The following is a 104,054-nucleotide window of genomic DNA, read 5'->3' on the forward strand; positions in this document are numbered from 1 at the left end:
TTTGCTTCTCCACCTTGGAGACGTCCTGGAGAAGAGCAGGGCCGGCCACTGGCATATCGATTTGGTGTTTCCTCTCTTTGACCATTTGCTTTCTCTAATTTGTGGTCTATTGACTTCGATTTCTGACTAATTTCCAACCGATTCGACCCATTTCCTTCAATTTACTATTTTTTTCTCTGCTGAGGCATTTTTGGGTTTAATTCAACCCGATTTTCGTATACTTTCTGGAAATGATTAAACTTTTTCCATTAGTTTTTGCCGATTTTCATTAATGTTTTCATGGAAAAATCGATAAAACTATTCAAAATTCCATACTTCTCGTTATTTTTCTTTGTTTTTCCCGTTCGAAATAGAGGAAATTAAGAGAAGTGTACAATGAGCTAAAAAAAACAGAGAATATTCGAAAATTAGACAAACATCAGTCGAAAATTGAGCCGAAATTGGGATATCTCATAAAAATACATTTTAAACAGTTTTTTCGGTCGTTTTTCATATATTTCCAATCTGTGTTTTTCCAAATTTAGTCTATTCTCTGTCCGGCCCAGTTTCTCCCAAATTACGCTTAATTTTCAATAATTTTTTGGCTCAAAAACACCAAAAAATCAAGAACTTCAGCTAGGAGTTGGTCAGAAAGTTGCACAAATTGAGAACAAATTCATTTTTTCAACCAAAAATTACTCGAATTCTCGGTTTTCTCTCCAAAAGTTAGTCAAAAATCATAAATTTCTGCTGAAAAATAAACGAAACTTTTTTTCGCACAGCCATAAATTCATTTTCAGTGGACCACCATCCCTCCGTCTGTGTGTCTGTGTGTCCACTGTCTTTTTTTCGTCTATACACTCAACTCATTAGAATCCATGCCTATTGTCAGCTATATCTGTCTGTAGCTAATTCTCCGATATTTTTTTTGCATTTTTAGCCTATTTTCATAAGATTTCCTTTTTTTCTCTCATTTTCGCTTACCAATCATGATTTTTTAGAACTTCTGTGGCCCTCTGTTCACAAGATGTTTAACGGCGTGTTCTCAGATTCAGCTGAGTATATCCCCAAACAATCTGAGAATGTTCCAGGGCGTAATAAGCTCAAAAACTATCTTTCACATATCGGAATGTTGTGAGTTCATTTTTTCAAGAGAAATACCAAACTGACTTATTTCGTGATTTTTAACTGATTTTCCATTTTTAACCATTGAAATAATCCCTGAAGCAGCTTTTTGACATCGGGGACTAGTTTTTGGAAATTTTGGATTTCTAGGCCACGTTTTGATAAACTCGGCCATCAACCAAATTGGGTGTTTTCGTTATTTTCAACTGATGTTTCTTCTTAAACTTTCAAAATAAGCCCATAAAACTTGAAATTGGTCAAAATTGTGTAAAAACTATTTAGTGACTTATCAAAAATGCATTGAAACTAGTTCTTAGGCAACTTGAGTTTTCAAGGGCACCACAAGCAAATTTTTAAAATTCTAAGCCTCCACATTTTTAGACAACATCAGGTCAACGACCGTCAGGATATGCTTATCAAGCGGGACGCCAAAATCCAAGAGTTGGAGACTAAACTGGCGGCAGCTGATCAAAAATTGATCGAGTCCGGAGCGCGGTAAGTTTTTTTTTGGATTTTAGGCAACCAGTTGTTTGGAGTTCTAGGCCATCTTCCTACATTTTCAGAGAAGCAAAGCTCCAGCAGGAGCTCGCCGAGCGGGACACCAAAATTCAGAAGTTGGAGACCAAACTGGCGGCTGTGGATCGTACTGACGAGCTGTAAGTGGGTGGAGAACGGAATGGATTATCTTTTTTCCTAGGCGACCGACATTCAGGCAATCTAGTCCACTCGATAAGTAGAGTCTAGTGTTTCGGCCGTTCGAGTTCTCTATTTTCTAAGCCACGTGTTGAAAAAATTGGCAATTAACCAAATTGGACTTTTTTCGCGATTTTCAATTAATTTTTCATTTTAAACCATCAAACTAAGCCCTGAAACAACTTACTTCATTCAGCTCGGGGACTAGTTTTTCCAAAATTTAGATTTCTAGGCCACGGTCGGAAACCTTGGTCATGAACCAAATTTGACTTTTACAAACCCTAATACGACCTATTTTGCTTTTGGTGACTCAGGCCACCAGTTTGAAGTTTCTAGGTCATTTTTTTTACGCCACGGACTCTGAGATGTCATAGGCCACAGATTCAGAACATGCCATGTGGCGGTAACCTCGGGAATCAATTGTTTGGAAATCCTAGGCCACGGGCGCTTTGAAATTCTAGGCCATCGCCTTTTTGGGTTCCTAGATCATCAGATGAAAGCAAATAGTTGTGTTTTCAGGTCACACGACTTTTTCAAACAAGACGAAGAGGAAATCATCGCTCTCAACCAACACATCAAGAAAATCAGTGACGAACGGGACAAGTTGTGAGTTTTCCGGGGTTCCTAGGCCACCAGTTTCTTTAATTCTTGGCCATCTTAGGCTAACGACACTTGAGGTTCTTTGGTTACTCTGCCAAAAACCTCATTCACTCATTTCAATTTTTCTTTCCTAAATGTCAAAAATTGCTCAAAACAACCGAAAAAGTGCTCAAAAACATCAAAATTTGATTGTGGCCGAGTATTTGCAAAACTTGGATTTCTAGGCCACGAGGGGGATAACTCGGCTACCGGTGATTTCGAGTGATTTCCGCGGCTTTTGGGCATTTTTGAACGTTTTTTATGCTCGGGGACTAGTTTTTGCAAAATTTGGATTTCTAGGCCACCAGGTGGAAAACTCGGCCATTAATTTAAGTCGACATTTTTCTTGGTTTTTCATGTTTTTGATGCATTTCTCAACTGAAAACCATCAAAACGACCCCGAGGACTAGTTTTTTTCAAAATTTGGATTTCTAGGCCACGAGGCAGAAAACTCGGTCATGAACCAAATCTCACTCTTTCGGTGATGTTCTATTTTTTCCTTCTAAAGCTTCAAAATAAGCCCTCAATCATTTAGAGCACTAGGTCTAGTTTTTCATAAATTTGGGATTTTAGACCACGTGTTGAAAAACTCGGTCACGGACCTCTTTCAGTGGTTTTTTGAAATTCAGGCCATTGTTCATTTATTATTTTCAGAAACAAAAAGTACGCCGATGTTGAAGCGGCCAATGAAAATCTCCTGGACACGATTCGCACCCAGGAATCGAGAATCGCCAGATTCCAGGCAGCGTTGAGGGAATCGGTTAATGAGAGCGAGGAGATGACGAAGCAAATAGCAGAGGTCCAGCTGAACTGTGAGAAGCAGATGGAACAGATCCAGAAGTTGGAGAGCACACTGAAGTTGAGTGACAGGAATCACAAGGAGAGAGTGAAAGATCTTAAGAAGATCGCAGAGCCAACCCATATCTATATAGAGCTAGGGAAGCTTTACGTGGAGCTCCAGGAGGCGAAGAAGCCACAGGAGGCGGTCGGGGCTCAGTTGGCTGCTAAGGAAAAGGAAATCGAGTATCTCACGAAGCAACATGAGGCGAAGCTGGCTGCTAAGGATTCAGAAATCCAAAATCTGAAGGAGACTGTTAAAGAGGAAGAGGAGAAGAAGAAGCGTCTGATGGTGACAATTACCAACCTTCAGATGAAAATTAAGGTTTATGATTCTGAAGAGGCGGAGAAAAATGCGGCGGCGGCGTTTTCGATTCGACCGGGAATGAACTTTGGGTATGGAGATCCTGATGAGGAGTGGTAAATGGCTTTTCCGGCAGAGCGCATTTGCATAACTTAGTTTCGAAACTTCTAACCCATTTTCATTATCATTAATTATTATCTTTTGACATACTTTTATGGCTTTTTCGAAATTTTATGGCTTTTTCGAATTTTCGAGGCCCGGCTTCAAAAAACGTATCTTTTTTTACCAATTTTTGTGAAATTTTACGTTAAAAAATTTAATTCTTTGAAGCATAACCAGCTTTTGATTGAATTCTGAAGTATAGTCAAAATTTCGACGTTTTGGGAAAATTAAAAAAAAAAAACCAAAATTTCGTTCAGAATTTTAGTTCAAATTTTTTCACCCGGCCCATTGCAAGTATGATTTTTTCATTTTCCCAATTCCGAAAATTCCCCCAACTTTCCAGATCTTTTCTCAGATTTGTATATTTCAAACCATTCATTCCCCGCTCCCATTTATATTAATTTGCCGTGAGATTGTATCCTATTTCTGATTTATATTTTTTTGTGTGTGTGTCGTCTGAATAAAAAATAGCAATTAAAACCTAGAAAAAGTAGGAGATAGAGGTTGTGTTGAATTGTGAAAAGATTAGTCCTCCGGGTCGTTTTAATAGTTTTCAGCTGAAAAATGCATTAAAACATGAAAAACAAATAAAAAAGTCAATTTCAATTAATAACCGTTTTTCACCGTTAAAATGCTTGACCATAAGAAAAGTTTGATGGCTCATAACTCTGTCAACAATTGCGGGAAAATTCTTTGACGATTGATAACTTCTTAGGATGTGCCCGTAGAAAAAAGTCGTCAACTACAAAAATGAAGCTCTACCTGTGATCTGTTTATTCCATAAACAATCAATATTGCGAGACTATCAGGACGTCGTGTCACAGACCTCCCTGAAAGGTTACTAATCAGAATATGTAACTTTTTGAATTGTCATTTTGATAGCACACCAGTGAGATTTCGGAAGTATATTATTGTAAATGTGTAAGTTTTTAAGAATGTCTCACACAAAACAGTCGTCTACTACAACTCTGCTGTTCTGAGGTTTATCTACACTCCCTACAAATATAGACATTACACCAATGAGTAACACGAAGAACCGCGCTAGATTTCCATTATAAAATGTAACTACAATAGCAATGTTTCGGAATCCCTTTTCATCTTGTAGCTGTCTAGATTCCATTCGATTTCATCTCAAATCACATCATAAAATTGGTGATTGTGATTCATCATTTGCTTCCAAACCTGCTACATTCAACCTCGATCATTATGCAAAATTGAGGGGTTCTATTTTCTTGTTAACACCTGCACTAGTCGTTCGTCTATTTCTTATGCGCTTTTCCCTTTCCCTTCATACATAAAGCAGACGTGACCGCGAATTTCTCGTCTAGACACGTATCACACCAACCAGCTGATCTTTTGGTAACCTTGAGTCATGACTCACTAACAATCACATGTCCTTACTGATGTACACTAAATAGAAATCAGATTAGACTTGGTATTTCGTCATTTTTACGAGAGCGTGTAAAAAGATGAGGGTGTCAGGAATGTTAGACAATGAAGTCAAAATGATAAGGAAAAGTACGAGAATCAAGTATAATCTGATTACATGTTTTCAGATGAGCCAACCTATGAGCAAGATGAAACCGAGAATATTGCCACCGCAATTGCACAACAGTGCTCCTTATTTTGTGCAGCAAACTTCCGGAATTCTCCACAAATTTCTGCTGAGGACGTTGAAGATTAATTAAAAGTTGGGGTCGTCATGGAAAAGGTTGTATGTAGCTGAAGAACCTGATTTGAAAGAGGTGGAAGACAAAAACAAGGAAGAAATCAAAGGAGTGCAATATTGATGCAGATCCGATACAATATGCAATAAATTTTGCAATCCAGTCATTTTTTCTATAATAAACCAGTAATGAATAAACCAATGTTTTTCTTGTGCGCTCTCATAGAATGTGAGCAAGCCCATGTATTTGCGAGTCATGAGTCTTATTGTGACTTCACAAAAGTCCTTTGTCGCAGAGGGACAAGTATTCTAGCTGTTGATCACAAAATGTGTCATTCATAAAAGAGAGAGAATGAGAGAGTGCAGAGATAGAGCCCGGTGAATACTTAAACATAATAATGAAGGTCGAATAAAGGGTACACAGTGACACAGTGCCATGAAGTGTTATGAGGTCACAGTGAAATTGTTAACACAAATCTGTTTGGCTGATGTGCACCTGGAAAGTAAACAAGACTAGAGACAATGGTAGAGAAAGAAGACGCAGATAGACGAGAGAGAACGAGAGAACAGTAGAAGGAGGAGGAACTTGGGAACAGAAGAGGGCGGAGCTTGGGAACAGTATAAAAAGGAAACGACCGAGAGGCAATTCATACGTCTCTGAGAATCGCTACCAGTATGCGATTCGCCCCTATTATGTATATTCTATGATTTTTTTTGAGTTTTAATTGTTTTTTTTTGTTATGGTGACAGGTTAGTTGTGGGATGAACCCGTTTAAAATATACCAATATCCTTTTTAGTTTTTCCTCTGGATCCAAGCAACTCGATGAACTGGTCAGGAGGATCTGACATTCCTGACACAGTTCCAATCATCGAGCCAACGCCAGACTACCAGAGCGAAGGAGAGCTCCGGAAGTACCGAACTAAGCGGATGAGGGCAGCTGGGAAAATTCAAATCCCCGCTTCACTGCTGCCAGGTACTCGGGAGTATCACTGATTGTACCTCGCCGCGATGAAGAATGCTGGACAGTCGGCAGTTTACAAGGATGCAAAGATGAGTGAGTTTATTCTGAAGAGCAGTGGTCACACAAACACAGCTTCTGAATTTCAGCACTCCGCTCATCCATCTTCGACCCACACAGCGCAGCAACTCTGCACCAACAGTTATAGAAGTTGGAGACGCAGTCAGAAGATCAAGCTGGAAACGATCAGTGAGTTTGAATAACATAATTCTTATGCTGAAACACTGTGTATTTCCAGAAAGAGACTGAAAAGAAAGAGTGGATTGTTCGGGCATCGAACCTGCTGAATGAGCACTATGCTCAGTCGAGAGCTGGATACATTGTGCTGAAGCGGTAGATGGAAAGAAGAAAAATGTTGAGAGACGATTTGGAATGAATAGAAGTGAAGCTGATACGACAAGAGGTAAAAACTGACACAGTATGACTCACAGACATCCTATTTTTATTATCTTTTTCAGAAAGTGAAAGAAACAAAGTTCGACATGGAAGCGGAATTGGCGGACAAAGACTTTTTAAAAAATTATTATGTCAAAATAAACAGTTGTTTTGAAAGTCCCTGTGTTCAGTTGTGTACTCTCAAAGTAGTAGGGAAGTACAGAATACTATTAGAGTAATTGACAAAAGATACATAAGATAACTCAGAAAATAGACGAAAAAACGGGAAATGCAGTTCTCATGGTCTTTCTTGGTGTCGTTTTTAGCTTCCACTCGTCATCGTCGTCCTCCCCCTTTTAGTGATTTTCGTATTTTTATAGTTTGGAGTTTTCTCTCTATCTGAGCTATAAGATATTCCCTCCGCCTAGGTTCTTTTTCGATCGCATTTCTGAACTTCTCATGGTGTCTAAAATAAACGTCATCATTCCTCTTAGAAAATAATGGAAGCGATTTTGTAGAATAGATATTGCAACAATGGGCGCAGCGAGCGCGCAAAACTGAGATGCAGGGAAAGAGAGGAAACATCAGATTGCATAATAAAAAAGTGTTTCGGAATGAGAGAACGGAAAGAGGACGGTCGATCGTTCAGAAAAATGTTCGCAAGAGGGGAAATGTAGAAGTATGGAAAGTTATATTCAAAGGGTAGTTGAATAGAATATTGGAACCAAGAAAAAGTAAGTCAACGTTACAAAACTTCAGACTTGCAATATTTCGGGTCCGCCGGAATTTGAATTTTTGAACTTATTTCACTACAACTCTTGTTTGCAAAATTTAATTCAGAAAATTTTGCCAATTTTTTCTCAAGTATATTTCTAAAAACCTTTAAAACCTACATAAAATCGTTCTTAAGAATTTTTTCCCTAACAAATCAAAAACATTTTCGAAAACATTTATTGAATTTACTTATAATCGTTGGAACTTCTGTCTGTATTCTTCTGTCTGTATTCAGTACAACAAATCTTAAAACGCGACGAATGCGAGCCAGACTAAGAAAGAGGAGGCGCAGGTGACACATAACGCTCGCTCTATTGAACCAAGAAGCAAACGAAGGGTGTACATGGGCTATACGAATACGCTTATGCATATGTATCCTCCTCTCCCCGTTTGAGCGACTATGACTGCTCTTCACTTCTAAAAAACGCGACATAGACGCGCCAGATCAAAGAAGAAGGAGAGGCAGGTGGCATAGACCACAGAAAACGCGCTCCATTGAACCAACAAGCAAACAGAGAGTGTCCATGAGTTATACGAACACTTCTATGCATATGTAATCCTCTTCCCCTTTGGTTAGCTACTGAATGCTTTCCTCCCCCAACTTTTCTGAGTTTTTCTTCAAAGAACTCACTATTTTTATTAAGTTCTAAAAAGTGGTGAGTGATTAAATTTGAAATTGCATTTTAAAAACTGCTTTTGAGAAAAAAAAACTTTTTTATTTTTGAATTCTAAAAGTCTTATTTGTGAGCTTTGTCATATATTGTTTGGATTTTTTCGGAAAGTTGCCATCGCATATTCTTAGAACGTTGTGTAGGCATTACTAGTTGTCGGAAACCAAAATATTAGTCAAAATTAAGGTACGAAATTAGACAAAACTAATCTAATGCTTGAAAAATTGCATTTTTGCGAAATTTTTTTCGAACAATGTCCGTTTTTTCTGAATGATCAATATGTTTGGAGACAACACTGAAAAAGGAAAAGTTAGCGTTAGTTTTAGTTTTTTATTCAATTTCGTAAAATATAAGTTTAGGCAAACCAACTATTCTCAAGTTATCAACAAATTTTCCAGAGCCCCTGTAGGATCTCGCTACCAAGGAGCCCTTGTCATCAACTCCCGTTTCACGAGAGATGGAAATTGGAAGAAATTCTTCAGCAAGTCTTGAAGATATCCGAAACAGAAGTACAAGCTGAACAATCCTTGGTGAGTTTCATGAGTTGGTCTAGTTAGAATAATACTGTATACAGTACTAGCCATAAAGAATGCGACATTTGCAGTTTTTAGTTGAAAGGGGTCAACTTTGTAAGTATGACAGAGCCTCCCTGATAGTCTAACGTTATTGATTGATCATAGACTATACAAATCACAGGTAGAGCTTCATTTTTGTAGTTGTAAACTTTTTTGTACGGCACATCCTAAGAAGTTACAGGCAGTGTAAGTATACAGCTCAAACATTTATCCTTCTAGTACTGAAAAACGGCAACATTGCAAGAAAATTCTTTGACGATTGATAACTTTTTAGGATGTGCCCGTAGAAAAATGTTGTCTACTACAAAAATGAAGCTCTACTTGTGATCTCTATATTCCATAAACAATCAATATTGTGAGACTATCAGGGAGGCCGTGTCACACTCACAAAGTTGACCCTTTTTAACTAAAAACTGCATGTGTCGCATTCTTTATGGCTTGTACTGTAGGTCACAGTCACGATGATTTCGAATCTATCTGAAAAATGCAACGTCGTTGTTGGCTGCATTCAATAAAAACCCACTTTTTCATAATTGAAAAAAATATAAATAAATGTTTCAGCTCAACATCTTGAACCAATTTCCTCTCATGAGACTCTCCGCAGTTTGCACCGTTCATGTCGGCTAATATTCAAACGCTTACAAAGGTGATTTTGGTTCAAACAGATTTTCTCTTCTAAAATGTGCTTTTTTTTAGATAATGCCAATGACCAAGGACGAAGCAAAAGCGCCATCCAATTTCGTCATTCATGCTCTCAACTAGTTTTCCGATTTACACAAAAAAGGTAGGTTCTTGAATATTGGCCGAACGAGATCATATTTTTTGAAGTGAATGGATAATATTCTCAGTTATTGCCCCACCACTTCTGCCAAATATGATAAGTTTATTGATGTTGTCTCCATCCTTGTCTCTATTCACACCCCCAAGTTTTTCATCCGTCGCCCTAAACCACCCCACAATCTTATCCGTCAGCTTAGGCGTGCCCGACTTCACCTCACCAGACTTATCAATCGTCCCAATTCTTCCCCCTATCTCACCCAACACTATCGTGATCGGGTTCACAATTTATCCAAGTCTTTTACCAAAACCTCCTCCAAACTGGAACGCGCCATCCTCTCCACTCCCCACTCCAAATCCGCTCGCGCTCTTATTTCCAAACGTATTAAGTCTTCCTCACCCATCCCCACTCTTCTTGTCAATGGCTCCTCACTCACTACAGACCCTTCTAAAGCTTTTGCTTTCTCGGCCGAATTTAGTAAAAATTTCAACCTCTCCCCATCTTCCTCACCTCCTATTTTTGCACCTCATTCTCACTCAAATTCTGAGCCTTCCCCGACTGAATTGTTCTCTCCCTGGGCTATTGAACTTGCACTTTCTAAACTTCCCCCTCGTTGTGGTTTCTCCCCCCATCTCATCAATTACTTCATTATTAAATACTGTGCCACATCTCTTGCCCTCCCCCTCTCTATTATTTATACTAGTTCTTTTGAATCCTCTCAAGTCCCTAATGCTTGGAAACACGCCACTGTCATTCCTATCTTTAAAAAAGGTATCTCCTCCAACCCCAGTAACTATCGCCCCATATCCCTCACCGATCCTTTCGCCCGTATTTTCGAGCGTATTATCTGTAGATATCTTGTTGTCTCCTTTAGCCACAAATTCAACCCCTATCAATTTGGTTTCCTTCCCCGTCGTTCTTGTACGTCTTCTCTAATTTACTCTATATCGGCCTACAAATCCATCCTCAAATCTCACAAAACCCTTGATATTATATTGTTCGACTTCCAGAAAGCCTTTGATAAGGTTGATCACCAACTTCTTATTGCCAAACTCCACTCTTTTGGTGTCCCCTCCCTTATTATTAACTGGTTTGCTGATTTCCTGAGTAACCGTTCCTATTCTGTCATGGTAAACGGTCATATTGACCCCTCTATTTCCCTCATCCCTTCCGGTGTTCCACAAGGCACATGCAGTGGTCCCCTCCTGTTTCTCATATTTATCAATGACCTCCTCTCCTCTTTCCCTCCCGACCTCCATTTCTGTGCCTTTGCTGATGATGTCAAAATATTCTCCCACAGCCCCTCTCTCCTCCAATCTGGCATTGATACTTTAGTTTCTTGGGCTAACACAAACCTTCTTCCTCTAGCCCCTTCCAAAACCACTTTGCTCCGCCTTGGTTCTCATAACATGTCCCATTCTTATCACATTGACTCCTTCTCCATTCCCGACTCTCCCGTTGTTAGAGATCTCGGTCTCCTCACCGACCCTAAACTCAAGTTCCGCGCCCACATCACCCGCACTGTCAATCTCTCTCTTCTCAGGTGTAACCAACTATTTAAGTCCTTTAAATCACTCTCTCCCAATTTCTACATTTCTTTGTTTAAAACATATGTCCTCCCTCTCCTGGAGTACTGTTGCACAGTATATTCCCCTCCTGCATCCAGCCTCCTTTCTCACTCTCTTGAAAAACCCCTCCGTCTCTACTCTCGTAAAGTCTTACAACGCTGTAACATCTCCTTTTCCTCATACCCCCACCGTCTCGAAATTCTTAACCTTGTCTCCCTTAGGCACCGCCGACTTAAATCCCAACTTCTCCTACTTTATAACTTCATTAGTGGTGCCACATATTTCCCCCACCTCAATTATCATGTTAAAATCTCCCAATCCCCTCGTCGTCCCATGACGTTAATTTGCTGCCATCCTTCTATCCCCGATTTTTTTGCTTCCACCATTCCAATTTGGAATGCGATTACTACTAATGTCCCCCAATTCCTCCCTCCATCTAAATTCGAAACCCTCCTTAACTCCGCTATTACTCGTTTTTAGTATTTCAATTAATTGCCTGTTTTCCCCCGGTTTTCTTCTCTTAACTTGCTAACTTCATTAATTTTCTCCCGGTTATTTTACCCCTTATTCCAATTCTCTCACATTTTCCTTCATATGTTACTAGTCCATCTCGTGAGGGATGTATCTAGTCTCCCCCTTTCTTAATGTTTTTTTTTCTCTGTTATTCTATTTGTCAATAAATATATATATAATGTGAACAAGGTGTTTCTCTTTACAGGTGTCAATATCACTGCGGAAGAAATCATCGCTATCCTGGTCTACAATCTTCATGATGCATTCGCTTGCTGTTATACAGTCGCAAGTTTCAAAACGATTCTGAAGGCTCGATTGACAATTTTCCTTATTTTTTTGTTTCCTTATCAGCAACTGACTCGATAATTGCTGACTACAATTAATCCGATGTCCTATAAAAAATTATAATAAATTTTTTGAGAAAACTCCTGTTTTCAGTTTTTCCGGGATATACAAAATACGATATGGAGTAATTAATATAAGATACATAAGACAACTCAGAAAAGAGTTTAAATAAAGACGATCTAGTTTCGGGTAGCAGATCGGAATTTGCAGTTCTCATACACAATTGTCTTTTTTAGTGTCGTTTTGGCTTTTTTTCTATTGGCTCGTCATTGTCGTTTTCCTCCTTCTTATGAATAATTGCACTTTTGTAGTTTGGAGTTTTTTCGTTGGAGTCTACCTCTGGTGACTTGCCCTCTCCGCCTAGGTTAGTTTTCGATTCTATTCCTGAGCTCCTCATCACGCGGCTGTATAATGGAAATGTCATCAATACTATGGAAACGATTTCATGACATAGATTGCGCAACAATGGGGGGCCGCGAGCGCGCAATACTCAGATGCAAGAAAAAAGAGGAAACAGGAGATTTCATAAAAAGTTCTTGGGAAAAAGGAGAGTAGATTGTTTAGAAAGTGTTTGAAAAGGGGATGTAGAATTACGGAAAGTTGTATTTAAGGGGTAGTTGAGTAGAGTATTGGAGCACAGAAAAAATAGATCAGCATCACAAAATTTCGATGACATTCGTTGTAATATGAAATATAATTCTCTGGTATTAAGTTCCCAGTTTATCTTCAGTAGTTAACAAATTTTTGTTATGTCTTCCTATTTTAGAGATATCATTATGTAAGATAGTTATAAACGCGTCGAACGCGCACTATCTTTTTTATAGTGTTTTAAGGCCATTTTTCGAGAGTTTTGCATGATTTTAATCACTGTAACGTTTTATTACCAAGCCTGAAACATTCTTTCACGTTTATAATAAGAGGATTCGTACATCACTCTAGTAATTAACAACTTTTTGTTATCTCTCTCACGTCTCAAGATATTCATATAGTACACAACATTTATAAACGCAACAAAGACGCGCAAATATTAAGAAGAAGGAGGGGCCGATGGACAAACAACATAGAAAACGACACCCAAAGAACAAACGAGAAAGCAGAGTGAGCATGGGCTATACGAACACTAGCCTGCATATGTAACTTTGGTTGGATACTGAATGCCTTCCTCCCCCAAAAAACTCATTATTTTTATTGAATTCTAAAACAAGGTGAGTTTTCTAATCCAATTTGTGAGCTTTTTGTATTTAATTTTTGAATTTTATCAAAGTTTTGCCTTCACATAACCTTAAAAATTTAGTCGAAACTAAAATATGAAATTAGTCAAAGCAAATCTAATTCTCCAAAAGTTATTTTTTAATGGAAAAAACGTTTTTCGAGCAAAATTTTAGTTTTTTTTTTGAATTATCGATTTTTTCCAGGAAAATAGTGGAAAAAAACATAAGCCGTCCTGGCAAGTCATCAGAGACGTGAGTTGTGATTTTTCTATTGTAATAAATAAAGATGGTGCTGGCGGCACAATTACTCTTGGCTTAACTGAGACAGCCGAGTAGGTAATTTTAATGAATAAAACCCTTTTTCAAACTCCAAAAACTACTGATAGCTAGTAAAAACTGTAAAAACTGTTATTAGCAACTTTGAATTCAATTTCTAACTACTAAATTTCAGAGAAAAAGTGCTTGAAGAAGCAAAGAAGATCAATAAAGCTCCTTCTGCGTTGCCCCCAATGAATGTGTTTTGGAAATAGATGTTGATGGTCCACAAGACGAAGAAAGAAGAGAACAACAAGAAAAATTGGACGTTGAAGGTAATGTCGTAATCAACGTTTCCATAACGTTTTATAAGAGTTGAATACTTTTAAATATGTTTTGGATGAGAAAATAATCTTTTTCCAGAAATTCTATCTTTCAATTTCCAGGAGCGGAAATGCAACAAGAGCAGTTGTCTCCAAACTCGAATCGAGGAGAGATGAGCCCAGCAGCGGCGTCACCAAAATCCTCTCCGATGCCATCAGTGCCAGCCGTAAGTCGATTCTGATAAATAGAAAACTCGGTAATTTTATCATTTACAGAAAATCTCCGAACTCTCTTTGACCCGAAAAAATCGCTGAGATCCCACAACATGCTGGATTAAAAGCAGTGACGGACAAGGACCTCTAAATCGCTTGGTGCAAACACACAGAAGAAAAGGACAAGAGTGAGTTGGTGCGTTTCGATACAGTTATTGATATCCATTTGTTGTTTTCAGACAAAGATTTGGACAAAATGAAGGAAGAGAGTTTGGGCGAACACTGGGAGTGGCTCGGCAGAGAGCTTCAGGTCTATCACGAGTTTATGGAGCAGATGAAGAAAAGTTTCATATGGTCAGAGCCATAGTAAATTTAACTATACTTTCTTCTGCTCGATAATAAAAAATTATTTGAAAATATTTGAATCATGGCAGTAGTTTCTTCGGCTTATCAAGCATATGATGAGAACACGCTATCTCATTTCTTCCAGATATATCGAACTCACCAAATTAATCATTCAGATTAAAAGTAAAGCTTTTTTCCTCACTCCCTAGAGTATTATAGTCATGGAGGAAGTCACTTAAATGAAAACTATTTTGAAACGGCGATTGAAACAGAGATGACTCTACTACCGTTCCGTCCTTCTTTTTGACGTGTTTACTCCCTTATCTTTCTTTTCTTACATCGTCAGTCTACGGATATAATATATTTCTTATTTACAGCCGTGTTTCATCTGAAAAAGCAAGTTATGGTAAGAACTGACCTGTGTTCAAGATACTGGATTATTCACATTCCTCATTTCTTCGTTTCATTTTGTTATCAATCTCTCTGTATGCTGTCGGTTTTTGATTCCTTCATCCGTCGTTGCACTTGTGGATTTTTATGAAAACAAGAAAGATTGGTGGATGTCAGTTGAAAAGAAAAATAGAACATGCTTTAGTGATACGTTGGATTGAATATATTCTAGATCGGGAGGATTCAAACCCGCGTCTACCGTGAGTAAACCCACAGCCCGGATAAGTATAGACCTCACGCAGCGTAACTGACCGTGTCTAACCGGAACCGACACAGATAAGAATGGTGGGGGAAGTCAATCGAAATGAAATTATCCTGTTTTTGGATATTATTTATGAAATTCTGATAAACGAAAAGAAATTATCCTATTTTTCGATATTTTTATGAAATTTTGATATATTCTAGATCGGGAGGATTCAAACCCGCGTCTACTGAAGTATCCTTCAGCCCGGATAAGTATAGACCTCACGCAGCGTAACTGACCGTGTCTAACCGGAACCGACACAGATAAGAATGGTGGGAGAAGTCAATCGAAATAAAATTATCCTGTTTTTGGATATTATTTATGAAATTCTGATAAACAAAAAGAAATTATCCTATTTTTCGATATTTTTATGAAATTTTGATATATTCTAGATCGGGAGGATTCAAACCCGCGTCTACTGAAGTATCCTTCAGCCCGGATAAGTATAGACCTCACGCAGCGTAACTGACCGTGTCTAACCGGAACCGACACAGATAAGAATGGTGGGGGAAGTCAATCGAAATAAAATTATCCTGTTTTTGGATATTATTCATGAAATTCTGATAAACGAAAAGAAATTATCCTATTTTTCGATATTTTTATGAAATTTTGATATATTCTAGATCGGGAGGATTCAAACCCGCGTCTACTGAAGTATCCTTCAGCCCGGATAAGTATAGACCTCACGCAGCGTAACTGACCGTGTCTAACCGGAACCGACACAGATAAGAATGGTGGGGGAAGTCAATCGAAATAAAATTATCCTGTTTTTGGATATTATTTATGAAATTCTGATAATTGAAAAAAGAAATTATCCTGTTTTTTGCTATTTTTATGAAATTTTGATATACGAAGAGAAGTTATCCTGTTTTTGGATATTTTTATGAAATTCTAATATATGAAAAGAACTTATCCTGTTTTTACATATTTTTCTCGAAATTCTGATATTCGGGAGGATTCATATTAATTCTAGGGGTTAAAACTCACGTCTATTGAAACGATCTACATGTTTTTCCTCTCAATCCGTTGTTTCCTTGACAACCGCATCTCGTACTCGACGAATCCTCATCCTTCGCGATTGTTTGTCTCCTCTGTGCCCGATTCACATAAGCACTGAAAAAGAAAACACTAGTTTGTAAACTCAGAAAGCAAATAGAGATTATGAGAACGAGTTAAGTTTTGGTTTTGAGAATATCTCAAAGAAGGCAGAAAAGAGAAGAAAGAAGAGTCACAATCAGGTACTGAGTGATGGCGGGACGACTGAACTAAGAAGGTGAGAATAGGAGACTCGGGGCGAGTGGGCGGAGTCTAGCAGCCATCTTGTAATGTTATAAGATAGGTCATAAAGGGTGATTTCTCATGGAGATGAGTGAGCAGATGGTTTGTGTTAACAGTATGAGACAATAGAAAAATTCAAACGAATGTGAAATAGGATTAGATGAGACGACCGCCATCTGGGGAATGACAGCTATTTCCTCTAATCCGACCGTTCAAGGTTCCAAGTTTTTCACAAAGACCGATTTCCCAAGGAGATAAAGAGGCAGATAGTAAACTGAGAAGAACAATGTTCCAGACAATAGACCGAGAGAGTGAGAGAGAGACAATGTGTGAATTAGTTGACATGTTTATTTTGGATGTAGACATCTGCTATTTATGCAGTCTAGCGCCGCTGGACTAGTAATGGGGATGAAGGAAAACCCTAGTTTTGTAAGGCAAACTAAAGTAGAACTAAGAATATATATTAGTTGTGAAATTTGATCCTTTCTTGAAATTTGTGGAAAATAGGGTTGTGGCTAGAATGTACGAAAACCTATAACCTGAAACGCGCAAACACAACCCAAAACACAGCTATTGGAGGAATAATCACTCGGAGAGTTGTATAGAAGAGCACACGGCGTCAACCCTACACTATCTTTTTGTCAATTTCCAGAAAAATTATTAACAAATCACCAAAAATGCCGCGGTTTGAAATACTGAAATACAGAAAGTTTTTTTTAGAGATAATTTCAAAAAGTAGGCATGAGTGGGGCGACAACAAGTGTGATCTCTCCCTCGGATCTCCTAATCGGACTTACTCCAATCTGGATATGGAACATTGTTTACTTCTCAAAATTGTTCCCAATAAATTAGTAGTTGAAATATTTTGTTTTTGTCTTTGTTCGTTTATTCTCTTTCACGAAGGCAGTTTAATACTAAACTGTGGTGAAAACGGAGATGTCTCAATTTGAGTCGGAAGGGCAAGGGCGGAAACCAAGATGGAATCATGCGAACGCATTGAAAAAAATAGGAAATTAAGAAATAGATACTCCTGGGCCAGCTTCGAGATAATCAGAGCGCCCTAATGTAAGTCATAACCGAGCGCCTTGTGATAATTGTTTGAAAAATGGAGGGAGCTAGCATGAATTTTCAACAAATAAGAATGTGAAGAACTTTACCTACGTCATATTTATAGTTGACAACTTTTTGTTTTATCAACCTATTTTTGAGAGTATTTCCTATTTACCGCCGTTCCTCATGGAATCTACTCTGAAAAAGCAATATTTGGTAAGAACTGACCTGTGTTCCAGATACTGGATTATTCACATTCCTCATTTCTTCGTTTCATTTTGTTATCAATCTCTCTGTAGGCTGACGGTCCTTGATTCTTCCATCCGTCGTTGCATTTGTGGTTTTTTATGAAAACAAGAAAGATTGGTGGATGTCAGTTGAAAAGAAAAAAAGAACATACTTTAGTTATAAGATGGATTGAATATATTCTAGATCGGGAGGATTCAAACCCGCGTCTACTGAAGTATCCTCCAGCCCGGATAAGTATAGACCTCACGCAGCGTAACTGACCGTGTCTAACCGGAACCGACACAGATAAGAATGGTGGGGGAAGTTAATTAAAAAGAAAATATCCTGTTTTTGGATATTTTTTTATGAAGTTCTGATAAATGAAAAGAAATTATCCTATTTTTTAAAAATATTTTTATGAAATTTTGATATATTCTAGATCGGGAGGATTCAAACCCGCGTCTACTGAAGTATCCTTCAGCCCGGATAAATATAGACCTCTCGCAGCGTAACTGACCGTGTCTAACCGGAACCGACACAGATAAGAATGGTGGGGAAAGTCAATCGAAATGAAATTATCCTGTTTTTGGATATTTTTTTCGAAATTCTGATATTCTCCAGATCTGGAGGATTCATATTAATTCTAGGGGATAAAACTCACGTCTATTAAAACTATCTTCATGTTATTCTTTTCAATCCGTTGTTTCCTTGACAACCGCATCTCGTACTCGACGATTCCTCATCCTTTGCGATTGTTGGTCTCCTCTGTATCCGATTTACATAAGCACTGAAAAAGAAAACACTAGTTTGTAAATTCAGAGAGCAAATAGAGATTATGAGAACCAGATAAATTATGGTTATGAGGATATCTCAAAAAGGCAAAAAAGAGAAAGAAGAGTCACAATCAGGTACTGAGTGATGGGGGACGACTGAACCAAGAAGATGAGAATAGGAGACTCGGGGCCAGTGGGCGGAGTCCAGCAGTCATCTGGTCGTGTAATAACATAGGCCATGAAGGGTGATTTCTCATGGAGATAAGTGAGCAGGTGGTTTGTGTTAAAAGAAATGACACAAGAGGAAAATGTCTATCTATTTCATGTTCCCTTGAGAAAAGGCATGGAAACGAGTGGATTGCTTGGTTGCAGGAGTGAAAGGAATAACTGACTGTTTTCTACCAGTCTGACCTCATTGTGACTGGGGACTTATTCACTTGTCTTCACCTATTTGATTTCCCAGGAAGATAAGGGACAGATGGCTCTGTCTGCACTAGAGAAGAACAACAAGAACACGGGCCGACTTTTTCACGTTTATTACTTGTTCTTACCTGTCCCTGTGATTATTATTTGGGGACCGCTCGCAGATTACCTGACCGAATCTGAATGGTAATGTTTGGGGTAAGAATGGTGGGACAAGTCAGTAGAATAGAAAGCATATTGTTTTTGATACTTTAACTGAAATGTTCGAATATTCTAGTGGTTGCTGGTGTCTGAAGAGAGAACTTATCATTTTTGAAATGAGGAATGAGGAAACAATCTAAAGAGTTGGAAAGGTGAAAGTGAGAAAGTTGGAAAAGATCATATGAATGGGAATAGTGAAAATAACTGGGAAAATGTGTATGTGTGAGACTAGCGAATGTCTATAGGTTGAAGAAGTCACTTAAAATGAAAACCAATTTCAAACGACGGGTTGAAATCTACTCTGAAAAAGCAAGGTTTGATAAGAACTGACCTGTGTTCAAGATACTTGATTATTCACATTCCTCATTTCTTCGTTTCATTTTGTTATCAATCTCTCTGCAGACTGGCGGTCTTTGATTCCTTCATCCGTCGTTGCACTTGTGGATTTTTATGAAAACAAGAAAGATTGGTGGATGTCAGTTGAAAAGAAAAATATAATATACTTTAGTTATACGTTGGATTGAATATATTCTAGATCGGGAGGATTCAAACCCGCGTCTACTGAAGTATCCTTCAGCCCGGATAAGTATAGACCTCACGCAGCGTAACTGACCGTGTCTAACCGGAACCGACACAGATAAGAATGGTGGGGGAAGTTAATTAAAAAGAAAATATCCTGTTTTTGGATATTATTTATGAAATTTTGATATATTCTAGATCGGGAGGATTCAAACCCGCGTCTACTGAAGTATCCTTCAGCCCGGATAAGTATAGACCTCACGCAGCGTAACTGACCGTGTCTAACCGGAACCGACACAGATAAGAATGGTGGGGGAAGTCAATCGAAATGAAATTATCCTGTTTTTGGATATTATTTATGAAATTTTGATATATTCTAGATCGGGAGGATTCAAACCCGCGTCTACTGAAGTATCCTTCAGCCCGGATAAGTATAGACCTCACGCAGCGTAACTGACCGTGTCTAACCGGAACCGACACAGATAAGAATGGTGGGGGAAGTTAATTAAAAAGAAAGTATCCTGTTTTTGGATATTATTTATGAAATTCTGATAAACGAAAAGAAATATTCCTATTTTTTGATATTTTTATGAAATTTTGATATATTCTAGATCGGGAGGATTCAAACCCGCGTCTACTGAAGTATCCTTCAGCCCGGATAAGTATAGACCTCTCGCAGCGTAACTGACCGTGTCTAACCGGAACCGACACAGATAAGAATGGTGGGGGAAGTCAATCGAAATGAAACTATCCTGTTTTCTGATGTTATTTATGAAATTCTGATAAACGGAAAGAAAATATCCTATTTTTTTGATATGTTTATAACATTTTGATATATGAAGAGAAGCTATCCTGTTTTTGGATATTTTTATGAAATTCTGATATATGAAAAGAATTTATCCTGTTTTTACATATTTTTTTTTCGAAATTCTGATATTCTCCAGATCTGGAGGATTCATATTAATTCTAGGGGATAAAACTCACGTCTATTAAAACGATATTCATGTTATTCCTCTCAATCCGTTGTTTCCTTGACAACCGCATCTCGTACTCGGCGATTCTTCATCGTTCGCGATTGTTTGTCTCCTCTGTGCCCGATTTACATAAGCACTGAAAAAGAAAACACTAGTTTGTAAATTCAGTGAGTATATAGAGAATAGAGAAGAGAGCGTGACGATAAAAATCATGGTTATATCTCGAAGATGACCAAAAAGGAGAAAAGAGATGAGTCACCATCCACTACGGAGGGATACTGGACGACTGAGCCAAGAAGATGAGGTGAGGAGACTGAGGGTCAGTGGGCGGGGTCTAGTAGACATCTGGTGGTGCAATAAGATAGGTGATGAAGGGTGATTTCTCACGGAGATAAGTGAGCAGGTGGTTTGTGTTAACAGTAACAAGACCTGGAAAATTCAAACGAATGTGTATAAAACGAGAAGACGGGCATCTGGAGAAGGACAGGTGTGTCCTCTAATTCGATCGGTTAAGGTTCCAAGTTTCCCACAAAGTCATGCGTTCGGACCGATTTCCCAAGGAGATAAGGAAGCAGATGGTAATATGTGAAGAAAAACGTCCCAGACCATAGACTGAGAGAGACAATGTGTGAATTAGTTGACATATTTACGTCGAATAAAGCCATCTGCTATTTACTCAAACCAGCACATTTGTAATAATAATAGCGGTCAGAAAAAACTTAAGTTTTGTTAGACTATAAGGGCAAGCTGAAAAAGAGGAACAAGGAACTGGAAAACATTCAAAAGAAGCAAGTTAATCCTAATCAACCTTTATAATGTCAATAATATCTCAATTTCTCAAAATTCTAACGAAAAGTTTTTCCCAGGAGAAAGTCTTCAAGGAGAGTGTCTAGAAAAGATGAACTTCTACCGATTAGCATTTGAGCTTACTTCCAGACAATGGGATAACTGATAATCTGTGACTCGGAAATTCATACGCACTACAATTCAAAGAGAGCAGCCCAGAAGACTAGCAAATGTCTAGTGGTAGAAGAAATCACCTAAAATGAAAACCAATTTCAAACGACGGTTGAAATCTACTCTGAAAAAGCAAGGTTTGATAAAAACTGACCTGTGTTCAAGATACTGGATTATTCACATTCCTCATTTCTTCGTTTCATTTTGTTCTCTCTGTAGGCTGTCGGTCTTTGATTCCTTCATCCGTCGTTGAACTTGAGGATTTTTATGAAAACAAGAAAGATTGGTGGATGTCAGTTGAAGAGAAAAATATAATATACTTTAGTTATACGTTGGATTGAATATATTCTAGATCGGGAGGATTCAAACCCGCGTCTACTGAAGTATCCTTCAGCCCGGATAAGTATAGACCTCACGCAGCGTAACTGACCGTGTCTAACCGAAACCGACAGAGATAAGAATGGTGGGGGAAGTTAATCGAAATGAAAATATCCTGTTTTTGGATATTATTTATGAAATTCTGATAAACGAAAAGAAATTATCCAATTTGTTGCTAGTTTTATGAAATTTTGATATATTCTAGATCGGGAGGATTCAAACCCGCGTCTACTGAAGTATCCTTCAGCCCGGATAAGTATAGACCTCACGCAGCGTAACTGACCGTGTCTAACCGGAACCGACAGAGATAAGAATGGTGGGGGAAGTTAATCGAAATAAAATTATCCTGTTTTTGGATAGTATTTATGAAATTCTGATGAACGAAAAGAAATTATCCTATTTTTCGATATTTTTATGAAATTTTGATATACAGTGCGCGTCATAAAGATAGCCCCCCTTCCGATTATGTCGGTTCTGGCTCATCCGTAAGTTTTTATGAAAAATGGGTAACAGCATTCGATTCCTCGTGCGAAATAACCCCTGGGCGCAAAGTTTCATGAATCTCCTACAAAAACTACGGGTACACCATCAAAAACTTGAAAAATAGGCCGCGTCATAAAGATAGCCCCCCTTGAGAATTTTCAATTTCTCCATGATTTTTTTCCGTTTTTTCACTTAAAAACGTTTTCAATCGATAAAATTCGCATTTTTATCAGCGTTATCTTATTTTTCTCCATATTTTTACAGCAAAAATTCTACTTTGAAGAGCCAGTTTATGCTAAAAAGTCCAAAAATCGGGATTTTTGAGGAAAACGATCGTAATTCGCATTTCAAATAGAGGGAGCAATATTTTTGCACGATATTTTACTTTTTTCGGTACTTGTTTGATAATTTTATTTTACTTTTGGCTGAAAAAAGCGGCTCTGAATGCTCAGAGGCCATCCCAATGTGAAGTAAATTCACTTAGGAAGATGGTTTTGAGCTTCTTCAAGTTGAAGAACGTCTGAGAATCTGTTTTTGAAGTGAAATCTTTTTGAGAATGGTTTAAATAAACTTTTGTTATGTAACTAAGACGTTTCTAAAAGACCTTACCAGGTTACAGATAAGTACTAGCAGTAGAAATCATGGTCAAGTTATTTTCACAAAGGAATATTGTGTTCTCGAACCAATAGTAAGTTTAAGAGATTTAAAATTATTTGAAATGAGTGAAAAACCTTTAAACAAAAACAATGTTTGTAGTTTCTTTTCAAAAAGTTGTCTACTCATCGTTTAACTCACGATATCCAGTGTTTTACTAGTGAACAAAGATTTGGGACACTAGATCATGATTTGAAAGACTAGTACTTGTTACTAATTGGTCGAAGTAGTTCAGCTATGTCTTGGTAATAAAATGAAACTTGATTCTACTATTTCTTTCAAAAACTATACCATAAAAACAGATTCTCAGACGTTCTTCATCTTGAAGAAGCTCAAAACCATCTTCCTGAGTGAATTTCCTTCACATTGGGATGGCCTCTGAGCATTCAGAGCCGCTTTTTTCAGCCAAAAGTAAAATAAAATTATCAGACAAGTACCGAAAAAAGTAAAATATCGTGCAAAAATATTGCTCCCTCTATTTGAAATGCGAATTACGATCGTTTTCCTCAAAAATCCCGATTTTTGCACTTTTTAGCATAACCTGGCTCTTCAAAGTAGAATTTTTGCTGTAAAAGAGTGGAAAAAAATAGGATAACGCTGATAAAAATGCGAATTTTATCGATTGAAAACGTTTTTTAGTGAAAAAAACGGAAAAAAATCATGGAGAAATTGAAAATTCTCAAGGGGGGCTATCTTTATGACGCGGCATATTTTTCAAGTTTTCGATGGTGTACCCGTAGTTTTTGTAGGAGATTCATGAAACTTTGCGCCCAGGGGTTATTTCGCACGAGGAATCGAATGCTGTTACCCATTTTTCATGAAAACTTACGGATGAGCCAGAACCGACATAATCGGAGGGGGGGCTATCTTTATGACGCGCACTGTATTCTAGATCGGGAGGATTCAAACCCGCGTCTACTGAAGTATCCTTCAGCCCGGATAAGTATAGACCTCACGCAGCGTAACTGACCGTGTCTAACCGGAACCGACACAGATAAGAATGGTGGGGGAAGTCAATCAAAATGAAATTATCCTGTTTTTGGATAGTATTTATGAAATTCTGATAAACGAAAAGAAATTATCCTATTTTTCGATATTTTTATGAAATTTTGATATATTCTAGATCGGGAGGATTCAAACCCGCGTCTACTGAAGTATCCTTCAGCCCGGATAAGTATAGACCTCACGCAGCGTAACTGACCGTGTCTAACCGGAACCGACAGAGATAAGAATGGTGGGGGAAGTCAATCGAAATAAAATTATCCTGTTTTTGGATATTATTCATGAAATTCTGATAAACGAAAAGAAATTATCCTATTTTTCGATATTTTTATGAAATTTTGATATATTCTAGATCGGGAGGATTCAAACCCGCGTCTACTGAAGTATCCTTCAGCCCGGATAAGTATAGACCTCACGCAGCGTAACTGACCGTGTCTAACCGGAACCGACACAGATAAGAATGGTGGGGGAAGTCAATCGAAATAAAATTATCCTGTTTTTGGATATTATTCATGAAATTCTGATAAACGAAAAGAAATTATCCTATGTTTCGATATTTTTATGAAATTTTGAAATATTCTAGATCGGGAGGATTCAAACCCGCGTCTACTGAAGTATCCTTCAGCCCGGATAAGTATAGACCTCACGCAGCGTAACTGACCGTGTCTAACCGGAACCGACACAGATAAGAATGGTGGGGGAAGTCAATCGAAATAAAATTATCCTGTTTTTGGATATTATTCATGAAATTCTGATAAACGAAAAGAAATTATCCTATTTCTTGCTATTTTTATGAAATTTTGATATACGAAGAGAAGTTATCCTGTTTTTGGATATTTTTATGAAATTCTAATATATGAAAAGAACTTATCTTGTTTTTACTTATTTTTTTTTAAATTCTGATATATTCTAGATCGGGAGGATTCATATTAATTCTAGGTGATAAAACTCACGTCTATCAAAACGATCTCTATGTTTTTCCTCTCAATCCGTTGTTTCCTTGACAACCGCATCTCGTTCTCGACGATTCCTCATTCTTCGCAATTGTTGGTCTCCTCTGTGCCCGATTTACATAAGCACTGAAAAAGAAAACACTAGTTTGTAAATTCAGAGAGCAAAGAGAGATTATGAGAACCAGATAAATTATGGTTATGAGGATATCTCAAAGAAGGCAAAAAAGAGAAGAAAGAAGAGTCACAATCAGGTACTGAGTGATGGGGGACGACTGAACCAAGAAGATGAGAATAGTAGACTAGGGGCCAGTGGGCAGAGTCCAGCAGCCATCTGGGGGTGTAATAAGATAGGTCATAAAGGGTGATTTCTCATGGAGATAAGTGAGCAGGTGGTTTGTGTTAACAGTAACAAGACCTGGAAAATTCAAACGAATGTGGATAAAATGAGAAGACGGGCATGTGGAGTAGGACAGGTGTGTCCTTTAATTCGATCGGTTAAGGTTCCAAGTTTCCCACAAAGTCATGCGTTCGGACCGATGTTAAGGTGGTTTGTGTTAACAGAAATGAGACAATAGGAAAATGTCTATCTATTTCATGTTCCCTTGAAAAAAGGCATGGAAACGAGTGGATTGATCGGTTGCGGGAGTGAAAGAGATAATTGACTGTTTTCTACCAGTCTGACCTCATCATGACTGGGGGCTTGGCCTAGTTGTCATCACTTATTTGATTTCCCAGGAAGATAAGGGTCAGATGGGTCTGTCTGCAGTAGAAAAGAACAACAAGAACAGGGGCCGACTTTTTCACGTTTATTACTTGTTCTTACCTGTCCCTGTGATTATTATTTGGGGACCGCTCGCAGATTACCTATCCGAGTCCAAACGGTAATGTTTGGGGTAAGAATGGTAAGACAAGCCAGAAGAATAGAAAGTATACTGCTTTTATACTTTTAAATAGATTTGAGTATCTAAAACTTTTCAGGGAGTTCTCGCACAAAAGGCAGGTGCGTATACCTAACATTTTACGTTTGTTACCATGTAAGAACCAAGCCAAACATCGAATCGAGTGTTCATTACAAGATTAAACCGCACCTGTGTTTTTCTCTTCACTTCTTAATGCTTTTAGGTAGCTAAAAATGGATTAAGAGAGGAACATATTGCGAAATTTGAATACCTTTATTTTTCAACATTTCATAAGGTTTGGTAAAAGTTTGAATGAAAACTGAAGGGCAGCCGGTAAAAAATTTATTACTTGGCAATTTTCCTGTAAATTTTCGGTATTTTCCGTCCCCTTTCATAATCATAATGCTCATTATTTTTGATATGTATCACTTTTAGAGTAGAAACAGAAAATAATGAGTAGTTGTCGGAGGATATGAGACATTGTGACGACATGGTCGTAAACACCGTCACGCAAATATGCGGACTTTCAAAATTTTTATGATTTTTGAGAGTTTTCGCTAAATTTTTCTTAAAATTGCTCCATTTCGACGCTTATTGTGCATTTTTTTCCACTAATTTTTCGATTTTCACTACTCTCGATCGAGATCTACTCATTTTTAACGTTTCGCCGGCCGTTTTTTCATAGTTTTCGCGGATTTCAATCAGAGAATATTTGGAAATTTATTGATTCTTGTTCGTCGCGTCTCCGTTGTTTTTGATGATTATCATACTCGTTGTCAGATGTGCAGATTTTTTTATAACTGAAAACTAGCTAAAAAGAATTTTGACATTTTTTGAGTTTTTATTGAAATTTAACTGCTCAAATTTTACGCTTATTCTGCTTTTTTTCACCAATTTGGGTATTTTTACCGACCGTTTTTAATTCAGTTTTTGTCGAGTTTAGTTATTTAGAGAGCTTCAAAATATTGTTTATTACTTTAAATTTAAATTTAAAAATTATTAATTACTGTCCGCTACTTTTCCGTTGCTTTTCATAATCATAATACTCATTATTTGAGATATTTATCACTTTTAGAGTAGAAACAGAAGATAATGACACGTTTTGGTAAGATATGAGACACCAGCCTGTCTCCCCCGCCTTCGGCGGTTGAGCCGGCTGGTCTCTCTTCATTCACGTAGTGATTGACTTTTGAATGTGCCCGCATGGCCGAGTGGTCTAAAGCGGCTGTCGCTGACCAAAGCACGCCAGTTCGGTTTTGCCCGCTGGCTCAGTTTCTCTTCTCTTTCCAAAACCGCTGCGGACAGTGCCTCAGACAAACAGACAAACACCACTTGTCTTTTATATATAAGAATGATTGTGTCGACACGGCCGTAAACACCGTCACGCAAAAATGCGGACTTTCAGAATTGTGATATTTCTTGATAGTTTTTGCTGAAATTTTTGTTTGAATTGCTCCATTTTGACGCTTTTTGTGCATTTTGCTTGTTATTTTGTTAATTTTCGTTCCTTCCGATCGTGTTTATCTCATTTTAACGCGTCACCAACCGTTTTTTACACAGGTTTTGCTGATTTTAATCAGAGAATATATATTTTCTAAATATTAATTATTGTCCACTGCTTCTCCATTGCTTTTCATGATCATAGTGTTTGTTTTCTGAGATGCCGATCACTTAAAAATGCGGAACTTCGAAATTTTGATATTTTTTGAGTTTTCGTTGAGGTATAGTGGTTATCACTCAAACTCGATCTTTTTGCTTTTTGTTCGCTAATTTTTTGAGATTTTTTTCGCTGCTTCTCCGTTGCTTTTTTCTCCGCTTCTCCGTTACTTTTCGCTGCTTCTCCGTTGCTATCGTTCATTGTTAGAAGTGTCCATCACTTTCGAAAGTGAAAACTGACAAAAAATTTTTGTCTCGTTTCTCACTAATCTCCGTCCTTCCTATCAATGTGTGGTATAGGACTTTTTCAATAAATATCACAAAAAATTTCTCGGTAAATTATTCAATGCGGTCTCGAAACCAGACACTGCTCCTATAGAGTATATCACATCTCGTCGCGTTGACAAAGCTGCCGTCTTTTTTTTCGGTTGCTCCAGTTGAAGAAATCTGAGCCATTCGTCATTAGAGATAGGGGAAGAGTTGGTGGAAGACTTCCTCAAATGAGTGTGAGTCGCGATTCACTTTGATTAGTGGGCGCGTGGGCGCGTCTGGTAGTCGTGAGGCTATGGATTCCTTACTGCAAAGTTTTCCCAGTTTTATATCCCAGGGATCATTCTCGCAGTCACGAATTTTTGAGTTTTCGTCCGAATGCTTGTTGTTTAACTCATTTTCTCAGCTGTAAAGTTTTGAAATTCAAAGTTCTTGTAGATTTATCCTCGTTGTAATCGAAAACTTTTCTTTTTTGCTTGAAATCGTTGAAGTTCTGTTGTTTTTTTGGCAACAGCTTTCTTCCATTGTCTGCCGTTTCTAGTTCTTTTTGTCAAAGTTTTTCTCTCGCTAGCTGTAATATTGTATGTTGCTCGTATGTTCTGGCAAACTCTAGTTTCAACTCTAGTTTCCTGCTCATCCAAAACTTTATTTGTTTTCATAAAAATGTTTTTTCGTTGAAATCCGTTTTGCTACTTTTTTGCGCACCGCTGCTTTCCAAATTCATGTTCTCTGTCTCCTTTGTATTCTTTCATGCTTCTTATTTCTTTCCAAAATCTCTAGCAAAGTTCATATTTTTCAGAACCGACGCCAATAGTTCTCGAAAACTTGAAGAAAAAAGCCATGATGAGTGTATACAACAAGCACTCTAGCTTTTTTCAAGTCGGAGAACCTCACCCAGTTCTTCGCACGCGTGATGATGAGGACACCTCCGGATCAGAGGCTCTTTGTAGTCTACTGTTCCAGGCGGTTAGGAGTGCGTCCTACACGCACAGAAGATATGCGAACTATGTTCGTGAAGACGGAGATCCTCTTACGGGAGGTCTTCGCACGCGTGTCCATAGGAACGACTCCGGATCAGTGGCTAGTCTACTGTTCCATGCGTTTAGGAGTAGGTTCTGCACGCCCAGAAAATACGCGAACTCTGTTCGCAAAGTCGGAGATCCTCTTACGGGAGGTCTTCGCACGCGTGTCCTTAGGAACGACTCCGGATCAGTGGCTAATCTACTGTTCCATGCGTTTAGGAGTAGGTTCTGCACGCCCAGAAAATACGCGAACTCTGTTCGCAAAGTCGGAGATCCTCTTACGGGAGGTCTTCGCACGCGTGTCCTTAGGAACGACTCCGGATCAGTGGCTAATCTACTGTTCCATGCGTTTAGGAGTAGGTTCTGCACGCCCAGAAAATACGCGAACTCTGTTCGCAAAGTAGGAGATCCTCTTACGGGAGGTCTTCGCACGCGTGTCCTTAGGAACGACTCCGGATCAGTGGCTAATCTACTGTTCCATGCATTTAGGAGTAGGTTCTGCACGCCCAGAAAATACGCGAACTCTGTTCGCAAAGTCGGAGATCCTCTTACGGGAGGTCTTCGCACGCGTGTCCTTAGGAACGACTCCGGATCAGTGGCTAATCTACTGTTCCATGCGTTCAGGAGTAGGTTCTGCACGCACAATTTGCAATGATTACATCCACGCGGAATGATCCGGTGATTACGATTATGAGCGAATTAAAGATAAAAATATAGAACGGTGAAGACAACGAAGACAAAGCTGAAGAAATGAAGCTGATGAAGGCAACTGGAAACTAAAGGAATTCAATCAGATGACCACGGTGCGTTTTGAAAAGTTAGTCCACAAAAAGGGGCGGATTCGGCCAATGAGACGCACGGAAGTTATTGCAACCCGGGCACACGTTCATAGCATGAACACCGCACGCATTATAGTGTTGTAATAAGCCAAAATTCAAGTAGTAAAGCATTGGTTTGTCCGTTTTTAGCGAAAGGTTTTCAATAGGAAACATATTTGTTTCATTTTCCGGTGATTAGAGGTATGTCTAAAAATTATTTTTAAGGCTGAAAAGAGTTTCGAAGCACGAATGAAACCATAATGGAGGTGCACACGACTCGTTTAATGGCTCAATTGGAGAATTCATGCTTGGCTGGGACATCACCTCTCGGACGCACATCGATGACACAAGAATTCGACGGACGTTGGCTTCGTTGGAGCTGGCTTGCGCGAAAGCTACTTTTCCGTTGGGCAGTGAGAAACCGAGAAACTATTCGTCAAAGATGTCAAGCTGGTATGGACAAGTGAGTACTATTTGTCATGAAAGTTGTTTCAATTTCTAACATTTCAGACGGCTCCAAATACATCCGATAGCCTTGAATATTATCTAAGCATACATTGTTTTTTATTTTCAATTATATGGCCTCCCGAGCTCAGCTTCTTGCTGCAAAACCCCTCAAGAAAGTATCTTGGCGCTTCCAAACTGAATTTTTGACGTGGTTCCACGAAGAGCCAAAACAAACCACTGACGGTCAAATCACTGACGGTTACCAAAAACTACAGGTGAGGATATAGTGGATATAGCTGAAAATGAAATGAGAAATTATTTGAGAGTGGAGATGGAGAAAAGTGTAAAGCGACAAATTAAACGACTGAAAGTGGATCCGTCGAAATTGGAAGACAGAGAGGATGAAGAATATTGAAAGTCAAAGGAAAACGGATGATTTCTCTCAGTCGATACTCGAATTCTACCTTTTCTCATGAAAAAGGTAGCCACTTTTCAACTAAAAACGTCAACAAATAAGATATCTGTCTTTCTCTCCCCCCACCCCAACGTCCGGATGTTTACAACACAAAAAAGTTGAAATCAACTCAGCTTGAAATAAAAGCTGATATCATCTATCAAACGTCTTCTGCATTTTTTGATTAGTATTTTTTATTTTTAGGACAGTCATTCAACATCAGCACCTGGGACCTCAAAACCGTCAGATGGAGCTGGTAGTAGCTTTCTAAGAAAAAGAGCGAAAGGAAAAGAAAGTGAAGACTCCAAAGAAAATGTACCGTGGTCGCGCCGCGAAGAGCTCCACAAACGGAAGAAGAGACTCGCTGGCAGGAAACCGATGGGGAGCAGACGACCGAAAAAGGATAGCGAGGAAGACTCCGATCAGGATATGGAGCATTGTTTATTTTTTTAAATTATTCTCAATAAATTAGTAGTTGAAACATTTTGTTTTTGTCTTTGTTCGTTTATTCTTTTTAACGAGTGCAGTTTAATACTAAACTGTGGTGAAAACGGAGATGTCTCAATTTGAGTCGGAAGGGCAAGGGCGGAAACCAAGGTGGAATCATGCAAACGCATTTAAGAAAAATAGAAAATTAAGAAATAGATACTCCTGAGCCTGCAGATAATCAAAAAATATTCCAGCGCACTTATAATAAGAATATCTCATGAATTGGCATCAACACTATATCAATTTTACTGGATTTGTGAATAAGTAATTCCAAAAATGGGCGGAGCTAGCAGAGATTTTCAACAGATCAGAATACTTAAAATTTAGGCAAATTACTTTGATAATTGACTTTTTTTTAGCTCTGCCTAGTTTTGAGATAGTTCACACAACATTTATTCACGCGTCAAAGACGCGCCAGAAAGTGTAAAAAAGAGGGACAAGTGACGTATTACACAGTAAACGCACTCCATTGAACAAACAAGCAAGAAGGGGAATTCATCGGCTATACGAACACTCTTATGAAACCCCTTAGATAGGCTACTGAATGCCTCGTCCCCCATTTATTTTTATGATTTTTATTAAATCCTAATATGGTGAGTGTTTTTAACTAAAAATTCAATTCGAAAGGTAGCTGCTTTTGAAGCAAAAACACAATTTTACTTTTGAATTATCGATTTTTTAGTGGAAAAAACTTGAAGAACAAAAGTTAGCCATGTTAGTATCTAATTTTTTAGTTACGATGACATCTTAAGAGAAAATCAATTGAAAACACATCAAATCTAAATTTAATGATACAATTTTCAGCTCCCTCGTAATTCAACATGGTGCTGATCGCCGTGGAAAACCACCTGGAAAACCTGTGAGAGGTGAGTTGTGATATTTTTCTTGTAGGCTTACCCATTCGATTTTGTCGCCAGTAGGTATCGCAGGGGCGAAAAAAAGTGGGCGGGGCTTAAAAGGATGTCGAAATTTTTCCGAAATTTTTATTTTCAGTTTTGCCAGTGTAACTTAGTTCAAACTTTATATTTTTCAACAATTTATTTATAGGTAATGATTTTTTTTTTCATAATTCTCGAGTTAAAAAGAGCAGAGTTATGCTCAATATTCGGCAAAAAAAAACGACGAAAAATGTCGAAATGTTGTTCCCTACCTTGAACCATTGAAAATTTGATTTTTTTTCAATCGACAAGAAATTTCATGCCAATTTTTTAAAATAAGAACACTTCAACCCGGGTTTCATACCTTTGAACAGTTTATAATTGATAGAATAGAGTCAAATTTTTATTTTCAAGAGAATGTTCGGTTTTTTCACTTTACGTTCATTATCACAAGTTCTTCCTGGCGATTTTACATATAACTTGGTATCTAGACGTAAAATTGAACGAAAAAGCAGTTTTTGTTACCTCCAATTTTTTTTGAGCGGATTTCACAAATATTTCAGTCGAAAAATGTTAGAAAATCAGTAAAATTTGATGTCTGTGTTTGAAAACTCGGATTTTTCATGAATACTGCTTTTGAAATGATATTTCAGCATGAATTAAGCAAAAAAAGTTGAAAAAAGTACTTTTCTGATCAAAAATTGATAGTATAATTACTTCCATTACGCAATACTCGTTTTTTTTTCTTTCTCTTTCTACTCTCATGTCATTTCAAAATTTTAAATTATATATTTTCCAGATCTCATTATGTCTGACGACCACTTCAAATGTGAAATATGCCGCAAATCATTCGGGATTGCGGCTCTCCGGGACGAGCATCAAAGAAGCCACCATAAGAAATCATACAGATGCGATGAATGTGGAAAGCGACAGTGGCTCTGGAGCAACGTCACGATTCAAGAAGAATTCAATTGCAATATTTGCCAAGAATCTCGATCGTGAGTTTTTAAATTTGGAATATTGTGTTTGAAATCATTTTGAACATTCAGGAGTCTCAAAGCACTTCAAATGCATTTCAAAAAGAGGCACTTCGGAAATAAGAACAGCCAGGAGTTTCTGAACGCCTGGAATGTTTGCAGTGGAGAGAAACCCCCAAAGAATCCGGCCGTCCATCAGCGGAGGAAAGACAAGAGGGAGTGAAAGACCCCCAAAAAATCGAGAAGGGATTCATTTGCGCGGAGCCAATGAGACGAAGGCATAGCGAGGAAAACTTCGATCAGGATATCTAAATTTATTATTTATTTTCATTAATCTCAATAAATTAGTAGTTGAAATAATTTTTGTTTGTCTTTGTTCGTTTATTCTCTTTACCAAGTGCAGTTCAGTACTAAGCAGTGATAAAAACCGAGATGTCTCATTATTGAGCCGAAAAAGCAAGAGCGAAAACCAAACCGCAGGTGGGTAAAAGTGAGAAACGAAAAAAAACGCGTCAGTGGTACGCCAACTTCTTGAATTTGTCGAGGCGATAGGAGTACATCTCGGTTGTTTGAAGAAGGACAAGAAGGTTGTCAACAGAGAAAATGTACCTTATTTTGAGATGTACACTTTCATATTTCATGAACAAAATTTGCGTAACTAGCAAGTATTTGATTGTGATGTACAAAACTATCAAAAGAGAAAAACTGCTTCGATCTGTCATTCGGAGCTATTTTCTCAAGGAATCTAGTGTTTCGTTCTTTATTCTGAACTTAAAAATTATTTTTTTTTGAACAACCTTATTCGGACACTTATTTCGCAATCCCCTGATTTTTCAAGTTCTGTCTTCTATTTTCCAGTTCAAAAATGATACAACTTAACCAATTGGTAATAATCTTGAATCAGATCACTTTTCCTTCACTGTCGACAGATTTTTATTAATTTCTAGCCAATTTTAAATAACTTTAACAAAATTCAAACGGTTTTAATGCAAATTTTATCGATACCAAACAGTTTAAACAAGAAAAGATTTGATTTCTACCATTTTTTGTTAAAGGGGGACTGAAGTATTCCAAAAATCGAGATTTTTTGATATGGATCGACTCAGAATTTTATAGAAAAGAGAAAAGTCTCTTGGAGCCAGGTCCGAAAATCAGTCTAAAGCGAGTTATGAGGCCTCAAAGTGTCAAAAAAGGGTCTCTCGCATGGAATTTTTTCATTACATTTCAACGTAAAATTCTCTCGCCGTGCAGAGGAAAAATGTGATAATTGAGAGAATAATGCCGTGAACTCTCTTATATCAACTTTCCCTCATGTTCAATTGAGGAAGTGCCTCCATGATTATGAAGTCATTGGTTGGATTTGACCTTGATAACTCAACAGAACGACTGTGACGTAGGAAAACAACAATTTTTACAAAAAAAACTAAAGATAACGTTCAGGGATTAGACTGTGCATACATCTCTCTTTCTGCTTCAGCTCTTGCATCTAGTTCAAATTGTTCAGTGTCCGTTATCTGAACGTATTCCGACGCGACATTGAAAACGAAACAAAAAAAAAAACAAAAAAAGTTATGCAGCTGAATGAAATATCCCCCTCATTCACAGTAATCATTCACAGTGATCAATCACAGTAATGATATTGTTCTGTTGAGTTATCAAGGTCAATTCCAACCAATGACTTCATAATCATGGTTCTTCCTCAATTGAACATGAGGGAAAGTTGATATAAGAGAGTTCACGGCATTATTCTCTCAATTTTCACATTTTTCCTCTGCACGGCGAGAGAATTTTACGTTGAAATATAATGAAAAAATTCCATGCGAGAGACCCTTTTTTGACACTTTGAGGCCTCATAACTCGCTTTAGACTGATTTTCGGAACTGGCTCCAAGAGACTTTTCTCTTTTCTATAAAATTCTGAGTCGATCCATATCAAAAAATCTCGATTTTTGGAATACTTTAGTCCCCCTTTAATATTGGTATATTTCTTGCAAGTATCGCTTGTTTGAATCTCTGACAGAAAAGCAGCTCAAATTGAGTTTTTAAGGTATATTGTTTTGAACACAAGATTTTTCAGTCTTCACACCGAAGAATCGTGTCCAACAGAGTGCTAACTGTCGGTGAGTTTTTGGAAGTGACAAAAATGTGTATGTTTCATAAATTTTAAGCTGTGTGTGGAGCCTAAAATAGTCTTTAGAACAATTGATAGGCAAATTGAAGTTCTTGATACTTCTGTAATTGTTTTATCTTGTTTTCATCTCCTAGAACAAGTAAGCATGTTAACTTTCAGTAATATTGATAGTCTAACAATTCCATAAGTCTTTTCCTTCAAGTAATTGATAGTGAAATGCATATCTCTCTCTTTCTCTGTCTTCCTTCTATCTCCATTACCATTCGACTGGGGGACGGCTGACCAACTACACCACATACACCACAAAGATAGTAAAAAGCGTAGAGAAAAAGAGAATGTCCCTTTCTTCTCCCGGGGACACAACAACAGAAATGTATTTCCTGCCGATAACAAAAGTTAGAGATCGTTGAACATGGAGAGACGCGAGAGAACACGACGGACGCTCCAACTAGCCAATATGCTTCGTCGTATTTTTATTCTTCGTTGCAATACAACTAGGTAAGTGATTCAGTTGGGGGGAACATTAGGAAATTCATAGTTTTATAGAATATCAGTTAATGAAACTTTTTTCCAGACGTTCTACTGAATGAATCGTCGAAATATAGATGTCCATTGATTTTTCGTGAAATCAAATTTTCATGATTGGTGGTTTTTTGGGTAAGTAAAATATTAGCTAAAAGTTCATGACATTAATTATCGAAACAACTTTCAGATACCCTACTGAATGGGAGTCGCCACGGAGACAATCTGATTTTTTTGGAATTCTCGTTTTTATTGGTTGGAGATTTTGGAGGTGAGTTCAGTTAACATTTTTTGATGATTTTTGAAAAATAATTCGAGAAAAGTGAGGGACTAGATCATTTTTGAAAATGCAGTATGTATTAGTCAATTTTAAAAATGCGGATCCTCCACACTTTTCTTGTTAGAAACAGTTTCAACGCAATTTTCTGGATTTATTTTGATTTTTACGTCAAAATATCTTTTTGTTTGTCTGCTTAGCCAACTTTTTCTCAAACGTTCGGGAGAAAACCTTAAGTCAGATCACTCTTCCTTCCCTCTCGGCCAATTTTCATCAATTTTCAGCCAATTTCAAATGAGTTTGACAGAATTCTAACGCGTTTGATGCAAATTTCTTCGATCCTGATCAGTTTGAATAAATTTTGTCAGTTTTAAACAAACACGCTGACAATGACAGTGATTTTGATATTTTTGAGTAAGATTTTGACCAGTTTTTCATTGCAATGATCTTATGGCTCATGGCACCCGGTGACATCTTGAAGCTGAATAACCCTATTAGTGAGTACAAAAAAAAAATCTACTCACTGGTCTCTATGTGCACAGCAATTTTTTCTTCCTGCTGCTAGAAGAGCGCCGCACGCGTTTACGCAAAATGCAGCACAGTTTCAAAGTTTCTCATCTTTCTAAATTCGAGACAACAATTCGAGACACAAGTATTAATGTAATCTCACTGAAGTATTACAGAAAATGGTTGAATGAAGCCTTCCTCTAGGAATGGAAGTTGGAGCCCCTGTATCCGAAGATTTGACCACTTTCTTGCAAAGAATGACATTAATTGTCATCAAACCAATCCCTGTGGAACTGTTAGCACAACTCTACTGTGTACAAGAGGTGAAGTAGAGGAGATTCAGAGAGAGTGAGTTTTTGATTCAAAAAATTTTCATTTATGTTTAAATTTTAGTATCGAACACATCTTGAATTCTATGCTCAACTTGGACATAGCTGCAAACAGCAAAGCCATGATCCTCTACATGACGCAAGCACCTGTTCCAGCAAAACTCTTCAACCAAATTTGCAAAGGAGTTTTGGAAATCGATTTCTTTCACGCGTGGTGCAAATGTTGAATTGGAGGAGTGGGATCCAAAAGAGAAAATTTGTTTTTTAATTTTAATTATTCTCAATAAATTAGTAGTTGAAATATTTTTTGTTTGTCTTTGTTCGTTTCTTTTCTTTCCCGAAAGCAGTTCAGTACTAAACAGTGGTAAAAACAAATTATTTTGAGCCAAAAAGGCAAGAGCGAAAACCAAACCGCAAGTGGGTGAAAGTGAGAAACGAAAGAAAAACGCGCCAATGGTACGCCAAAGCTTCTCGCATTTGTCGAGGCGAGGGCAGTGCATCTCGGTTGTTTGAAGAAGGGTAAGAAGGTTGTCAACAGATAAAGTGTACTTTATTTTGAGATCTACACTTTATAGTTCATGAACAAAATTTGCTTAACTAGCAAGATTGTGATGTTCAAAACTATCAAAAGAGAAAAACTGCTTTGATCTGTCATTTGGAGCTATTTCCTCAAAGAATCTAGTGTTTCGTTCTGTATTCTTAACTTGAAATAATTTTTTTAAACAACTTATGTAATTTTGTATTTCCCAGGTTTTCAGAGTTCTTTGCCGTCTTCTTGATTTTTCCAGTTTAAATACAACACTTCGATTCCACCTTTGCATCAAAATTGCATCAAAATTGCAATTGATATACTTTTTTTTTCGATGCTGGAAGTAGAAAAAACAAACTATAATGAAGAGATGAGAGAAGATTCTCTTCACAATGTGTATTCGATGACTCCGTTGGTCTCTCTCCCGTAATTTACCTTGGTCGCCTCCTCTCTTCCTACCACAAGACAAACAGACCGCGACGCAGCCGCTGTCGCATCGCAATCTCCTGGTGTCTGCACTCTCTTCATTCTAACAATTATTTTGGACCCCCCAGTGAGTAAAACCTTTTTAAATCTTTTTTCAATGATTTTTCATCATTTTATCAAGGTTTTATTATAGAAAATGACTGAGCGACTTGAAGAATTTGGACAAGCGACAAGAAAGCCTACTGACCGGATATAGCAAGCAGTTTGGAGCAAAAGACAAGGGAAAATTATTTGTAAGTGTACTTTCTCAAAATTTCATCGATTCATCTAAAATTTGCTAAACTCCAAAGCTTGAAAAGCATCAGCTGGAACCAAAGTTAAATGAGAACTAGTTTTTTGGTTGAAAAAATGATTCTCTTTGACCAAAAGAAGGTTTTTTGAGCTTTGGTTTCCCAAATCTCAACGTAAAACCATATATCGTTAGAATTTTGTTTTTAAAATTTAGAGAACAGTTCCAAATTTGAGCACAAAAACAAAAAAGTGCAATTAAAAAATAATTTGAATTTTCAGGAGAACTTCACCTGGGAGCGGATTTTTCATTCGGATTCCTCTGGCGCAAATTATCGAGTGGCTCATTGAAGGTCCTATCTCCACTAACTGCAACAAAAATAACTCCTTCTACGGAACAATGAAGAAAAACATAGATTGACAATTCTATCAGGTTCGTAGTCCTGCGCCGGCAAGTATTTATTATTTCAAATTCTTGTTTTCAGATTGGTTTGGAGAAATCGGTGATAACCTCTATTAAACGTGCATCTAAATTCGCTGCCGGAGCACTCGGAGAGCATGTGGAGAGAGCGGTGAAACGAGTGAGTTTGGGAGGGAAATTTGTTAGAAAAAAGCGGAAATTATTGTTTCTATTTTAAAATCATTGATTTTTCATTATAGGAAGTCCATGTGCTCGCTCGAAATGCTGAACTCCGCAAGAATGGTCTCTGTTCCAAACAGAGAGTCGCCAAAGCAGTCGCACATGCTATCGCAAAACGACACAGAGATAAGGAAGCCAAGACGGAAAAAAAAGCTAAACGAGAAATTGAGGAGAAGAAGCGAATGTGTGCAGGAATTGCTGAAATGGTTGATAAATTGGTGGACTTCCGAGCGAATGAAATCAAATTTGGACAAGTAAATGGAATTTTGAGTATTGTTCAAGACCGAAATCTCCTTCCATTGCTTCTCATGACAACAATGAAGAGTTCCACGTTGGTTCAAACTCTCAAAAAGTTGATGAGAAGACTATTGCTGAAGCTGAAAATCCGTAAACAAATATGACATCAAGAAAGAAGTTGATGCACTCCAGCATGAGACAGCAGGAGATTTGGCTGAATTTTTGACGACGATGCCACCAGAGTACTTAGAAAAAGTGTATGGTATTAGCTGGAGCAATTGGAGGCTATGAAAAAGGTATACGAAGAGACGGAGGAGCGAAGAAAAGACGTGAAAGAGGCTGCTGAGAATGGACCACCGAAAGTAGAAGAAGTTGTTGGAAAAAAAATGGGAAATAGAAGTGTATAAGACTGTTTCAACTACCTCTGATTAACGACCATCATCATCTCCGTCGCCCAAAGATGTCGAGAAGCTGCAAGACACATCAAAAGAAGATAGTAACGGTGATGGTCGGGTGTCCTTCAAAATGTCGTTTATACCCAATTGAACAGTGTTGACAGTGATAAAAGACAACAAAAACTCACCGATATCGCAGAGGATGCTCTGAAGTTCCTGTCGGAAGGTTACACACTAGAGACGACTCAAGTTAAGACACAGGTTCCGTTCTTGATTCGCGGAACACTTCGAGGTGAAAAATTGATGGTTGGACTCGATTGGATGGTGACGCTTTGTGAGAAGAATTTGAATGGAATTTCGGCTGATGAAATCTCGGAAAGACAATACAAACTATCTCACTACTCGCACATTTGGCAAGTTTTGAATCCATTTGTGAACCTTATCTCACTGTTGTTCCAACCATTGTCATGTTGAATTAGGAGATGGACTTCAAGAAGTGGTGTCCTGCATCAAAGATTCTTACCTATTTTGAAACTGTCAAGGAACGAGCGGAGAAGAGAAAGGGATGGATGAAACCAAACTGTTTCCTCGTCTGTATTACTTTTTCAAAACTGTCACGCAGGATAAAGGATCATTTAAACAGAGTGTGAGTTATCATTGAAAGTTAGGATACTATTTGAAAGAACATCTTCTACATCAATATATTTTCCAGGCCTGGCAGTATCTAATTCTCGACGAAGGTCAAAAATCAAGAACTGGAAGTCTCAACGGTGGCAAGCTCTTCTGAAAGTTTGTTCCCGACGACGTCTTATTCTTCCCGAAACTCCCCTTCAGAATTTTCTGATGGATTTATGATCTCTTATGCACTTCTTGATGCCAACAATCTTCTCGAGCCATGACGATTTCAAAAATTGATTTAGTGATCCTCTGACCGGAATGATAGAAGGAAGTATGGAGTATAATGATCCACTCATCGGACGTCTTTACTGAGTTCTTCGTCCATTCATTCTTACTCGTCTGCAGAAAGAAGTCAAGAAGCAGCTGCTGGAGAAAACGGAGCACCTCATCAAATGCTCATTGTCAAAAAGACAGCGTTACTTGTATGATGACTTCATAAGTCGACGGTCGACAAAGAATAATTTGAAATCTGCAAACCTGATGTCAGTGTTGAATATGCTGGTGCAACTCAGAAAATACTGTGGTCACCCAAATCTCTTTGAGCCAAGACCCGTCGTCGCTCCATTCGTCGTTCCAAACTTCAAATTGATGGTCTTGACTACGTATTCGATATTGCGCATCAAAACTCTGAATTTTCAGAGATTCCAGACATTTTCAATCTCAACAAGGTCGGATATCAACCTCTATCGACTGGAATCTGTAATACGCTGAAGCCATTGTTCGACGAGTTGGAAGGAATGCATTCTTCATGAGCAACAAGTTCCAGAAGTGGGTGAATTCAGATTCAACCTAACTACGTTTGTGATGAAGAATCCACATCATGCCAGAACTGGAGAAGAATCAGAAGATGAAGATGTGGAGGGTAATGGAGTCAATGGAGTACATCTCTCAAATGGATCAGCTTCATTCGAGCCAATGTGAACGGTTCATCTTTAACTTCTGCCAGTATCCGCCCTCCAACATTTTCATTCATTCGATCGAAAACTGTCTTCTACCTTGCACCTCTCACAATCACTACAAATAGAATCGAATCTCATTTCAATATGGCTAATCATGGAAGATGTGGATTAGACATGAACACCCGTCTGAGTCTACCACTGAAACGAGCTAAACTCACGAGTACACCCATCAATCGGTCGGATTACATTCCACAGCATGTTATCGAGAAAATGGAGGTTTCTAAAAGGAATCACTCGCAAATTGTTTTTGACGATTTGTAAATAGTTCGCGCTCCAATTATCCCGCTCGAACCAATGACGTACTTCCGGGAACGGCTCCTCGTAGAACTTTTGCCAAATTCAAGGTTCTTACTCTAAATGACTGCATCATTTTTGCACCAAGAGTTCAATAAGTTTGCAGACGTTTTTTTTTGAGAAAGATGCAATCGGCAACGTATTAGTGCTGACACCAGACGGAGAAACATTATCTCTACCTCAAACTGATTACGAACAAATACCCTGAGGACCGGACCACACAACCAGGTAAGTCCCCTGATTTGATCCCCTCCCTTTTCTCCATCTTCTTCCCGATTCTCATTCATTCCATTTTCCAGATCGTATCTCGAAATACTGTCTTATAGACCCCTCCTGCGGCCTTCAAATCAATGAAAATGGAATCTTTCGAACCACTGAAATATTTGATAGAGAAAAACGTCTTTCTCAAAACCAAAACGATCGAACCCGTGGAAAATCGAAACGACTTCCATTTCACAATTTCCTCATTCGACGGAAGGATCTTCACAAACGCTTCATTGGACTATAAGACCACCCGGCCTACATTCTTCCAGTAACTACTGCTACCGTAACCTGCGACGTCATCATCCACGTGGTCGATGAGAACAACTAGTCACGCCGTTTCCAAACGGAAGACGTCGTGAATCTACGGGTTTCAAAGGAGGAGGATACAGTACCATATCCGATGGCAATTGGGAGTTTGATAGCTGAGCATTTGGATGAAGGAGAGAATGGAGTGGTCACTGAAAGTCTGCATTCGGGAAATACGAGTCTGATTGCAGTGCATTCGACGATTGGTGAGTCTATACGGTAGTTATGAAGAGTATGGAGACATCTGGGCGTTCGGATAGACAGACAAACAGACAATCAGTAATTTAAGGTTGATTTTCATCCGATAAGTAGCTCTGAAACCTGATAAGTAGCTCTGTAACCTGAAACAAGTTTTCTGGACATCCGGACAAACAGATAGCCAGACAGGTGCAAATCAGTTTTATAAAAAGTGAAAAAACGTTCCTGAAAATTTAAATATCAGTCATTTAGGACAAACAGATACGCAGGCAGAAACGATTTTTTGAGAGAAACTCCGAAAACAAAAAAGCAGCTTTAGACACTGGTTTGTGGACATTTGGACTGTCAGAAATTAGAGTAGACACCTCAAAATTAGGCTGGGACATTTGGATTTTTAGATAGACAGACAGACAGATACCTTGAAATTTATTTAATGCATAGAACAAGTACACAAATAGACAAGATTTCTAAAAATCCGGACATCCAGACGCTTCGACACACAGACCTCTTACTAACTTTAACTGTTCCAGGTGACATCATCTCTCTCGTCCCATTTGACTGCGAAGAATTCAAAGTCTACGACCTCCTCATCATAGCCAAAGACGCTGGAAAGACCTTTCCGCTACTTAAAAAATCTTAATCCACGTGGAAGACGTCAATAACAACACTCCGAAATTTCAATCGCCATCGAACGTTTTGAAAGTTCAAGAAAATCTTTCAGTTGGCACTAAGATTCTAAGAGTTCATCAGACGAATTCTAAAGAGCACGCAAGGCTACAGTACATCCTGAATAATGATGGCATCAAGGCATCCCTACGAATCGAAATGGCAACCAGATAGATTACGGTAGCTAGGAAATTGGATCAAGAGGAAATCAAGTATTCAGATGCTCCGTGGTAGCGTCAGATGGCCAGAAATCTAGAAAAGTACCAGTGGAAATTCTTCTAAAAGACATCAACAATAACTCTCCACAGATTCTGAATCAGAATCTTGACGTCTACATCCCAGACGACGTCACTCCTTCAGAAGTCATCCACGTCATTCATTAAACCGACGGGCATTTGAATGATCACCTGAAATTTTATATAACCGACACCACCTTCTGAATCACAGAGTACGGAAAGATTCTGAAGATTTCTGAATCCACGTTCCCCATGTCAATCCGGGTTACAGTAACTGATGAAGTGGGTCATGTGACGTCATTGGAATGTCGATTCTATCAAAATCCAGCAAAAGAGTTTCCAAATTTCGTGTAGAAAATATATATGGTTACTGTAAGAAAGCGCGAGGAGCAATAATTGGCAGTGTTTGAGGCGAAGAGACGGAATGTGAGATACTCAATTGTGAGCAGGTGTAAGCAGGATCTGGAAATGGAGCAAATGTCGGGGATATTAAAAACAAGACTGTCCCGAGAACACCACTCCGAGTGTCTCGTCTTCGTCATCGCCACCTCATTTGTCAAGAATAAACCACTCCAAGCAATCACAGAGGTCCTCGTAAGAGTAATCGATATCAACGACAACGATCCGAATTTCGATTTACAACTCTACCACAAACGTGGGACCTTCGATCATCGGCGTCGTGGCAGCAAGGGATTCCGAGTCGAATTCCAGAAGTTTCTATGAAATTGTGTCAGGAAACCCAAAACATGAACTCATGATTGTTGAAAATGGACGGATTGAATCAGTGAGAAATATGGCCAGGGAGACAAATACAGAATATCATCTGATTCTGGAGGCGATGGCGACGGCAAACCGAAAAGACTTGGAAACACGACAGTCGTTATCAAAATTATGGATGAGGATAATAATGCTCCCCGATTCTCCAAAATATTCCACGTGAAGATTCCAGAAAACGTGGCGATCGGATTAAAGTGAGAAATCATCAAATCATCCATTCAAGTTGGATTCTGGAAGAGAGGACATTTCATTCCAAGTCGAGGAGGAGACTGGTATGGTGTCTGTCAATGATACTTTGGATTATGAGAAGGTATGTGGGAGTGGCCTATAAATCCGGATATTGGAAAACTCGTTCTTGACAAAAAACCGATAAAATGTGAAATTTTCTTCCCAAAAACTGAATATTGACTCAAAACCTCATTTTTCTAGATTTAATTCAAACTTGACCTAGAAATCATGATTTGGAAAACTAGTCCCTACCAAAAATTGTTTAAAAACAAGTGATTTATCAAAAATTGGGTCTCAGGTAGCGTTCCGATAGGGAAGGGTGGTCGCGTAACAACCCAAAAACTGGAAAACTCGTCCGTAATCGTTTTCCGTCTTTTTTTGTCAAAGACTAGTTTTCCGGAAATTGAATTTCTGGGCCATAATTAATGGATCACCAGTTATTCTTATTTAGCTTGCTGAAAATCCATGTTGATCGCTTGAATTTCAGAAAAACCTTACCCAAATCTATCTTTTTTTTCAGAAATCCAGCAACGTCCGCTTGACCGATGGGGCACTGCTGCGACAGAAGTTCTTTCCTCGGAGAGAAGAAACCCAGTGGAATGTCGTTCATACATTTGGTGTGTTATTCTGCAGTATTCGATTCACATTTCACTTCACGCTCAAGCGGATTACGCTATCAACATTAGATCATGAGAAGGAGTGATTTGCCAACCCGAGTCCAACCGAGTCAACCCGAAAAGGCCATCCCAAGTAATGGAACACAAAACACCGAGAAGGCGCCGGTGCATTGTCAATTAGTATGGTTCGATAGCCATGGAAAATGAATTTCTGCGACGTCATCGACTAGGACAGCAACTTTTCAAACCAAACATCCATAGAGACTTTTTAACATGAAGTGTGACACGAGCACTCATTTATAGAAACAATCATCTGCCATCAGAACCTTAGGTTGTCATGTGCCTTCATTTAAAAAACGGAAACTGTTGGGTAATCTGATACGTTAAAACTGAGAATTGGAATGTTGAGACAAAAGTCAGAAGGAGTATAACATTTTTGAAATTCTTACCACATCAGATACCCAGATATCTTTGCTAATTTTATTTACTAGAGACAGAAGGGCGCTACTGATGAGACCTAACCTTCTGTCTAATTGAAATGTAACTTATAAAGTAAGTGTCTAGCGTTATGGTCGAAACACAAAAATTGTTCCAATTATTGGATCAAACTGTTTTTGATATAATTAAAGAACTCATCAATGATGTCTTCATCATTGGACAAAAAAAAAATAAAAAGAAACAAATGCTCATCCACTTGTTTGCACAACGTACGTTACTCCAATCACTTTCACAACCTGAAAAATTCTACCATCCGGTGTCCCCTTATTGGCGTGACAAAATTTTTCTATGTGATTTATTTTTTGCACATTTTCATATTACCTAATCTAAATTTTCCCAAAAATCCTATTGCACTCTCTTTCCAATTGAAAAAACGATAACAAAAAATGCTTGCATCAAAAAAGATCGAACTCGGGATGAGCAGATTCAAAAACAACGTCGCTAACCACTAAGCCAAATCTTCACTTAATGAGAAGGAGGAGGAAAGTGATGAAGAAAGGAGGAACGGCCCGTTCAAACGTTCGTCTCTTACTGTGTCTGCGTCTCTCTTCTCCTCTACGCGGTACTCGCTCTCTCGTCGGCGGCAGTGAATATTCGTTTGCGTCTCAAAAATGGAGTTCTTTTCATTTTTCATCCCCCTTTTATACCTTTTCTGTATTCTTCCTCTCTTTTTTGATGTAAATTCAGTTATAATAACTTTCCTCATAATTTTATGTAGTTTCTCCAGTTTTTGTGTAGAGAGCTCAATAAAAACCTTTTTCCACTATTGGCATAAAAATGGTCATTCTTCCTAACAATTCACGAACTCTAGTAAAGAACATCCGTTAAATTCAATAATAAACTAGTATTTTAGCGAATAGCTAGGTTTTTCTTCCTTTAATTCAGATTTTTTCATACTGAGGCAATAATCGAGGTTGTCACATGCTCAAAGTTGACCATTTTCAACTTAAAACTTGAATTGTTGCTTTTTTTTTCCTTTTTTGCTTTCATTCTGAAACTCACTGCTTATCGATCGGAAAATCTCCAAAACATTATAATTATTTCCTAGATAGTAATTTGATAGATAGAAAATGCTGTGTCCGAGATTTAGGATTTCTGGTTGATGAGAAGCTCACCTTTAAAGATCACTGGAGTACAGCAATACGAAAAGCAAATTTTGTCGCTTTTTCAGTATTTAAGAGGCATTATCTGTAAGAGTGAGAATGTTTGTGTTGGGCCTTGGCACAGTTGCAAAAAGTTGTTTCAATCCGAACTCTTTTTACAGCATATGTACCCCTATGGTAGTGATTTACAAAAAATATGTCACCAGTCCCCTATGACGTCATCCTAGGAAAATATGCCCAATAATCGACTTTTCACCCAAAAATTCATAAAAATTCCAATCTTCCAGATAACATCAGGAAACTTTCGCAACATGTTAGGAGTGTTTTTGACTACCCCTACACAAATTTCCAGCTCCACAGACACCCCAGAAACCGTTCAATTAAATTTCATTTTCATGTTTTTTCAACTTTTCTCGAAAATTCCCTCTAGAAATCCTCAAAGTTCAAATCGTATTTGTATTCCCCGCTAAAAGTTCTATTAGGACCAATTAAAAACATCAAAAAGTAGGGGGACCATTTTGAGATATTTCGATTTTTTCAAAAATCACATAAGGGTACCCCCTTATGAAAATTTCATTTTTGAAAAAAATTTCAAAAAAAAATTTACTCCGAAAATAATTGGAATGTTGATAAAACCCTTGAAATAAGTCACTCACAAAATATAAGATCTCAGAAATGTGTTTGAACGGATTGCGTTTTTTTTGTTCATCCAATTTTTTCAAGTTTTTTCCCGTTTTTAACAATAATTTGTACAGAAGTCCTCAAATTTTATAAGATATTCTAATTCCTTGCAAAATTTAACATATATTTCAATTAACATCATTGAAAAACAGGGGGACCATTTTGAGATTTTTCCATTTATTTCGAAATTCAGATAAGGGTCCCCCCTTATGATAGAAAATTTTTATCAAAAAAATAATTCAACTTTTTTTTGATGCAAAAAACGTTCAAACTATAAAAAAATGTTTTCGATATTTCATCGATGTTCTCAACGTTTTTGCATCAAAAAAAAGTTGAATTATTTTTTTGATAAAAATTTTCTTTCATAAGGGGGGACCCTTATCTGAATTTCGAAATAAATGGAAAAATCTCAAAATGGTCCCCTGTTTTTTAATGATGTCAATTGAAATATATGTTAAATTTTGCAAGAAATTAGAATATCTTATAAAATTTGAGGACTTCTGGACAAATTATTGTTAAAAACGGGAAAAAACTTGAAAAAATTGGATGAACAAAAAAAACGCAATCCGTTCAAACACATTGCTGAGATCTTATATTTTGTGAGTGACTTATTTCAAGGGTTTTATCAACATTCCAATTATTTTCGGAGTAAATTTTTTTTTGAAATTTTTTTCAAAAATGAAATTTTCATAAGGGGGTACCCTTATGTGATTTTTGAAAAAATCGAAATATCTCAAAATGGTCCCCCTACTTTTTGATGTTTTTAATTGGTCCTAATAGAACTTTTAGCGGGGAATACAAATACGATTTGAACTTTGAGGATTTCTAGAGGGAATTTTCGAGAAAAGTTGAAAAAACATGAAAATGAAATTTAATTGAACAGTTTCTGGGGTGTCTGTGGAGCTGGAAATTTGTGTAGGGGTAGTCAAAAACATTCCTAACATGTTGCGAAAGTTTCCTGATGTTATCTGGAAGATTGGAATTTTTATGAATTTTTGGGTGAAAAGTCGATTATTGGGCATACTTTCCTACGATGACGTCATAGGGGACTGGTGACATATTTTTTGTAAATTGCTACCATAGGGGTACATATGCTGTGAAAAGAGTTTGAATTGAAACAACTTTTTGCAACTGTGCCAAGAGGAATCCTCATCTTACAGACAACGCCTCTTAAATCCTTCCATAGTAACAATATCCGACTTCTCACCCTGCTTTTCAAAATACTTGTGCGTCCAATACTGGAATACGGCACAGTCGTAACTAATCCAGGTAGTTGTAAAATAATTAAAAACATAGAATCAGTTCAGAGTAATTTCACGCGTAGGATTATGTTTAGAACCTGTGGTAAAAGAATACTGAGAACTGACCCAAAGTACGTCCAGGCAAACCAACGTTTAAGTGAATTATCAACTTCAATCTTTATCTTCCCGACGAGCCGGATTTGATAAATTCTTCTTCGGTAAATTATTAATAGGAAAAATAGATATTGACTATACCAATTATTTTCAACTATCATCTCACAATACAAGACGAGGCCACCTCTATCATTGGAAAACTCCAAGATTTAAAATTCGTGAGCATTTTTTCACTCACCGCGTCCTCAGTAAAATAGTTAGTCCTACAGCTCTATAAAACATTAAGCTTTCTCCAGTATTGCGGTACAACTGACATGAATAAGTAATCGCCCATCCAATAACATTAACAATTCATTTACCTTCCACGTGTTCACTATGCTCCCTCTATTTCATTTCAAGTCCCCCCCCCCCCCCCTATTGACCTTGCCACGTACTCTCACGTACGTATTTTAAATAAATAAATAAATAAATTTTTACTATTTTCTATCAATTGCTCATTCACGTTATCATATTGTTGGTAATGTAGTGATATGCCCACGTTCTCGTTTATTGCAAAGCTCTAGTACACACTTCTTATATGATTCTTTTCAGATCGAATAACTTAAATTTGAAGAATCTAATCACCTACATAGAATGCTAGATTCATCCAATGAATCCAGTGAAAACGAAAAGGAAAGTGATGATGTTGAAGAACCAACGGCTGCTGGGGAAGTTGGTAAGTGATTGTTACATCGATTCAGAATACCAAACGGATAAATATGCCGCCCACCTCTTATTTAACTGGATCACTAATCAATAAAAAGGTGTCCTTTCAGACCCCAGCATGCCGCACTTCTCGTACCGGACACTGCAGATTACGATGATGACGTCATCATGAAAAAAGATCAACCGTCGGCTCACCTTCAAATGTTCAATTCCTCATGTAAACTGGGTAAGTTACATTTGTATCTATTTTTGTTACGCTGACAATTTACAAGGAGATTAACCAAAAAAACACCATATATCATCAATTTTCAGATTTGTTTCCCTCATGATTCGACGTGGTGTGCACCGACGTGGCAACAAACAAGGAGATGGAAAGAAAAAATGGAGAAATCGTCCACCTGAAGAGAAAAGTCGAAAGGATAAGAGAAGGTTTGCTTTTCAGTTACTATTTTCTTATTTTTGTTCACAAAATCTGCAGTTACTCATCATTTGTTTTCCAGAGCTCCATGTTTCTCTGGCCACCACGTCCTCCACCAAACTAGAGACGTCAATTTATTTTATTTTATTGAATTTATTTTATTGAAAGAAGGGCACTTGCCACTTATACTTCAAAGCTAAACATGCACAGAAGGATAAGTAGAACATTAGTAATTGAGGGGAGATAAAGTTAAATATTTAGACAAATCAACATGTTTCAAGTTTGTTTTAAAAGACCGGGAGGAGGGTTTAACCGGGAAAGAAGAAACGGGGAGAGAATCAACATAAGAGTCTTCTTCGATTCAACTTCATGCCCGCCATGACGATCTTTTTCTTTTCCCTATTCTGTTCTTCCTTTGTATTGATTCTTTTTTCGTAACTCTTTTGGTTTTAAATGTTCATTCTCTTTCATTTGTTTGTCCCGACCAGTCGTGTTCTCTTTTCCTTGATTCTCTTGATTTTTACCTTCGTTCAAATGGAAAATTTTCTTTAGGTTTTGTGCTTATGAAGTTGTAACAGTTTAGTTGTCTAATCACTTAATTTCTTCGGAGATACGTCACATAAAGTAGAAACCTCCAGGGATTTCCAGTACTTATTGTAAAATATTAAAATTCAAATCAGATGTTTTTCCCTCCGTTGTCTAGACGATGACTCTTTTGTTGGAACTTTCTTTTCAGAGTCTCTGCGCGGTAAGAAAAATAGACTGAAAAGTATTTATACGAAACGAATGACCACGGTCTCATTCATCTGTCGGTCTTGTGATATTTCTTCATTATCCAATAATCTCCAAAGCAGACGACCTCGACCAACAAATAACAAGTAGTGTAATGTTTGTATCCAGCGCAGTAAGGCTTTATATCAAAATGAAGCACACAGATTTTATCTTCATAGTTATCTTGAATCCTCTACTTTGTTTGTTTTTTTAAGATTTTCTTGTTTTCTTTTCTCACATTTTTTGTTTGTAGTTTTAAAACATAAGTTGACAATAATTTAAAAAGTTGTTGAATCATTCATCAGTCCGCACCATGTTTTTGTATGCACATCACATTTTGTTTTCTTATTTTTAAACAGACATGTCATACGAGGTGTTAATTTTCAAGGCTTTCAAAATGTAGTTGTTTACGCATATCGCTAGCTTCTGATCACATGTTTCTCCTTCAAAATTGGGTGGGAGGTTGTTGTCATTTGGTTATTCAAATTTGAATCTTGGTTTAAATCTGCAAGAATTTCTAAACACACTTTGAATTCCCACGACATAGACGTTCTTATGTTTTTTTCTACAAGCTTCTCTAACTAGAGCAATCTAAATCCAACGCTTGTTATCAAATTTTTGGTTTATGTCGTTTACCACGCTTCATACATTTCACCTCCTCCAAACACATATAAACACGAAGTAACCAACCGCCTGATTCAACTCGAAAACATAACATTTTGATATACTGAGTCATGCAAGTTAGCAATTGTTTTCGCTGATGGAAGTAAAAAAATGTGAACGATTAATTCATGATTTCATTGTTTTTTTCATAAAATTCCCTTATGAATTTAAAAACGTTTCGAAATTCAAGGTTTTTTTTAACTCACTATTTTTAAGTACGAAAAGCGTACTTTTTATTCAAAAGTTTCTCGTCACATGGCCTTTAGACACGAAACCCAAGATTATAATCCCCGAAGCCATCTGGTTCTGATTGGTTTTTGAGAACTTGTTGGTTTTGATCCCGGGTTTTTACTCTAATATGAAGAGGGAGTTTGTTTTCATTTGGAAATTGCTAATCACTCGAATTCAGCCCTTGGATTTTGTTTTCGCATATGTGTTAAAACGAACTTCGAGTTTTCACAACACCAACATCAATTCCATCTGAATCATTTTACACAGGAATGCACAAAATTTATTTCTCTTAACTAGAAATTTGAGCATCCTTATAAAGTTCTCATCTTTTCGAATACACATGAGCATCAAGAAAACACCCGTCTAGTTCTATTCGAAAACAAAAAATGACGAATTTTTGTGCCATGCAAATTAGTGGTTGCTTTTACTAATGGAAAAAGAAAAAAAAATTTTTAGTTTCAGAAATCTGCACACTCTATTTCATTTGTTTTTGCTTCAAACTTACTCAAACATTTTTTTTGTTTGTTAACAAAAGAAGTCTTTGGACACCATATGAAAATGCTTGACTATATATGAAAATTGAGAGCTCATAACTCGGCTGAGAGAATTTAGCCGGTTTTGTTGGCAGAAATGGACTTACCATAGTCGAAAGTAGCTATAACAAGATTTATAGGTCGTTTGAAAGCCGTGTCTCTGAAGACTTCCCTTGTAAGATATACATATTCTCATTGCAATTTCGTCACCTTCTCACAATTTCAAATAAATTCACATTCAAACTCCATTTTTCAGTTACCTGACGTCAAAATGGAATTCCTTAAGTTTCCGTTTCTTGCCCAGAAAGTGATTATTCATCAAATGGATCTTGACGATGTGTTCCTCGTGTCGCTAACAAATTTGAGAGTATTCGATGTAATTCGGCGTGTACCGTGGAAACACGTCAAGGCAATTTCCTATAAAAATAGACGTACTCACACTTCTGTTCTAGCTGTGAAGAGTCAAGCTGATTTAACAAAAGTTTTGGAAATAAGACCTTCCAAACGGTCAAGTCGTGAAATATTGCATTTGACGGCCAGTTCTGGATTCAATATGACATACAAGTAAGTCTTGCAGTGTTTGTATGTAATCTTCCATAAATTATACACCAATTTTAATTTCAGTCTGCCAACTGACTCTGAAGCATTGACAATTTTATTTAATGATCATGGTGTGAATGAAACATCGTTGTTTGTGCACGAACACCTTGGAAAACTGTTCGGCAAGCACCTCCAGTTCGGATGTATTCTTACTTCTTATGATATGATATTCCTCCCAGCAGTGGTTCCTATTACGTCCAATGTTTTAATTTTGCACTACAACGTTGATCCTGAGGAACTGAATGGTCATGTTGCAAACATGAATGAACAGGAATATCTGACCATATCAAACAAGATGACTCTGCTTCCTAAAAATCATCAAAAGTATATGACATCGAAAAGTCTGTACTTTATTAATACGGGTTCTTTGGCACCAGACATTCTACAACGATTCGAAGGACAGGATGTTGTTTTACTGGAAGCTAAATGCAAGGTTCGCCATGTTATCGCATTTGTTGATTCCTGGAAAAAAGGAAACTCATCGAATAATTTGAAGTCTCTGCGAATTCAGTTGGATTCGGCGTTATCATTTCGTCCGGAAACTGTATCAAATTTTCTGAAATTTAAACACTTTTCTGTTTCGCGAGATCCGCCTCGTTTTTGTAGAACTGTCAGGTGAGAATCACTACCTAAAGATTAAAAAAAAATTATTATTTTACAGAAAATACTTCGGAGCAGAAGAAACATTGGAAGAGCATGACTTGACTATTTCAACATATGTAGTGAGGGATACCGATAAAAGAGTTGCATCAATCAGTATTTCTGAAGACCGTTTTGATTTTTGTGTCTGGAATTGGAATGAACGGCAAATGATGGAACAAGGATTTATTGATCATGACACCTCTTGAATCAATAAGGTTTTGCTTTTTCCTTTACCTGTTTTTTCTTCTTTCCAAAGGTGAAATTCAGCTGTGTATTTCCTATTAAAATTTTGATTGTATTATCATTCATTAAAAACTACTACTCAATATGTTCCATCTTCCCGTTCTGCATGAAAACAAAAACAACTACTTCGAATTATATATAAAAATGTAGCTCTTTTCGTTCGCTGCAGTCTCTAAGCATAACTTTTCAAAAAATCCCTGTTTGTCTAGAAAAAACAGCTAAAAACTGTGATTCAGTGCGAGTGAGTAAAGACAAAGAGGAGAGACATTTTCTCTGGCGTCCAACGCGTCAAAGGCGCGCCATCTGCCTTCTTACTTGATGGTTTTACTGAATTAAAATTTTTGCCTCTTAGCCTGAAACATTCCAAAGCATTCATAATAAGAAGATCTCTTTCAAAATGTTCCATCTTCCCGTTCTGTTGTCTGTGCACACAAAAACCAAGGACATTCTGATTGTGTCTCGCATTCTCCACGTCCTCCAACACTGTATTCTGTGTGTGTATTTGAATGAGAAGGAATAGAGAGGTCTCATCTCTACTGCTGCTGTTTGTGTCAATGTTCTGTGTTTATGGTTCAGTGAGAGAAGGGAGAGGTGTGCTGTGTTGGAAAAGGAGAAATATTTGTGAGAGAAGAAAAAAACGTCGTATGGGATGGCTGGCAGAAACGATGGTTGAAGAGATGTGTTTAGATCGAAAAAATTGCAGGGAGAGCAAGAAATATATACAAATGGGAGAAAAGGTGTACAATGTGAGGAGCCTCTATGCTCTTTTGAGTTTTCAGAACATGAAATCGTTGCCATAGTGAAGACAGTTGGATGGTGACATTGTGAATCCTATTGTGAAGAAAAACTAGCTTCATAATGAATCTTCTACTTTTCAGAAACTGCAACATGAAATCTTTACATCAAATTATCTTAAATTCTGATGAAGACTCCAAAGACGGTGAAAAATTTATAGAATAGATTCTTAATTTGAAAAAAAAGTTGAATCTTTTAAGCAAATCGAGTTACTCCGCTTCAAACTTTTGTTGCAGAGTGCACCTCTATTACAGGTTTTACGGAACGTATTCGTTAACCCCTCCAGCGTTTCATTCATTCATTATATTTTCTTCCTGCTTCTTCAACATTTTCCATGAAACGAAAGCCATAATTTTGGGAGAAAGCGTTAATCCCCTTCCCCTCTTTCTACGGGTGACACCGATTTGTACAACACCTGCGCTGCCTCCTGCTTGTCCGCTTTTCTCGTTGTGTCTAACAATCTCTTTTATGAAAAATTTGCATCAGAAAGCTCTTCTTCGTCCTTAACACATACACACTGACCACTGCAAATGAGGACGAATGAGAATATAAAGAGAGACACCACCTGGCACATTGGCTGGTGCTCTATGAGGAAAGAGTTGTGAAGACGGAAATTGAAAAAGGGAGATGATGAACAAAAAAAGTGATAACACCTAGACTCATAACTGATACATGTCAAATTGAAGTTAGCCGAAACGATGAATGAATGACCATTTTAGGAACGGAGTGTCGGCCAAGGGAACTTTGTTGGAAGATAGATATGAAAGAGGGACAACGTAAACAATTTCAGGAGCAACCAAGTAGTTTTTATCAGACCGTGAACTCTATGACATGGTAAAAGTATAGTGTTGGGGACCGTTTTTTAGTGTTTCTGGGATGTTTTCAACAGTTTCTATTGATTTTAATTACTTTGATTTTTCTTTGCCTTGCCTGAATCAATTTCGAGTTATTGTCTTTTCAATTTTTCTTTTCATCATTCACGATAATTTCAAATTTGTTGCAAAAATAGTTATTTCTTTTTTAATCGTGTTGAGTCAACTGGAATTTTTAAACTGAAAAAATTTGGAAAATTTTAATACTTTGATAGATAACAAATTTCTCTAATTTTTTACGACTTCTGAGATATTCTCTTCATCAATTTTCATTGACATTGGTGTGTGATATAATGTGGCATCTGTGTGTATTCTCAAGTACACAATATTTATAAACGCGACGAAGGTGCGCTAGAGGGAAGAAGGAGGAGGGACAAGTGACGTAAAATAAAGAAAACGCGCTCCATTGAACAAACGGGGAAAGAGAGAGTGTGAACTGGCAATGCCAACACGTCTTATTCATAATTCCCTTCGATGAGCTACTGAATGCCTCGTCCCTCATTTTTTATTGCTTTTTATTGAATTCTAATATGGTGAGTGTCTTTGACAAAAACATTTATTCTGAAGGTAGCTGGTTTTGGATTAAAGCGCCATTTTATTTTTGAATTATCGATTTTTTTGCTTTAAAAAAGTTTGAAAAAAAGCCGCGTTAGTTTTTAATTTTTCGATTACGGTGACAATTTAGGTGAAAATCAACTAAGAAGTACCAAATCTAAAATTAATAATACAATTTTCAGATTTTTTCGCTTCTGATTAGAGAAGATGGACCACTTCAGCCACAACGCCAAGAGCCACAACCACAGCAAAATCTCCAGGAAGACGTCATAGTAGAAGAAGGGCCATGTATGTTTTTCTTACTTTTTTGAGTCAGAAATAGTGGACATAAATCAACGTAAAAACCAAATTTCAGTCTACATGCACTCACACCAACCACATCACCAACAGGGGGCCTCCCAGAACCAGCCAAGTAAGTTTTCAAAACTTTTATTAAAGAAGAAATCAATACTGGTTTGTTACTACGAGTGATTAATTTCAGTGCTCCCATCACAGACGCCGTCCCCCGAACAGAATGCCTTGAAGGAATTGGAAGGAATCAACCGAGATCTCCAAGAGAGATTGAAACTGAGAGAGACACGTCAGTTTACTTTGAAATTATAGAAATAGTCAAATATTACAAAATGAATAAGAATTTTGAGTGGAGTATTTCCTATAAGTACAAAAGTTTTGTTGATAAAAAAAACTATCACTGATTGTCAAACCGCGAAAAATTTTAGGAGAGGCTGAACTGGAGGAGAAACTCAAGCAGGTTGAAAAACAAGAGGAGATAAAGAAGGTCGCAGATGGCTTCAAAAAGGAGGAAATGGAATTGAAAGATGCTGAAATCGCTCGCCTCACCAGACAAGTCGAAATGCTTCAAGGAGGTTTGTTATCAGATTTTATTCATCTTTTACTGAAAAAATCTGCAGTAACTCAACATTTGGTTTCCAGAGCTCAACACCGCCCGCTCCGTCCGCCCGCCCTCCAAAATCAACCAGGAGACCCAGACCGAACCCACTCAGGCCACCCACTCCGCGCAAACCTCACCACCACCGTCTCCACCAGTCATCCCGAGAACGATGCCCTCCACATCGGACCCATCAACCTCTTCAGCACCAAAAAGAGAGCGCAACAAGACCATCAGGCGGAAGAGGGATTGGTTATGTACAAAAGTGGGCATATCAAGTCGGAGCCGGTATGATAACAATTTATGTGTTTGATTATTAATATTCTCATTTTTATTGTATTTTTATATTTTCCTTAAATGAATTTTTGAATTGAAAAACTGCTTTTGTTTTTTCACACATCAAAAAACACATGATTTCAGGTATTTCAGATTTAAAATCAATTTCAGAATTTATTTTTCATAACCATAACAATCGGAGGTTTCTTACATACCAGTCTTTCAGATTCTCATCCGCCTCGCAGCCTAAAACTTTCAATCAGTTCCGTCCAATGAAGCGCATTTGCATACATACCTTTTGTCTCCTCGTTTTCCACAATCTCTCGTCTCGAAATGCGGTTTTCATCTTTTTTCAGACAAAATTGAACATTTTTCTGAATTTTTTATCAAGCAAATGTAGAGTAAGAAAAGAGCTACAATTTGATATATCATTCGATAAACATGGTTTTGCTTACATGAAGAACTAGAAGAGTGGAAGTTTTGAATAGAAACTTGGAGCATTTCAGCATTTTCACGGATATTATTATGGATTTCTAACAATAATTAGACCAATTGCAACACAAAGATAATTGAGTTAGTCATTCTTGAGAAAACTAACGGTTTTTTTTTCAAATAAAGTTATACATTTCAGCAATTCTGCCAGTTATTCTACATTTTGACACATTTCACATTCTTACATATCACTTTCTTTTGAAAAAAATTTGAAGGGCAGCAGAAATTCGGATTTTTTCGGATTTTCTGCCAAAAAACCAAAAAACTGACAGTTTTCTACGGAAAAATTGATATCACTATCTCTGCATTGCAGTTTTTTCAATAATTATTTGAAATTCTACAAGAATTTGCGTAAAAATGGAAAATTTGCAGACTATTACTCAACATGTTCCATCTTCCCGTTCTGCATGAAAACAGAATCAATTACTTAGAATAATATATAAACATGTAGCTTTTTTTGTTCGCCACAGTTTGTAAGCATAATTTTTTCAAAAAAAAACCAGTTTGTATAGAAAAAACAGCTGAAAACTGTGATTCAATGAGAGTGAGTATAGACAAAGAGGAGAGACTTTCTCTCTCGTCCAACGCGTCGAAGGCGCGCCATCTGCCTTCTCACTTGATGATTTTACTGAATTAAACATTTGCTTCTTAGCCTGAAACATTCCAACGCATTTGTAATGAGAAGGTCTCTATCAAAATGTTCCATCTTCCCGTTCTGTTTTCTCTGGTTCTGCCTTGCATTCGCCACGTCCTCTAACACTATGTTCTGTGTGTGTATTCGAATGAGATGGAATAGAGAGGTCTCATCTCTACTGCTGTTGCTGCTGCTTGTGTTCGCCACGTCAATGTTCAGTGAGAGAGAAGGGAGAGGTTTGTTGTGTTGGAAAAGGAGAAATATTTGTGAGAGAAGAAAAAAACGTCGTATGGGATGACTGGCAGAAACGATGGTTCAAGAGATGTGTTTAGATTGAGGAAATTGCAGGGAAAGAAAGAAATATATACGAATGGGTAAGAAGGTGTACAATATGAGGAGCCTCTATGTCTTTTGAGTTTTGATAACATAAAGACGTTGACATAGTGAAGAAAATTGGATGGTGAATCCTATTGTGAAGAAAAACCAGCTTCATAATGAATCTTCTACTTTTCAGAAACTGCCACATGAAATCTTAACATCAACTTATCTAAAATTCTGATGAAGACTCCAAAGACCCTGACACCCGTGATAGACGTGCATACCATGGTGTTCGTTGAAAGCCGTACAACCTGCTTCCCAAACGAGATATTAAAAAATATCCAACTAACAGAGTATAGTTCCATATTTATAGAACAAATTCTTAATTTGAAAAAAAGTTGAATCTTTTAAGCAAATCGAGTTACTCTGCTTCAAAATTTTGTTACTGAGTGCACCTCTATTACAGGTTTTACGGAACGTATTCGTTAACCCCTCCAGCGTTTCATTCATTCATTATATTTCCTTCCTGCTTCTTCGACATTTCCCATGTAAATCCTCTTCCCCACTTTCTACGGGTGACACCGATTTGCCCAACACCTGCGCTGCCTACTGCTTGGCCGCTCTTCTCGTTGTGTCTAAAATCTCTTTTGTGAAAAATTTGCATCAGAAAGCTCTTCTTCGTCTTTAACACATACACACACGCATATAGTTGTACTGACCACTGCAAATGGGGGCGAATGAAAATATAAAGAGAGACACCACCTGGCACATTGGCTGGTGCTCTATGAGAAACAAGTTGTGAGAACGGAAATTGAAAAAGGGGAGATGATTAATAAAAAAAAAGTGATAAAACCTAGACTCATAACTGATACATGTCAAATAGAAGTTAGCAAACACGATGAATGGAGGGAAGTTTAGGAATGGAGTGTCGGTGTCGGCCAAGGTAACTTCGTAAAAAGAGAGATATGAAAGAGCGACAATTCGAACAATTTCAGAAGCAACCAAGTTTTTATCAGACCATGAATTCTATGATATGGTAAAAGTTCGGAGGGATTCATTATGGCGAGAGAATATTGAGAGAGAGAAGACTTCTCTGACGTCCAACGCGTCGAAGGTGCGCCATGTTTCTTTTTGTTTTTGATCCGCTTTTTGGCCGTTTTGAAAGATTTTAGTGGCTTTCGTTTTTTCTGAACTTAGCCTGAATCGATTTATTGTCTGTTCATTTTTTTTTCATTAGTCCCGATTTGTTCAAATTTGTTGTGAAAATAATTTTTTTAATCGGGTAGAGTCAATTGGAATTTTTAAACTGAAAAAAGTGGAACATTTTATTACTTTGATAGATAACAAATTTCTCTAATTTTTTCCCACTTTTGAGAAATTCTCTTCATCAATTTTCATTGACGTTCGGGGTATGTGATATAGTGAGGCATCTGTGTGTATTCTCAAGTACACAACATTTATAAGCGCAACGAAGGTGCGCTAGAGAGATGAAGGAGGAGGGACCAGTGACGTAAAATACAGAAAGCGCGCTCCGTTGAACAAACGGGGGAAGAGAGAGAGTGTGAACTGGCAATGCCAACACGTCTTATTCATAATTCCCTTCGATGAGCTACTGAATGCCTCGTCCCTCATTTTTTATTGCTTTTTATTGAATTCTAATATGGTGAGTGTCTTTGACAAAAACATTTATTCTGAACGTAGCTGTTTTTGGAGAAAAGCACTATTTTATTTCGAATTATCGATTTTTTGCAGAAAAAAGTTTGAAATAAAGCCGCGTTAGTTTCTAGTTTTCGATTAATTTAAAAATGTTATTCTGAAGGAAGCTGCTTTTAAAGAAAAAAGCTATTTTATTTTCGAATTCTCGATTTTTTGCTGAAAATAATTCGAAGAAAAAAGCGGCGTTAGTTGTTTTATTACGCTGACAATTCAAAAGAAAATCAACTTAAAAATTCTGAATCCTAGTTTAATGATACAATTTTCAGTTTAACGGATACCTTGAGGAGGTCGGTGATGTTCTCGCACCTCTGGCCCGGCGGCGTGTGGAGACCCATCAGGAAGCTGTGGCGGTTCCAGAAGTGGCAACATCCAGGACTGGCTATTGGTGAAGACCTTGGTGAGTTTTAAAATAAAAATAAAAATTATTGGAATTCATTAATTTTCAGATCTCACCTGCTACTTCTTCCGGCCGGCGGATCAGGAGGGACCAGTGCCACAGATTGTGAAGAGGGCGGCCAACCCCAAAAACCTCTACCAGAATCAGCACCCGGTAGCAGAAAACAGTGAGTTTTGAGATGGGGAGAGGTGAAATAGTGACTGAAACATATTTTCATTACAGATAACCCATGGTCAGCTCTTGGGAAGGAGGCAAAAGAGAAGTGGAGAGGAATCGGGGATCAAGTGAGAGCCGAGCAAGACCATCAGGCGAGCAAAGGACTGGCGAGGTATAAAAGTGGAAAGAAGATCGAGACGGAGGTAATAATTGATGTGTTTGATTTTTAAGATATTAAATCACATTTTATTGTATTATAGTTTCTTCAAATAAATTTTTGAATTGAAAAACTGTTTTTTGTTTTCTAACACATCAAAAAACACATAATTTCAGGTATTTCAGATACAACCACAATTAAAGATCTGCTTGGTTCGCTGGACATTGTGCAATTTTTTTTGGTTTATCTAATAAATATTTCTTGATGCAGCCTAGTTTTTCGTTTTTGACACCACGGAATTTCAGAATTTTAGGTTCATAAACTCCAGCCATTTTGCAGTCAGAAACATCAAATCAGTGTTGTCCAATGAAGCGCACCTGCATACATCAGTTTTGTCTCCTCTTTTTCCACACTCTTTCGCCTCGTAATAGGGTTTTCATCTTTTTTCGACAAAATCATAGTTTTTTCTCATAATTTTTCACATTGCAAATGTAAAGAGCGAAAAGACCTACTATTTGATATATCATTCAATGAAAATGGTTTCATTTTCATAAAGAAAGGGAAGATAAAAAATTTTGAATAGGAATTTGCAGGATTTCAGCTTTTTCTTTCACACTTTCACGGATGTTCTTATAGAATTCAAACAATAATTCGACCAATTGCAATACAAAGATAATTGAGTTAGTCATTCTTGTGAAAACAAACGGTTTTTTTTTCGGTTTTTTAACAATAATCTGTTAAATTTCAGAATTTCAGCTTTTTATTCAATTTTTCACACACATTCTTTTGGAATTTTTGAAGGAAAACTGATTAGCTACACTTAATAACAGTGACTAAAAATACGAATAACTCATTTTTTTCAGCAAAATTAGGCTATTTTAAGATATTTTTGCGAAAAAAACAAATACTGGCAGTTTTCTGGAAAACAATTAACTCCAATATCTTTGTCTGGTAATTCGTCAAGTAATATTCCGAAATTCTTCAATAATTTGATTAAAAATGTCGAAGAAAAGCTGAAATTTTGCAAACTGCTACTCAATATGTTCCATCTTCCCGTTCTACATGAAAACAGAACCAACTACTTCGAATGATATATAAAAATGTAGCTCTTTCCGTTCGCTACAGTCTATAAGCAAAATTTTTCAAAAAATCCCAGTTTGTCTAGAAAAAACAGCTAAAAACTGTGATTCAGTGAGAGTGAGTATAGACAAAGAGGAGAGAATCTACACAACATTTATACAAGCGACGAAGGCACGCCAATGACCGATGAAGGAGGCGGGGCAAGAGGCACAGAACACAACAAACGCGCCCCACCAAATCGACCAGCAAACGCATTGGGAATACGAACACTTCTATGCATATGTAACCCATTTCCAACTTAGGATAGCTACTGAATGCCTTCCGCCCCTATTTTAAATGATTTTTTTTGAATTCTATGGTGAGTGTTTTCATTGCGCTTTTTGATTTTTTTTAAATGCCATTAAAACAAAAAATTCAGTTTTATTTTCGAATTATCGATCTATTTTGAAAAATACAAAAAAAGGAAAGTTGGCAGCGTTAGTGTCAACTTTTTAGATTAGTTTAGTTGTTGGAATAAATAAAAATAAATAAATTAACGTAATAAAACTAAAAATTTTGTTCTCAACTTTGTCACAAAATTTTTGAAAAAATTGGGATTTTTTTTCAGTCTATCATCAACTCTCCTCCCGTCAATGTGTCATGAAATCTTCGGTCGACGCCCCATTACTACTAAGTTTAGCACAGGTAATACATTTTTCTTAAATGTTGACATTTTACGAAATATTGAGCTTTCAGTCTACCAGCCACTCTCGAACCCGGATTGCGTCTTAAAATCGTCGGTCGGAGAAATGGAGCTGTGCCTAAAGCAGTACTCCACCTACTTCAGACTCCACGATTTAAGTCAAAACTTTCATCGAAGAGCACTTGGAGACATGGAGCAACTTGTGGAGAAAAAGAAACAAATCGAAATGGAGCTGCAATCAAAAAAGAAACGAATTGAAGTTTTGGACAAGACAATCAATGAAGCATCAGGAAGCAAGAAGAATATTTCAAATTAAAACTCGCCACCATTGAAGAAATCAAGCCAATGGAAAGCGAAATTCGAGAGTTGGACCACAAAAGAGAGCAGAATAAGGAGGAACTGTTTGAAAAAGAAATCGAGTCGGAAGACCAGCAGAATAAACTCACACACTACAAGGAGCTCTACGACGGATTCTTTTATTTGGTGACAATGCTCCGCGAAAAACAAAAAAAACTTCTTCGTTCTAAAGGAATTGTAAGTTGTCTTACATTTAATTTGAACTATTCAAAAAACGTACATAGCATTTTTTCAAGCAGAGGAACGTATCCTGATTCTCTCTATCTTCTGCAATGAGGTGTTCAGAGCTCAGAGTAATAACAATCTCGTAAGTGTCGAGAAATTGTTTGAAGTATTCAAATTTTCCTTTTTTCAGCTCCGAAAACTAGTGCAAGAATGTGAAAAGGAGGAATCGAAGAAAGATGAAGCTGATGGTAAGATAATAGTTATTGACATCGTAAGACTTTCATTAATTTTCAGCTTTAGCGGAACTCTGTGTAGTGTCGAGCGGAAACAACTCAAGTCAGCTACTCCCCGTTCTTTTTAATTGTGTATTGTGTATTGTTTAATTTTTAATTTGTTTTGAATAAATTCAAGTCTTAGTTTAATCCCTGCAAGAATTTTAATTATTCCAACAGGTGTTCCCCTGATGCAAAAGCGGCTAGATGGAAGAGCAAAACCGGAAGCTGCCACATACGCACCTGCTTATTAGTACTCCTTCTTTCTATTGGTGAGCGGAAATTAATTATTTCTTGCCGCTAGCAGAGCATAGAATCTAATTAAATGTTTCTATACTTATATGTTGCGCTTGGATGGTAGATGGAAAAGAAAATCAACGACGGAATGAGTTTGAGGGACACCTCGTCAGAATAATGTGAGAAACGAAGTAGAAACGCTTCGATTCCAGCTTTTATACCCAGGAACAAACTACTGTAGTTCGCTTAGTGATTATACCAGAACATTTGACATGTTTCCTTCACTATTTTTGTAGTTGAGAGCGTATTTCTAGTTCAGGAGAGAAACGAGGTAGATATGCTTCATTTCCAGCTTTTATACACAGGAACGTACTACAGTGTTCCACATAATCTTAGCCTCACCTCATGAAAATTCGAAAACTGAAATTTTCGAAATTTTCGGGAATCCATCCAAGAAGTAAAATATGACAACTTGGGTCACAAATGTGTATACAAATGTAAATTTGATAAGAAGTTAACAAAAAATTTTTATGTTGAATTTTATGAAAAATGTGTTTTTTCTGTTCCACATAATCTTAGCCTCACCCCTCTCATTTCAACATTTTTGAATAATTTTTTGAACTTCTGGTTTTTTCTGCATGTTTTTAATAGAAGAAATGTTGTTTTTCATAAAATGGGTAAAGGATAGTCCCTCAAAAGTTACAAAAGGTGTGCCAGTAGGGCCAAACTTGCACAGGGGCTATCCAAACGTCAGATTTCTCTCTATCAAAGCCGAAGTTCAAAATTTATTGACCAAAACTCCGAAAATGAAACTGTTTATGGTACTGCAAAGTGTCCAGATTGTCAATCATCACTTTCACTCTGAGAATAATGAACCATTTTCTGTCACGGTTTGAATAATAGAAACTTTTGCTGGGAAATTAAGACAAATTTGCGATCTAAATGATCTCCTGAGTCAGTCCGCGGAGTTAGCTTGAATAATAATGTTCTGATCCAACGAAAAATAAACAAAGCGTCATATTCGACCCAAAAACATTGTGGCCAGAACTTGGAATTTGCTCGTAAGGATCAGTAAACAGATTGGCAAAAAGAGAGTTATCTCTATGGTATCAAACTTCAAAATGAAAAGAGAGCTAACAGTGTCACGAACTTTCCTAGCTGTCAATTCTATCACAATAAAATGTCTTCATCAGATAAAGCAATTTGAAATTGTTTAGACTTGTTTTCATTTTGAAGTTTGATACCATAGTCCATAGAGATAACTCTCTTTTTGCCAATCTGTTTACTGATCCTTACGAGCAAATTCCAAGTTCTGGCCACAATGTTTTTGGGTCGAATGTGACGCTTTGTTTATTTTTCGTTGAATCAGAACATTATTATTCAAGTTAACTCCGCGGACTGACTCAGGAGATCGTTTAGATCGCAAATTTGTCTTAATTTCCCAGCAAAAGTTTCTATTATTCAAACCGTGACAGAAAATGGTTCATTATTCTCAGAGTGAAAGTGATGATTGACAATCTGGACACTTTGCAGTACCATAAACAGTTTCATTTTCGGAGTTTTGGTCAATAAATTTTGAACTTCGGCTTTGATAGAGAGAAATCTGACGTTTGGATAGTCCCTGTGCAAGTTTGGCCCTACTGGGACACCTTTTGTAACTTTTGAGGGACTATCCTTTACCCATTTTATGAAAAACAACATTTCTTCTATTAAAAACATGCAGAAAAAACCAGAAGTTCAAAAAATTATTCAAATATGTTGAAATAAGAGGGGTGAGGCTAAGATTATGTGGAACAGAAAAAACACATTTTTCATAAAATTCAACCTAAAATTTTATGTTAACTTCTTATCAAATTTACATTTGTATACACATTTGTGACCCAAGTTGTCATATTTTACTTCTTGGATGGATTCCCGAAAATTTCGAAATTTTCAGTTTTCGAATTTTCATGAGGTGAGGCTAAGATTATGTGGAACACTGTACTGTAGTACGCTTAGTGATGACACCAGAACATTTGGCATGTCTACTTCAATATTTCTGTTGTTGAGAACGTTTTTCTAGTTCTGGACAAAAAAGATTTTCTTTTTTTAACGCCATTTTTTTTAGCGGCTGCGTCATCTTGGTTTTTCTCGCTCACGGCCTCCAGCGAAGGCCCTCTCGAGAAAAAGTGATGCAAGCGCGCTCCGCGGCATTTTGGCGCGAAGCGGAAAAATTTAAATAAAAATATTTTTTCCGAATAAGTTTAAGCCTGTAAACTGACGTTTTTCGATGGAAAAGTACGATCTTGAACACAATTCCAGCAGCTATAAGTTAAATATAATTGTTTTGAATCGGAAATCGCAAATATTTTCGGTTTTTGACAGCTTTGAAGAGAAATAGACGAAATTCGGCAACATGTAAAGAAAAATTATGATTTCGTTTGAATACTCCGTTTAATTTCGCAGTCTGTTCTCGCCATTTCGCCAATTTCGCCAATTACGAAAAATGTTCCAACAAAGGAAAGTAAAAAAATCAAAGTTTTATTGCGGAAAAAAAAATAAAATTAGAGTTGTCTCCTTAGTATTCGATGTTGTTTCAATCGTTGTTCTTCGAGACGAGACGTTGAAACGCGCCGAGAACCTCTCCTGAAACAAGTTCAATCTCAACTACGATAAAGGGACGAACGGAAAGACACATAAAGGAAAAATGGACCTGTCGGAGAAAATATGAAGAGTTCATCAAAAATTGGGCATCTTGTGTCGTTGACAAGATCGACGTAGGCAGAAGACCGTGGAGTTTTTCTACAAAAAATGCTTTTTTTTCACTAAATAAAATTGAAAAACAAGAAAAAAACAATTTATTTAGCAAAAAATCGTATGTTTGTCTTTGTTTCTTACCTTTTAATGCTTCTTTAGTCATCGTGGTAGTCGCTATTGCACGTTTTTCGGGTTGAATGTACTTGTTTCTGTAAAATTTTGATGTTTTGGCCCGTATATCAAAGAATTATCTGAAAATCATAGCGGAACGAAGAAAAACAGAAATAGTTATCCCAGAGAATCATTATTTTAACAAAAAAAAGTGAAAAAAGTTGCATTAAAACACAAAATTCACTGCTAAAACGATGAGAAAATAAAAAATTGCTGCTGAAAAAGCTGAAAACGCAAACGCGCTCCACTGAAAAATGGCGTTTCCCGCTTTTTTTTTTTGAATCGAGAGGGCCTTCACTGGAGGCCGTGCTCGCTGCTCTGGTTTTCAATTTTGATGTTATTCGAGCGTAGCTGTTGCCAGACGAGACGAGGAGAGTATGTTCTAGCTAAAGATTTTCATTTTTAATCTGAATATCAGGAAAAGTATGAATCAGATGCGAAATGGGTGTTCATACTCACCCTTGCAGTTCGATTCACTGGGATTTCCACTTCAATCGCATGAAGAGTGCTGCAAAGTTCTACTCAAAATTTTTAATCTTCCCATTCTGCACGAAGACATAACTAATTTATCATTGTGTAGCGTTTCTGTTCTCTACAGTCTCTATGCGTAAATTCTTTGGAAAATCCAGTTTTTAGTGAAAAATATCCGAAAACTTAACTGAAGGCGCGCCATCTTCCTTCATTTTGTGTTCTGGGCCGTTTTTTCTGCTGCTCGCATCCGCCACGTATTCTGTGTGCGTACTTTTGTAAGAGATAATGAAGAGGTGTGATTTATTGGAAGATAACCAATTGATAAGAGAGTAAAAGAGATAGTATTGGGAAACGAGGAGAGGCACATTTTACAGATACACGTAGATTTTTGATGTCGTCAGCATGCTGAAGGGTAAAAATATGAACTCTCGAGATTACATCATTCTATTCTCAACTTAGGATCTCAAATGTCACAATCGTATTGTGAAGAAACAAAGCTCTGTTCATTATTTCAATTTTCAGAAACGGAATCTTGACACGGATATAACTGAAATTTTGAAAATGATTCAGCCAATTTCGTCATCAGCCCATCTCCCTTTCTATTCAAGCCATCTCCTTTTGATTCTTCAAAATTTTTTATAAAGCGAAAATTTCCTTCGTCTACTTATATGGCTGACCCAATTCTCGCGACACCTTCTTTGCTTCCGTTTGTCTTGATATTTCTCCTTTTTCCTATTCTCTTCGATAGTAAATTTGCACCAGATGGCTCTGCCGTCGCCGTCAACACATAGACACACGCACACACGCATATACATAGGTGTATGGCTGACCATTGCAAATGTTATCAAATGATAATTAGAAGAGAGACACCACCACCCGCTTTCGTTGGTGTTCTTTGCGTAACGAGCTATAAGGGACGAAATATGAACGGGGGTTGTTGAATATAAAAAGAGAAAAAACCTAGATTTAATGAAAGAATAGAGAAGATGAAGATTCCAATCCTGGTGTCAAAAAAAAAAAGAGTCTCACTAAGCCCTGTCGAATCCTTCAACTTTAAAAATTGCATTGTGAACTTTCAAGATATTCAGTGAATATTCGAATTTCAAAAATGGATGGAGTTAACGGGAAATTTGAGACTGAAAAAATGTGTACAATTTTGATGATTTGGTAAATAGCAAGTTTCTGTTATCTTCTCCCACTTCTGAGATATTCTCTTCTTCAAATTTCAGTCACATTCTTGGTGAGTATTATATTGTGGCATCTGTGTGCCTTCTCTTCAAAAGATAGGTAAACACGACAACGGTGCCCAGAGGCAAGAAGGAGGAGGGACAAGTGACGTATAACACAGAAATCGCGCCCCGTTGAACAAACGGGGAAACATAGAGTGTGCACTGGCAATGCCAACACATTTTACTTACATGTAACCACTCTATCCCTCCGATGAGCTACTGAATGCCTCGTCCCCTATTTATTCTTTGATTTTTATTGAATTCTAATATGGTGAGTGCTTTTAATTAATTTTTTAGACTTTCATGAAATTTCCACCAATATAGTTTGTTCGCAATTTTGTTCTCGAATTATCGATTTTTGGAAAATTACTGAAGAAGTATAACACCTGATCACAATGATAGTTTAGGTGGAATACAACTAAAACAATGTTCTCAATTTCATCAAGAAATTTACAGATAAGTTTCATTCAAGAAAAGTAATTTAATTTTTTGATTTAATTTTCAGACTTAAATGAATATCTGTTCAACCTGGAAGAAGGAGAGGCCACGCCGCAGGTGGCGAAGAAGCCGTGCAACTCGACAAATTTTTACCAAAACCAAAGGCCGGCAAGGAGAGGGAGTAAGTGTCAAGATGAAAAACAATTGTATCTCATTACTTTAATTTCAGACCCAAACTGGACGACCAAGTCGACGAGCTCCAAGAAGAAGTGGGAAGAAGCATGGAAGGAGGCCCGACGGCAACAAGACCTCCAAGTGAGGAGCAGCCTCATCGTCTTCAGGGCGGACATGGAGGCAGGACGGGTCAAAACGGAGCGGATAATAAATTAATTAAATTGCGTGTTATATATTTTTTGTTGTTCGTTAAATTTTCTTTCGAATAAATAGTTTTTTTTTCCAAAAACTGGTTTTAGCTTTCTAGCACAGCAGAAAAAAGACGAGCATTTTAGGTATTTCAGAGAACTTCTACTTTTCAGAAACACCATAACTAAAGTTTCATCTGTGACTTTATAATTCAGAATCAACTTCACATTTTCTATTTCGGAACCATGGTCAGAAAAAACCAAGAAAAATCGGCCGTTTTCTCAAGAATCCTCCCCTCCATTTTTTGTATTTCACAATTTTTTGGATAGTTTTCAAAAAATTTGTGAGAAAGTGTCTGAAAATGTAAAATAAAAACTGAAATTCTGACATTTTCAGAGTTACCGAGCAAAACCCAAAAAATTGGCAGTTTTCTTGAAAATCCTCAATTCCTTTCTTTGCCTTTCACAATTTTTCAAATGATTTTCGAACAATTTCTGAGAAAATGTATGAAAATAAAGAAAAAAGCTGAAATCGTGCAAGTTTCTACTGAAGATGTTCTATCTCCCGTTCCTCCATGAAAACCAAACCAATTTTTTTGATTGATGTTTCAAAAAGAAGCTCTTCATTTGTAAGCTGAAAAAAATCTAGAAAACCTCCGATTTTGTCTGAAAAACGGCCGACAATTGATTTTCGATGCGAGAGAGTATGTAGAGAAAGGAGAGTTTCTCTGACGACAAACAGTAAAAACCGCGCGAAATCAAACAGGCTTCTTTGAGACAGTCGTTTGGGTGGTGATGAATCTCTGCTGCTGTTGTTTGTTTGCCACGTCGTTCAATAATTATGTTTAGAACCATCATATTCAATTTTTTTTTCATTCCAGCTACTCTGAGATCTGAAACTTTCAATCTGTTCCAACCGCGCATTCGCATGACCTTTTCTTCTTTTTGCCTCTATACACAGAACACCAAGAACGTTCTGATTGTGCCTCGCATTCGCCAAGTCAGTCATCCAACGTTGTGTCCCGTGTGTGTATTCCAATGAGAAGGAATAGAGAGGTCACTGCTCAGATGCCACTGCTTGTGTTCGCCACGTCAGTGTGTATGTTTTAGAGAGATTGAATGGAGAGGTGTGTTGTATTGGAAGAGAAGAAATTGGTGAGAGAAAAAATGGGAATAGTATTGGGAAACGAAGAGGCGTATGAAACAAATACACGTCATTTTGAATAACTGGCAGCAAATATGGGATGTGTGCAGATCGAGAAAATTTTGGCGTAGCCAGATAGATACAAAATTTGGACAAGGTACACAATTTCAAGATTACTGGTTCATTAGAGCTTATGAAATCGTTGGCAAAATTGGGATAGGAACATTATGGATTCCTGGGACACAATTTTGTTGAGAAAAAAAAGAGATCCACAGAAGACTCGCAGGGGCGTATCTCGTTCCCCGAAGTAATTATCAAAAATCTGCAAACTGACAACATATAGCTTAATATTCATCAAATATTCCATCAGTTAAAAACATTTTTATATATTTGAAGACGGTCGAGATAGGGTGCTCCACACTTTTGATAACGGATGCTTCTCTATTACTAGGTTTACGGTAGGTATGTCTATCGTGTTTGTCTATAGATATTTATCGTGTGCATCAAGAAATTTCATTGCCATTCGTTCGTAGTAAGTATTATAATGTGACATCTGTGTTTATGCTCTAGTACATAATATTTATAAACGCGACGAAGGCGCGCTCGACCCGAGAAGGAGGAGGGGCAAGTGACGTATAACTCAGAAAACGTGCTCCACTGAACAAACACGCGAAAAGGGGAATTCGTCAGTTATACGAACACTTTACTCTCTAAGATGAGCTACTGAATGCCTCGTCGCCTATTTTTATTATGATTTTTATTGAATTCTAATATGGTGAGTGTTTTTATGCATTTTCTTGAAATTTTGCGCACATCAATATAATTTGATCGGAATTATATTTTCGAATTTTTTTTTAAAAACACTTTTAAAAGTGAAAATTGCCAGTGTTACTCTCAACTTTTTGAATTACAATGATTGTCTCAGTAGAATTCAACTGAAACTTCGTGATTGCAATCAATTAAATTCCCGTGTCATTATCTCCATTTTGACAAATTACACGTAGCTAGGCAATTCAATATAGGATCTAGACTCAAAAACTGAACCTATAACAATTAATATATATAATTCAGATCATCCTCAAACTCATCCAGCGGTCTTCCATCAGCGAATATGAGGCGGACAAGCAAACTTCGGACCAAGTCATGAAGAAAAAAGACGAATACATCAAGAGATGAGAAACATGAGTGACAAACTCAACGAATATGAGGTCGACAAGAAGATTGCGGAACAAATTATGAAGATGAAAGACGACTACATCAAGGAGTTGTCTGCCGAAGTGGAGAGGCTCAAAATGGCACACGCCAGGATTATCCCACCTGCCACCAACACCGAAACGACACCACCAGCTCTCCCATCCACTTGGACACAAACCATTCCGCCAACTTCCCCCACATCCATCCCATCCACTTCATCTGCATCACCTAAATTACGGGTTATACGTTTTTTGTAGTTTGTTAAATTTTCTTTTGAATAAATTGTTTTTTCCAAAAACTGGTTTTAGTTTTCTAGCACACCAGAAAAAAGACGAACATTTCAGGTATTTCAGAGAATTTCTGCATTTCAGAAACGCCATAACTAAAGTTTCATCTGGGATTTTATAATTCAGAATCAACTTTAGATATTCTATTTTGGAACCATGGCCAGCAAAAACCAAAAAAAAAATCGGCCGTTTTCTCGAGAATCCTCCACCCCTTTTTTTGTATTTAAAAAATTTTCGGATAGTTTTCAAAAAATTTGTAAAAAAAGTGTCTGAAAATGAAGAATAAAAAGCTGAAATGGTGCAAATATCTACATAAATGTTCTAACTCCCGTTAGTCGATGAATACAGAACCAATTTCTTTGATTGATGTTTCAAAAAGAAGCACTTTGCGTCCGCTTCAATTTTTCTGCAAAAGATTACTAAAAATCTCCAAATCTGTCTGGCTGAAATTTTGATTTTTTCAGCTTTTTTGCAGAAAAACCTGAACAATTGGCAGTATTCTCAAGAATTGTCGACTCCATTCATTTTATTTCATAATTTTTTCCAATTTTTTGGTTAGTTTTCGAGAAGCTTGTTTGAAAGTGTCTGAAAATGAAGAATAAAAAGCTGAAATGCTGCAAATTTCTACTCAAAATGTTCTTTTTCCTGTTCCTCCATGAAGACAAAATCAATTTTCTTGATTGATATAACAAAGTGAATTTCTTTATGTGCTCTACAATCTCTACGCAAACAATCTCCGAGAAACGGTGTTGAAAATTGTTGGTATCAATGATTAAGTCATTTTTTCTACACAGTAATGTCCATTCCGAATTTTCCGCATATATGTAATTCAGTATAGGATTTTTTCGCGATTTAAAGTAAATCGGAAACTGTCTGGTTAGCGATGAAACCCGAAAGTGTTAGTCTATAATTGATATTACCTCGCCACTTTCAATTTTGTTGTGCTCTTTCTCTAATTTCTCAACACCAGATCATAATCCTGATAAGTCACTACATCATTCGTCACCTAGTTTTTTATTTTCCATTTTCAGCTCGCAACGATTGTGGAGGAAGAGCCCAAACTTCACGAGCCTGGCCATACCAGCCATCTCAGCCGACTGAGGAGCACTTTGCCAGTAAGTTTTTAATAAACTCTTTTTTCTCATAATAAGTTATTGAAAATCTTTATTTTAGTTTGGTGCCAAAACTTGCGCACAATGCGTGACGAGAGGGAAGCCCAAGTGGCGGAACAAGTGTACAGCCGTCAGGGAGTTAAAAGCCAAAAGGTAAGTACGTTTTTTAGACATGTTTGGTCACCTCCGGAGTTGTAACCAGCTTTAATGGCGTTTCGCGACACCTCAATAAACACTTTAATATTTTAAAAGGAATCTAAGCTCTTGTCAGAACTGGAATTAAACTCAGGGTTGAGTTTTCTGTTGATGAAAAGGGTTTTGAAAAGCGAATACTAAAGGTTTACAAAAAAACAGAAGTTCTTTTCGACCGGCCATCAAAGGTCCCAATCCTTCCATGCTCCAAAAACAATTTTTAGCTCTAATTTTAAAGTTATTGAGTTAAAAAGCGCTTATTAACAAAACAATTTCATACAAGAGACCAGATTTAGATCTAGAATTTCTTCTCCCTTTAAAACTACCCAGATTATAACAACTTTATTTTAGAAATGAATGTGAGATACATCAACCGAGAAGCAGACCATTGCGGTATGATGCATTGAAATGTATGCTCTAGTCGATGAGTGTTGAGAAGAGGTGAGGGTTTGCAAATCTTAATAAAGTTTTTGTCAAAGAAGTCAAAAAACTTTAAATTTTTTCTTAAATGAGGTGTTTCAGACATGAAATCCACACTCACCTGCCAAGCCTCCGTGCCATCAATACCGTTCTTCCAAATACCATCGAAGCAGTGGGAATCATAAATGTATTTTTTATAAATTAATTCACTTTCGAGTTATATATTTTTGTAGTTTGTCAAAAATACATTTGAATAAATAATTTTTCTTAAATACTGTTTTCAGCTTTTTAGCACATCAAAGACAGACCAACACTTTAGATATTTCAGAGAATTTTTAAATTTTTGAACCATCATAACTTTGGTTTCATCAGAAACTTTGTAATTCAGAATTAATTAAAAACCTTCTTATATAACGCGTTCTCTGTAAGACTCGAGCATCGTCATAGTACATAGGGGCCTAGAGTCTGTAAAGAAGTTAGGGCTTGCATTTTTATACAAACATGTACTACGGGTCTCTAGTAAACCATATACACAATATTGGCTCCCGGCTCGCAGGTACGGTAGTACGGTAGGTGCTCAAAAATGCAAAAATGAAAATTTTTCAATTATGTCGTAGAAAGCTGAAATTTTTACCATGTTTCATAGGTGTAAAATAAAGTATTTCCACAAAGTTTCAAAACATGATTCAAAAAATTCGCCGAGTTATAAGAAAAAATCATCACTTTTTTTAGAATTTTTAGAATTAAATTGAAAAAAAAGTGCCACTTTTGAAATAACATGTCTGAGGATTTTTTTGTTTTAAATGAACCACTCAAAGTCCTTTTTAAAAAACAAGACTTCGCCCTATATCATCGATTCCCAACAGTCGAAAAGTGACAACGTTGAAAACTAAAAAAATCGAATTTTTGAATTTTTTGTTTTTCTCATCAGAAATGAATAGTCCATGTTTTTTTGAGTATTTTTTGTATTGACCCTTTTAAATTTTCTTTACATTATCATACTAAGAAATTACAATTTTTGAAAAAAAAAATTTTTGATGATTTTTTATGGGAAAAATTTTTTTTCAAAAAAGTATAAAACTCATAATTTATTGCACAATTATTGTTTTAAATACCAGAAACTATTGTTTTAACACCGTTAAAGTGTTTTTATAACAACTATGGATAAGAGCAACTCGAATCACAACGACCCCGAATCAGAACTGCTCTGTGCCATTGGGTGTTCGAATATTAAACGTGTTTCTTTATTATTTTTCTTATTCATGATGTTTCATTCTTTTCCCGATTTATCTTTGACTTTTGTTCACTTTCTTTTTTGGCGGAAGGCTCGGTGCACCGATCGGTGGAGATGGAAAAAATTCGATGACTCGGAAGAGGTCTATGATGAGAACGGTGGAGAAAATAGTGGTTTCCAAAACCCTATTAATTAAACTAAACAAGACAACCAACGATAGATTTGAATCTTAAATACTTTCTTCAAATTTGGTTCTTTTTTTCAAATAAACGAATCAACAAATTCCAAAATTTTTTGGTGATTCGGGGTCGTTGTGATTCGAGTTGCTCTAATCCATAGTTGTTATAAAAACACTTTAACGGTGTTAAAACAATAGTTTCTGGTATTTAAAACAATAATTTTGCAATAAATTATGAGTTTTATACTTTTTTGAAAAAAAAATTTTTCCCATAAAAAATCATCAAAAAATTTTTTTTTCAAAAATTGTAATTTCTTAGTATGATAATGTAAAGAAAATTTAAAAGGGTCAATACAAAAAATACTCAAAAAAACATGGACTATTCATTTCTGAAGAGAAAAACAAAAAATTCAAAAATTCGATTTTTTTAGTTTTCAACGTTGTCACTTTTCGACTGTTGGGAATCGATGATATAGGGCGAAGTCTTGTTTTTTAAAAAGGACTTTGAGTGGTTCATTTAAAACAAAAAAATCCTCAGACATGTTATTTCAAAAGTGGCACTTTTTTTTCAATTTAATTCTAAAAATTCTAAAAAAGTGATGATTTTTTCTTATAACTCGGCGAATTTTTTGAATCATGTTTTGAAACTTTGTGGAAATACTTTATTTTACACCTATGAAACATGGTAAAAATTTCAGCTTTCTACGACATAATTGAAAAATTTTCATTTTTGCATTTTTGAGCACCTACCGTACTACCGTACCTGCGAGCCGGGAGCCAATATTGTGGATTTGGGTTACTAGAGACCCATAGTACATGTTTGTATAAAAATGCAAGCCCTAACTTCTTTACAGACTCTAGGCCCCTATGTACTATGACGATGCTCGAGTCTTACAGAGAACGCGTTATATTTTTTCAAAAGAAGTTGACAAATAGCAAGAGTAATACGAATATTATTAATGATTTGAGTTAAGTTTACTTTGAGCGTTTTGCTCGATACTAAATCATTCTTTCAGATTTATGAAGAAGTCAAAGAAGAACTCAGACTGCAAGGTTTCTGCTGCGGAGAGTATCATCCATATTCGCTCACTGTGATTAGTTGTGAAGGAGACGAAGCTTGCGGAATCAAACCAGATGATACATTCTTCTCGACTACAGTTGACGAAGAGGAATACTGTTTTTGTCCTGCTCATTATAATCAAGACAAGAATCAAACAAGTGTGAAGACGAAGGACGGTTACGAATGTCTGAAGGAAAATTTTGTGAAAAAAGTGAACAATGAAGTAGAAAGCGAGAAAATTGTAGAATGCGACAAGTGCAAGAAGTTTTGGCACGAAGCATGCCGGTATTCCAGTGAATCTGCTAATCAATCGAATTGCGATTGCAGTAATGTGGAGATTGGCTTCAAGTACATGCCGCTTACTCATTTTTCGAATTATTTAGAAAACAAAATTATGGATATCAAAGGAGCCTTTGGATTACATGTCCGAGTCATTCGAATCAAGAGAGAAACAGTACGGATTGGGGAACACGCTATGCGAAAAATCTATAAAAGCGCAAAAGGACCATATGTTTCGTACACGAAGAAAAAAGTGATGGTTTTCCAGAAACAAGATAAGGCTTATGTAAATTTTATGACTTTCACTGTAAAAAAGTTCGATCACGGCTGGACCGTTTTGAATTATTTGGATTCTGTGCAATATTTGGAAACGGATCCGCTAAACTTGAGAAGTATGATCTACAAACAAGTGATCTACGCTTATTTTGACTATGCGAAGTCCATCGGATTTCATTATGCTCACATTTGGGCGAATGCGCCCGAGAAGGACGGAGACTTCTTTTTCAATGTCCACCCGGAGTCACAGCGGTGGTTGGAGCAGTACTGGTTGCAGAAATGGTATTGGGACATGCTGGTCTCAGGAGCGCTTAGTTTGGATATTTGGACGTTTGGTACCGAAATCGATTTCTCCAGCGCAGAAACCCTGGAAGAACTTCACCAGTCTCTTATTTTCTCTAGTTACTGGATGAGTGTTTTGGAGGAAATTCTATCTGAGGAGAGCAACAAGAGGATAGACGTGAAAAAACTCAAGAAGGTTCTCTCAGATCGTCATAAACAGAACGAAGGTTCACTTTTTTATATTGATTTGATTCGAAAACCTTGGGAGCAAAAGTTGGAGATTCATGACCAGGACGAGGAAATGAAGTGCTCGATCGCCGAGAGTCGCGAAAAATGGCTTAACTGCCAATTTGAAAACAATCTGCAGTTTGGAACGAAACGACGTGCAATTCATGCATCCACTCGTTTGATTCAATTGGTGAATTTGGATCGGGATGAGCGCGAAGTACAATATATTTACGGATGACATTCTAAATGGAATTAAATAAAATGAAAAACAGTTGTTTGAATAAATTTGTATTTTTTAAAGTATTTTTTTCTAAGAAACTAGGTCTAATTACATAATCCGAAGGGAATAAAAAGAATCGGAACACGGAGCTAAAAATAAAAAGGCTAAAATAAACTTGAAAGAGACGATATAACGCGTTCTCTGTAAGACTCGAGCATCGTCATAGTACATAGGGGCCTAGAGTCTGTAAAGAAGTTAGGGCTTGCATTTTTATACAAACATGTACTATGGGTCTCTAGTAACCCAAACCCACAATATTGGCTCCCGGCTCGCAGGTACGGTAGTACGGTAGGTGCTCAAAAATGCAAAAATGAAAATTTTTCAATTATGTCGTAGAAAGCTGAAATTTTTACCATGTTTCATAGGTGTAAAATAAAGTATTTCCACAAAGTTTCAAAACATGATTCAAAAAATTCGCCGAGTTATAAGAAAAAATCATCACTTTTTTTAGAATTTTTAGAATTAAATTGAAAAAAAAGTGCCACTTTTGAAATAACATGTCTGAGGATTTTTTTGTTTTAAATGAACCACTCAAAGTTCTTTTTAAAAAACAAGACTTCGCCCTATATCATCGATTCCCAACAGTCGAAAAGTGACAACGTTGAAAACTAAAAAAATCGAATTTTTGAATTTTTTGTTTTTCTCATCAGAAATGAATAGTCCATGTTTTTTTGAGTATTTTTTGTATTGACCCTTTTAAATTTTCTTTACATTATCATACTAAGAAATTACAATTTTTGAAAAAAAAAATTTTTGATGATTTTTTATGGGAAAAATTTTTTTTTCAAAAAAGTATAAAACTCATAATTTATTGCACAATTATTGTTTTAAATACCAGAAACTATTGTTTTAACACCGTTAAAGTGTTTTTATAACAACTATGGATAAGAGCAACTCGAATCACAACGACCCCGAATCAGAACTGCTCTGTGCCATTGGGTGTTCGAATATTAAACGTGTTTCTTTATTATTTTTCTTATTCATGATGTTTCATTCTTTTCCCGATTTATCTTTGACTTTTGTTCACTTTCTTTTTTGGCGGAAGGCTCGGTGCACCGATCGGTGGAGATGGAAAAAATTCGATGACTCGGAAGAGGTCTATGATGAGAACGGTGGAGAAAATAGTGGTTTCCAAAACCCTATTAATTAAACTAAACAAGACAACCAACGATAGATTTGAATCTTAAATACTTTCTTCAAATTTGGTTCTTTTTTTCAAATAAACGAATCAACAAATTCCAAAATTTTTTGGTGATTCGGGGTCGTTGTGATTCGAGTTGCTCTAATCCATAGTTGTTATAAAAAACACTTTAACGGTGTTAAAACAATAGTTTCTGGTATTTAAAACAATAATTTTGCAATAAATTATGAGTTTTATACTTTTTTGAAAAAAAAATTTTTCCCATAAAAAATCATCAAAAAATTTTTTTTCAAAAATTGTAATTTCTTAGTATGATAATGTAAAGAAAATTTAAAAGGGTCAATACAAAAAATACTCAAAAAAACATGGACTATTCATTTCTGAAGAGAAAAACAAAAAATTCAAAAATTCGATTTTTTTAGTTTTCAACGTTGTCACTTTTCGACTGTTGGGAATCGATGATATAGGGCGAAGTCTTGTTTTTTAAAAAGGACTTTGAGTGGTTCATTTAAAACAAAAAAATCCTCAGACATGTTATTTCAAAAGTGGCATTTTTTTTTCAATTTAATTCTAAAAATTCTAAAAAAGTGATGATTTTTTCTTATAACTCGGCGAATTTTTTGAATCATGTTTTGAAACTTCGTGGAAATACTTTATTTTACACCTATGAAACATGGTAAAAATTTCAGCTTTCTACGACATAATTGAAAAATTTTCATTTTTGCATTTTTGAGCACCTACCGTACTACCGTACCTGCGAGCCGGGAGCCAATATTGTGGATTTGGGTTACTAGAGACCCATAATACATAGTTGTATAAAAATCTGTCCCTAGGGCACACGTTGCTCGAGTCTTACAGAGAACGCGTTATATATTGATTTAGACTCTTCTAGAACAGACGAAAAAAAAATGACAAGTGACTCAGGGTGGCATGACGAATGACAAAAGCTGGGAAATGACAGAGGAAGGAGGCACACAGTGGGGAAAAGACAAGTATGAGAATGCAGAGGTGTGAATCGTGAGCGATTGACCTTGAGGGAAGAAGCAAAAAAAGGTGAGGAATGCGATCAGGGTATTTTCGGCAAGAGTTGAGCATCCTTTTGGTGTCATGTAGGCAAAGCATAGAAAAGTTTTCACATCACAATCAGGTGGATCGATCAGTAGCAACAGATGTTCCTCTCGTTGTCTATATCTCCACATGCCACCTGCTTGCTTATCTGGTTGATAAATCAGATAATCCTAACGTATTAGACTACAACACATAACTCACGCACATCACTTGAACAAAAAGATTTTTTGTATCATGTTTCTCTCTTTTTCAAAACCGTCTAACTACCGATTGATTTTGTGGTGTGGTGAATCTTTATCAATTAGTCGTATGAGACGAAGCTGAATAACCTAGAAAAACGGAAAAGTAGTTTCCAAATATCATTTTATTAGTTGAAATTATTTAATAGATGAAAGTTGAATAGAAAAATTATAAAATAATTAGATATAGCACGGTATACATTTCGAAGTCTTCATTCTAAACAGGAAAATTTCTTCTTTGGAACTCGTTGACGTTTTCTGCCATTGTCCTCTGTAATTGGCACAACAGTTTGAAGTTTTCGCTTTCTGCCCTTTTTCGGCTGCGCAGTTCCTCCATTTTCGATATTCTTGTTACCACTCAACCATTTATCTTCTTCAATATCGTCAACTGTCGCTCGTTTTGCAGGATCAACAACAAGAATTTTGCGCAGCAAACTCATCACGTCGTCTTCAATATTGTTCCATGGTAAGTTCTTGTCATCTTCCTTTGATATCCAATTCTCCATGTTTTTCTGAGTGGCCACTTCCCATGGCCGTCTTCCTGTCAGCATTTCGATGAGAATGATACCACACGGCCATACATCGAGTGGTGGTCCGTCGACAAGTTTCTTCGACATTTCAACTTCCGGCGCCCAGTATTTAGCTGTGCCGCAGAGGGTCACCAGCATGTTTACTGCTTCATCGTCTCGGAATTTGGTTGCGAAACCAAAGTCTCCAATTTTCAAAATACCATCAGATGTCAAAAATAAATTCGCTGGCTTCAGATCTCGATGTACTATTCCTAGGCTGTGCATGAATTGAATTCCATCGATCATCTGGGTGAAGTACTCCTTGGCAATAGTAGATGACAGCGTTCCCTTTCGCCTTGATCATTTGCTCCAAGTCACCAGCAGCGGCAAATTCCAGGTAAAAGAATAAAAACTTTTGAGTTTTCAGGACGTCAAACAACTGGATTATGTGCTTGTTTCCATCTTTGCTCAGCAGCTCGTGAATTTTGAATTCCTTCAAATTTTTGCATCCTTGTCCTGATTTCACACGTTTGATGACAACATCACTGTTTTTTGAGGAGTATAACAAGACATCTCCAAATCCTCCGCTTCCGAGATGTTTGAGTCCGCCCTTTTCAATTTTCTTATCAATGACATCGTTGAAGAGCTCAAAATCACGAGGATATCCAATCATCATTTCTGAAAAGAACTCATTGGTAAATTGAAAACTAATATGAGGGAAACAAATTCAAACAATGACGCGACATCAGGAGAGTCAATAATATCAGAAAGGATATTCATTTTTTAAGAAGGATTCAATAGACAGTTTCATTAATCACTAAATATATTCAGGAACAGCTACTAATTGTACCAAATCCAAAACTGAAAATTTTTTTTAAAGTGAAACAAAAATTGAGAAGTCAATAAAGATAAAAAAGAAGACAGCATGCATGAACTGGTATGGGGAATGCCGAGAGTGCAAAGGAACTTTGGTCGTTTGTAGTTATTTTGCTACTGTGAGAAAAAAACCGAAATGAGGATCAATAACACGGAAAAACAATTTGGGAAATCTTTACTATTAACAAACACCAGATTCTGTATGTTTGTCTGTGGTTCGCCGATCCTACCGCCCTTCCTACTGGACCGATTTTCTTCAAATTTGGACCAAAAGATCAGAAATTTTCACCACTCGATGCCCGTCTTTTTCTTTTTTCAAAATTCTTAAAATGACGTCTTCTGAGACAGAAACACTGATAAAGCATTGGGGAATCGACAGCGGAAAAAGGGGGGGGGAGACGGTCGGCAAAGCGTCGCCTTTTCTTTCCTCGCCCGGCCGCCGTTTCTCCTGGCCGCATGGATCAAGTGGGTGCGTCGCCGCGTCCGACACAGGTCGTTCGCAAACGATCCGTTACGGATGCTTCGGACGATCGCGCACGGTCCATATCGGTACCGAAAAAAAGACTCGTTATGGATCCATAACCGACCCGTTTGCGAACGTCGTATACGAGTCCGTGCGCGATCCGTTCATTTCTTGTTGCTCTCCTTGCCCTCCCCTTCCCATTTTTCTTGGTTTTCAAAGCAAAAAAGCTTTTTATAATGACTAATTTATTTCAGAAAAAAACATTTAAACAATTAAAAATTCAAGAACGAAAGATAGAAAAGTCAACAAAAAACTAATATAGCATTTATTGAAACATTCTTAATTTTTTGTCGATTTGTGTCGATTTTGTGCCAATATCCATAATTCTGTCCATTTTTGAAGCCAAAATCCTGTTGTAGTTTCCTCCGTCCTCTTCCGCCAAGGCAACACTTGATGCTCTGAAAATTTATTTTTCTCATTTTTATCTGGAAATAAATCGCTCACTCACCGAAAAACTGCTTAAAAGTAGATTGTTTCTGCCTAATTTATCGAAAAATATTGAACTTCCGGCTCCTTATTTTTTGATTTGAATATCCGACAAGACTCTGAAAAATAGAGGTCCTATACTGTATTTATAGGTCGCCGATAGACAAACCTCAACAAAACTGTTGCCCATTTTGTTCGAATTGGTCTCCAATAATTTTATCAACCTGAAAACCATGAAGAAGTAAATAAATCAAAGAAATTTGAGAAAAAATAGGAAAAAAATATTCGAAATAAAAATAAAAATTGAGCTGGCCGCGAGAGAAAAAGTTAGTCCAATCATCCATATACGATCCGTTTGCGAAAGCAATCAGAGTCGCTCAGTAGGACGTCGTAAACCATCCTCACGCGATCTCGTATCCGAGCAGTCGATAGAAAAATTGGACATCCATAAACGGTCCGTGTGCGAATGAGAAATACGAGTCGCGCGCGAACGACCTTTCGCGAGAAGCGTCGTTACGGATCCGTAAAGACTCCGCACAAGATTCGCATCCGTAACGCGTCTACTCGCGAACAACCTGTGGATCTGGCGAGTTAAGCAACGTTGACTACAGTTAGTTGGTTCGAACCCATGTCAGAACGTGAAAGATTTTTTGATTTCATCGGATTCAGAAAAAATGGAGGATTCCAAACGTGTCGTCCGTTTCCGGATTGGTCCACGCCATAAAAAGTTATAGGCCGTTTTCTAAAAAGTGACGACGTGAAAGATTTTTTGATTTCATCGGATTCAGAAAAAAAAGAGGACTCCAATCACGATTTTCTGTAACACCTAAAAGGGTGGTGTTGAGAAGGAGGTTTAGTCGCCGTTAGGCGACGTGAACCGACTGGTATCTAAAAATTATTATTCCGCTAAAAACTAAATAAAGGTAAATTCTGTCGTTAAGAAAACTGGAACACTTCCGGTTCCTTGCAATCTCGCTCAACCCAGGAATATTGAGAGGCAGAAGTAAGTCGGATGGCATCTCACTAGAGCTGTTACTTTTTGATAACTTTTTGGTTTTTGGTAAGCTTTTACTTTGTTGAATGAAAAACTAAGACGAGGGAAAGCATTATCTTACATTTTTTTCAATGAAGAATTCAAAGGTGGGTTTTGTACATTTACTAAATATAATTAAGAAGAACTACAGTCTATTGATGATCTGACCGACCCCGAAATTTGCAGAAAGTGAAAAATAAAGAACGTTTTAAAGTGAAATAAAACAAGATCAGGAGAGTCGATAAGTATTAGAAAGGTAGAACTCATCAACTGGTACAAGGGAATGTCGTGAATGCTAAGATATTCCCGGCCTCATGCAGTCATTTTGCTGCCGTGGGAAACAACGCAGACTTTCGAAACCGTGCGTTTCAATGTTATTGATTCCTAGTATGGGAAGAAAAATAACAAGAAAAATGGATAAAAAATAGCTAAAAACTTATTAATTCTTTACAAACTGAATAAAAGTGAATGCCGTCGTTGAAAAACTAGAAAACATCCGGATCTTTGCAATCTCTCCCAAGGCAAAAACATTAAGAGGGGCAGAAGTAACTCGGATGGAATGTTGCTTTTGTGAGTAAAAAAACTTCTATAAGGAAACGATTTCTATTTCATTTTTTTCAAAGTGGGATATAACTGTGGTTTACTTTACTTAATATACTCAGGAAAAACTAGTGTCTTCTTAGGATGATCCGATCGATTCCAAAATTTGCAAAATTCGGAAATCGTGAGAATGCCGAAAAAAAAAGAAATCTTATGCAGTAATTTCGCTGCTGTGGGAAAGAACAAAATCGATCAATAAATCGTAAAGAAATAGGGAAATAGCTAAAAACTGATTGCTTCACTATAAACGAAGTAAGATCAAGCTCCTTTGTTGAAAAATTTAAAAACTTCTGGATCTTTGCAATCTTGCCTAATGCGAAAACTTTGAGAGGGTCAGAAGTGTTCGGATAACATTTATGTCGCATTTTCAGTAAAATGTTACTGAAGTTGTCGGAGAATGAGAAGCTACTCTGTGAAAGATTTTTTAAAGATTCAAAGGCGGAAACCAGACCAGAAAACTGTAAAGGAAGGCTTAAAAGTGAAATAGAAATGGAACAGGAGAGTCAATAAATATTAGAGAGAATACAGATCGCACGAACTAGTATGAGAAATGAGAATGTCAAGAAATCTCAGTTGTCATTTCGCTGCTGTGACACAGAAACGCAACGTGACGCAAGTAACGCAAGTAAGTCTTTCAAAACCTGTTGATTCCCACGGTAAGAATCAATAATACAAAAAATGAATGAGAAAATAGCTAAATACTGAACATTCCTCTAATAACTAATAACAGCTGCCGCGAAGTCAATGAAATCAAGTATAATTCATATTACTAGTTTCAAATCCAGAAACAAGAAAAAATTGAGTTAAACAGATTGATGCGATCAAAATATACTAATACATTATCATTCATTTTATCCGATTTGATTTGTTCTAAATTCGATTTAAAACAGATCAAACTTTTCCACCATCTCGCTACACCAATATGCACCACTTCAGACGAACATGTGAAACGATAAATTTATATCTGATTCTAGCTTCTCAATATTTAAAGATCCTCAACCATGGGCTGGCACTTCTCGGAGATAATTTCAAAAACTGTATCTCATTTCCTTGCAGTGTCACTAGCATATTCACATGACACAAAAAATATTGATTTTTCTTCATTTTTCATAAATTTCATAGTTTTCTTAGTTTTCTTATTCATTTCCCATATTATTTGTATTTTCCTTTCTTTCAAGTGAGTAATGCAAAATAAATGTGACAACAAACATCGGCCGCCGCAGTAGGGGGTGTGCAAGCGCGCCGCACCGCACTCGGACAAGAGGGCCCTAAATTGTTTTTTCATCGTCTCGCTCATTTTCGTCGTTAGTTCTCTATTTTTTTCCTAATTTTTCTCATAATTTTTTGCGTTTTAGTTTTCCATTTAAACGAATCAATTTTTAGGTGCATCATGACAAACTTTCCCAAGGATTCCAAACAGAAAACGCGAGTGCGAAACATGGAGGTGAGGGAAAGTTTTTTTTTGGTGTTTTGTCATATTCTTTTTCCAGACATCCCTCATCTTTTTCCTTGGAGTCGAAGTGATGTTCGGTGCTCTGGAGTTCTTCTTCATGAGTCCAGTAGTCTTGCACAGCTACAAAATTATCAAAATCTTCTTTATCATTTGGATTCCGAATCTTGTGATCGCTTCCTTCTTCTTCCTCGCCGTCAAACCGGGTATCTTCGCCATGTATCGTGCAGGATTTAGAGTGAGTTTTCACATTTACCTTTAAAACTCTTTTTTCTATTTCCAGATGATTCATTTCACCGTCATCGCCAACATCTACTACTGGTACAGACTAATGCCCGTGTCCGTATGTACTATTGGTCTCTGTGTTGTCGAATTCATCTGTCTTGTCGATGGAGTGTCAAATGAGAAAGTGAGTTCAAAATTAATACGTTTAGATACGTCCTTCTTTGCACTCACTGCCTCAAGCTGTTAAAATTGGAAAGCGAAAAATCAATAGCTATTCGAGATAAAAGTGTCATAGCCACGCAACATTTCAAATTGTGAAACGTCGAGTTTTAAACTGTCACGTCATTTCGTGCTAATTTCTCAGTAAATTCTGCAGTTTTTTGAAGAAATTTTGAAATCGATCACTTTCGCACGAAACGAGCGTATTGTGAGCTCGCCCGGCCAAATATCTTTTAACTGTAACATTTGGAAACAAAGAGATACAAAAATTGCATTAATCGTGGTCCGAAGAACTAAAAAGAAAGTTATCACTTCTAAATGTAGGAATAACACGTACACTTTTTGAAAAGTTACCAAGCTGCTCACATTATGTTTAGTGACTGTTTCTCAGTAGTTGCGAAACGAAATTCTGCCCTATCACTTACTTTATATTAAATTTTGCATTTTTCTGCAAGAATTCTTGAAAATCTAGCGGGCGTTGGTACACCAAACTGATTTTTCGGCTGTTCACGGTGACATCGTGAAACTATGTTCCTCCCCTACCCACCGAATCAAGTTATTTCAAACAAATTACTGTTTCAGATGACGTATCCTGGCCAATGGATTCTCACAATCGTCCACAAACTGAGAAAATCTCCGCAAGAGACTGCCATCGAAATGATCTCTCTCCACTCGTCCACAAATGATAACTTTCTGTCTGAAGTTAACGAAAAACCCTTCGCGCGAGAATTGGACACTTCTCTACATTACTCGAGTGACGAAGACTCAATTCCCCCATTTTCATCGCTTGAACCCCTTGGTATATTTGTTGTCTGAATGTTAGAGTGTCCCATTATCCCGGTGGTTTATAGTAATTAGCGTATTTCATAATTTTTCATGCATGAGTTATTTTAAATGTTTTTAATTGCCCGTGTTCAAATTAATATAGTTTTGAATGTATAAATTGTTATTGGGGACTGAGCTTGACTGTCATCTGACGAAACCTCGACGAAATGCACACGTGCAAATGATGGAGAGTTTTCCGCTCATCGGACCGCTACGCACGATCGCTCGCGACTGGGGAAAAAAAGTGAGCAAAGGTAGAAGTGTGTGTCTTCCCGCCGGTCCGACGGAACCTTTTTACTAACAAGAGGGAATATTGGAGGGACCAACCACCCTTTTCCCCGCAAACACCGTGACGACACATTGCGTATCTTCCCAGAGCTCGTTTGTATTGACCTCACACAGGGCCACCTCACACACACACACACAATATAAGGCCTCCTCATTCTTCGCCGCGCTCTCGATTGACATTCTCCTATTTCTCCCGACTCGGATTCTCTTCTTTTCACTCGAATTATCATCCTCTAACGTAAGTTAACCATTATTAAGAGAAATTCTTCAATTTTATTTTAGGATGGACATCGTATTTGCTCCGGGGTCACTTGTCGATGGACGATTCCGAGTTTTGGGCATCTTGCACAACAGTGAGACCCAAATATACAATGTCACAGACACGCAACAAGGAGATGTCGAGTGTATCCTGAAACTGTACAAAAGAGACATATTTGACGACGCGTACTACAATGAGATCACCTTCCTCAAAGCATGCAAAGGCAAAAAGGGATATCCTTATTTATTCAGCGTATTCTCGTTTGCACATGGAAACATAGAATGTGATTGTATTGGTAAGTTTATCAAAACTTGATGATTAATTTGAACAATGCTGTTTTCAGTTATGTCCGACGTTGGGGACACTTTGCTCTCCCAACTGAAGATGAGATCGTGGCGATTCACTATGGCAAATACAGTGCGTATAGGGTATCGGTGCCTTGAGCTCCTGGAAAAGATGCACGCTATGGGATACGTTCATATGGATGTCCATCAGCAGAACATCATGGTAGAACATGATTACGATGGAGTAAGTTGTTTAAATGAAGCTAATATTGTAGAAATATTATTTTTATTGGCTGATTTGTTATTTTTTCAAAATTTATATACTTCTTCGTTTCAGGAACTGAAGCTCAATCTCATAGATTTTGAGTTTACCAGCAAGATTCACCCCCCACCATCATGCAACAATTTTTTCGCGCGGCAATCAAGCTTGAACATCGCAAGACACGGTGACTACTCACCAATTGATGACCTGGTCTCGATGGTCTTCGTCCTTTTTGCCACTCAAAACATCGATCCATTTATAAGAAGGAACATTGATGATTACGTCCAACAGAAAGAACAATTCGTAAGCCAGATACTTAGAAAACAGGAGAACCATAACTTATTTTATTTCAGCATGCCGACCCTATGCGCCACTTTCCGAATGCAGAAAGTCAGTGGCTTGGAAGATTGTATATTGAGATTGAAAGGCAAAGGACTGACGGATATGACAAGTCTAAGATTCTCGAAATCTTGAATGCGGCTGTGTCAGGAATTGATCCACGATCTCCAATCGATTTCGGTTACCAACGCGGGACATACTGGATTCGATAATTGTTCCGTTTGATCCCTTCACAAACACATTGTCTCAACTCCCAGCCAATTGTTACTGTTAATGTCGCCTTTCTCCATTCCAGTATCCTTTTTTGTCCGTTTTCCGTTAATCGCTCCCCAATTATTTTGACGTATCCTGGCCAAGGAATTCTCATAATCATCCGCAAACTGAAAAACTCTCCGCAAGACCCTGACACTGAAATGATATCTTTCCACTCTTCCACAACTGATAACTTTCTCTTAGAAGTCTACAAAAATCTTTGGCGCGAGAATCAAACACTCATCTTCATTACTCGAATGACGATGAGTCAACTTCCCGATACTTATCGCTTAAGCCCCTTGGTATATTGATTGTGTGAATGTTAGTATATCCATTTTTCCCGATTATCCATTGTAATTAGAGTCTTTTTTTTTAACTTTTCGTCTCAAATTATTCTAGTTTTGTAACAGATAAAAAGATCAAATTCTGCAATTTCTTCTATTGGAGGCTAAATTACAAAGAAGTTCCTATTATGCAAGGAACAATGCTTTGGAAATAAAATCCTTCTATCGCTCGTTCGTGTACTATCTGACTTCTCAGTTTTCTTGAGAGAAAAAAACTCAATTTTTTTTTTCCTAAAACCTGATGTACACACTACTTCAAGTCCTCCTGACTGCAATTTTTTGCTATTTAATGTACTTCCTCTTTCTCTTTTCATAATTACACTTTTCTCCCCTCTAGTGTAAAATTTACAATTAAATGTAAACATTTTTCTAGAATAAAAATCAATTTAAAAACCAAAATGACAGGACGCGCTAATTGTTATCTGTATTTAAACTTTTCAATAATTTTTCAGTCTGATTCTTTGGATTCTGTTATTGAGACAAGCTGTTCTTTTTGATTTGCCACTAATTTATTAATTATTATTCCAGTTTTGACCCGTTATAAGAAATACCTTTGTCTTTCGGTCTGTCGTTGTATCCAGATGTTGTGCTGTTCGCAAATTTCAAAAAAAAAGAACAAAATATTCTCTTTTGCTTTCCTGAAACCTTATTTAAACACTACATCAATTCCTGACTCTGGAATGAAAAGGGCCCTTGCCTGCCGCTTTGTCGTTTTATGTCTTGCTAGGCTTCAAAAAATGAACAAAGTCAGTTTCATTAATTTTTAAGTGTCATAAAAAGTCTTTCTGCTATGAATCGTGAGACTTACAATTAATTGATACGACTTTCAATTGAATAAAATCAATAGTGGCTGTTTATGATAACGATTTATTTGAACTCAAAACAAGAAAAAACAATGAAAATGTTTTGCGAAGTTTTGATTTTTTTAAATACTTTTTCATTTTTTGTTGAAATAATGCAGAGATTAAAAGGAAGATCAAAGAAATGTTAAAAACAAGGAGTAACATTACAGACAATTATTGATTTTAAATGGATGTGCTGCCAGTTTCTTTGCCATTTGATGGTCCAGGTTGTTCGGCTGAGGTGTTGCTGTCGGCCTGAAAAATCATACGAAATGTGTATTTTTAAAAATGTATTTTTAATCAAGCAACTACAGAAAAAAGAATGCATCTTTTAAATTTACTTTTCATTATCAACCAAGAAAACACTAACCTCAATTTTAAACAGTGCCTTCAACCTCTCGGGCGCATCGATAAACTCTTGTCTCGCCACTATCATCGACTTTAATAGCGGGACATCCTCAAATTTGAAAATAAAACGTTCAACTTTAAAAACGCTTCACTCACTTTTTTCAGATCTTCGAAGACTGGTCCATAGTGAGGACCAGAGCTCATATCGGCGATCACTTGTGCAATCGCTTCCTCATCTGCAAAAGTAATAATTTTAATGAAAAACTATTCCATTTCAAAATTTAAGAATAAAATTCGGAGATTTTCATCGGTATACCATTTTGTAACTAGTTTGAAACAAAAATTTAAAACTCACTTCCAGCTGTATTCAAAACTTCGAATGACAGCTCCTTCTTTATTTTTGCAGCCTCGGCTTTGGTGATTTTTTGTCGGACAGCATACTCCATCTAAAAATAAATTATAAACGTTTTGAAAAACACCAAATTTCTAATTTATTCGAAAAAAAATTTTTTTAATAGACTTACAAGAGTGTCTGCCTTGTACACAGGCTTTGATTCCGGTTGGGTATTGGTCTGACGGAACCTCATTCTTCTCTATCGATTTTTTCGGGCGATTTTTCATCAAGGTCGAAAAAGGACCCTCGCTCTTAGAAGATGATGATGCTTGTCTCCTTCTTTTAATTTCGTTATCCATTTTTTGAATCCTCTGAAAAATTCTATTTCAGAAACGAGAAATAATTTCTAAATTTCCGAAAATAACGGATCACGAGAAAGAACAAAAGAAGAGAGAAGACGAACGAACTAGTCATAATAACTGAAGAGAAAATCACACCCCATTTGCATAATTCTCTGTTCCTCCCTTTTCGTCACCCTGACTCGTTTTCTCAGATCTGTGTGTATCGCGCCCGAAGGAGGAAAGGGTGCATGAGAAAAAAAAAGGCATTTCGCAATAACAACACTCAGAATTTCTTTCCATCTAGATACACCTGAGTTAAGTTTTGTTAATTTCTATCGAATGAAATTTGAAAAATCAATTATAGAACAAAGCATAGAACTGAGGGAAAACACTCAAATTTTTTTAGATTTCTTTTGAATCAACCTTTCCGCAAAAAAGAGATAATCAAGTTTTAACAAAAAAAATTGTAAAAAAGTACGTAAGCTTCGCGCGTCTGTGTAATTAGGAGGATCGGGACCTCCATCTCTCAGAGCTCAGTCTGGACCACAAAAAACTCGGACACAACTCCGCTTGAGAGAGGGAGAGGGAAGTGCGCTCATCTACCTATTGAGGTTTCTTTCTTTATTGAGGCTCCTCTTGGCGGACCACTGGTATACCGACATTTTGGCATTCCAAAACGCACAGTATGCAAACGCGCTCCGGCGAACTAGGTTCTTCCCCATCCTCCCTCTCGACGTTGTGCTCTCATCATTTTCCCGTTTTCTGGTGTTTTCTCTTCTTTTTCTTTGTTATTGATTTCGTTAGGCAGACTGTCCATTAACAAGTTGCGCCGTGGCTAATGAAAAAACATTTCTTCATTTTAATTCTGAAGAGTTTTGTCAAAGACTATAACAAAATGGAGGTAAAGAGGAACATGAAGGTGAGTCAGAGTGGTAGGCATCACAATTCTTAAAGAATTTAGTTAAGTAGTCTTACATTAGTTTCTAATTTCACCTCAACAAATAAACTCAATTTTTCAGTTCTCTCTCATCGTTCTCCTCACTGTTGAGATTGCACTAAGCATGTACGGATACTATTCCATGGATTCAACTCTCATCAATACCGTCGTTGACACATTCTACATCATCTGGATTTTCAACCTCTTGGTCGCCTCTTTGTTCAGTATCATCGCCAACCCACTTCTCTTCTCCATCTATTGTGCGGGCTTCAGAGTGAGTTACAATATTGAAAACATTATATTAATTGAATGCTCTTTCAGATGATTCATCTTGCTGCTGTCGTCTACATTTTCTGCTCGTATAGCTACATGGCAGTTTCCGCGTACGTACTGGTCTTTTGCATTGCGGATTTCGTCTACCTTGTCAATGGAGTGTCGAATGAACAGGTAAGAACAATTTTCCGCGGTGAATAAATCCGTTTTGATATTTCAGATGACTTTCTCCGGAAGAATGATGAATGAATGAGGAAGATGGAAGATGGAAGATGGACCACTGAAAAATGGCGACTTTCTTGCGAGGAGACAAATGTCGAATACGCTCGTTTTAGTGCTCTTACCTCCGATGATGATGAGCCGTTGTTCAGAAAGGATGACAAGGAGTTTGAGAACTCTTCCGATTATTTCACTGCCAACGACGATGACTTCATCTTTCCATACCCTACCATGAAATCTCGTAATGCTGACATTTTTTGATTCCCAAATTTTCACAATTTTTCGGTATGGTTTTTTATTCATGACTTGTTCACTATTTGTATGTATTCAGCATTCGTCCTTTTCCAAATGTTCTTATTACGTGTCTCCACTTATTGCCATCTTTTTCCTCAATAAAAGTTGTGGGTAGTTTTACTGGCACAAAAACGCTTTTCAATGGAAAAACAGCAGAAATGCTAATGATGAGGGAGAAATAGTATAATTACCACAACTCAATTTCTGTTGGGCCGCAGATTGTTTTTCAAAGTTAAATTGAAAGAGGTGACTGCATTTCCGGTGATGCATCTCTATGTCGACCAATTCTAGTATCGGAAAAATGCATTAACTTTATTATGAACTTTGTTATAAATTATATGAGTGAATTAAGTGAACCTCCAAAATTATATTACCAGGGATGAGATGGGTAAGAAAACGTAAAAGTACCACAATAGACTAAAACTATACACACTTCCGTAGAATAGTGTGGGCGGGCAAAAAACTGGAATGAACGGGACAAATGACACATCTATATGAACACCTGATATGAATATTTTGTTTGGGGGCGGATAAAGTATGTATGCAGACATATGTTAATCACTGGGAGTTGAAAGTATCCCGGGAGACAAAAAGTGAGAAAGCAAATAATATTTAGGAGAATTTGTAAATATGGATAAAAAACTATGAAGACTGTTAATGGATTACTATTTCTTGTTGGTAGCATCAACATCCGTGTAGGCTTCGGTCAACACCTCCGGTTCCTTGTCATTGACATTGTGAGAATCACGATCAGCTGAATACGCGGATGAAGTAGATGAAGTATCAGCCGGACCCTCCTGCAAATGATTACTGTCACGTTGTAGCGAAAAAATAAACTCACAGCCAAAAGGACCTTCTGCAGGTTTCTTTTCGCGGTCTTTTCGACCCATGGTGGCAAAACGGAGACTGGATACGACTTGACGGCCAGTGGGGAGATTGGAAGTGGACGTCTCGGCTGAAATTCAAAGTCCCAACAGTCGAAAAGTGACAACGTTGAAAACTAAAAAAATCGAATTTTTGAATTTTTTGTTTTTCTCTTCAGAAATGAATAGTCCATGTTTTTTTGAGTATTTTTTGTATTGAGCCTTTTAAATTTTCTTTACATTATCATACTAAGAAATTACAATTTTTGAAAAAAAAAATTTTTTGATGATTTTTTATGTGAAAAATTTTTTTTCCAAAAAAGTATAAAACTCATAATTTATTGCACAATTATTGTTTTAAATACCAGAAACTATTGTTTTAACACCGTTAAAGTGTTTTTATAACAACTATGGATAAGAGCAACTCGAATCACAACGACCCCGAATCAGAACTGCTCTGTGCCATTGGGTGTTCGAATATTAAACGTGTTTCTTTATTATTTTTCTTATTCATGATGTTTCATTCTTTTCCCGATTTATCTTTGACTTTTGTTCACTTTCTTTTTTGGCGGAAGGCTCGGTGCACCGATCGGTGGAGATGGAAAAAATTCGATGACTCGGAAGAGGTCTATGATGAGAACGGTGGAGAAAATAGTGGTTTCCAAAACCCTATTAATTAAACTAAACAAGACAACCAACGATAGATTTGAATCTTAAATACTTTCTTCAAATTTGGTTCTTTTTTTCAAATAAACGAATCAACAAATTCCAAAATTTTTTGGTGATTCGGGGTCGTTGTGATTCGAGTTGCTCTAATCCATAGTTGTTATAAAAAACACTTTAACGGTGTTAAAACAATAGTTTCTGGTATTTAAAACAATAATTTTGCAATAAATTATGAGTTTTATACTTTTTTGAAAAAAAAATGTTTCCCATAAAAAATCATCAAAAATTTTTTTTTTCAAAAATTGTAATTTCTTAGTATGATAATGTAAAGAAAATTTAAAAGGGTCAATACAAAAAATACTCAAAAAAACATGGACTATTCATTTCTGAAGAGAAAAACAAAAAATTCAAAAATTCGATTTTTTTTAGTTTTCAACGTTGTCACTTTTCGACTGTTGGGAATCGATGATATAGGGCGAAGTCTTGTTTTTTAAAAAGGACTTTGAGTGGTTCATTTAAAACAAAAAAATCCTCAGACATGTTATTTCAAAAGTGGCACTTTTTTTTCAATTTAATTCTAAAAATTCTAAAAAAGTGATGATTTTTTCTTATAACTCGGCGAATTTTTTGAATCATGTTTTGAAACTTTGTGGAAATACTTTATTTTACACCTATGAAACATGGTAAAAATTTCAGCTTTCTACGACATAATTGAAAAATTTTCATTTTTGCATTTTTGAGCACCTACCGTACTACCGTACCTGCGAGCCGGGAGCCAATATTGTGGATTTGGGTTACTAGAGACCCATAATACATGTTTGTATAAAAATCTGTCCCTAGGGCACACGATGCTCGAGTCTTACAGAGAACGCGTTATATAGAACTAACATAGCCCATGGTCAATGTACAGATTGAAGTTCAAGGACTGATCTGCTCACACACAAAGTTTCAAATCTTTGACTCAATTTCAGAGCCTGTACCATTGGTTCAAACGTTTTTTTCTAAATCCGCTCGATGCCCCGCTAATGCCTCCTCACTCACATCAAATTTTTAGAAAAAAATCTGATTTTTCATGAGGGGAGACCAAATTTCAGCAAGAAAAGTTTTTTCTTTATTTTTGCCTGAAAATTTTAATAAAATGAAGTTTTTAACTAGAAAAAATCCTGTGTTCGTGTTTTTCTGTTCACAATATCGAGTTGGAGTTCTACAGAATACCGTATTGTGTATTCCCTCCCTGAAAGAGGTTATGTGGCTCCTATTTGGTTTAATTTTGACCTTATTCTTCTATGTCACGTCTTTTCCCCCTTTTCACAAATAATCAAGTGACCATCTGTGCTTAAACGATAAATCACCTCCCGTGTTGACTTTCATGGCGCCTGAGTTTACATTCTCTTCGAAGGCAGCCTCTCCTACTTCTAGAGCAGAGCTGTGCGGAAGTAAAATTTTTTGAAAAGGAAGAAGGAAGAAGGAAGAAGGAAGTGAAATTTTCAAAAAGGAAGAAGGAAGAAGGAAGAAGGAAATAACTTTTTTAAAAGGGAAGAAGGAAGAAGGAAGAAAAAAGTGTAAAAAGCCCGGAAGAAGGAAGAAGGAAGGAAGAAGGAAGGAAGAAAGAAGTTGGGTTCCGAACCGGGAAATCGGAAGTTAATTTTGAAAATGACAAATTTGAGGAAACTTTTTTCTAGTCATCTCTGAAAACGAATTTTGATGTTGTTTCATACAAAATTCCGTCAAAAACCCCCAAAATTCCGCCAAAATTCCGTCGAAAATTACAAAATTTTAGTAAACTTTTCAACGGAAGAAGGAAGAAGGAAGAAGGAAAAAAACATTTTCAAAAGGGAAGAAGGAAGAAGGAAGAAGGAAGTAAATTTTTCAAAAGGGAAGAAGGAAGAAGGAATAAAAAAGTGAAAAAAGCCCGGAAGAAGGAAGAAGGAAGTCGAAGGAAGGAATTCCGCACAGCTCTGTTCTAGAGCGTCGAAGGCGCGCCAACCTCCTCTCTCTTTCTAGAGCGTCGAAGGCGCGCCAGCCTCCCCACTTTCTAGAGCATCGAAGGTGCGCCAACCTCCTCTCTCTCCAAAGCGTCGAAGTCGCGCCAATTTCCTCTCTCTCTAGAGCGTCGAAGGTGCGCCAGCCTCCCCTCTCTCCAAAGCGTCAAAGGGGCGCCAAAATCCTCTTCTCTCTAAAGCGTCGAAGGCGCGCCAACCTCCTCTCTCTTTCTCTAGAGCGTCGAATTCAAAATCAAAATACCAGATTCTCTAATTCCCTGTTTCATCAACCTAGAAATATCAGTGAAAATTGAATAGGAAATGTTGAAATCCGCAAATTCAAGCAATTTAGGTGATTTTCTTTTCAAATTAATATTTGCAGTTTCCGAATAAGATTTCAGCGCACCTCGTGCATATTTAGTCTTGAGCTGAAGTATGTTCTTGCGGAAAAATGTCTAGAAGTACGTGTTGTCGTGTTCCCCTCCTGCTGTTACTTAACACGTTTTCCATACGCCGATTGATAACACCAGAACACCTATCACAAACCGTTTGATTGAATTTGATGACTCAACGCTCCCAGTCTGTAATCTTGTTTTTGAGCGGTCACATGTTCAACTGTTGATCACTGATCACTACCTGTGTCATTCTTGGAAGAGTTAGAGAAAGAGAGATTTAGAGTGCAGAGGCGTTCTTTCACGCGAGGAGAGAGTGCAAGAGTGCAGCATTGTAGAAGTAGGCGGAGCTTGGGAACAGTATAAATAGGAAACGCCAAAGAGACACTTCATTCGACTCTGAGAGACGCTACTAGTATGTGTTTCGCCCCTATTATATATATTCTATGATTTTATTTGAATTCTAAATATTTGCTTTGTTTGGCAATGATGACAGGTTAGTTCTGAAAAAAAAAACCATTAGTTTTGGGATATTTTTTTCGTCATATGGAAAATATATGGTAAAATTGCAGTGTTCGTTGATGGCATCTTCTATGAAGCATCCCCACCATGGAATGGAGCAACGCCTCTTTGGTAGGTTAGTTATTTTCCAAGTATTTTAAGTGTTTTGAGTACTTAAAGGTTGACTTAAATAATAGTTGAATCCAAAGTCCTAAGAGATTGCTTATACATACCAACGTACCTTTTGAGAGATAATAGATTTTGGCTTCTTTTTAGCTTTTAATATATTTAATATAGCTTTTAATGTTCAAGCATATGTGTTATGCAAGGGTTAGTGAAAATGATAGTTTGATCCAAAATCCAAGTAGTTTCCGAGTTTTGACTTCTTAATCAAATTGTGACCCTCTCCTCTGCTCACCATTCTATTTCGAGAACTTTACTCCCTCCTACTCCAACTTTTGTGTTACTACTGATGGTGTCAGTCGTCTGTTCACTTTTTAAGGCCTCTACTTCCTCTTTGTTACGCATTAAGCAAACTTGACCAAATTGTGCCTCACGAAAACACCGCGTCTCCTCCCTTTTAGTTCAACGAGTCATCATTTTCGTTTGTTTTTCGATTTTTTGTTCCGATTTGGATTTTCAATGGGTTTCTCAACTTTTTATGCATATTCTCCTATTTAATATTTTGATCAGCAGTTTCTCTCACTTTTATTGAATTTTTTTCAGTTTCGACTTAACAAAGAGCGAGCCCTGACCATCAATGAACTCACAATCTAACCAATTTTACTCCGCTCAAGAGTTCTCGCTTCAAGGTGAGTATGTGTGTCCGTTTGTTATATCCAACTTTCTCTCTAATTCCAGCTTAGGAATGCGCTATTAATAGCCACGGAATTGTGACGTGGCTATCCGCGGTGTCCGGATTGATTTTGTGTGAGAATGGAGGCTCTGATTTTTGTGATTTGGTGAGTCAACAATTCAACTCAAAAAATTAAGAAAAAAAATGCTAGACTAAAGTAATTTTTTTTTCAAATTTTTTGTCTGAGAAGTTTTTTCTTCAATAATTAATATTTTGGCTAAAAGTATTATACAAACTTGTAGATTAGCTCTAGAACTCCACTTTGTAGTTTACAAGTTTTCGATAGCTCCGCCCACTGTTGTGGCGTGGGCCCTGGAGGCCACCAATTTTTAAAGACTCATATATTAAAAGTGGGCGGAGATATCAAAAAGTTTTCAACTACAAAAATGAAGCGTTAGATTTGATATACATTTTTTTTAACCAATAATGACATTTGATAGCGCCTAGTCAGGGATTCCTGGCCTAGATCCTCATTTTTTCAATTGCCAATTTTTCTCCAGGTCTGATAGCTTGAGTGATACAGGTTGAAGTGATGTACTCAATCAGGTAGTCAGATGGCTAGATGATTCTTAAAATTTGAATATTTTTTTAATTTCATACAAAAATTATTTTGTTGTTTCAGCGACCAGCACGACTACATCAACACTCTCAATCACTCGTCGCTTACCCTACCCACCGGCGTTTGATGCCGCGCCGCCACCATAGATCTCCAACTCGCATCAATCTCGTGTCATTTTGTAAGTTCATTTTATTTTCGAAATGTTGGAAGTTTTCTAGATATTAATACGGCGTAAGTTCCACAACAGAAAAGTTTGAACTTATCCGAGTTGCGTGCGCCTCGCGTTTTACAGTACCACGTTGTGCGACGGAGCGCGTTTCCGTGTCCTTGTGCTTTCCACTGCTCTGTCTACATGATTTCGGTAAAGCCCAGTTAATAAACTCAAGTTGCGCAAGTAAGCTGCGTATCAAAAGTCAACGACAGTGTATTCAATCCTGTGAAAATTTTAATTTTCCGCCAGACGTAGCCGGGCGCGGTTGCTACCACAAGTTTGAAGTTTCAACTTCCGCGTTTTTAAATCTAAATTTTGGTTCGTATCAAAAACCGTCACAGAATTTTCTTAACATAAATTTTTTAATTTTCTTTCCAGACGTGCTCACCAGATCTTCTCGACCCCTCCGCCATCTCCACAGGTTCCAGCTGCTCGTCGTTGCTGCGGCATCATGTGACTTAATAATTTTAAAAATTCTAATTACTCAGCATTACATTTTTTTTAAAGAATCATCTCGAAAACTAATAAACCTGTTGAAATTAAAATAGTGTGGGGTTTCACCGAAATAAACTCTCAAAGTTGGTATTTTTTTACTAAAAACAAGAAAAGTTTATAACCTTTCGAGCGGTGCTGTAAAATAGAAAATGTTAAAATCAGCAGATTCAAGAAAAACACGTTTTTTAAAATTAATTGGCACATTTCTAATGAACATTTAGGCGCACCCGGTTTGTCATATGTTCAAATCTGTTCTTGCGTAATCGTGTGTTAAAAACGGTTTCTCAGTTATCCCCACTTGCCATACGGTTTCCTTTCCCGCTCTATACTTACAAGGGAATTCTTTGGAGACGCGGCTTTCAAACGACCTATAAATTTGGTCATAGGTATTTTCGACCTCGTGGAGTCCATTTCTGCAGTCAAATCCTGCTAAATGTCTCTGTGAGACTCCTCTACTCCCTCATACTCAATCGTTTCTGTCACTACCGATGGAGCCTGTCGTCTGCTGCATTTCTGCTGCCTTCTCCTTTTTTGACCGCCAATTTCTTGTCAAGACACCTCTTATACAAACCAACTGACCTTTTGGTAGCCTTAGTTGAGTGACTCACAAAAAATTGGCCAGGATGGCGGTCTCTATGATAGATCAGAAAGCAAAGTGCGATTAAAGAGAATTTCAAATGAGAAATGTGAGATGAAATGGGGGACATTGGCCATTTGAACTCAATAAGTAGTTTACATCGTGAGATTATCAGTGAGAAAGTGACACGTGCTTCACAGTTTTCAATAGAAAATTGCAAGTAACGCGTCACTTATTTGAAGTGCTGTGAAAGGATAAGCTGGAACATAAGACTGAAATGGTTGAAGGCAATTAACTATCATTACAAAAGTTATTCAGAAACGGTGTTTCTTAGAATTTATTCAAGTTTGTGAATTCACTAATGATAATCAATCAACATCAGGTTACGGTACCAGCCGAAGCGGCGACCCACCGCTTTCAGTCAATTAACTATCATTACAAAAGTTATTCAGAAACGGTGTTTCTTAGAATTTATTCAAATTTGTGAATTCACTAATGATAATCAATCAACATCAGGTTACGGTACCAGCCGAAGCGGCGACCCACCGCCTTCAGTCAATTAACTATCATTACAAAAGTTATTCAGAAACGGTGTTTCTTAGAATTTATTCAAATTTGTGAATTCACTAATGATAATTAATCAACATCAGGTTACGGTACCAGCCGAAGCGGCGACCCACCGCCTTCAGTCAATTAACTATCATTACAAAAGTTATTTCGAAACGGTGTTTCTTAGAATTTATTCAAATTTGTGAATTCACTAATGATAATCAATCAACATCAGGTTACGGTACCAGCCGAAGCGGCGACCCACCGCCTTCAGTCAATTAACTATCATTACAAAAGTTATTTCGAAACGGTGTTTCTTAGAATTTATTCAAATTTGTGAATTCACTAATGATAATTCAACAATGAGGTGAAGAAATTTCTTGGAGACGCAAAGATCGAGTGGAAATTTATCACGCCATACGCCCCCTGGCAAGGAGGAATGTATGAAAGAATGATGCGCTCAATCAAACAATCAATATTCAAAGGCATTGGGCGGAGCATCTTATCATTGGACGATGTCCACACAACATTCACTGAGGTCGCTGCAGCTCTCAACTCCAGACCCCTCACATACGCTGGACAAAATCTGGACAGCGGATTTGTTCTGAGACCTATCGATTTTGTCTACCCGAACATTCAAGTCAACTATCCAATGGATTCCACATTGGAAATGAATGAGGACTACGCTCCACCAGGAGAAATTTCGCTCGCTAAAGATGAGGCTATCGCTGCCATCAAATCTGTCGCCAAAGTTGTCGAAACCGTCTGGCAAACGTGGAAAACAAGTTATTTGGCAGAATTGAGAAGCACCCACAAGCTGCGAATGAACAACAAAAGAGGAAAATCCGAGACTCCAGCAGTTGGTCAGGTAATCCTCATCACAGACCCGGATCTTCCACGAAACTACTGGAAACTGGGAGAAATTGTGAAAGCTGATCCATCATCGGATGGTGTTCTCCGTGAAGTACACTTGAGAACCAGCAAAGGAAACATAATCAAACGCCCCATCAATTTGGTTGTCCCATTGGAGCTTGATGGTGAAAACACCCAACGGAAGAACGAAACCAACGGGGTTTCTCCTTCAGAAGAGCAAGTTCCAGATGCTCCTGAAGTCCAAACAAAGGACATGGTCAAGAGGTATAACTTGAGTAAGCAGAAAAGAGTCAACTTCAACGAAGACCAACACGAAGATCGCTTTCAAGTCGCTTCTGCAATCTCTACATTGGTGAACTTCCCATGGTCAAAGTTCATGATTATGGTGATTCTGTCAATCATCATTGGACCAACGATGGCTATCTCGCCGTTAGAATGCACGCCAACTGGGATTCGTGTCAATGTGGAATATGAAAGCTTCGAAATGTGCGTACAGAACTATTGCACATCAAGACCTCGAATGACCTGGAACAGCAACTACGCAGATGTTTGGATCCCACCTGCTCTGAAAATTACGGATCACCATGCAACTGCAAAAATACTGATGGCCAACGCGGTCACAGTATATGAACTGAATTGCCATGCTGTTTCTACATGTGACAGCATCGACTGTGTGATCTGCACAACAAATGTCCTCAATCCGGAGTGTCATCCGTACATGGCTCTCGGTGGATTTGCAGTCATCCTCTATATCATTGCGATGATAGTGTACTGCATCTTCAAGGAGAAAATATCCATGGGAGCGCCGCTGATCATGATCTACAAATTGCGCCAAATGATAATCTCGAATTTTCCTTCCTCGCAAACTTTCCCGACGCGGAAAGATCAACTGGGAGATAATGGTGACTATCCTGATGTTCTCTTCAATGATCCACTCGAGCAACGCCTGTCAGGAAGTTAATCTTCTGTCTCAAGGAGAAAAGATTTGCACCAAAGAAGAACCAAAAACATGCAAATTGGTGACCATTGGATCTTTCAACAAAGATGCATGCCTCCGGATCGAGCAGAATGGAATGACCACAAAAGAAATCAGAATCAGATTTCTCGAGATCAGAATGGAATGCCTGAAAAACAAAATCACCTTCACAAAGGACGCTCAAATTCATGTATGGAGTGCTAAACGCTGCGCCCATACGGGATCATGTGTAGCAGACAAGTGCCTCAACATCACACAAAATTCAATAGTACCAGAACTCGGTGAAGCCAACAATCACATTGGGAACACCTACTGTACCGAAAGCTGTGGAGGACTAGGTTGTTCATGTTTCTTTCCGTCTCCAGGATGTCTCTTCTACAGAATCTACGGAAAAGAAAAGAACAACGGAACGCTCGAAATCTTTCAATGTGCCGAATGGAGAGAAAGACTGGTCATCGAAATGTCGATAACAAGATTGAATGGGGATCGCCATCAAAAAACAGAAACCATGACATTGTCAATCAGCTTTCCTGGATCGTTTCAAGACATCACTGTCACCGCCGCTTGGATTAACAAACCAGTATCGCCAATTCTGGAAAACTGGTTAATCAAAAACGATAAGTCACAAGTCGCCTTGTGGCAACCATATCGTTTGCCAAGCATCCAATGCAAAAAAAAAGAAGGAGACGAGACGTGCCAACTCAACGAATGTCCCCATCTGAAATTCCATCACATCTAATTGCCCCGAATTTCTCCCACCCGGTAAATTCATCTCCCTTCTTGAACAATCCATTAATCGGTTATAATTATGAGCTTTTTCACCTCCAATATGTTATATCGCCCCCCACTCGCCCCATTCCATTTTAACTGTCAGTCATATTAATTTATTCTTTTTGAAATTCTCACCACCAATACATCCACAATATTCGGTTTTAAATTTATCTTTCCCCAACCCTATCTTGCCATTATGATCCTCTATTTATACATTGTTCCCCCACCCCTACCTGGTCTTTCGCCTCGTGAGGGGCTTGATCAGGTCTCAAGTGTTAACTACTGATTTTTTTCTTTGTGTCAATAAATTAAATAAAACGAAAGATGCACTTGTGAGCCAGCCGAAGATTCCATGGTTTGCACATGTGAAGAGACGATCTGGAAACTCAATTCAACACCATCCAGAAACGCCTCCCAGTCAGAGAAGGACATTGGACCCTGAAAGCTGAAAATGATTCGGTAGTAGCCACCATCAACGACGAGGTGACCTTCGGACTAGTGCTCACATTGGAAGACAATGTCACTACCTCTATCCTGATTTTATCCGACAAATGCTACATCAAAGCAAAACAAATCCAAGGATGCTACAATTGTGCATCTGGAGGACAAGCGGAGATCAAGTGCACCTCTTCCATGAAAGAAGTCATTGGAAACATTATCTGCGACAAAGATATGTTTACCGTACCATGCTCGCCCAATGGGAAATCCACAAACATCACATTCTTTGCTCAATACGCCGGATTCAGAAAAGTGTGCTCAATCAACTGTGGTGGAAAATACACAGAGTACTTCAAGATCACAGGAACGCTGAAATTTACTGGATCCATGTGGACCTCTATCTACAGAATCATTAAAGGAAAAACAACATTGATGAACGAAATCGCCTGGCCAGATTTGAGCCATCTCGCCCCCAATTTTGGATTTTGGCTTCTAAACCAAATTATTCCATTTCTCCTACTCTACTCCCTCATACTCAATCGTTTCTGTCACTACCGATGGAGCCTGTCGTCTGCTGCCTTTCTGCTGCCTTCTCTTCTTTTTGACCGCCAATTTCTTGTCAAGACACCTCTTATACAAACCAACTGACCTTTTGGTAGCCTTAGTTGAGTGACTCACAAAAAATTGGCCAGGATGGCGGTCTCTATGATAGATCAGAAAGCAAAGTGCGATTAAAGAGAATTTCAAATGAGAAATGTGAGATGAAATGGGGGACATTGGCCATTTGAACTCAATAAGTAGTTTACATCGTGAGATTATCAGTGAGAAAGTGACACGTGCTTCACAGTTTTCAATAGAAAATTGCAAGTAACGCGTCACTTATTTGAAGTGCTGTGAAAGGATAAGCTGGAACATAAGACTGAAATGGTTGAAGGACACTGCATTTTTCATTATATATTCAAACGGTTTTACTCATACTTGCAAAATATTGGCCCGGACCGGAATCAAAAATTGAGCACAATTCTTTCACAAAATTTTTCGAAATTTTTAAAAATTTTCATTTAAAAAAATGCATTTTTAGTGCACAACTAAGATATTTTTAGAATTTTCGCGCAAAAACCAGAAAAATCGGCAGTTTTCTTGAAAATCCAAGACTCCATACTTTGTATCTCACAAATGTTGTCAATTTTTCGGATAGTTTCCGGAAATTTTGTAAGAAAGTGTCAGAAAATCTAGAATAAAAAGCTGAAATGCTCCAAATTTCTACTCAAAATGTTCTTTTTCTCGTTCCAAAAATACAGAACCAATTTCTTCGATTGATGTCTCGCAAAGAAGCTCTTTGTATACTCTTCAATCTTTCAGCAAAACATTTTTGAAAGGCTCCAACGGTAAAACAAGTTTTTTTCCAATTATCAAATTTCTAATTAACATTTCGGCGCCCCTGGGCATATTTGGTTTTTTGCTCAAATCTGTTCGTGTGTAATCGTGTATTGAAATACGGGTTTTCAGTTATTTCCACTTGCCATACGGTTCCCTTTCCCGCTCTATACTTAACGCGTTCTCCACACGCCGATAAAATACATGAGAACACCTGCCACATATTGTATGATTGAAATGGATGGTTCAACGTTTCCAGTATGTTATCTTGTTATTGAGCCTTCATTCCCATGTAATCTTGCTTACATATTTAACTGTTGATCACTGATCACTAACTATGTCATTCGTGAAAAAATAACGAGACAGAGAAAGGGAGAGATAGAGAGTACAGAGGCGTTCTTTTACGAGCCGAGAGAGTGCAAGTGTGCAGCACAGAAGTAGGCGGCGCTTGGAAGTAAAAGGAGGCGGAGCTTGGAAACAGTATAAATAGGAAACGCCAAAGAGGCACTTGATTCGACTCTGAGAGACGCTACTGGTATGTGTTTCGCCCCCTATTATATATATTCTATGATTTTATTTGAATTCTAATTTTTGCTTTTTTGCAATGGTGGCAGGTTAGTTCTGAATGAAAAGAATACCATCAGTTTTGGGATCTTATTTTATTCATATGGAAAATATATATAATAAAATTGCAGTGTCCGTTGATGTCAACTTTTTGGAGCATCCCCGCCTTGGAATGGAGCAATGCCAGTTTGTTAGGTTAGTTATTTTCAAGTATTTCAAGTATTTTGAGTACCTAAA

At 37.3% G+C, this 104,054-nt stretch overlaps 24 protein-coding genes across 24 annotated transcripts; 20 read left to right on the top strand and 4 right to left on the bottom strand.

Annotated features, from left to right (window-relative positions):
- Window positions 1-1,006: 1,006 nt before the first annotated feature.
- GCK72_026097 (uncharacterized protein) lies at window positions 1,007-3,697 on the top strand (the record flags this gene model as incomplete). The annotated part of the gene is made up of 5 exons (XM_003101996.2): window positions 1,007-1,113; window positions 1,486-1,599; window positions 1,668-1,760; window positions 2,317-2,403; window positions 3,091-3,697. 5 exons carry the CDS (start codon window positions 1,007-1,009, stop codon window positions 3,695-3,697), a joined length of 1,008 nt encoding a protein of 335 aa, XP_003102044.2.
- A 2,448-nt stretch (window positions 3,698-6,145) lies between these two features.
- GCK72_026098 (uncharacterized protein) lies at window positions 6,146-6,762 on the top strand (the record flags this gene model as incomplete). The annotated part of the gene is made up of 5 exons (XM_053736655.1): window positions 6,146-6,155; window positions 6,204-6,318; window positions 6,381-6,461; window positions 6,515-6,614; window positions 6,664-6,762. 5 exons carry the CDS (start codon window positions 6,146-6,148, stop codon window positions 6,760-6,762), a joined length of 405 nt encoding a protein of 134 aa, XP_053580221.1.
- A 7,003-nt stretch (window positions 6,763-13,765) lies between these two features.
- GCK72_026099 (uncharacterized protein) lies at window positions 13,766-14,393 on the top strand (the record flags this gene model as incomplete). The annotated part of the gene is made up of 3 exons (XM_053736656.1): window positions 13,766-13,825; window positions 13,914-14,040; window positions 14,266-14,393. 3 exons carry the CDS (start codon window positions 13,766-13,768, stop codon window positions 14,391-14,393), a joined length of 315 nt encoding a protein of 104 aa, XP_053580222.1.
- Window positions 14,394-28,603: 14,210 nt separating this feature from the next.
- GCK72_026100 (uncharacterized protein) lies at window positions 28,604-29,440 on the top strand (the record flags this gene model as incomplete). The annotated part of the gene is made up of 1 exon (XM_053736657.1): window positions 28,604-29,440. The coding sequence occupies one exon, from the start codon at window positions 28,604-28,606 to the stop codon at window positions 29,438-29,440; it is 837 nt and encodes a 278-aa protein (XP_053580223.1).
- A 423-nt stretch (window positions 29,441-29,863) lies between these two features.
- Window positions 29,864-33,071, top strand: GCK72_026101 (uncharacterized protein; the record flags this gene model as incomplete). Its single annotated transcript, XM_053736658.1, has 4 exons — window positions 29,864-30,066; window positions 31,798-31,859; window positions 32,671-32,869; window positions 32,921-33,071. The coding sequence occupies 4 exons, from the start codon at window positions 29,864-29,866 to the stop codon at window positions 33,069-33,071; spliced, it is 615 nt and encodes a 204-aa protein (XP_053580224.1).
- A 3,419-nt stretch (window positions 33,072-36,490) lies between these two features.
- GCK72_026102 (uncharacterized protein) lies at window positions 36,491-38,897 on the top strand (the record flags this gene model as incomplete). Its single annotated transcript, XM_053736659.1, has 3 exons — window positions 36,491-36,607; window positions 38,342-38,437; window positions 38,517-38,897. The coding sequence occupies 3 exons, from the start codon at window positions 36,491-36,493 to the stop codon at window positions 38,895-38,897; spliced, it is 594 nt and encodes a 197-aa protein (XP_053580225.1).
- Window positions 38,898-39,020: 123 nt separating this feature from the next.
- GCK72_026103 (uncharacterized protein) lies at window positions 39,021-39,602 on the top strand (the record flags this gene model as incomplete). The annotated part of the gene is made up of 2 exons (XM_053736660.1): window positions 39,021-39,132; window positions 39,328-39,602. 2 exons carry the CDS (start codon window positions 39,021-39,023, stop codon window positions 39,600-39,602), a joined length of 387 nt encoding a protein of 128 aa, XP_053580226.1.
- Window positions 39,603-39,693: 91 nt separating this feature from the next.
- Window positions 39,694-40,727, top strand: GCK72_026104 (uncharacterized protein; the record flags this gene model as incomplete). The annotated part of the gene is made up of 3 exons (XM_053736661.1): window positions 39,694-39,774; window positions 40,152-40,474; window positions 40,520-40,727. The coding sequence occupies 3 exons, from the start codon at window positions 39,694-39,696 to the stop codon at window positions 40,725-40,727; spliced, it is 612 nt and encodes a 203-aa protein (XP_053580227.1).
- Window positions 40,728-41,723: 996 nt separating this feature from the next.
- GCK72_026105 (uncharacterized protein) lies at window positions 41,724-42,876 on the top strand (the record flags this gene model as incomplete). Its single annotated transcript, XM_053736662.1, has 2 exons — window positions 41,724-41,848; window positions 42,714-42,876. The coding sequence occupies 2 exons, from the start codon at window positions 41,724-41,726 to the stop codon at window positions 42,874-42,876; spliced, it is 288 nt and encodes a 95-aa protein (XP_053580228.1).
- A 321-nt stretch (window positions 42,877-43,197) lies between these two features.
- On the top strand, window positions 43,198-44,427 carry GCK72_026106 (uncharacterized protein; the record flags this gene model as incomplete). Its single annotated transcript, XM_053736663.1, has 4 exons — window positions 43,198-43,442; window positions 43,545-43,700; window positions 43,744-43,816; window positions 44,263-44,427. The coding sequence occupies 4 exons, from the start codon at window positions 43,198-43,200 to the stop codon at window positions 44,425-44,427; spliced, it is 639 nt and encodes a 212-aa protein (XP_053580229.1).
- A 4,194-nt stretch (window positions 44,428-48,621) lies between these two features.
- Window positions 48,622-49,235, top strand: GCK72_026107 (uncharacterized protein; the record flags this gene model as incomplete). The annotated part of the gene is made up of 4 exons (XM_053736664.1): window positions 48,622-48,707; window positions 48,804-48,896; window positions 49,006-49,122; window positions 49,172-49,235. 4 exons carry the CDS (start codon window positions 48,622-48,624, stop codon window positions 49,233-49,235), a joined length of 360 nt encoding a protein of 119 aa, XP_053580230.1.
- Window positions 49,236-51,580: 2,345 nt separating this feature from the next.
- On the top strand, window positions 51,581-52,757 carry GCK72_026108 (uncharacterized protein; the record flags this gene model as incomplete). Its single annotated transcript, XM_003102019.2, has 3 exons — window positions 51,581-51,873; window positions 51,934-52,524; window positions 52,571-52,757. 3 exons carry the CDS (start codon window positions 51,581-51,583, stop codon window positions 52,755-52,757), a joined length of 1,071 nt encoding a protein of 356 aa, XP_003102067.2.
- A 681-nt stretch (window positions 52,758-53,438) lies between these two features.
- Window positions 53,439-56,199, top strand: GCK72_026109 (uncharacterized protein; the record flags this gene model as incomplete). The annotated part of the gene is made up of 6 exons (XM_053736665.1): window positions 53,439-53,540; window positions 55,199-55,304; window positions 55,372-55,428; window positions 55,498-55,596; window positions 55,736-55,882; window positions 55,928-56,199. 6 exons carry the CDS (start codon window positions 53,439-53,441, stop codon window positions 56,197-56,199), a joined length of 783 nt encoding a protein of 260 aa, XP_053580231.1.
- Window positions 56,200-59,635: 3,436 nt separating this feature from the next.
- Window positions 59,636-62,129, top strand: GCK72_026110 (uncharacterized protein; the record flags this gene model as incomplete). The annotated part of the gene is made up of 5 exons (XM_053736666.1): window positions 59,636-59,738; window positions 59,788-59,904; window positions 59,961-60,066; window positions 61,739-61,815; window positions 61,867-62,129. 5 exons carry the CDS (start codon window positions 59,636-59,638, stop codon window positions 62,127-62,129), a joined length of 666 nt encoding a protein of 221 aa, XP_053580232.1.
- A 29-nt stretch (window positions 62,130-62,158) lies between these two features.
- GCK72_026111 (uncharacterized protein) lies at window positions 62,159-70,571 on the top strand (the record flags this gene model as incomplete). Its single annotated transcript, XM_053736667.1, has 5 exons — window positions 62,159-62,347; window positions 62,526-62,583; window positions 67,957-68,070; window positions 68,119-68,204; window positions 70,467-70,571. The coding sequence occupies 5 exons, from the start codon at window positions 62,159-62,161 to the stop codon at window positions 70,569-70,571; spliced, it is 552 nt and encodes a 183-aa protein (XP_053580233.1).
- Window positions 70,572-70,576: 5 nt separating this feature from the next.
- GCK72_026112 (uncharacterized protein) lies at window positions 70,577-76,375 on the top strand (the record flags this gene model as incomplete). The annotated part of the gene is made up of 4 exons (XM_053736668.1): window positions 70,577-70,835; window positions 71,908-71,991; window positions 72,050-72,141; window positions 75,029-76,375. The coding sequence occupies 4 exons, from the start codon at window positions 70,577-70,579 to the stop codon at window positions 76,373-76,375; spliced, it is 1,782 nt and encodes a 593-aa protein (XP_053580234.1).
- A 2,702-nt stretch (window positions 76,376-79,077) lies between these two features.
- On the bottom strand, window positions 79,078-79,533 carry GCK72_026113 (uncharacterized protein; the record flags this gene model as incomplete). Its single annotated transcript, XM_053736669.1, has 1 exon — window positions 79,078-79,533. The coding sequence occupies one exon, from the start codon at window positions 79,531-79,533 to the stop codon at window positions 79,078-79,080; it is 456 nt and encodes a 151-aa protein (XP_053580235.1).
- Window positions 79,534-79,597: 64 nt separating this feature from the next.
- Window positions 79,598-80,050, bottom strand: GCK72_026114 (uncharacterized protein; the record flags this gene model as incomplete). The annotated part of the gene is made up of 1 exon (XM_053736670.1): window positions 79,598-80,050. One exon carries the CDS (start codon window positions 80,048-80,050, stop codon window positions 79,598-79,600), a length of 453 nt encoding a protein of 150 aa, XP_053580236.1.
- A 4,172-nt stretch (window positions 80,051-84,222) lies between these two features.
- GCK72_026115 (uncharacterized protein) lies at window positions 84,223-85,542 on the top strand (the record flags this gene model as incomplete). The annotated part of the gene is made up of 4 exons (XM_053736671.1): window positions 84,223-84,276; window positions 84,323-84,520; window positions 84,566-84,691; window positions 85,309-85,542. 4 exons carry the CDS (start codon window positions 84,223-84,225, stop codon window positions 85,540-85,542), a joined length of 612 nt encoding a protein of 203 aa, XP_053580237.1.
- A 580-nt stretch (window positions 85,543-86,122) lies between these two features.
- GCK72_026116 (uncharacterized protein) lies at window positions 86,123-87,195 on the top strand (the record flags this gene model as incomplete). Its single annotated transcript, XM_053736672.1, has 4 exons — window positions 86,123-86,393; window positions 86,442-86,626; window positions 86,720-86,947; window positions 86,998-87,195. 4 exons carry the CDS (start codon window positions 86,123-86,125, stop codon window positions 87,193-87,195), a joined length of 882 nt encoding a protein of 293 aa, XP_053580238.1.
- Window positions 87,196-88,604: 1,409 nt separating this feature from the next.
- Window positions 88,605-89,356, bottom strand: GCK72_026117 (uncharacterized protein; the record flags this gene model as incomplete). Its single annotated transcript, XM_003105551.2, has 5 exons — window positions 88,605-88,676; window positions 88,792-88,878; window positions 88,926-89,005; window positions 89,125-89,215; window positions 89,294-89,356. The coding sequence occupies 5 exons, from the start codon at window positions 89,354-89,356 to the stop codon at window positions 88,605-88,607; spliced, it is 393 nt and encodes a 130-aa protein (XP_003105599.2).
- Window positions 89,357-90,339: 983 nt separating this feature from the next.
- GCK72_026118 (uncharacterized protein) lies at window positions 90,340-90,907 on the top strand (the record flags this gene model as incomplete). The annotated part of the gene is made up of 4 exons (XM_053736673.1): window positions 90,340-90,363; window positions 90,464-90,655; window positions 90,703-90,828; window positions 90,875-90,907. 4 exons carry the CDS (start codon window positions 90,340-90,342, stop codon window positions 90,905-90,907), a joined length of 375 nt encoding a protein of 124 aa, XP_053580239.1.
- Window positions 90,908-90,912: 5 nt separating this feature from the next.
- Window positions 90,913-91,134, top strand: GCK72_026119 (uncharacterized protein; the record flags this gene model as incomplete). Its single annotated transcript, XM_053736674.1, has 1 exon — window positions 90,913-91,134. The coding sequence occupies one exon, from the start codon at window positions 90,913-90,915 to the stop codon at window positions 91,132-91,134; it is 222 nt and encodes a 73-aa protein (XP_053580240.1).
- A 698-nt stretch (window positions 91,135-91,832) lies between these two features.
- On the bottom strand, window positions 91,833-93,593 carry GCK72_026120 (uncharacterized protein; the record flags this gene model as incomplete). The annotated part of the gene is made up of 3 exons (XM_053736675.1): window positions 91,833-91,964; window positions 92,009-92,122; window positions 93,585-93,593. The coding sequence occupies 3 exons, from the start codon at window positions 93,591-93,593 to the stop codon at window positions 91,833-91,835; spliced, it is 255 nt and encodes an 84-aa protein (XP_053580241.1).
- Window positions 93,594-104,054: the final 10,461 nt, after the last annotated feature.

The sequence above is a fragment of the Caenorhabditis remanei genome, chromosome X (genome assembly GCF_010183535.1).
Source record: "Caenorhabditis remanei strain PX506 chromosome X, whole genome shotgun sequence".
NCBI lineage: Eukaryota > Metazoa > Nematoda > Chromadorea > Rhabditida > Rhabditidae > Caenorhabditis > Caenorhabditis remanei.